The sequence below is a fragment of the Diospyros lotus genome, chromosome 8 (genome assembly GCF_014633365.1).
Source record: "Diospyros lotus cultivar Yz01 chromosome 8, ASM1463336v1, whole genome shotgun sequence".
NCBI classification, from domain to species: domain Eukaryota; kingdom Viridiplantae; phylum Streptophyta; class Magnoliopsida; order Ericales; family Ebenaceae; genus Diospyros; species Diospyros lotus.
The window spans coordinates 32,264,797-32,391,675 of NC_068345.1; the positions used below are offsets into that span (position 1 = coordinate 32,264,797).

General features: G+C 37.6%; 5 protein-coding genes across 10 annotated transcripts; 1 reads left to right on the forward strand and 4 right to left on the reverse strand.

Moving 5' to 3' along the window:
* Window positions 1–5,362: 5,362 nt before the first annotated feature.
* Window positions 5,363–6,201, reverse strand: LOC127807290 (uncharacterized). Its single transcript, XM_052345003.1, has 2 exons — window positions 5,676–6,201; window positions 5,363–5,599 (listed from the first exon to the last, which is right to left on the reverse strand). Exon 1 carries the CDS (start codon window positions 6,043–6,045, stop codon window positions 5,716–5,718), a length of 330 nt encoding a protein of 109 aa, XP_052200963.1. The 5' UTR covers window positions 6,046–6,201; the 3' UTR covers window positions 5,363–5,599; window positions 5,676–5,715.
* A 126-nt stretch (window positions 6,202–6,327) lies between these two features.
* On the reverse strand, window positions 6,328–8,181 carry LOC127807949 (stemmadenine O-acetyltransferase-like). Its single transcript, XM_052346195.1, has 2 exons — window positions 7,474–8,181; window positions 6,328–7,394 (listed from the first exon to the last, which is right to left on the reverse strand). Exons 1-2 carry the CDS (start codon window positions 7,897–7,899, stop codon window positions 6,483–6,485), a joined length of 1,338 nt encoding a protein of 445 aa, XP_052202155.1. The 5' UTR covers window positions 7,900–8,181; the 3' UTR covers window positions 6,328–6,482.
* A 102-nt stretch (window positions 8,182–8,283) lies between these two features.
* Window positions 8,284–15,837, reverse strand: LOC127807950 (cytoplasmic tRNA 2-thiolation protein 1). The gene is made up of 10 exons (XM_052346196.1): window positions 15,605–15,837; window positions 15,405–15,519; window positions 14,893–15,035; window positions 13,853–13,972; window positions 10,601–10,713; window positions 10,431–10,523; window positions 10,289–10,329; window positions 9,347–9,413; window positions 9,134–9,245; window positions 8,284–8,831 (listed from the first exon to the last, which is right to left on the reverse strand). The coding sequence occupies exons 1-10, from the start codon at window positions 15,707–15,709 to the stop codon at window positions 8,667–8,669; spliced, it is 1,074 nt and encodes a 357-aa protein (XP_052202156.1). The 5' UTR covers window positions 15,710–15,837; the 3' UTR covers window positions 8,284–8,666.
* A 5,912-nt stretch (window positions 15,838–21,749) lies between these two features.
* Window positions 21,750–70,805, reverse strand: LOC127807185 (ubiquitin-like domain-containing protein CIP73). 6 transcript variants are annotated; one of them, XM_052344852.1, is made up of 19 exons: window positions 70,599–70,805; window positions 69,165–69,316; window positions 64,089–64,206; window positions 63,162–63,269; window positions 62,949–63,061; window positions 62,781–62,864; window positions 62,401–62,580; window positions 62,244–62,313; window positions 62,005–62,159; window positions 52,111–52,275; window positions 51,961–52,032; window positions 36,801–36,939; window positions 36,586–36,671; window positions 36,387–36,489; window positions 36,169–36,311; window positions 35,849–36,085; window positions 25,872–26,501; window positions 22,276–22,431; window positions 21,750–22,167 (listed from the first exon to the last, which is right to left on the reverse strand). In XM_052344852.1, exons 2-19 carry the CDS (start codon window positions 69,291–69,293, stop codon window positions 22,093–22,095), a joined length of 2,763 nt encoding a protein of 920 aa, XP_052200812.1. In that variant the 5' UTR covers window positions 69,294–69,316; window positions 70,599–70,805; the 3' UTR covers window positions 21,750–22,092. The 6 variants fall into 6 exon arrangements, with proteins under 6 accessions (XP_052200812.1, XP_052200811.1, XP_052200808.1 ...); XM_052344851.1 differs by having other exon boundaries at window positions 36,577–36,671; XM_052344848.1 differs by adding an exon at window positions 69,920–70,144 and having other exon boundaries at window positions 36,387–36,671.
* Window positions 70,806–98,161: 27,356 nt separating this feature from the next.
* Window positions 98,162–100,597, forward strand: LOC127808607 (uncharacterized). Its single transcript, XM_052347178.1, has 4 exons — window positions 98,162–99,568; window positions 99,692–99,826; window positions 99,935–100,237; window positions 100,316–100,597. Exons 1-4 carry the CDS (start codon window positions 98,162–98,164, stop codon window positions 100,595–100,597), a joined length of 2,127 nt encoding a protein of 708 aa, XP_052203138.1.
* The last annotated feature ends 26,282 nt before the right edge of the window (window positions 100,598–126,879 follow it).

The window sequence follows — 126,879 nt, forward strand, 5'->3', positions numbered from 1 at the left end:
ATATTCCAGGGACATAGTCCAATTAGAAGATGAATCTCCTAGTGAGAAACTCTAAAAAAAAAATAGTTTACATCGATGCATGATCAGGTATAAAATGTATGAGAAGACAACGAGAACTACTCCGAAGTGCTTCGTGAACACGTTAGCCTCCTCCAACGAGGGCTTTCCAATGGCGCACGCATAGCGCCTCTCGGGAGGTCCCTAACCATGTCACTTCGGCCCAACCTCATAGCACTCATGCAAGCACCACATCCGTTATCCCTTAGGTTCACGGTCTTCCCCACGAGAGCTTTCTCGATGGCGCACGCATAGCGCCTCTCGGGGGATATCCGACTTTTAACCTCGGCCAACAACAAATAGGTACAACAGTATGGCCACACGAATTTTATAAATGCAACAGTTAAAAAAAGCCAATAGCATATATTTTTCAGAAAAATACAGTTCATATATGCAACATGATTTCACGTAAGAGAATAACAAGCGTTTATGTGTAAGAATTTCACGAAACACGTCTCATGCAATAGAAGTCTTTCATAAGAGAATAAAAAATAGGATTTGGAGTATAGGAGTCTCACCTTGTTGGTTTATCTCTTAAACGGTACGGTTTCACTGCAAACGGCCTAGGTTTCTACAGAAAACACACGTTTTGGTAAACCTAAACTCAAATATTTTTACATAAGGTTGAAGGGTATTAAATTAGGAGTATAACTAGAAAATTTGGAGAAAAATAAGCCCCTCACGCGCCCTGGAAAGGTGGGCCACGCGCCCTCACGCGCAGGCATTTTTCGGCGCGTGTAACTCACGCGCAGGCAACAAATTTCGGACAGCAACGCCTCGATTTGGTATTTCGGCAATATCTCCCTCGTTTTAACTCCGATTTGACCACCGTTTGAACCTACGCGACCCTCTCTTCCCCCTCTACAGGATTATAAAAAAAAAACCGGACTTACCTCACTTTTTTGCTGACTGATTTTGGCGAACTCCGACGAAAACCCGCAACTCCGACGAGGCTCGTTCTCCGCCGCTTCTTCGCCGCTTTCTTCCGGCCTTCTTGCCGAACTCCCTTCTCTCTCTCTAGAGCAAGCTCCTCCTCTTAGAGTGCTTTACTCCTCAAACTTGGTTAGAATGATTTGTGAAGAACCCATGGTGCTTTTTTATAGATTTCTCCAACCAATCACATTATGCCACTTGTCAAAATCTTAGCCATGGACTCCAAAGACTCAAAGCCATAATTGAGTGGCTTTTGAAATCCAAAACTAGAATGAATTGAACTTTTGGAATCCAAGCTAAAACCCCAAACTTCTTTCAAATAACACTTTGGCCCTTATTTCAAGTCCTCAACTTCAATCTTTTACCACATAAGCTCTTAATTTCATCCTTATTTCGTTTGGATAATTTTCTAATTACAATTACACCCTCAAATATCAAATTTATCGAGATACTTAAAATCCCAAAATTAATAACTCAAAATTACTCAATATATACAATTTTTCGGAAGCCCCTTACCATTATTCGATCTTTTTAGGCTACAACTTAGCTTAACCGAAAACCATTTTTGATTTGATTTCTTTCAGCGTCATAAATCTCGCCTCGAGACGCTCATCAAAAATATACCTTTAACCTTAGGTATCTAAGCTCTAGGGTACTCCTTACGACTGATTTGGTCATTCGTTGCCAATTCAAACATATTTTCGATATTTTAAACTCACTTAAAATACGTGGCATCTTCACAAAAATATGGGGTATTATAGCTGCACAATCCCAACTCCCAGCATCTCGCCCACCAGTTTTTCAATCTCATTTTTTGCATGTAAGGGTAACGGTAAGACCTCACATGTACGGGTGCTGTTCCTGGAATCAAGTTAATAGCACAGTCTCTTTTTATACATGGTGGCAGCCCCTCAAGATTAGAAAATACCCCTTCAAACTCTTCTAGCACTCCTTGCAACAACCTTGGGATTACCCACTGCTTTTCTTCAAATTTTGCTGTAATGGCTCCCAACTCCAGCAACATCCCCTCCCCACTTCCCTTAAGAGCTTTCAGCATGGCCTTCAAAGACACCATGGTTTTACTTAAGCTTGGGTCGCCCTGCAGTGTTACTGCCATACCCCTACTCGAAACTTTATTGTTAAAGTTTTCCAATCCACATTCATTTTCCCAACTACAGCTAACCACTTCATTCCTAAGATAATATCCGAGCTACCCAACTCTAAAGGCAAAAAATCCTCCACGATTTGTAAGTTTTGTATGTGCAATTTCACCTGCAAATGCCAGCCCCTTGCACTGCCATTCCTGTCCCCATAATCACTACATACCCGGCCGTTTCTGTTCTTGGTAGCCCCAACCGCTGCACCAACTTGGCTGCTATAAAATTATGTGTTGCCCCTCCATCAATGAGTACTACCACTGGCTGCCCTTCAATATTCCCTTGCAGCATCATGGTTTGTGGTGTTGTCAAGTCAACAATTGAATTCATTGAGAGTTCAATGACCTCGCTGCCTTGCCCCGTTTCTTCTTCCCTCCCTTCCCTTATTTCAACCTCGACTACTTCTTCTTCCATCTCTTCATCATAAATCATCATAACTTGTAGCTCCCGGTTCTTACAACGATGGCCAATAGAGTATTTCTCATCACATCGAAAACATAGACCCTTCTCTCTTTTAGATTTCCACTCAGCCTCATTGAGTTATTTAAAAGGAACATTGCTGCCACTCCCAGCCACTGGCAGCTTGTTGCTCGCCTAGCTAACAACTCTCGAATGAGGAGTCGGGCTTTTTGATTGTATGAGAGGGGGTCAAAAAACGTTAGTTGTAGAGTGGGTAGAGAAACTACTCTTTGCTGGCCTGAACGTCCTACTGAAGCTGAGCATGGTATCCTCGATACATTGAGCCGTCGACATGATACGATCCAACCCGTCGACATGATACATTGAGCATGGTTGCAGTACCCTCATCTTAGCCCGTATTTCCGGCTTAAGGCCATTAATGAAATGGCCTTCCAGGAACGCCTCAGAGACTTCCGACACTGGCATGGCCAAAGTCTCGAACATCAGCTTGTAATCCTTGACAGTCCCTTCTTGTCGGAGAGCCAAGAACCTCTCCTCTAGTGACCCATCTTGGGTTGGGCGGAATCGGTTGAGAATATCTTGCTTGAGCCCCTCCCAGTTGTAGATTCCCCTGCGCCTAGACTCCCACTGGAACCATGCGAGGGCCCCTGCCTCGAAGCACAACGCAGCGGACTCGATCTTCTCATCATCGGACAGTTGGTTGATCGTGAAATACCTCTCCGCCCGGAATATCCAGTCATCCGAATTATCTCCCTCGAAGGTCAGCATCTCCAGCCGCCGACCTCTCCCGTCCTGCCGCCATCCGGCGCTCGTGCCCTCCTCCATTCTTCGGTTCATGCCGACTCCAAGGGTCACTTTAGAATCTTGGGTAAACTCCGTTGGCCATTCGCCCCCATAGGTCTTCGCCTTCCTCTCCAGTTCCTGTTCATCCCATCTTGTTCGCATGATGTCGAACTGTTCGAGCATCTCCACTACGTTCCGGTCTATGGCTTGAATCTATCCCCTTATCGTATCGACCTTCTCCTCTAGGTCCCCCACTCTCTCGCTCAAGTTTACCATGATGATCGGCAACTGCTCTGATACCAAAATGTTGGGATTCCAAACAATTGCTCTGAATCTCTATTCAATTCCTTAATTCCAATTGGAGTTTTTTACACAGCTTGCTAAAAGAATGAAGAACAATAGGGCATTCGAGAGGCCCTAACTCTCCAACAACCTTCTACAAAATTCTATCAACTCCAACTGGTTTAGGAAAAATCTATGGTCACTCATCCACAAGGAAAAATCTAGCGCTATGTGTGTGTGTGTGTGTGGGGGGGGGGGGGGGGGGTAGGGGTTGGGGCAGGGAAGATGACCATATTCATAGATTATACAAAACATTTTCACTGCGTAAGGTCACAGTTCTTATGCTCCAAAGTAGCATTATAAATAGGATCAAGGAATTCAGCTTGAATCTGCTGATAAAGCATTTATCCTGCTATAACATATACATTTAATCTCAGTTTCTTCTCCAAAAATAGCCATATTGCCTTTTCTGAGAGATTTTTTATTTACCTGAACTAAGTCCTGTAAATTGGATAAACAAACTCATTGGATCAAACAGGATAGCCATTTGCACAAGACAGGTCGTGGTTGAAGAGTAAGAGGGATTAATGGCTTTCAGTTTGGACATTCAGCTAAGTAGGCTTCAAAATTGTTGTGTTTATTAACCATATTCTCGCATGATATATTTTCTGTGAATGTGTGACGCACATCATAAAATGCATCTAAACCCTTCTCCCACCCCCAACAAAACCCAAAAAAAAAAAGTTTTCTTGATGAAAAAAAGAAAAGAAAAAGAAGCAAATATGGCAGCTCTAGTGGTGTAAAGGATTACCGGAAAGTGGAATGGCTTAATGGGTCTGAATTTGATGAAAGAAGCCCCTCCTAATGCAGCTTCCACTGTCATACAGGTGGTGAAGAACTCTTCCATTCTCTCAATGATCCTTTCCACTGGTTGCTAAGAACTTGCGACCAGAATACTTCTTTTCAGTTTCCTTATGCTCCTACAGTTGTTGTCACCAACCCTACAGGAATATTCTTCAACTAAATAGAAAATTTGACCTCAGATTTAATTCAACAACTCCATGTTGCTTTCCATCCCCAATCTAACTGCTTAAAGATTATTAAGTTCAAAAGCTTTAACACTTAGTATGGGAGCATAAGATCTAGCATATTTTACAGATAAAAGTAACAACATATCAAAGTGCAAAAAATCAAGATTGTCAGATTGATTACTTTTTGCAGAATTAAGTAAAATTTTCTCAGACCCACAGCAGATTAGTTATAAAAAACAATGTGAAATACGAGCTCATCGCAAACCTAAAATCATAGGTATCTAATTCACATCTACAGCTTCCAAATTACAAATCACCTCACTTGTACTCATATGATATCATTCTATTCAGCATTTAACTAACTGAAGTAACAGTGTTGGCTAAATCCAGTAATTTTAGTTAAGTTCGTTCTGCAGGTTTCAGCGGTTAAAATGGCCATCATCATCTCCTTAGACCTTCCAAACAAAACCATATCACTAAATAAGATATTTGCTCATACTGAAGATAAATAAACCACCAAGCAATTCTTACAAAAAGAAAGAAAGAAAGAAAGAAGAAAAATGAGAGAAAGAATTAAGAAGAAAAGCCACAATTTAACACAAGTGAACAAGGGAGTTGCAAGATGTTCTTGGATTATTTTTTAGCATCATGTAGTTTGAACTTATTTTCAAAAACTGAGCACTTTTCTGAGGTGGTTGCTGCTAACAACGACTTTGCCATTCCAAGGACTTTAAAACATTACCTCACAAAGCAAGCACAGAAAGCTAGCGCCGCCTACATATATCGGCTGAATTCCAGAAAGAGTTGAAAAGTCTAATTAGAGGAAAACTTTCTAGAAATTAAGTACAATCTGTTAAGAACTCCCAGAATGAGCCTGTTTTTGCAGCAAATCCACACTGGTCGTCCAGTTATAACATCCGCAACAAAGCAGATTGACTGAAATTAGAGAAGTCCATTAAATTCAACACAACAATAAAAACCCTAATTAACTCCTCAGTACTTGGCGACTCACTTGAACAGCCGTTTTGGCATTCGATAGTCATCGAATCAAACTACTCATTGTCGTCGCCGAAGAGGCGGCGTAGCCTGGGAGCGAAGAGGCCGGAGGGCTCGAGAGCGGCTTCGGCGCGGAGGCTGGACTTGATGTGGTTCATTCGATCGACGAGGCCTTTTTGCTCTTCTTTCAGGGCGGATGTGTCCTCTTGGAGGTCATTGAGGCGGTACTTCTGCCCCAGTGATCGGACGCTCAAAAGTAATATTCCCGTCATAACGAAGAACTGTATGAAGCCCTCTTTCCTCTTCATTGCGATCGCTGCAAAGCCTAGTGGTTTATTCGGGCTCGGGACGCCGGCGGGAGAGTTCGGCGGCGCCGACGAAGCCATGCCAGGATTTGTTTTTGTTTGGCAACCGGGGAACGGGTCCGCTGTCCAGTCTCCAGCGTTCGGAGAAAAGAGAACTAAAATGGTTAAATCAGCCTTGTGTTCGGTTGCGCCTCTTATAACAAGGCTTTCTTGTTCGGTTCGGAAATGGATTGGAATGGATTTGTTTTGTTCAACCCTAAATTATATATATACACACCTTTTTTTTTTTTTTTTTTGGGGGGGGGGGGGGGGGGGGGGGGTAGAGAAAATCTTATAAAATTAAAAAATATAATATAATATATCTAAAAAGAAAATACTTTTTAATTTGATTATCTAAAAGAAAATGCTCTCTGGCTTGAATGAAAACAATAAAACTTGGGACTGGGAGGAGAATAGATTATTAATTGTCTTTCTCAAACCAATAAAACTACGAACATAGAAAATGGCAAACAAGGTCCTCAGAGGAGCGGACTTGGATCAACAGAGGCAAATGAAAGAAACTCCTGATCTTCAAGTAACATGGCCATCTCTGTTCCATCCAAGGTTATCCATGCTTCTATGCCATCATCCTCGTTTGTTTCCATTATGTGAATCAAATTCATGAACACTGGTCCACTTATCTTGTGGCTGCCCACCCAGTTGGGTTTTCCCCACCCAAAATCAGTGTCATATATCCCAAATTTGGACCAGCTAGTGAATCCATAGTAGTCCACTGGACCTTTGGAGTATAATTCAGCCATCTCTTTCACATTCTCACAAGTTATTTCCACCCCTTCACCACTCTGCAGCTTCTTCACAAAATCAGCATCAATTCCTGTGAATGTCTCCCTCAGCTTGAGAACCAGGGAATGCAGCTCTGTGTCTTCCTCGGCCGAGCATTTTGTGTATGGTATCCAGAGGAGGTTCCCGATGGAGAATTCTGGCAAAGGCGGCACCATTCTTCTGCGTAAATCCACTGCGTGAGACAGTATCGATGGCCTCCTGGAACCTGCAATTGATTCTGCAACGGACATGGCGAATTTCCAGATCAATGCGCTCACAACCTCAATCCGGGAGGGGTGCCTCACGCCTGAGCTGATGGCGGCTTTGTTCTTGAGCGCTGCTACTGCTGGTGCATTGAAGATGAATCTCCTGGTAATACAATTCCCTGTTCTGACCATGGATCTTCCCAGCAGAGTTATCGAGCCCATGGGAAGTTTATCGCTTGGTGGAAACAAAGATGTCGCATCGAAGGTAGGGGATACGCTCTCAAAGCAGCCTTGAGCACAAGCAGCCCAGCCTTTGAGAAATGCACTCGTCGATATCCCATCAAGAATCTTATGTGAAAGGCAGAAGCCAAGAACAATCCCGGAACAGTCAAAGACATTCACCTGAATCATAATGATACCAAGAATCTCATGTTAAAAGGTGGAAACCAAGAACAATCCCAGAACAGTCAAAGACATTTACCTGAATCATGACTGGATGAATTCCTGCATAGGGCTGGATCTTGGCGGGATGGCAGGGGTAGAAGTGATTCAACAAATCGAGATCGGGTTCTCTGAGGAAATCAGAGAGATTACAATTCACCCGGGCTTCTGAGAAATACAGTCCCTCGTCGTTGCAGTCAATGGAGAGCTGGTCATCTTGGATTCTTCCAGCGAGGGGGTAGAAGGGAGTTAACGCCTTTGACAGGGATTCTTTCAACTTGTTTAGTGCCTCCGCAGCTTTAGCTTGGCCGCTGGAGTCGTCTTTCAGATAACAAAGGGAAACAAAGCTGAAGATAGTAGGATGCAGTTGATCTAGAAAAGACAGCTTATGGGTTCTCAAATGGTGAGGAGTTGGTGAAGATGGTTTAACGTTCTCTACGGAGATGACTGTAACTTTGGTCGTCATAGTAGTGGCTATCAACAAAGTGCTTATTTGTGTTTGTATTGATGAATCAAAGAGAATAGAGCTTGGATGACTAAATAAAGTGGTAATTAACGGTAGGTCCAAACTGAAAAACTGCCATTAATACATGCTATTAAGTTCAAAATTAAATCTCGTAACTTCCAACGTTTCTTCTTACTGTCCAATGCTATATAAGCAGAATTCATTGTTATCAAATCACGATTAATTATTCTCTCATTTTCTCAGTTTCTAATTAAATATGCAACTAAAAGCTAAAAGGGAATTCTTCTTCAGGAAAGAATATCAAGTTGGTGTGGCTTTGAGCTTCATGCACCCCAAAAAAGTTGGAGAAAGAAATTTAATTTGAGGAACAAATAACAAATCTTCCCTTGAAAGCCAAAACATCAATTAAAAATGAATGCTACCAAAATTCGCTATTACAATCTGTTTTGTTTCTGCTATATTATCGTTTAGGGGTGTACAAAAGCAACTACTGTAACAACTGACCGTTAAGCTAAACGGACAACTCTCGGGTAAAGCTATGGTTTCTGGTGTTCGCCACATTAATATTCCTCAGCATTCCTCTTCATTGGATCGGGGGGAACTACAAGTCTTGAATTAGTTCTTCTACGCATGATGAGAGCAGATAATATTTTACCTGCAAGAATTCTAAAATTGCTAGCAACTGGACTCTCTGATCTTTTGATAATCCTTTAATGAGGACCCAAATCCTGAAAGCGCAACAAGCTGAAGTTACCCCCAGAACATCATCAGAAATCTAATGCCCCGCATTGCTTGCTCTGTATAGTTTTGGTTCCATTACTTTGATCATTATGCTTTTTATCATCATTACCGAGACCTCTACTTCGTCCAATGCCTAGCTTTGGCAAACCTCGATTCAATCCCTCTAGCAATACACAGGCTTTACACCATTTCTGCACATTAGAACAAAAAAATATGATGAGTGACTCATGCTCTAGTTCAGATGTCGGTTTGGACAAAAATACAAGTAAAAAAAAACAAAGAGAAAAAGGATGACATGTACACAATTGCACTGCTAACTTGAGACTAAACTCTGAACAAGAATACAATCCACAAGGTTCAACATATCACTAAGGGCAAGTTTATAGAGAAATCTCAGTATGGTATAATAAGGCTAAGAAATACGTCAATTTCACAATAAACATCTCATAATTCAACATCAACTGGTGCAGGTTGAAGTAAATGCAAATGTTACCTGGCTAGAAATGTAACCACAGCGTTCACAAGTTCCCTGCTCTGGCATTTTAGTAGAAGTGGAGATCCTGAAATTCTCACCTGATTTAATGATGTCAAGGATGGCTCTAGGTCTGCATTAATTTACCATCAAGATGTTAAATCAAGTATAACATTATTTTCTGTGTCACTAAAAGGGCACTTGCAGCTGAAAAGAAAATAACTACATAACAACCTGATCCTTTCTAAATCTTTAATGAATTCACGTGCAAAACCACGATAAGCATTCGGTGAATAAATGCCTACATTTATAAGCAGATGAAGGTTTGATTATATCAATACAAAAGACGGAATAGAACAAGGAAAATGTACAACCATGGCATCACAAACCAAGCCAACAGAAAAAATCGACCACCATCATTGAAACAATTATGGAACAAATGGAGAAAGAAAATAATAAAAGAAAACTCACTCGCTGCAAAAAATGAAATAAGACAACTCAAGCCTGCCACCGTGAGGACTACTAGAGGTACCATATTATGAGAATAAAAAAATAGAAGAAATCTCTAGAACAACAAATGTCGAGATATAAAATTAAATCATGTAGGGAAAATATATGGAGCAATACTTGTTCATCAAATAAAAATTAGAGAAATATTCATTAAAAAATGTGTTGAACAACAATTACCAAGAAGAAGGTAGCAATAAGCTCAAGAATTTCCACTTCATGGGAAGAGCTTCGGAAAGGGAAACTACAAGTAAATGCAGCAAAACATGCAAGGAACCAGTCCATCTAAAAATAAAGCTGGAAAGCCCATTAGGTAATAGCCAAATAAATCTAAAAATAGTGCAGATAGAGCTCAACGAGGAAAAATCAATAAGGTGTTAAAGGCCCCAATTGGGAAACTCCATTCAGGCGGTAGCCAAATTGAACTTAAAATTGTCCAGGTAAAGCTCAGGGAAGAAAAGCCAATAATATGTAGAAATTCCTGGCCTCAGATGAATTGGAAGATTCAGAGGCACAAAATACAAATCCACATAGTAAGCTATGAACACCAAAAGCTTGCAATTACTCATCAAAGAAATTCAAAAAGTGCTATAAGAGAGAATGGAAAGTTTCACGGATGCAATATGATGACTTCAAACCAGTAACTTAAATATGGGGCTGAAAAATTACACTCAGTTGAGAAGTAGTCCAGCTTCTTAAAATATGCATACGTTGACATCTGGTCAAGGTTTGACAAGTAAAATCAAAATAATCAGGGTAACAGAAAAATGCTATATTAAGGCATAAGTCAGCAATCCCGTGACAAGGATATATAACAATCTCTTTCTCGTAGGTGTATTTAAAAGGCTTGCATCTTGGAATTGGTCCATCTTCACCAGTGGTTATAGATGTGCATCGGCTCAACCTACATCATGACAAGCATAACCTCAATACCCCAAATAAGAGAGAGAGAGAGAGTAATAAACCTTAGACAAGAATTACCTAGCAATGTCACCTCTTAATATGTTTAAAAGAACTGTTTCAGCAATATCATCTGCATTATGCCCGGTAGCTAGCTTGTCCACTTTCAGCAATGCAGCACCACGATCAAGAGCCTTTTAGATACAGTGCTCCACAATTACAATCAAATTTAAGAATTATTCATTACAAGAAATCATGCACATAGGTAGAAACATTTTATTCTCCATCTAATTTAAAGGCTTACAAATGTTGGAGTTAATTCCTTTGCAAAAATGGAAAAACAAGTCCAAAACACAGAAAGAGCCACGTTAGAGTACCATCCTCTATTTGAATGAAATTCTTACAAACAATGCACTTGTATGAAGTATTTGTAAAGAATAAAAAATAAAAAGAAAGAAGTTTTCCTCAAGGCACCAGTGTAAAGAATAGAGCATGCATATGGTTGTTAGCTTTATCCCTTAACATTCTATGACCACTTGATCTTGAACCATGTATGGTTCAATCTTACTGTGATTCTTGCTTGGTAATGAATTTCTTGTAACCCACATACATAAACAGTGTTTAAAAAAAGAGAGAGCAAAAGCTGCTTCTGGTTTCCATTAGATTCATTATTTTGATATGTTTGATATATGGCAAATTTAAAAAATGAAGGAATTTGATTTGACAGAGCAGCAAAAATTATCCAAATTCATGAGAGCAACAACAAATTAAGCAGATTACTAGTGTATCTTTGAAAAATCAAACCTCTAGCAGCTACTAGGAACAAATTAGTCCACCAAAAGTAGGTTTAAAACCACAGTAGTACTGTTGCAAGAATGGAACTTGTAATAATGATAGTACATTGGTAAAATCAGTATGATATATTAACATTGTTTTAATAGAAACCCAAAACCATTAATGATGAGAATCATGAAAGGCCAACTAACAATGACGCAATCGAATCAATCAATCCAATCAGCCATGTCGGAATTGGATAAATACTAATTTCTTTTCGATTAGGATTCTTGTTTAGCAAGTTATTTACTTTATTTCTTACGTAATTTAGGATTGAGTTAGTTTTATTATTCCAACTTGTAGTTGGATTAGGTTAGTTTTATTATTCTAACATGTAGTTGGATTGGGTTAATTTTGTTATTTCTACTTCTATTTGGATTGGGCTAACTAAAACCCATTAGATTTAGGATTTAGTTTATTACTAGGTTTAGGATTTTTCTTAGTTTTCAAGTAAAATTAGGATTTAATTATTTTTGCCTATTTAAAGGCTTTTCCATTGTAAAAGGAGGAGAAGATGATGAATTTTATTTGAGAGATTTCTCTTTTTCTATCTTGTTTTTCAATGAACAAAATTTCGAACTTATCAAATGATTGATTTCTTTGTAGCGTTCAAGACTTGAACTTATCAAAGATCTGGGCAGTCTTTGCGGCGTTCAACAACACAATTCTTGATTCTTGTTTTCGCACATCAACGGGTCTAGATTTTAATATAATCTAGGTTCTTGGTTTGTGAATCGACAGGTCGAGATTTCTTAGCCTTATATCCGATTTTGGCTTCTCTGGGTTCGTTTCAATCTTTTGTGGGTTCCTTTGACTTCGTTCCATCGCGGGTTCGCATCAATTGGTATCAAAGTTTCGGATCGTGCATCAGTTGGTATCGGAGTTTTGGTTCAAAAATCGAGTATTTATCTATCCTTGTTTACTTCTTTTTCATTCCTATATCAAAAAGATGCTTGAAAGTTTGAAAAGTAGGCAACCACAAAAATTTCTTAATGTTGGGAGGCAACATAGGCGTGACGTTTGGGCTGAATTTGAGGAAGAATTAAATTTCATGAGAGTGTTGCTGAAACGTCTAGAAAAAGAGAAGAAACATGAAATTGAGAGTACATAAAAAGGTGAGGATGATAGTGGCAATCAAAATGTTCATAATATTGAGGTTGAAGAAAAAGACAAGGGCGAGATAAAAAAGAGTCTCGTTGTTCAAGAAAGTGAGGTTGAGAAGGCTCTCATGGAAAATCAACAAATAATTTTACATAAGTACGAGAAGCCCTACGAAACTAACAAATCTCTCCAAAGTTTGGTTAATTATTTGTTACAGGATTTCGAGGATGTGACCTTTGAACTTGGTGAACCATTCCAAGTGCTTGGAAAGATTCATGACTATGTCGACAAGCTTATTGTTCTAGTTTACGATTCGAGAATGAATCGTGTTAAAGAGGGAGGGAATGATGAGAATCATGGAGGGACCGACTAACAATGACGCAATCGAATCAGTCAATCCAGTCAGCTGTGTCGGAATTGGATAAATACTAATTCCTTTTTGACTAGGATTCTTGATTAGCAAGTTATTTACTTTATTTCCTACGTAATTTAGGATTGAGTTAGTTTTATTCTTCCAACTTGTAGTTGGATTAGGTTAGTTTTATTATTCCATGTAGTTGGATTGGGTTACTTTTGTTATTACTACTTCTATTTGGATTGGGCTAACTGAAACCCATTAGATTTAGGATTTAGTTTATTACTAGGTTTAGGATTTTTATTAGTTTTTAAGTAGAATTAGGATTTAATTATTTTTGCCTATTTAAAGGCTTTTCCATTGTAAAAGGAGGAGAAGATGATGAATTTTATTTGAGAGATTTCTCTTTTTCTATCTTGTTTTTCAATGAACAAAACTTCGAACTTATCAAATGATTGATTTCTTTGTAGCGTTCAAGACTTGAACTTATCAAAGATCTAGGCAGTCTTTGTGGCCTTCAACAACACAATTCTTGGTTCTTGTTTTCGCACATCAACGGGTCTAGATTTTAATATAATCTAAGTTCTAGGTTCGTGAATCAACGGGTCGAGAATTCTTTGCCTTATATCCAATTTTGGCTTATCTGGGGTTCGTTTCAATCTTTTGTGGGTTCCTTTGACTTCGTTCCATCGTGGGTTCGCATCGATTGGTATCAAAGTTTCGGATCGCGCATCAGTTGGTATATAGAAGCCTGAAACCAGGCAATCATAGAATTGTAAGACTAGTTGTCAGAAAAAGACAGATGCATCAGATAATGAACTTGGAAACTAAACTAGTTAATTTTGATTTGCTGCTGATGACAGATAAATACACAAACTGGTTGACTACTGAACACATAGAAATAAGCATAAAAATTCAGAAATTCTTGGTTTCAAACCCAGAACAGAAGATAAAAATTTAAGTGCAAATTGCCGTGTATGGAAGAAAGGGCAGAACCAGAACGAATTTGAGTTCATCCATATGAAAATGCATAATCCCCCTACCTGGCGACGAAAAACCCCACAAAATGTGCAATTGTTCTTTAAACCAATAATCTTCACTATTTCATCCATTGTCCATCCATACAGGTCCTTGTAAGACACCACTTTTAAAGGCAATCCATACTGAAAAAAAGCAGATAAGCACAGAAGTCCTTGCTTACAAAGACAGAGCAGATCTAAAACATATTATAAGCTAAAATATACGTGCTCAGAACATAAGTACAGACGTCAATAAATAATAGTTCAGTCAATATTTTCGGACAAAATAAATCAAAGTTATTTTTTGTAAGAAAAAAGGATACGCATAAATAACAATATATGGGCAAAAAATTGCTAAATGACAGCTCATCTCAAAAATAAAACAAAAAAAGTAATTTACTTAATGGACTCAGTTGTCAAAGGCTCAAGGTGCAGTGAGGCACAAGTATTTGGAGCCAAGGTGCAAGGCATAGGCGTGAGCCTTTTGGATGCAAGGCCCACATTTATTAGATAGCTAATAGGGTGTTTTTATTGTTTTGTCAAATTTCTTTTAATTTTTTCCTAGTTATTACTAGTTAGATTTTAACAAGTCCATCAAAAAATAAAAACAGAAAAATTATGACAAAGGCACAGAAGGCAGGCCCCTTGCTCCTCAGGGTGAGGCACATGCCTTAGAGCCTAGGTGCGCACCTCATAGAGCAAGGCACCCTCAGCTAAGCCTTGAGCCTAGGGCCTAGGCACACCTCAGGCACAATTTTGACAACTATGCATGAACTTAATTTCCAATGTGCAATGAGACAACTATTCTATGTGATACCATAGTATGGTAGAAACTTTGCTGCAAGATCACAATTGAGTCCATGAGTGCATTGAGACAACATTGCTGCCAAAGTGTGGTTAGTACAAATAGACCATCTCCTTAAGGATTATCCATTGTTCAATGTCAAAAAATATGATAGAAAAGGAACAAACTAAGTAAAATAAACGAGAAGGATGAAAAATACAACTATGTATTATAACTATGGAACATTTATATGGACCTATAACTCAATAACAACGGTCACCTGGATTTCATTTCTTTTGACAGTTTCAAGAGAGTCATCCCTATATCCTGTGATGCCTTCATCAACTGACAAGAGAAAGAGATCCAAGCCATAATTATGCCGACGATTCAGCTCTGACAACACATAAGCAAGTACAGTTGAATCTGCAAGAACAGGGGAGACCAAGTCCATAACGTTAATATATAATTAATTTTGACTGAATTGATTATAAAAAGAACAACAGCATGATCTCTAAGAAGTAATAAGTCCACAAAAACAAACATGTAAAGCGGGGAGCATGAGCAAATGGTCAACGGAATATAATTCAGAAAGACAAGGTTCTTCTAGAAGATGATCATAATTAATTGATCCAATCAATTATAGAAACGAAAAAAAAGACTACAAGTTCTTTCTTCCGAGCATTATAATCAGCAAATTCATATTTTTGGAAATTCCCCAAGCAATCAGACAAACAAACTTGCTGCGATACCAAAATCGAAATTGAAGTAGACGGGCATCAACGCACTCATCACCTTTGCCACCAGAAGCTCCAATAGCAATGCGCTCGCCGGGCTTGAAAAGCTGATTATCCACGATAACCCTGTGGATCTCCTCCTCAAAGACGGCGAAGAAACACTCTCTGCAAATCTTTTACAGCCACAGGAACTTTAGGTTTATTAAAGCCATAGCATACAGACGGTAGAAGCTGAGGCGAGAAAGCAGAGAAATTTACCTGGTCTAGGGTTTTGGGTCTCTTGAGAGCGGGCCTTCTTTGGTTGCAGATACAGCAGAGTCGTCCCCCGCCGCGGTCGTTCTTCTTCGGCATCTCATCTTCCATCGTTCCAATAATGTTGAAGCTTACACCCACTCAGAATCACCTTACGCAGGTTTCAAGCCCTCTCTCGTCACCACCTCTATATTCCAGTTTTTTTTTTTTTTTAGGGGTGGTGGATGGGTTAAACAGTGTAAAATAGTGACATCCCACCTTTACCCAATTTATAGGAGTAATGATGTTATCGAAATACGATGATAATTTTATTTAATTAAAAATATTACTACTAACTCGCTAGAGATGAGAAATAAGTTGGGTGGTCCATGGGCTGGCCCACTCGTCTGTCTCATAGCCTGGCCTGGCCCGGGTCATTATTGTAGCAGATGGGCCGGGTCGGTCTACCCAGCAAAATGAGGATTGTGCTAGGCCAACGATATATGGCCTGCGGCCTTGCCTACCAAAATGACCCGTAGGTTGGCCCACCAACTGGCACGCTAAAATGGCCCAGCTTAGCCCACCAAAAATAAAAAAAAAAAATTTAAAAATTATGTTTAGTGTAAACATAATTTTATTGTAATGGTTGTAAGCATAATTATGTTTATAAACATAATTTTAATATAATGTTTGTAAACATAATGTTTACTTATAAACATATTTTAAAAAATATTAGTTACATTTGAGAAAAAAATAAAAAAAGTATTTAAAAAAATTAAAAATAAATAGTTCACGGGCCAACCCAGCCCACTTTAGCCCATTTATTAAGGGCCACAGGGCCGTGCCGGGCCCTAATTTCTATTTCCCTGGCCCAACCCATCTTCCTCGCGGGCCAAATTCAGCCCGGCCACCAAATGGGTGGGCCAAGTGGGATACGGGCAAGGCCGACCCGACCCGCGCCATTTCCCATCTCTAGTCTGAGCCTACAAAAGAATAAACAGTTAAATGGCACATAAAAATTATCACACAAACATTCTGATATTTAAATCAAACGCTAAAGATGTTGAACACTTGAAGACTATATTTACACCATTATAAAAGACGTACCTTATTTATAGAGAAGTATTGATGTGAAATCTAGTGCTCTGATACCAACTAATTTGACCCCGTGATGGAACGAAGTCAAAGAAACCTATAAAAGATTGAAATAAACCTTAGAAAAAGCCAAAATCAAATAAAGGCAAAGAATTTCAACCCGTTAATTCACAAACCAATAACCTAAATTATATTAAAATCTAAATCCGTTGATATGCTGAAACAAAAATCAAGAATTGTGTTATTGAATGCCACAAACACTGTCCATATCTTTGATAAGTTGAGGTTTTGAACGCCACAAAAAAATTAATTATTTGATAAGTTCAAAGTTGTGTTTATTGAAAAACAAGATAGAAAAGAGAAATCTTTCAAATTCAATTCATTATCTCCTTTTTCAAACATCTTTTTTGATATAGGAATGAAAAAAAAATAAAACGAAGATAGATAAATATGTGATTTTAAAACCAAATGTCTAATACCACTTGATGCAAAATTCAGTGCTCTGATACTAAGATGATGCGAACCCCATATACCAATATGGCACTCACAAATCAAATTGGAACAAAACCCAAGAAAAATTAAAACAAATTTATAAAAGATATAGAGAAAAAATCTTAACTCGATGATTTTTGGAGAATCACAAACAAAAGGCACAATCGCCATTTCCAAGAATGAAGGTCGAAGATAAGTCAGATTTGATCACCACAAGTGTTAATGTGATAAAATCTAAAAGTTCTTCAAAAATAACAAGAGAAAAGCTATCAAATTTGCCTTCAAAATCTAACTTATCTTCCACCTTGTCCTCTCGTTCTTGGAAGTGGAGTATGTGCCTTTGGTTCATGATTTTCCAAAAATCATCGGTCAAGGTTATTTCTTTCTATCTTTTATAAATTTGTTTTAATATTTCTTAGGGTTTTGTTTTGATTTAATTTGTGAGTGCCATATTGGTATATGGGGTGGCATCAAGTATGGAGCTGTTAAGCTCAAAAATAAGAAAATAAGATTTTGATGATAACAAAAATATTTTTATGATATAAATATAATTTTTCAGCTCATTGTGAAAAAAAAATGTGTTTCATTGTATGTATCTTAAGTCAATTGATGGTTTATCCTAAGTCGATTGAAATAATATAGAATATTTTTATATAATCATATGTAAGTTTGATCGACCTAAGTATAACTTAAGTCAATCAAAGTTGGACAGAATCATGGCTTTTTGCCTTAGGTCAACCTAACTTTTGACTGAAGTTATGCGAATAATTGCTGGACAACTTCGGTCGACCGAAGTGGTGCATTCGGTTGACCAAAATCTAACGATCATCTCTGTTTCTCTTTGTTTTCTCATATTTTCTTGTTACACGTTTGAAGATAAATTTTATATAAATATTTTTCTTCTTATACTTTAAAAAATCATGTCTTGATATGCATATCTTTTTCTCGTGCAAAAATAAAAATTTCTTTTTGAAGAAAACGTACTTTGACTTCCATTTTGTAGATTTTTATTTTATTATCTCTAACTCTTATGAACTTTTTATTTCAAAAAGTTTATGGATAATTTTGTTATCAGCTTTTCTCCTCAACTTTCTCAAATTGATTTTTTGTACAATTTTTTTTTTATGTGTTTGTATACTAAGATACCTACAAATGTTGAAATATATATATGTGTGTGTGTTTAGGGAGGCTAAAAATGTTGAACAAACTCTTGAAAAAGCATTCAAATAAGAGTAATAAAGTTTAAAGTGCTGAAAGTGTACTGGTTGGTGGAATTCTTAACATTGGTGACTTATTTAAAATTGTCTCTGATTGTAAATTTGTTATTTTATTCATTGTTGTGTGATGGGTTTGTATTTGCTAGCAGTGTGCTAGTGATTCTTGTTTAGACAAGAAATTGTATACTGGTTCTAATTCCAATTAAAAGCTAGTGTTATATTTTTCTAATGAAACCCTCAAACTCAGTATTGGGAGAGAAGACTAGGCTTTTAAGAGCCAAACCTCTATAAAAATTCTCGTATTCTTTGTGATTGTTTGATTTTATTGTTTTTATTCATCCTACAATCACCATTTAATAATATCACAATTTAAGAGTTTTCAACAAGAGATAAAATTATAAATTTTTAAAAAACTTAATTCACCCACTTCTTAGATATTTTTCTAGGCAACAATTGATTTCAAAACAAGTACATAATCTACTCTAGTTGCCTATTTCTCTTTATTGTGATTTTTGTCTTTAATATTGCACTATGGTAAGCATTATTGAAAAATGGTACAGTCGAAGGTCAGTCCACAAATTGACCTCTGTTGTTCAATGGTACAGACTACACTTATTAGAAAGCTATGATGAAAATATATATTCAAGCGAATGATTATAATATATGGAAAGCCATAACTCAGGGTATAAAAATGCCTAGCATTATAGAAGATGGGAAATTAGTTCAAAAACCTGAGGAAGATTTTGATGAAGAAGATACTAGGAAGCAATAAGTAATGCTAAAGCTATGAATCTTTTATATTGTGCACTTTCACCCACTAATTTAATAGAATCTCAGGTTGTGACATAACTAAGGAAATATAGGATATGTTACTAGTAACACATGAGGGGATTGATTAAGTTAATGAAACTAGGATTGACATGCTTGTCCATAGTAACACATGAGATCAGCAATTTTTTATAAAGGGTATAGAGTAATCCTTTTGGAAGGACTTTTGGATGTCATAGTTATCCAATTTGCACATTGCATAGGAACCCCCCATCTTTTGGGAAAATGTTCTAGTAATGAGCCCACTTCTAGGGCTAGCTATGCGACTACCGTTGTCTACAAAAGACCCTTGTGGTCTCCCGTGGCCGGTTTATAAAGGCTGACTTCTTCTTGTAATTACACATTGCCAAATATATAAACTTGTTTCATAATATTTTTTTCTCTTTATCAACCCATCTAGTGTAGTGTGAAGAATTTCTTCCAAATAGTCCCTAGGGCACATATCAAGTGACTGGATCATAATAAATTAAGATTCGCACCAATAGGTCGTGAGTTCGATTCCTTACCCTGCACAGTGAGACAAAATTTTCACTTGCGATTTACCTTTTCTATCGAAATTGAGAGCACAAGTGACAAGGGCATAAAGACAGTAATCCCAAGAATTTCTTCCAAACAAATCCATCGTTGTCCTTTGTAAGCCACCACAAACATCATTTTCCTCCACCACCAGTATCATTGTGACCTACTCCTCTTCTCTTTCATTGTCTAAAAACATTGAAAAGTAAAACTGTCACCAGTTGTTTTTTCTTGGAAATATTGCCCTTGCGCGGTCCCCCGCCGTTCGCACTCTCGATTTTGGTAGAAGAGGTAAATCGTAGATGAAGAGTTTGTCTTACTGTGTAAGGCAATGAATCGAACTCATGACCTACTAATGCGAATCCCAACTTATCGTGGTCTAACCACTTGACCTGGCCAATCATTTCCTCTTAAATAGATTATATTATGCCCAAATCTCCCTCGACCCAACTCCTACTTCCCAAGCAGATCTAGTCCAAAGCCACCACGTCCACCCATTCCCTTCTGCTGCTAGAGAACTTCAAAAAACACTCTTGACCATTTATTTTCTCCTACACAAATCTAGCCCAAAATCACCCACCATTTTCCCAGTTGGAACCACTGTGATCCAACCGTCCCTCTCTTTCGTTGTAAAAAAAAAAAAAAATGGAAATCACCCCTTAACAAATTTATTTTTTTATCTATTCGATAAATCTTTATTAATTACACATAATTATATTTATTGTTTACCCATTAAAAATATAAAAAATTAGTTTTGTAAGTTGTATTCATCAAGTACATGATTATTTTGAATTAATATTTGCAATATTTAAATGTTGTTTAAATATTATTTATTTATTTTCCATTAACCAATGCTTTTCAATTAAATAAAATTTTATTTTTACTCAATTTTTATTTAATAGTTTTAGCCAAAAAACAAAATAATTTTTTCCTAAGATATATTCGATAATTATATGAATTTTTGAAATAATAACATGCAATAAGATTTCCAATTTTTATAATATAAAAAGGCATTATTGTCAATTGATTATTTTTATTATTTCATTTCATCAAAATTAAGCCTAATAATACAGTAAGGATTTAATTCCCCAATTTTTATTCTCTCCAAAATCATTTTATCTAACCAACATGACCTAAAGAAATATTATAATCTTGTAAGTGTTAAAATGATGTGTTCAAATGGCACTATCATTTTAGGAGTACACTTCATCAATCAAGTTACATGTAAAGTTTATTGAAATTAAATATAGCTCACCTGATACTATTATCATTATTATTTAAAAAATCACTCTTAAATTTTATTTAAATATAAATAAAAAATATTCAAATTTTAGGATCTCAACAAACTTAAGATCCTATTTGGCTTTATCATCTTTAACAAGAATAAAATTAAGTTTATATTACACCCTTAAGACATAAATCAAGTGATCGAATAAATAATATATTGAAATCAATTCAATAAATTACGATTTCGATCCTCCTACACAACCAAACGCTCAACCTATAACTTACCTTTTCTGACGTAATCGAGGATATGAATACTAAAAGCCGTGCAAGAATAGGAACAGTCATTCCAAGTTAAGTTTATGCTATAGATTATGTAACAAAAACAACTGAGTACAAGAGTCTAGAAAGAGAAGTTGTTATTAACATAACTAATGCATACATTGTAGTTTGCTTCTTTATTTTGTTGGTTGTAACAAATCTTAAAAGAGAGAGGGAAAGAAATCCACACATGACAAAAGTAGTTATCAGAAGGGTAATAATAAAAGCCTCCATTCAAAACCCATCACATTCCATTTTCTTGATGGCTAAAATAACTAGCAGCCCTCTGTACCGCTGAGCCAATCACTACCCAGAAAAACTGAAACTTATTTACCAAATACATAAATATTCTCACACATGGCTAGAAGTGTTTACATTAACAGCGAAAGCATTACCACTTCTTGGGAGCAAGCATAGATGTCGAATCTATAACCACATATGAAAAGAAATATCATTGTAGTAGTCAAAAGGCCAGAAGAAAATTAAAATGCTTCCAACTTTGAAAAAGAAACGAGAACGATACAAGAAAATCCAATATAAAAATATCTGTCCACTTTAAATATTTCACAGAAAAACTTCCCCATGGCACATGGGAAGTGTATAAAGCTGGTTCTATCCCATTACACTGGAATGGAATAATAAACATGAATCCATCCAATGAAGCAACCATATCATTATCAGCTAAAACATAAATCAAACAAAACCTATTTATACAAGGATTCTCAAAACAACCAAATTTGAACGGCCATAGTCACCGGGAACTCCAATTAATCCTTGCTAATCACAATAACATTGCGAACCGTCCTTGATGATACAAGGTAATCATGATTTTCCTGCATAATCTTTTTCACCCAGAAGTCGTCGTTGAAGATCATCACAAAGAACCTCCAAATATTCCTGCACAACATCCCACAGAAAAGGAAATAGAAAGAATATCAACTATAAAATGTGATGAATTGCATCAGCACTCATCAAAGAAAAAGCAGTGTTCAATAAAATACTTACACTTGCAAGGCCCTCCTCACTGCACAGTTGGTTCACAAGATCATCTCCATCGCTCCTATCGTCATATAAATGCGTAGCACTTTCAACTATCGAACGGAAAATATCTTCAGGTGGAACCTGGTGTTCAATTCTTTGTGTCACTTCATCTAGGTCAATCTAGAGAAAGGACTCCCAATCAGAAATGGCAAGGATATCATTTCAAATTAAGCAACTATCAACTCCATGATATTTAAAGACGCATTGTGATAACAGTTTTGTCATATCTGCAAGTATGTATACAACAATAAAAATCACAGCCTTTAATCCTACTAGATAGAGTTAGCTACTTTTTACACACAAAAATATATATTTTTTTAATCTTGTTTCCCGTAATTGACTTGGATGGGAAATATGTTCCATAAAAAGACACTTTTTCTCCAGTATGGTTCTTTCTGAACCTTCAAGAGCTAAGGATCATCAATTGGGCAAACACCAGAAAGCCTTCCTGTTTTAGACAAGCATTAATGTCATGGCCTACATCAATTGGAGATTTACTGTGGGCCCTATTGGAAACAATAGAATCAAGGTAAACCTATCTTTTTTGTGAGGGAGTAAGAGTCAACACGACAACAATGTCACATGATTAGGGAAGAGATATCGTCACATTCCACATCAATCAGAGATGGATGTCATATAAATATAAAAAATCTTGAGTCAACCATGCCTAATAGCAAGTGTTTATGGGATGCGAGTCTGTAATAATAAGCTTCAAAACCTAATGCTTCGTTATGTTGCTGTATTGGGATTCTCCAATATGGCATTTTTTGCCAAGGGTGTCATTAGCTCTCAGTCTTAGGCACATCTCCCATTGTGAGGAACTGAGGTCCTTGCCAGATTGAATATATGACCTCCTTCCATCAATTGGGTCATTGCAAGGTTTGGAATTGTCTAGGAACTGAGCCTTCCCAAAAGGGGGTTTCACCCAGACTTAGGGAGACTCAAAATCATGAACCACAAGAAACTTGCATCTCACAGGGAGAGCTGGGAATTCATTTGGTCTTTTAATGTATGATTCACTGTAGATTTGGAATTGTCAAGGAACCAAGCAATTTCAATAAAGGGGTTGTTGCCCAAACTTAGGAAAACTTGAAATCAGGAACCACAAGAAATTTGAGGCTTTGCTCCCCAGAGAGAGACAGGCATTCATTTGCTCTTTTTGTTGTTTAATTGGTTCATTCGTGAATTCCCAATCACAAGATGATGTGGTTATTATTGTTGTTGTATACCTATTGCTTGTTTTCAACTACTATAAAATAATATAATAAAATTACCGTGATTTAGAAGGACGTAGAAAGGGAGCAAGTGAACTACTGTACTGAACTATAATTTCTCCACATCCATGTGCTAACAAGAAGTTCTACTCACCACCTTAACATTGTGTAGAAAGAATCCAAAAGATGCTCAAGTATAACAAATTAGTGCTCAACATTCTCCTTGAGAATGTTAATATGTGACCATTGCTCCTCCAAAAAGTAACCCCCATGGTAAATTTGGTTATAACATCTTCTGAATAAAAAAATTATTGTCAATATACTAAAGTCTAATCCACATACTATGAGAAACAAAAAAGGGGTAAAATATACCATACTCCTCAAGTTTGCTAAAAAACAGGGAATGCCCCTCACATTTCAAAAATTGCACTAAATACCCTCGCTTTTGAAATATTGTATAGAACTATGTATAAATACCATGAGTAAGCTTAAACAGAATATGACATAAGAAAAATATGATGGATTGTCCAAAATGCCATCAAAATAAATTAATGGTTTATTATATCCTTAAGAGTTCCTCAAAGCCCATACATCTCACTGCCCTCCCCACTCCCTTCACCACTGTCAATGACAACTTTGACCTGGTCATTGAGTTCCTCACCTCAATGACCATCTTTCCAAGTGTCTCCTCCCTGCGCCCTTAAACCCCCCCCCCCCCCCCCCTTTCTCCCTCTGATCTTCTTCAATGCCACCCAACTCCACAACAAACTCGACCTTCGACTCAAGGCTCTCTGTCACTTTGCTTTCTAGTTCGACAAGATGGATAATTACATACATATTAGCTATAAATGGAGGAGGTAGTACCAAACAAGCCACAGCACACAAACAAATATAGAGGAAAATCTCAAGAAGCACACTTCTTCAAAGGAGATGAATCGGAAAGGAAAAGCAAACGATAAACAAGGTCTAATTCTACATTTGGTGACAAGTGGGGAGTCAATGTGATGTAAAGTGGGCATTAGGGGAAATAGAGCAAAATTTCATTTTGGGGTATACCGAAGGTGTAACCTATGGATTCGAAGATGAAACAGATGAAAAAATAAAAATAAGTTGGATCAATATACTATTTGTCCATAGAAAACACAGGAAAAAGCAAATTGTAAATATATCAGAGTTGTGCTATTTGGTGGGTCTTCAATTGTTCCTGATTTTACATTGGTAATGGTTCAATTTTCATTCTTGCTTTGTCTTACACCTCTGATTGCATCACTATGGCTCCCTGTGTCAAAAGTCACCTCTGTTTATGTATATGAATTTCAAAGAATGGTCCTTTCTTTAAGGCTTTCTGGTTTCAAACATTATATAACTTCTCATTCTTAAACCAAAGTTTTTGGTTTAGTTTGAAGAGGCTTAGTCTTGAGATCAAGTCGTTGACAAGATTTTTTATGAGATTTAATTGTACTAGTGCATTTCACATATTAGCTTTCTTTAGGATTATTTAAGGTTTTTGGTTCCGGCATCTAGTCTTCTAATATGGCTCAAAATATATGCAACTTCATAAATTCTTCTTAAAGAGCAAAGTGATAACTTCATAAAGTATTCATTAACATCTGTTAAGACACAAGGGTGGTCATTGTAATTTTTGAAATGTGAGAAGTACTCTGTATTTTCATAAAACCTTATGGGATCATGGTGTAATTTAGTTTGGAAAACAAATCTAGACATAAATAGCCATCTCAACACAGCAGATCGAAGAAATAAAAACACCATTGAAAATGTCCATGCAAAAAGTAGTCATCTCTATCTATTGTCACATCTTTCTGTAGAGCCATTATATCTTATACCATATTTAAGGGTTTCTCGCTAAATTTGCTTTGGTCTTCCTCTACCTCTTCTGTCAAAAACTTCCTCCGTTCTATCAACTCACCTCACCACACCAAGAGAATCTATTACTCTTTTTATCACACGTCCAAACTGTGTAAACCATTCTCTCATCCAAAATTGTTTATAAGATAAAAATTAAGTTTCATAACAATGAGAGTAGTTTTGGTGTTTCAATATAAACATCGAACACGAGCAGTGTTTCTGACCTAGCCCAACTTAACCAGTGTCCAATGAACCCAGGAGAACTGTCTTACCCTAATTGGGTGGCTTTTATACATAATGGACCAGACAAGAAGAGCTTTGAGGGGAGAACTACTGAAACAAGCTGCACACAATGTGGTTAGGAATTTGAATCCATACACGAAAATTATTTGCTGCCTTTTCAAATAATTCCTTTAGCCAACTAGTGTTCAATAGATGCATGCATGGATAACATTAAGATTCGATGTCTAAGATACTGACCTGAGAATGTTTATCATTTTCTTCCTCGTCTCTGCTTAAATCTCTCTCATTATACTGTGCCTGAGGATTAGGGTCTACGACAGGCATAGTCTGAGGAATAGTGGAGCCACCACCGAGGGCCTGAGAAACAACGGGCATCATCTGTTGCACCATACTTGTCAGATCAAACCCACCACCTTGGCCTCTTCCAAAACCTGAAAACATATTTCCAAGATCTTGGCCATCAATTTGTTGAGCAATCTGATTAACTGTATTCCTCATAGCAGGGCTTTGAGTAAATTGTTCCAACATATTCCTCAAGACATTAGGAGAACCAACACCAGTCTGCTGTGAAACCCCTGCTAGTAGACTACCAAAAGCAGGACTCTGAAGAACCTGAGACATAGCACTTGCTGCATCTAACTGCTGGCCATCAGGACCTTGTCCTCCTATTTGAACACTTTCCGTGATAGGCCCCATTGCTGGAGGCAATCCTGAGGATGGTGTACTCCTATTCCCACTGTTTGCAAGAGATGCCAGAGATTGCAAGACAAGTTGGCCATTTGAACTTGTTTGTTGGTTTTGACTGGAAGAACTAGAAGTTTGTCCATCACTAACCTTGTTTTGGGACCTTGGTTGCTTACTCCGCCTCTGATCACAAAAAGAAATACATAATTTCAGTACAGAACAATGACCTTGTAAAATTGAAGGAAGCAAAGCATACAAATAAATTAGAGCATAGAGAAAAATTGAAGTAAATTCAAAAGTACCAGAGAACTAACAGTAAAGCAGCTATTGTATCCACCAAACCCCCAGACTACTGAGTAACATGGCACATCAAGCGTGCATCAGTGCATAGTTGAAAAAGGCTCAAGGCACACTGAGGCGCAAGGCTTTTGAATACAAGGTGCACATTTAAAAAAATTGTATAAAAATACTTATACATCATTATCTTAAATATATATCTATAAAGAGATCAATGCAAACTTATAAAACTCATAAAGAACAAATAACCAACACTATTTAACTAAATAATCAGTGAAAAATTACACGGGAACAAAAGGTGTGTCTTGCGTCTTAGTGTGAGGCGCACCTTAGCACTTAGGTGCATGCCTCATAGAGTGAGGCACCCACAGCCTAGGCGTGCCTTTAACAACAATGCATTAGTGGAGGACAAAAAAGAACGAGTGGGACAATCACCAATCACAATCAGGGAATTGAAGTGCCTCCTCAACTAACAAGTCAAACTATGATGACCAGTTAAAATTAACCGTACCATAGATGCAATCTCTCACTCAGTTCAACCAAAGCACCAATTCTAAAGGTATTATAGCCATCCCATAGAATCAGGCAAATACTTGTCCACATTAGTACCTAAATTGACGTCAAGACCTAAGTCTTGAACCTAGGGTTTTTAAGGTAGAAATGAGAAGAATGGAAGAAAGAAATGGAGAGAGAACAGAGAGAGATTAGGGAGAAAATAGAGAAGAGAATTGAGAGAGAAATGAGAAACTGAATTCAATTCTTGATTCCCTGTCCAAACAGGTTGGTTAGCTTTATATATAGCTAACCAATCAACAGTTACAAATCAATTACAACTTGTAAGAATGTTTAATCCTGAGATACACCAAACCTCCCACGAGAAACTTCCTTTCACTTCTCTTTCTGTCTGCATATTGCTTCATTCAATTTTGAGCAGTGGATAGCTCTCGTTTAATGAGTTTCAGTAGTTCCTGGCAAGTCTGTAAATAGGTATCCACAGCTGCAACTGAAGAGGAAGTATCCAGAGTGGCTGGGTAATAGAGGAGGTTTAAAACCAAACAGGGCCTCAAATGGGGACATTTTCAGTTAGCTGGTGGAGTAACTAGAGTTGTACCACCATTGAGGTAAGGCCAACCATTTATACCAACTCTTTGGTTTCAGGAAGCCAAAACACCTCAAGTAAGCCTTTACGCATTGATTTACCCTCTCTGTTTGCCTATCCATTTCAGGATGATAGACTGTAGACATATGTAGCCCAATTCCTATACTTTTAAACAAATCCTGCCAGAATATGCTAGTAAAAATTTTATCTCTATCAGACGCAATAGAATGTCAGTCCACCACTACTAGAATTACGTCATTCCCTTCTGATTTTGGCAGTCCTTCTATGAAGTCCATAGGAAGACATGTCCAAGCCTGCTCTGGAACTTTCAGCGGCTGTAATAAACCGGGTGCAACCACATTTTCATGTTTGCATCGTTGACATATATCAGAAGCTAACACAGTCAATCACAGTTGGTTGTAGTTAGGGCCAATAAAATAAATGTTTTGCCTTATGGTGTGTGGATCTTATGCCCTAATGACCCCCTAAGGGTGAACCATGTAAAGACACTAATATTTGAGTCCTGAGCTGAGCATTATCTCCTACCACAAGTCTTCCCTAAAACCGAAGTAATCCATTACTCAATAGTATGGCCTGGCTTGCTAGTTGGACTAATAGAGAGCTGGGTTAACAGATCTTGTACCCAAGCAGTAGACTCATAACTAGCAGTTACTTCTTGTAGCTGATCTGGAATTACTGAAGTAATGGAAGCACTATAACCATACTCAAAACTGCAAGAACAATGAGTCAGCAGCCAAATTTATAGTCTAGGCCCAGAAACTTTGACATTCCTTTCCACTGTAACTGTGTATGTAGTTGTTGAAGGAGAAATTTAGCGCTCTCATGATCAGTCCTAATTATGAACTAACCCCCTTCCAAATAATGGCGCAATTTCTCCACAGCTACCAAAACTGCTATCAATTCCTTATCATAAACACCGGGTCCCAAGTGTTTTGGTGCTAAGGCTTGACTAAGGAAGGCTAACATTTCCCTTCCTGCATCAAAACTGCCCCTACTCCTTTATCACTTGCATCAATCCCAAGAAAAAAAGGCTTTGTGAAATCTGGCAAAGCCAAAACTGGAGTTTGTGTCATAACCTTTTTTAATTCAATAAAGGCTGCCTCTACTTGAGAAGTCTAGTGAAATCCATCTTTCTTAAGTAGCTCAGTCAAGGGTTTACTTATAAGCCTATAATGCTGAATAAATCGCCCATAGTAACCAGTCAATCCTAAAAACCCACATAAAGACTTGACTGTAGGTGGTCTAGGCCATTCCACTATAGCTGCAATCTTCTTCAAGTCTGTACTCACACCTTCTCCCAAGATAATATATCCCAGATACTCCACATGATTTGTAGCAAGAATACATTTGGACTTCCTAACATACAATTGATTGAATCGAAGGACTTCAAATGTAGTCCTAAGGCGGTCAAGGTGCTGGCCAAAAGATTTACTATACACTAGGATATCGTCAAAGAACACGAGCATGAAATTTCTCAAATATGGACTGAAGACATGGTTCATAAGAGCTTGGAAAGTGCGGGAGCATTGGCTAAACCAAAGGGTATGACTTTAAACTCAAAGACCTTGGTGGGTTTGAAATGCAGTTTTAGGAATGTCTTCAAGTTTCATTCTAATTTGACGATATGCTGCCCTTAGATCAAGCTTTGTAACAATGGTTGCTCCCTTTAATTCATCAAGAAGGTCTTCTTCTATAATTGGTATTGGAAACTTGTGTTTCATGGTAATAGCATTTAATTGACGGTCAAATAACATCTTTCTTTTTGACAAGAAGGACCAGGGATGTAAATGGGCTATGACTAGGCTGAATGATAGAATTGGTAAGCATTTATTTGACCAAATTTCCAATTTCTGTTTTCTGAATTGGGGGTATCTGTAGGAACGAATATTAATAGGTTCAACATTTGGTTTAAGGGGTATGTCATGGTCAAATGATCGCTGTGGGGGTAAGGTTTTAGGCTTTACAAATAAGTCCTCAAATTCAACCAAAAGTAAATGTAAAGAGTCCAAATTGTGTACCTCTGGTGAGGTTTGGATAATATTGCTGTAAGCAGTCTGCGGTGTCCACTGCTCTAGATAATCAGCCTCATTTAACTCTTCTGTCTCACAGCATATATGGAAAACATTTAAGCCACTTGAGTCATTTTAGTCTCCAAAAATTTCTGTAATTTTTTCCAGAAACTAACTTGCAGGCTCCCATATCCAGGCTGCCTATTAGAGCCTCGATCTTTTCCCATCCTTCTCAAAAGTAACCTCCAGTTTGTTAAAGTCAAATATTATTGGACTGACTGTTCTCATCCAGTCCACCCCTAAAACTATATCACAACCACCCAACTTCAATAGTTGTAGATCAGAAATAAATTCTTGTCCTTGCATCTCCCAAAAAAAATCAACACATTTGGATTTACTATACATTTTATTTCCATTCGCCACAGTAACTGATAAGGGAAATGTACTCTTCAATTTGCAATGCAAATCCTTGGCAGTATTTTCATCTAGAAAGCTGTGAGTACTGCTGCTATCAATCAACACCGTCTATTTTCTACTTCCTACTTTTCCTTCAACCTTTATGATTGTATTAGTAGAACATCCTTTTAGGGCATGTAATGAAATTTCTCCATCTTCATCTTCAAGGAAATTTTTATCAGCTACTTCAATTTCTTCAGTAATTTCCTCCTCATCTTCATTTCTGCTTACTAGTTGCAGCAACTATCTCTTGCACTCATGCCCTGGAATAAATTTTTCTCCACATTTATAACATAATCCAGATTGTCTCCTATGTTCTAAACTGGAAGCGTTTGCTGCATTCAGTTGGTAAGGATGCGAGGAAGTTTGACCATAGGAAATCTTCAGAAAAGAATGTCTTATTCATTCCAGAAGCAACATTTCTGGTAAAGGTTTAAGTCTGGTTACTGCTAGGCCCGATTCCCTTAAATGGAATCCTCTATGTTTCTTGAATAGAGCTTCCACGGTCAATTCCTGTATAGTTTTGCCTTTCCTGCTGCCTGCTTAACCCTTGCAGGTTGCAGCATCTTAACTGTTGGCCTCAACTCATCACTTAGGCCAATAATGAAGCTAGGTACAAAATAGGCTTCAGATTCGGATTAGTAATGACCAGATTTTAGCTCCTCAAATTTTGTCTGATATTTAAGAACCAATCCAACCTGCTTCAATTTATTAAATTCCTCTAAAACATCAGTCATATTCTTATCCCCAAACCTTTCACAGAATTCTTTCACAAAATCTTTCCATATGTATTCAAACCTAAGTTTTGCCCAGCCTTGATACCAAGCATCAGCAGTATCATTCAGAAAATAGGCTGAAGCCAGATTGACTTTCTGAAATTGTGGTATATTATAAAACTGAAAGAACTTTTGGCATCTCCTTATCCACCACCAAGGTTTTTTTTCCACCAAACAGAGGAATTTCTAATTTGGCATAGGGACATTGTTGTGAATGGAGTACAAAAGAAATTATTCTCCAATCTCCTATCAACCATCTGATTTGTCAAATTATCTCTCTCACAGATATTTTTAATCTCTAACACAAGCAGTCTAGATGGTCTAGGGTTAAGACCATTACCTTCCAGAATTGGATCATCATTCTCCTTTGGCCAAAAGTCCACCAGCAAGCCGATTTGCGGAATTTTGGAAAACATCTGCAGGAAGCCATCGAGTCTTTTAGCCAATCCATCCATTAAAGCATCCAACTTGTTCTCCAATGATTGAATGCCTTCATGATGCTTACTCGATCCAACTTCTAAGGCTTCCATTCAAGTCTACAGGTTATTCACCAAGGAATTAACTTGGTTAACCTACACCTCCAATTCCTTCATTCAAGTTCCGTCTGCCATCTCCAATCGATCCAGGCTATCTAGCTAGCAGTCCAAGAACTGACTGCTCTGATACCACAATTGTCAAGACCTAAGTCTTGAACCTGGGGTTTTAAGGTAGAAATGAGAAGGAAGAACGGAAGAAAGAAATGGAGAGAGAACAGAAAGAAGTTAGGGAGAAAACAGAGAAGAGAATTGTGAGAGAAGTGAGAGAAATGAGAAACTGAATTCAATTCTTGATTCCCTCCAAACAGGTTGGTTAGCTTTATATATAGCTAACCAATCAACAGTTACAAATCAGTTACAACCTGTAACTGATCCTTTGCAGAAATAATCTGCTACAACTAATATATAAAACACAGCTCTACAGCCTACTTTAGCCTACGAGCTTGACAATTGATAGAACAAATCTCAGTTACCTACTTGTCCCAAGTCATGACCATCCCAAAATCCAAAAAGAATTCTGCTTCAAAATTCAATTATCCAATGATGGTGAAATTGTTTTCATGTACTCATCCAGGAGCTGCTTTTGGGATTCAATTCTTCTCTCTCCATTGAGTTGCTAGCTAAGGAGGTGGCTGTTAGTATTGGTTCACCAAGGTCATGGAAGTTAACAGCTTTAAGGCAGCTCTTGGGTAGCAATTCAGTGCAAGAAAGAACCCATGGATGCTCATCTTGTTTGGATTAGATCATAGGTCTCCCTGTGCTCCTACCATGTTCTAGAGTGTTTTAGGCCATAGGCAATCATTGCAGAGAATTAACAGGAGCTGTTGCAGGAACTTGAGCTGGGTTAGGATCAAATAAGCCCCCTCCTTTCTGCTTCAGCTTTCAGGATTTCACACCCTTCACAGAAATCCCTAACCCCCCAAATCTCCAAACTTACACAAATCCCCCAAAATCCACAAACCCTCTGACTTCCACAAAACTTAAATCGCCCCAAACTTCGAGACCTAGCTGTCTCGAACTGCTTGCCTCCTGAGAACTCTCCATCTTCATGCCTGGTTGCTAAGGACTTAACTCTCAAGATCCTTCATCTCCATTAAGCTTCTTCATCTTTGTTCTCTCAATCTCTCTGTGGATTTTACTCTCATGAAAGTTGTCTCCTCCATGTTCACCTAAAGATCAAGTTTGATATGTGTGAATTGGTTAGAATAGAACGCTGACTCTGCCTCCTATTTAAGGTTTTATGATGTGGGAGCATCTCAAGAAGCCCAACCCAAGAATTGGTCCATGTCCCAACACATGATTTTCTTGCTGTCAAAAGTCAAAATCAGGCCCATTTTTCATCACTCGGTTGGATGTCCATCCCAAAGCCTAAAATAGCAAAAGAGTACTCATTGGAGAGCTTGGGATGTCTAGTTTCTACTAAATCAAATTTGACTTTTCTACAGTTATGAATTTTGTTTACAGGCTTTCAGGCGAGTCATTATTCAAAAGTCAGCAGTTAATGCTTAGCAGAATGACTCTTGATCTTTATATCAGTAATGCATGCTTGAAATTAAGCTTTTAATCCTACATTTTCCTGTCCTAGGAGGGATGTTTTAGGCTACAACTGACTTTTAGAGTAATAAATCAAAGATTTGAATAGCTCTTTTCCCCTCTAGAATTTTATCCTTTTTTGTGAATTCTATTGAGTGGTGAACTAAAACCCTAGCGTTTCTGTCTCTTTTTTTCTGAATTCCAAAGAGTGGTTAGTGCTTTTGCTCTGATCTCCAAGGTTGTGAGCCTTCATCCATCCAAACCTACTTCTTTTTATTAAAGATTCCGTTGTTGACAAACATCAATCTTATTTGGGTTAGTTCAAGGTCTATCCATTGTCATTTCTGGGAGTCTTATGTGCATTAGCAGGTTCAGATTCTCATATTCCCTCTCTATAGATTCCCACTTAGGTACAATATCAAAGCTCAGGTTGTGATGGCTGTTCGTAGATGTCAGGTGTTCCAGAGAAAGATATTCACGATTCCGAGATGGATGAAAAGAGACCACAAATGCAAGAACAAATGGAACATTTTAATCATTTTTGAAAGCTTAGAACGTTATGAAGATAATGTTGTTGGCGGTAATGATTTCAATCTTTTCCATGGTGATTCTCATGATGGTTCCTATTCTAAGCATCAACAAAGTAGAAGGAACCAAACTCTTCAGAGGGAAAGAGATGAAAGGATGATGCAACCTGATGAATATCTTAATTGGCTAAACACCATAAAATGAGAGTTCAAATTCAACTAATACCCGGAGGATCATAAGGTCCGGTGGCCCCCAGACTCAGAAAATATGCTTCTTTATGATGGGAGAATTTGAAGAAGCAAAGGGCTTTTACAGGAGGCCAATCAAAACTTCAGAGAAAATGGAGTTAAAAAAGTGCTTCCAGCCTGAAACTACCAGGTGGATATGTTCTTGAAAATTCAGGCTTTGCAGCAACATGGCACAAGTGCAGACTGTGGAGGAGCATACTACTGAATTTGATCACCCTTATATTGAAGTCCAGTATGTTCAAACTGGTAGGACAAATTGCAGTGTGATATTTGGGGGCCTAAAAAGGAGATTGGAGATGCAATTTGCTTGCACCATATTAGCCTTTTTTATGTGAGAAAGAATCGTAAAAAAGGTAGCAAAAGGAAGGTAGAAAGAGTTTCTCTAAGCCAACCATTAGATCATTCAATTCAAATTGAGAAGCACTTCTAATTCAGAGCTATCTTCTTCAAACAAGCCCACTAGTGATAAAACTCTTCCTAAGAGCGACAAGCACAACAGTTCTAATACTATCTCAAACAAGTGTTTCAGATGACAGAGCCATGGGCACATTGCATCTGAACATCCTAATCACAAAGTTGTCTTCTTGGTATAGAAAGATATTTAAGAGTTGGATGACAATATTGGTGAACCAGAAAATAATGAGGAAGTTGTGCATGCAGATGAAGGTTAAATGCTTGTGAGAATGCGACTCCTGTGGAGCAAGACCACAAGTGGCTAAGTGAAAGAATTTTCATACAAGGTACATTTCTCATGGCAAAATTTATGACCTTATCATTGATGGGAAAAGTTGTTCTAATATAGTGGCAGCAAAGACAGTCAAGAAATTAAGCTCAAAATTGAAGAGAATCCTCAGCCTTAGACAATTCAATGGGTTGACATTACACAAATGGGATAAGGTGAGGGTAAATAAAAGATACATAGTTTAGTTTTCTATTAGAAAGAATTCTTAAAATGAAATATGGTGTGCATTGCTCCAATTGATGTTTTTCATCTACTTCTCCATAGAACACGGCAGTATAATAAGAAAGTATTCATGATGGCTTAAAAAATACTTAAAAACACTTCTGTGAAAAATGGTGTTAGAATTCTCCCAACTCCAACTAAACCAGAACTTATTCCCAAGCCTTCTAATGAGATGGAAACTCTATAATATCTGGGAGCTTGATTAAAAGAGAGTTGCTAGAAAACAAGCAGTCTATGCACTTGTTCTTGTGTGAAAATCAAATGCTACATCAAGTGAGTTTAATCCTCTAGTTCATCCTCTCTACGAGTTTGTAGATATTGTTATGAAGAAATATTATCTAGTCAACCACCTATAAGAGATATTCAGCACCTCATTGACTTGAAGAACAAGGCAGCTTATCACATAAAGAATTTTAGGGGCAAGTTGACCTGTTAACAAATGGATTACTCAAGAGACTGCTGTTTCATCGTTGTTGATGCCCAAAAAGGAAGGATCTTTCTGTATATGGATAGTAGAGCCATCCATTAAATCACTATTATCAAGTGTAGTTTTCCAATTCCTTGGCTTGATGACTTACACAATTAACCACATGACACCACTATTTTCTCTAAAATTATCTTTGTAATAGTTATCATCAAATTGATTGACACTAGAGACGAATAGAAGACAGCCTTTAAAACAAGATATTGTCTCCATAAGTGGCTAATTATTCCATTTGGGATGTTTAATGCACCAAATTCATCAAGAAAAACTCTCAAGGCAGCATAGCTGTGTCAACAATAAGTAATGTCCTTTTGACTACATAAGGCCACCAACCACACCAAGCCTTGAATCCAATTAGGCAGGTGAAGATAACCAACAAACAATGAAATAAACGAAAAAACATTTAGTATTTCATAGCAGTAATTGGAATGAAAGTCTACATGCTCCACTGGAAAAAAAAAAAAAAAAAGAAGAAAATGTGAAGATAAGAAAGATAAGGAATTCACGAATTTTTCTAAGAGAATTCACGATAATTATACCCTACAAATAGAATTTTGGACAGGAAATTTGTCACCTCACCTTAGGTTGCAAACCCCCCAGCCCCAGACCAAGTGGGACAGCTGTTGCACCCTCTGGATTATCATTTCCCTGACTAGATCTTGAGGCATATGCTGAATCATCTGCCAATTTTAGTACCGTTTCTCTATTTGACCAGTTACTGGAGCCTTCGACTGAGCTACTAGAAGGCTGGTCCCTTGAATTCAAACCAATTTCTGAAACCTCAAGGTTACTAGTTTGTTGGCTGTGAGGATGTGCCTATCAGACATGTCATAAGTTAACTCTTATTTCAAGTCAACAATTAATATAAATGCAGGTAAAAGTGAGCATGCACCATATACCTTCTGGCTCTCCCTCTCAGGTGTACCAGTGGGGACAGATAGATCCACCTCTCCACCTTCATTGTCAGCCAAGTTTGTAAGTTGATTGTTCCCCCCATTGCCAGCACCGGATGTATTCTGAACGTTAAAGTTCTCTGATTGACCTACATAATGCCAAAGTCAGTTCAGTATAAAACAGCAGTATTTACAAGGGGCCTCAAGCATTAAATCTTTGCAACCTGATGGAGCCAGATTTTCACTCTGCCTATCATCAACAAAGTTTCTGATTCGTGAATTCACTTCAGCTATAACATTAGATAGTGGAAGAGAATCAGGTGGTGGCTGTGAAACAGAAAAACCAGTTTGAGAAGCACTGGAAACTGTAACAGGAGGTCGAGATGGGACAACTGCTGCAATAACATTTCTCACAGGCAATACCCGTGTTTGGCCTGAATCTCCAGAACCAGATCGATTAACATGTTCTCCGTGCACCCCTTCTACATTAGATGTCCTGGGACCAACAGCTGAAAACAATAGTTGCAGGTGAGGATCCCAATTTAAAATATTATGTCAAGCAAATATCAAAAGGTAGAAGAGAATTAGCTAAAAAAAAAAAAAGGTATAAGAGATTCACAGAAAACTTATTTAATTACCAGTGTGAATATGAATGTTCACATGTCTTGGAACGGTTCCTACACCAACTGCACCAATACTAACAGAACCTGGAGTCCCAGTATTTGATGGACCGCCAGCAGATCCAGTAAAAAGGGAGTTGGTTTGAAGTGGAAATGGCTGCAAAAATGAAATGAATGTAATTCAGATTGTAAGCAGTCAAAATTGGCCATACAGAGACAAATGGTCACACAACATGATGGGAATTATAGTGATTAAAATTTTAACTTCGGATAATTATAACTAGGGTGCATCTTTTAGACAGTACTTAAGCCTATAAATAGGCTAATAATTTTATCAGAGATTATTTTGATGATTTAAACAAAGAATTTACTGATTACCCCTCCCCTCCCCTCCCTCCCTCCTTTTCCTCCTTAATTATCCTATTCTTCAATATTTCACAAAATTCTGGCTCTTCTGCATCAAAATTGGTGTAAGAGCCTAGTTTTAACCCATCTTTAAACCTGCTGCAATAACAGTTGATCAACATCTTTCAACCATCATATTTGCAGCAATACGACCATCTACAATCATCACCACACCATCTCAGAACCATTGGAGCAGAGCAACCAGAAGTTTTGCAAAACCAACCCAAGAACATCAACAGCAATACATCAACATCATGATATCCAACAGCCGGACAGCAACATTACTAAATGTAAAACTTTTAGGAGAAACTTAATAATCTCATTGTACAAACTATGAACACAATCAGCTCTCACATAGAGAGGAAATACAACAACAAAGGAAACAACAAGGAAAGATACAAGAGAGGAAAGATAATCAACAATGAGGAAAAAGGAAAGATATATGTAAGATCCTAATTCTAGTTTAGGAATTAATCCTAACCAAATCTCCATTGCCTTAATCTCGGATATCCTTATGATCCAACACTCCCCCTCAAGCTGGAAAATATATGTCAATCATTCCTAGCTTGGATACTAAATCCTCAAACCTCTTAGCTGCAAACCCTTTAGTTAACACATCTGTCACTTGGTCTTTAGATGAAACATAGGATATTTTGATCAGGCTTGCATCCAACTTCTCATTAATGAAGTGTCAATCTATTTCAACATGTTTTATCCTGTCATGTTGAACAAGATTATGGGCAATGTTGATGGCTGATTGGTTGTCATAGAACACCTTGATTGAGCCTTGAACCCTGATCTTCAAATCTTCTAGGATGATTCTTAGCCACAACACCTCACATAGGCCAAGAGCCATTGCTTTGAATTCAGCATCCGCACTTGATCTTGACACAACACTTTGCTTCTTGCTCCTCCATGACACAAGGTTTCCACCAAGAAATACACAATACCCACTAGTTGATCTTCTGTCAATAAGAGATCTTGCATAGTCTGTATCTGTAAACCCCTTAATATCCAGTTCTTCCCCTGATTTAAACAAGATCCCCTTATCTAGTGTAGCCTTCAAATAGTTTAAGATCTTTCTAAATGCCTGCATATGTTCTTCTGTCGGATTGTGCATGAATTGGCTCACTAGGCTAACACAAAAAAAATATCAAGCCTAGTGTGAAACAAGTATATCAGACGTCTTACAAGCCTTTGGTATCTTCCCTTATCTACTGGTCGACTATTAGGATCAACTCCCAACTTGCTGTTAGGCTCTACTGGCATATTAGATCCTTTTCCTCTTGATACCCCTGTCTCAACTAACAAGTCCAGCACATATTTCCTTTGGGAGAGAAATATTCCAGCCTTAGAATAAGCAACTTCAATCCCTAAGAAATACTTGAGGAGACTATCAGACCTCGAGTTCTGATTAGAAGTTCTTCCGAGTTTTGGGAAGAAATTAGGCGGGAAGAAGGGAATTAGGAAGATAGAGAAAGAGGGAGAATGAGAGAGAGATTGGAGATTGAATTGGGAGGGAAAGGACTTGTGAGTTAATCTTCACATATCCCCATCCTCATGATTAGCTTTTTATTTATAGGAGTTGGTTACACTAGAGACTTCCTCTAACTACCTTTCTAGAATCTCCAAGTGGCCATGTGCCAAGTAGGTGGCCATGTGCCAAGTTGCTAATTACAGTTATGCCCAAACCCCTTAATATCCTGCTATACCATTCTAATTACATACCAGCCCTTGGGCTGTGATAGAGACCAAGGTCTTTAATCTCTAATTCCTTGGCTAACTTGTCCTTGAGAATCTTCTGTTCCTCGACATCATTCCCTGTGACTATTATGCCGTCTATATATTCCAATAGAGCAATAACCTTCTCTTTGTCCAAATGCTTGAAGAAGACTATATGATCACCCCTGCTTCGGTGATATCCCATACCTGTCATGGCTTTGGAAAACCTATCAAATCATGCTCTGGGGGACTATTTGAGCCTATAGAGTGCCTTCCTTAGTCTGCACACTTGCCCTGCTTCCCCTTCCTGAAATCTAGGGGGCAACTCTATAAAAACAACTTCTTCCAAATCTCCATGTAGGAATGCATTTTCGACATCCAACTATTGTAGGCTCCATCCAAAATAAGTTGCTAATGATAAAAGAACTCTCACAGTTGCCATCTTTGCCACAGGTGCAAATGTCTCAAGATAGTCTATGCCATATGATTGAGTGTAGCCCTTAGCGACCAATCTAGCTTTGTATCTCTCTAGGGTTCCGTCAGCATTGTATTTAATATTGAAAATTCACCTGCAACCAACTGGTGTAACACCCTGTGGTTGAGGCACTAAGTCCCATTTATGATTCTTCTTCAAAGCTTTCATCTCCTCCAACATGGCTTGCCTCCGGTCCGGATCTTTTAGATCCTCATCAACTAACTAGGGCTAGGTTGTTCTACCTTGAGGGACCAGGTGAATAGGACAAACAAGGGCAGATTCCTCTTGTGTCGTTGCTGAATCCAACAAGGATCTAATGTAGCTGCACCATTACAGATTTGGTCATCCTTATTTTCTTACTCTTAAAATGATGTTTCTAGAATTGTCTAAGGGTCTAAATGTCAACAGTTTTCATTGTGTCGTTTGTGTGAGTTTTCAAAACATAAAAGAGTTTCTTTTGTTTCATCTAATAAAAGGACTAGTTCTCCGTTTACCTTAATTCACAGTGATATTTGGAGTCCCTCATCAGTTCCTAATATTTCTGGGGCAAGGTGGTTTGTCATTTTTGTTGATGATCGCACTAGAGTAACATGGCTATATCTTTTGAAAACTAAAACTGAAGTTAGTAATATTTTTCCTACATTTTATAATATGATTAAAAATCAGTTTGGGATAGGTTTTAAAAGGGTTAGATCGGACAATGCCAAGGATTTCTTCAACCAATCCCTATCTGTTTTTTTCCAACATAAGGGTATTATCCATGAATCATCTTGTCCTTGCACTCCTCAACAAAACAAAGTGGCCAAGAGGAAAATTCGGCATCTACTTGCTATTATTCGAGCGCTCCTATTCCACCATAATGTTTCTAAACATTATTGGGGAGAAGCAGGCAGCCCTAACAACTACTCTTCTTATCAATAGGCTACCCTCTCAAATCCTTGGATCTTACAGCCCAATTCAGCTGTTAACCAAATCCCTTCCTAATTGTCATGTGTCTACTCCAAGGTTGAAACCCAAAGTGTTCGAATGTATCTCATTTGTCCATATTCCCGATGTTAATAGGGGTAAGTTGGATCCTTGAGCTTTAAAGTGCATATTTCTTGATGCTCATCTACTCAAAAGGGCAATTGGTCTTATCATCCCCCTACCAAGAAGTTCTATGTGTCAACCGATGTCACCTTTGTAGAAGGAGATTCTTATTTTAGTAAGTTTGGATCAAAGGCAATCTCCCATTCCTATTGGTCATGATCTGCCTTTTTTTTTTTCCCAACCGCTAGTCCAAAGGATTCACTGGGCATGACATTGGGGGAACCTGTTTCAAGTACTCCTCGATCACTAAAAATATACTCAAGGAAAAAATGGTCGGGCCTCTACGCCTATGCAAGTCACAACACCTGAAACAAACCCTACTTCTATAGCTAACAACACCAACAATACCATCAGCCCAGCTTGCACATCTTCGGGTAACCCCATTGCTGAGTCTTTCATACCTAAAGATGATAACTCTACTGCAAATGTTAACCCTACACCCGAACCAGCACCCTCCAACAGTGACCTTGATAGACTTATTGCCATTAGGAAGGGTACTAGAGCTTGCACTCAACACCCCTTACATTTGTTCCTATCCTATTCCAAATTATCATCCCCTCATAAAGCCTTTCTCACCAACCTTCATACCATCCCTATTCCAAAAAACTTTTCCGAAGCAATAAGGAACAAGCATTGGAGAGATGCCATGGAAGCTGAAATGGCAGCCCTAGAGAAGAATCAAACATGCGAACTTGTTCCATTACCCAAAGGGAAACATCTACTAGGCTGCCGATGGGTATACACAGTTAAGTCTGATGGATCTTTAGATCACTACAAGGCGCGGCTAGTAGCTAAAGGGTATACTCAAGTGTATGGAGTAGATTATTTAGACACTTTTGCCCCTGTTGCTAAGTTGAATATATACAGTTCGAGTTCTTCTATCCTTAGCTGCTAACCTAGGTTGGCAAATGCATCAGTATGATGTCAAGAATGCATTTCTACATGAGGATCTTGAAGAAGAGGTTTACATGGATCCACCGTCTGGTTATGACTCCCCAAACCAAGAAAAAGTGGTGTGTATGCTTAATAAAGCCTTATATGGCTTAAAACAGTCACTACGGGGCATGGTTTAGAAGGTTCACAAGCGTAATGCTTGGCCAAGGCCATAGGCAAAGTCAAGGAGATCATTCTCTTTCTTCAACACTTGGCCACATGGGGAGTAACCATACTTATTGTTTATGTTGATGATATCGTTGTTACAGGCAATGATGAGGAAGGCATGCATAGACTAAGGGAATACTTAATCCGTGAGTTTGAAATCAAAGATTTGGGATGTTTGAAGTATTTTTTGGGCATAAAAGTGGCACATTCAACAAAAGGTATTTTCATTTCCCAACAGAAATATATCATAGACCTTCTAACTGAAACAGGAATGCTAGGGTGCAAGGCAATAAATACTCCCATGAAGCCAAATCATAAGTTGGAGAAGTTCTAGAAAATGGTGTGGTTGACAATGGATCCTATCAAAGGCTGGTTGGAAAGCTCATTTATCTAACTCAAACTCAACCAAACATAGCTTATGCAGTGGGAATCAGTTTGTTCATGCACAACCCAAGAGAGACTCACTTGAAGACAGTTTATCGAATGCTTCACTATTTAAAGGGAACACCTAACACTTGGGAAAGATCTTTTGTTTAAGAGAGGCGTAGCTATGACCCTTGAGGCTTACACGGAGGCTAATTATGCAGGATCTGTTGCGGATAGAAGATCTACCTCGAGTTATTGCACTTTTCTATGAGGCAATCTTGTAACATGGAAGAGTAAGAAACAAAATGTGGTGGCTCAGTCAAGTGCAGAAGCTAAGTTCCAGTCTATGGCCTTAGGAGTGCGTGAATTGTTATGGCTAAAAATCTTGTTGGATGATCTAAAGGTCCAATGGTAGGGTCTCCTGAGGTTTTATTGTGATAATAAGTTAGCAATAAGTATTGCTCACAATCCAGTTCAACATGACAAAACCAAGCATATTGAAGTGGACAGACATTTCATTAAGGAAAAATTGGATAGAGGGTTGATTTGTACTCCATATGTCTCCTCAAATGATCAATTGGAGGATGTGCTAACAAAGGGATTACCTTCAGCTGTGTTTCAAAAGTTTGTATGCAAGATTAGAATGGATTATATCCACTCACAATCTTGAGGGGGAGTGTCAACAATCGGTGTCAGTCAATCAATCAATCAGAGCAAGATTCTATCAATCAATCAAAGTGAGATTGGAATTGACGTCATTTCCTTTTTCTAGAATAGGAATGCATATATTGTTGTATATCTTTCTATCTTTGAGTTGTATCCTAAGTTGTATAGTGTCCAAAATAGATTTAGAAACTTTCTTGTTTAGTTTTTAGGAGCTTCCTAACTTTCCAGGAAGATTGTTTATATATTAGCATATATCCCATTGATTTAAATAAGATTGAAGAATTATTTTTCCCATCCTTTAACAGGTCACCCTCGTCTGCTATAAGATTTCAAACCCCCTATAAAATATGGACAGGTCATAAGCCTAGCTTAGATCACTTAAGAGTGTTTGGATGCTTAGCTTATGCCCATGTTAAGCAAAGAAAGCTAGAGCCTAGGGCAAAGAGGTACCTGTTTATAGGATATCCTTCTGGTGTGAAGGGTAATAAGCTGTGGAGTTTAGAATCAGGTATGCCTAGGACTATAATATCTAGAGATGTCACCTTTGATGAAAATTCCACTATTAAAGACATTAAAATAGATGATTCTAAGGATGAGGAAGGGAATCTAAAGGCTGTGAAGTTGAACAGCAAGAAGAACCTTTGAAAATGTCTTAGACAGCCCTATTGACCAGGATCCATGTAATACCCCATGTTCGTATGAAGTTGCCACGTAATTTCGATAAGTTTAAGATACCAAAAAATTGATTTTATAGCAATTTCAGGTACCGAATCAACTACAGGGAATGCCTCGAAGTGAAATTGTCTAAAGAAAATGATATGGTCTCGATATGCGTTCTGAGTTAGGATTTATGGTATCGAAAGAAATCGGATCTGGAACAGTTTTCGATACAGCTAAAATACAGCTACTAATTAAGCTGTAAAATCGAATTGTCGTAGGGGACTCCCGAAAAATCAATGGAACCCTAGGGGGGCTCTGGTTTTGCGTAAGAATCAACCCTTCAGTGGTTTCGAGATGAAACGATAGCTCGGTGAGGACATTGGGGCGAATCGTCTTTATCGAGTAAATTTGAAATTATTAATTTTGCATTTTCTGTATTAAAATGCAAATTAATTCGATGTTTAAGGGTATAATTATAATTAAGGAATTGCTCAAGTGAAATAAAGATAAAATTTGAGATTAAATGTATAAATATCTTTATAATATAGTGTAATATATAGTTATATATATAATATATATATGTGTCTATATTCATGGGCGTGAAGCAGTGGCTGCAAATTGAGTAAATTGGAGGCAAGCAGTGAGCCAAATTGAAATTTAAAAATGCAATTGGAGAGTGAGTGGCAGAATCAAAATTAGAGCAGTAAATCTGGATAGGTAAGGAAGCAATATTGGCATTAAATGTGATGTGTATGCGTGTGCGTGGAGGCCATGCCTCTACAAATAATGGCAATAAATGAAGTATTTCACACGCAAGGAAGATTTTGCACACCAAGGAAGTATGGGGCGGTGAGGCGAGGGAGTGATCGAATGCCTATAAATAGGCAAAGAAGTTAGCCGATTGAGAGCGAGCGAGAGAGTAGAGAGAGAGAGGCCGAGAGTAGCAGCTTGCTGCAGCCATGGCCGCAAGCTCGAGCGATGAAGGGGCGACCAGCGATCAAGGGCGAAGTTGCATCGGGGAAGGAGAGGCTGAAGAGGCGGTAGAGATGACCGGGGGGCGCGGCTATAGCAGCCGCAAGGCTGCTGTTTCAGCAACCAGGCGCAGCAATGGCTGCTGGCAGCAAACAGGGTTGCGAGCAGCGATTGGGCGCGAGACCGGGGTGCTGCGCGAATAGCTTCCAGCAAGGCCGGAGATCGGTGCTCGGCCGTCGGGAGGCACCAGCAGTCGGCAAAGGCGGCTGCAGCTCGTGGGCAGTGGCGGGCGCAGGTGCTGGTTGCAGGCGCGAGGGAAAGAAGGATGAGAAGAGAAGAAGGAAGAAGAAGAAGAGAAGAGAAGGAAGAAGAAAAGAAAGAAGAAAGAAAGAAGGAAATGAGAAGAAAGGAAAAAGAAGGAGTTGCAGGAGCAAGGGAGATGGGAGGAAGGAGGAGGAAAAAGAAAAAGAAAAGAAAGAAAAAGAAGAAAAAAATTAGAAAAAAATCTCGAAAAATAGGATTTGGTGATCTGCTAATATTTCGGAGATTTTGGGTGAGAAAAGAGTTCGGGCACGCATTTCGAAGATATGGCACGCATACCGAGGAAGCCGGAGAGGTTAAGTCGAGGTAAGTAAAATTTCATAGAAAATTCCAAAAATTCAAGAATATTATTTTATGAATTATCGTAGTGAAATATTTGAGAAAATATTTTTAAGAATATTTAGTTTGGATTTATTGAGGAAAAATAGGAAGAAATAGAGAGAAAATTAAAGAAAATGCCAAAAATTATGAAAAAATAGGTTTTAATGTTTATTTAAATAATTATGGTGATTAGAATACTTTGAGGCTAAAGTTGAAGAGACTCGTGCAAATTTTGAGGTTGGCACACAAATCGAGACAAGGCACGGATATCGAGATAGCCCGATAAGCTTGAGAAGGTAAGTGGTACCCCCCAATTAAAGTTAGTTTTATGGAAAATGGTTGGGTTGTAAGTCATTTATGTTCCTCGAAAATGTTTTCATCATATTGACATGCCCTGATATGTATCCATCACGTAGACTGCATACATGACATGACTATGAAATGCATAAATGCACGTTGATATCATTGATCACTCACATTTGAGGCCGTAAAGAGTACGAACTGGCACCGCTACTTTACCAAGGGTGCACCCATACACCTCGGTTTTGAAAGAGGGGGCCGCAAAAATAGTAGGTAACATAAGGGGTGCAATTGACACATACGAGGTAAGATATTGCATACACACATGATATAGCATTATGTACCTTTACTTAGATGATCCATCATCTAACTTGGGCTTTGCCCCCTGGAATATTCAAACGTTCCAGGTGGAGATTGTAGCAGATACAAGGATAAATGAGGCATGAAATAGCACTTAGCAGAGTGCGTGAAAAAATGAAATGTATGTAACGTAGCCCTGTATTTAAGTTCTACTACTTTAGATTCTGAACGTTTTGAGAAATGTTGAAGATGTAATAATTTATTTATGATTAATGTTAAGATATCAGGTTTCGATCTTTGTTTCCGCATTTGATGTGTATAGTGATTCTCTTTCGAGATTAATGTATGGGAATTCTGGGACGGATTCGAGGAATGATGTGGTTTAGCTTTAGTGTTTGAAAGAAAAAAATTTATTGTCCCGGAATTGTCCCAATTTACAACGCGCCCGGGAAAGCGGGGCGTTACAATCCAGATTATCAAAGAGAGAGTAAAGGGTCATCTAGTATAGACAGTGAGCAAGGCCATGAGAGATACAATGTTGCTAAGGATAGGCAAAGTAGAATTAGTAGGCCACCGGTGAGGTATGGATATTCAGACTTAGTCTCCCCTATGCACTATCAAGTGCAATCGAAGAAGCTGGTGAGGAGCCTCTTACCTATGAAGAGGCAATGCACTCAAAAGACTCCAATAAATGGCTGGCAGCCATGCAATCTGAAATGAAGTCACTTGGGAAAAATAAAACTTGGACTTTGGTGGATAGACCCTTAGGGAAAAGGGTTGTAGGCTGCAAGTGGTTATATAAAATCAATGAAGGTGCTGGAAATGATTGTAAACCTAGGTATAAAGCTAGGTTAGTGGCAAGGGGTTTTACTCAAGTTCTCGGAATAGATTTTGTTGAATTGGGAGTGCTGGAAATACTCAATCTTGGCCAATTCACAACCACACACACACACACACAGTGTACCCCACAATAGAAAATTAAGAACAGCAGAAATGAAAATAGAGTAAAAATGCGCAAACCACACAAGAAGACAACCGGTTTTATCCTGGTTCAGACCACAATTGTGATCCTACATCCAGCCTCTATCCCGAGAGCAATCCACTATGAAATCTTCAAAGAATAAGTACAAGAACCCACTCACACGAGTACAATACAATCGAGATTACAAAACACTGACTTTTCTCTCAATTTTCACCCCACTCAAATACTATCAGAATGATGCCTCAAGCGACTGCCCCCTGCCTTCTATTTATAGACAATTAAGGCAGACCATACAAGGAATGTAAAAGATTACACATTTCCTATTATACCCCTCATACATAAGCTACTGTTAGACTCATTCTAACTTAACTAATTCTGTCGCTTGAATATTCCGAGAATTCCCTTGATTCCGTCTAACTCTTATAAGCTATACTCGATGCAAAACACAACAGATTTTAATGAAGTATTCTATCCTGCGGTGAGGCATACTTCAATTAGAATCTTACTTGCCATAACAGCACATCTAAATCTTAGCCTAGACCAAATGGATGTTACCATTGCCTTTCTTCATGGAGAATTAGAAGAAAGCATTGTGTAATGGAGCAGCCAAAGGGGTTTGAAGTTAGAGGAAAAAGAGCGCAAGTATGCTTGCTAAAGAAATCCCTCTATGGATTGAAGCAATCCCCTAGGCAGTGGTATAGAAAATTTGATTCATTTATGATAGTCCAAGGCTTTAAAAGGAGTGCATTTGATTCCTGTGTGTATTTCAACCATATGTCTAATGAGATATCTACATATCTTCTTCTATATGTGGATGATATGTTGATTGCAAGTCAATCAGTTATAGAAATTCAAGAATTTAAAGCTGAGATTAAAATCAGTCTTTGAAATGAAAGAATTAGGAGAAGCTAAAAAGATATTAGGCATAGAAATAAATAGAAATAAGCAGCAAAGAAAGCTTGTATTGTCCCAAAAATCCTACCTAGATAAGCTGGTTAAGAAGTTCAATATGCTTGATGCAAAGGATGTATCAGTCCCCTTTGCTCAGCATTTTAAATTGTCCCATGAGCAGTCACCCACCGATGAAATGGGCATTAAGCAAATGAGTAAAATCCCTAACTCAAATGCAATTGGCAGCCTAGTGTACAGTATGGTCTGTAATAGGCCGGATTTAGCCCATACTATGAGTGTATCTAGCAGGTTTATGGCAAATCCGGGTAAGGCTCACTGGAATGCTGTAAAATGGATATTTAGATATGTTAAAGGAACAATCAATATGTCCTTGGTTTATGGTGGAGCAAAATTAGAAGAAGAGCCTTGCATTTTAGGGTTCACAGATGCTGACTATGCAGCAGATTTGGATAGGAGAAGATCATCTACAGGTTATGTTTTCCAGCTATGGAATTCAACCATAAGCTGGAAGACAAATCTGCAGCATGTGGTGGCTCTTACAACCAATGAGGATGAGTATGTAGCTGTTACTGAAGCTATTAAAGAAGTCCTTTGGCTGAAAGGAATTGTTAGTGAACTACTAGGAAGAAATGTAAAGGCAAATTTTATGTGTGATAACCAAAGTGCTATTCACTTGGCCAAGAATCAAGCCCACCATGAAAGAACCAAACACATTGATGTAAGGTATCATTTCATTAGGGAAATTCTTGAGAAAGAAAAGTTAACCTAATAAAAGTTGCAGGTGAAGAAAATGCAGCAGATATGTTTACCAAGGCTGTTCCCTTATCTAAATTCCAGCATTGTTTGAAGCTTCTTAATGTTTGTTTGCGTGAATGATCAGGTTATCATGCAGGACCTAAGGAGAGCAAGATCAAGCTTTGAAGGATGGACTGTACTCAAGGCAAATGGCGGAGATTTGTTAGAATGTTTGCCTTGAGCAAGCCTAGGATTCAGTGAAGCAGTCAATGTATCAAGCGGCTGGTTTAGTTAGGCAGTATAATTCTAACGGAAATTCATTTAGTTGGGGGTAAAACCGGTAATATCTAAACCAATTATATTGTATAGATTTATCCTCCCTCTTAGTCTATAAATAAGAGGCAGGGGGTAGTTGTTTGGCATGCATGATTTAGATGGATGAATTCTGTGCGAGAGGAAAGGCTATAAATCAATAGCTCTTTGTAATCTTGGCAAGATCAAGAATTGTACACGTGTGATAGGCTGGCTGTGTACTAATTCATTCGTATTCAAAGGAAGGCTGCTCTCGAGAGGTTTGAAGGCTGGATGTAGGATCATTCAATCGAATAATCTGAACCAAGATAAAGTCTTGCTGTCTCCGTGTGGTTTGATTTATTTTCTGTATTTCGATTAGTGTTTTGTTGTTCTTGATTGATCTGTGTCATCTGTGTGTGTGCAAGTGTTTCAAATTGGACTAATTGTTATTCCAGTGCTCCCAGGTTTAACAGTCTCTACTAAAGAAGTCTGTGGAGCCTAATGTTACCATCAGTCCTGACCTACCCCTATGGATGAAGACATTGAAGTTGAAGTAGAACCACAGGCCATTGTGGACAAGCGGGTAATTCATCAAGGCCCCCTACCCCTCACTCAAGTTCTAGTGCAGTGGACTCACTTGCACCCGGATAACATGACATGGGAATACCTACTGCAACTGCTGAAGCAATTTCCGCGAGCAGCTCAACTACCCACCTTCCTTGGGGACAAGAAAGACTTCAAGGGAAGGGGATTGTCACAACCCTAAGGGTATTTTTGTAATAGAGACTATAGAAGAACAAGCAGTTACCGCTTTAGCCACTTGTACCTATTCGGTTATGTCATAACAACCAAGGGTAGTAGCCTATAAAAAGGCCATGTAAGGAGGATGGGGATGGGGATCATGAATGAAGAGATCAATTCTTTCCCTCCTTTTCTCTCTCTAATTATCCCTCCTCTTTCAAATTCTCCCTCCACTTTCCTCTCTATTCTATAATTCCAGAATTGGCCAAGCCTTAAATCTGAGGCGTAACAAAATCCTTCTCCAACTAATGAGCCAAATGTTCTTGTTAAATCTGCCACTGAACATATTCAAGAATTATGTGCAGGGGGGCAGAAAATTCTATTAATTCGCTTCAACCCTCTGATCAGCCCCTTAAAGCCTATTTAAGGAGACCTAAAATTTCTTCTCAAATCCAATCATCTGAACTGAATGCAGGTTCTAACCTGAAAGAAACTAGAAATGAGGATGATCTTGATGTGCCTATTGCTACAAGGAAGGGAGTAAGGTCTTGCACAAACCATCCTATCTCGAACTATCTTACTTTTGCTAAGATATCTACAAAGCATAGGGGAGTCACTGCTTTAGTTGATGAGGTAAAAGTCCCAGCAAATATACAATAGGCTTTGGAAAATCTGGAAAATCATAAGTGGAAAGAGGCTGTATTAGAAGAAATGGACGCCTTGGTTGACAACCAAACTTGGGACATTGTGGAGCTACCTAATGACAAGAAAATAGTGGGCTGCAAATGGATATTTCCAGTAAAATATAATGCTGATGGAAAAATTGACAAGTACAAGGCAATGTTGGTTGCACAGAGCTTTACTCAAACGTATGGAATAGATTATGAAAAAACTTTTGTCCCTGTAGCTAAATTGAATTCCATTAGAGTATTATTGCCTATTGCTGCAAATCTGAATTGGGAACTTCACCAATTAGACATAAAGAATGCCTTCTTGAATGGAAGTTTGGAAGAATAAGTTTTCATGCGCATATCTCCTAGTTTTGAATCATTTGAAAATCAAAATAAGATATGCAAACTAAAGAAGGCCCTTTATGGTCTAAAGCAGTCACCTAGGGTATGATTTACAAAATTTAGAGCAACTATGAAGAAGCTTCGCTATTAACAAGGCCAGACTAATCACACTTTGCTTATCAAGCAAACAGAAAATGGAAAATCAATTCTAATCGTATGTGGATGACATGATTCTTACAGGAGATAATGCTACAGGAATTCAACAACTAAAAGAGTGTCTACAAGTTGAGTTTAAGGTAAAAGACCTTGGAACACTTAAATACTTCATTGGCATGGAAGTAGCAAGGAGTAAAAAAGGTATTTTTATCACTCAAAGGAAATTTACCCTAAATCTTCTCACTGAAATAGGGAAAATAGGGGGTAGATCTAAAAGTACTCCTTTGGAACAAAATTGGAAAACAAGGAGCACAAAGGCTGATTATCCTATGGACAAGGCAAGATACCAAAGAATGGTAGGAAAATTAATCTATCTATCTCTAACAAGACCATATATTGCATTTAGTGTGAGTGTTGTAAGTCAGTTTATGTATGCTCCTACACAAAAACATCGAGATGCAGTAAATCATATTCTCAGATATCTCAAGGGTACACTAGGAAAGGGCCTATTGTTCAGAAAATGTGACAACTGGGGAATTGAATGCTATATTGATGCAAATTAGGCTGGAGATGTTGAAGACAGTAAATCTACTTTAGGATACTGCACTAAATTATGGAGAAACCTAGTTACTCAGAGGAATGAAAAGTAGTCAGAGGTAGTTAGAAGCAGAGTAGAGAACAATTGCCCAAGGACTATGTGAATTGATCTGCTTGGAAAGACTGTTACACGACTTAAAGATATCATGGGATGCACCTATGAAGCTATACAACCAACAGCAAATCAACTATTAGTATAGTTCACAATCCAATTCAGTATGATCGGATGAAGCATATAAGGATTGATTGACACTTCATCAAGACTAAAATTGAAAAAAGAACAGTTATCCTCTCATACATTCCAACTCAAGATCAAGAGGTTGATATTCTAACTAAAGCTATATCGAAGCCAAGTTTTGAAGTATTAATTAGCAAACTGGAAATTATTGATATCTATTAACCAGTTTGAGGGGGAGTGTTGGAATATTGAGAAAAAGAGGGAAAATCAAAATTTTGAATAAGGACGATAATAAGAGATAGGGTTGGTTGGAGATACAGAAAGATTACAAAAGATTAAATTGATAAAGGGATAAGGTTTCTAAGAAAAAGGAGGCGGTTGATTACAAGTGATAATTCGAGGTTTAATGATAAACTTTATCCTTTAAAGATATTCAATTTTTCCAGTTTCTTAGGAGATGTTGTAGAAGAATTCCTGTATATATAAGTTCAATAAGATATTGAAGCAGATTTCCATTTAATCAAGTAATTCTCTTTTCTCTCTAATCGAGTATTCATCCTAAGTTACCCAACTATTCCTTCAATTTACTCCAGAGTAAACTGCTTCAATCAGCAGTTTTTTGTTTTGTTCGGTATTATTGAAAGAAGCATGCCAAGTAGAAACCAGGAACACAACAAATACATCATAAAAAGTAGACCATAATTCTTGGGGCATCAGACAATCTTCAACTTGACAAATACAATTAACCAATATGGTTTTCAATTAACTTGTACCTTGAACCATTATAGGTACCACATAAAAAGTTTTCAGCTTCAAAAGCACTAACTATTGATGCCATGACTGAGAAATGTAACATCTAATCATTAATAAACCTGAACCATTATAGGATTTGGCCCTGATGGAGATATATACACAGAAGGCCCAGCATTCACAAAAGACTCAGCCTGCAATATACATACAACAGTTAAAGAGAAACCCATTCCAAACTAAAAACCAAAGTATGGAAGAGGATGGGCACTTACTGGAGATTGTCCCATACGCAGTGTCAGAATTGTCCGGCCAAGCTCTAGCAGAAGAGCACCTATATGGTTTATTGCAAGTCCTACTTGCATTGATTCAGTCTGAATTTGACCCCTTGCTGCCGGATCAGTAGAACTAACCTCTTGTTCCAGACGTCCTGCAATATGCTACCATGTTGCAGCATAGTGAAAAAAATAAAAGTAGTATCAGAAAAGGTTAAGAGCACACTATGTTTATTCAGCCATTTTCAAGCACTACTGTATCAACAGCAAGACAACATCCAATTGCACAGACTGCCTCACAGGATAATCATCCTTCTCATAAGTACTTTTGGAAGACACTACTGTCATATAAATATATTTAGCCAAGCAATGGATCATCAACTACCTCCAATATCAATTTCAATTTGGCATAAAATCAACTAGTGAGACTTCATGGTAACCAACAATTTTATAAGATAAAAAGATTTATCTTCCTTTCTTTTTGTGATAACTAAAAGTAATATAAAATGGAGACCAGACCACCTCAATGGAGTAAAAAAACATGCCAGAAAACAGCAGAACCTATCTTTGTACAACAGAAAATGTCATCCAAACTGCACAAAAGTATGCAGGCAAAAGGGTGTATCCTCTCATCCGTAGAGAGGGAAAACAATGAAGGTTCCTTTCAAACAATGCATAAAACTCTCTAAAGCCTTGAAATCTTTTTTTTTTCCCTTGCACTCTAGATAAATCACATGTAAAAGAAAAGAGGAGTTAACTATGACATTTTTTTTAAGTTCTTTCATTCCCTTACCCCATACATAAGGTAGATAAACAGCTGAAGTTGCAATTGTAAATGATGAAAAGGCTAGTTTTGCATGCTTAATTGATAGAAGAATTTGCCGTGTAAAGGAATGCAGCAATAAGGTGCAACCATCTTCGAATGGCTAGAGTGCATTGCTTCAACCACTATTTGTTCTGAACATACACTCTAAAGTTGATACCAAGTTATTTCCAAATATTTCAGCATTTATAAAGGGCACCTTTGGTGCACAAGGCTCCCTGCTTTGCAAGAGTCAAGGGAGGTCATTTTATATGAAGCCTTACCCTTGCTTTTCCACAACTCAAACCCATGACCACCAAGTCAGAACTCATAAGCATTTGTATATTCTATGAAAGAGATAGATGACCAAGAAAAACTAGGTGGCAGACTCTTAGGTATGATATGAGTCATAAGGACTTCCCAGAATTGATTGTCAAGCTAGAATTCAAGTAGTCACCCCACATAGTGGGATTAAGGTTTGATGTGTTGTTGTAACTGAACCTTGGCTTGTTGAAACAAACATCAAAATGTACATGGAAATTAAATCACATCAACATTTTTTTTTTTTTTGACATATACATAATCTTAAGAAACACGAACTCGAGCCTCTACTTCTACTTCATCAAGAGAATCCAGTAGTCCAAGCAGTAAGCACTATTGGTATCCCAGTATCCCCTATGAAACACGTCCCATCATAAAATTCTGAATTTTCTAAAATATCATTAAATATTAAAAAGATAATTGATAACATGTAAAAGTATTCTCTTTAGTAAACTCAAAAGTAAAGGAGCCAATCAAAAACCAATTCCTTCAATACTTCGATTCAAGAAATCAACCAGGAGCCAAAGAAACAGTGATACAAATCAGACAAACATCACAAGTTCGTAAAGAAACCAGGTATTAACCAGAGTTATTAAAGGCGAGCCTAGGCGTACCTTGGGCTTAGGCACGCTTGGGCTTTTTTAATTATTTTTTAAGTTTTTATTTTACTATTTGTTGCTTTATTTAATTTTTTACTGTTTAAGGTTTAAATTTACTATTTCAACTACAAATTTGACAATGAGTAAAAGAGCTACTACTTCAAATGCTCCAATTAAATTTGAACTACATGGAGATTTAGGAGGAGACAATGTAGAAGAAGATATTAGAGATGATGCTTCTAATGATGAAAATATGGAAATGTTTGATTTTGATGATGAAGATGATTTTTAGATTATTTAAAATGAATAATAAGTTAATCTTGATTAAGATTTAAGACCTATAAATTGTTTTAAGATTTAATTTAATTTGACTTAAAGACTTTTGGATTGCATCTTTTGGCATTTTTTATTGTTCTTTTCATTAGTATATGTTGAATTTTTTAATTTCCTTGATAACATGCTTGTGAATATATTATTAGAACTTATGATCTATTTTATACCTTATTCTTCAACTAGGATATATATTTTTCATTTTTTTTTTTAGTTAACATGCACTTAATTCCATCAGGTGTGTGCCTCGCATTAGGCTCCAACACCCTTTTGTGCCTTGGGCCTTTAATAACACTGGTATTAACTCTTCCATTACGTGCATCCTTTCTTCTTCTCCTTTTTTTTTTTTTTTTTTTTTAGGGAGGGATGTTTCAGGGGTGCACAGAACAGTAGTTAAAACTTAGAGCACCACATCCTTTCAGCATTCCTTGTCAAGATTAGTACAAAATAGGTTAAGGGCTTGGTTAGGTAGCTAATGCACTCAACCGTGTATAGAAACAAATGTATATAGGATTAAAAAAATTCAATTAGTTGCCTGCAAGCATGGTTGTCAAAGGAAAAAGATGCACAAAGAGTGCTAGGGGCCTAGGCGTGAGGTGAAGCATGAACCTCATGTGCATGAAGCACATGTTTATTGCAAATGCTTATAAAATACTTTTACACCATTATTTTCAATATGTACCTAAGAGGTAATTGCAAACTCATAAAATCGTGAATGACAAATAACCAACACTATAACGAATGTCAGATTATGATTCTGACAAGAGAGAGTTTTCTTGCAATTCAGTAAGGATTGCGTGGGAACCAGCGTATTAAGAAAGAGAAAAGAAGAATAAGGGGAGAGAATTGGAGAAGAGTGAGAGAGAAATTGAGAGGGAAAATGAATCAATTATCTTTCCAAAGTTCCTTTCTCTAGACGCGAAGGCTGGTTATATAATACCCAAACCTTGGCGCCACTATTTGGTTACATTTGAATTAGGCCCATGTGTTATAATTACCAACCTAATTCATATTACTATAATATCCTATATCCTCCCCTTATTACATACTAATCCCATGACAATCCCCCCGGCTAGAAACATTACTTGTCCTCAAGTAATTCATAGGAGACCAGCAGCCTTGGGAAACTATTGCAGCAGGTTAGGGAGATATTCCCATGTGTTGTTTTTTGGGTGCAAATTGGACTAGCGAACCAACACCTCGATGATAAGGGCCTGCTGTCGGTAGATGATTCTTCTGTTGACTATAGCTACTGGTTCCGCTTCTTGGCGTGCTGGTTGTATAGCAGTGGGTAATGTAGAACTGACAGGATGGCCGCCGCGGGAGGGTTTTAGGAGTGACACATGAAACACAGAGTGTATATGAGACCCTTCTGGCAATTGTAGTTTGTACGCCACCTACCCGACCTTGCCAATTACTTCAAAAGGCCCATAAAATTTGGGACTCAGCTTCGAAACTGTCTTAGGAGCCAGAGTCTTCAATTAGGCTTGTCGCAGCTTCAGATACACCCTATCTCCCACAACGTATACCCGTTCACTTCTCTTTCTGTCCGCATATTGTTTCATTCTATTTTGTGCAGTGGCTAGTTCCCCTCGTAAGGTCTGTAACATTTGCTGCCGCTGAATTAAGTAATCATCCACTATGGCCACTTGACTGTGGCTTCCACTCAATGGTAAGAGAGGTGGCTTGTACCCGTATAGGGCTTCAAACGGTGTCACCTTCAAGGAGGAGTGTGAAGTGGTGTTGTACCACCACTGTGCGAGGGAAAGCCATTTGTGCCACCCCGTAGAATGCATTAAACTCATGCATCTTAAGTAAGTCTCCAAACATTGATTGGTCTGTTCGGTCTGACCATCCATCTCCGGGTGGTATGAAGATGACATGTGTAGCTGGGTACCGAGGGATTTCATCAATTCTTTCTAGAGGAGGCTGGTGAAGATTTTGTCTCTGTCCGATACAATCACTTGAGGTAGCCCATGCAATTTGCCCACCTGATCCAAGAAAACTCGTGCCACTTCTTGAGCAGTGAAGGGGTGGGCCAAACCCAAGAAGTGGGCATATTTGGTCATACGATCCACCACCACCAACATACAGTCCTTACCTTCTGACTTCGGCAGGCCTTCTATGAAGTCCACGCTGATATGGGTCCATGCTTGAGCGGGAATGGGAAGTGGTTGCAGCAATCCAGGAGGATGTATGTTCTCATGTTTGCATATGTTGCAAGTGTCACAGTCCATCACGTCTTTCCGTAATCCTTGCCAGAAGAAAAGCTGTTTAACCTTGTTGTAGGTGTTCTGTATTCCCGAATGACCCCCCACAGGGGAGTCATGCAATGTTTCTAGGATCTTGTGTCGTAGAGCCTGGTCCTCCCCAATTAGTATTCTATCCTTGTACCATAATAGCCCATTTGTCAACACATAACCTGGCTTGTTGTCTGGTGCCAAAATTAGTTGCTCCAACAACTCCTTGATCCATTCCCCTTTGGTGTAACTGGACGTCGCCTCTCGAAGCCAATCTGGGGTGATTGCGATGATGGCAACAGATGCTCCTTCTTCCACACAACGAGATAGAGCATCAGCTACTTTGTTCTCCTAGCCCTTCCTATACTATATACTGTAGTCAAGGCCCATTAGTTTTGACATGCCCTTTCGCTAAAGGTGGGTATGCAATTTCTGCTGTAGTAAAAACTTAAGGCTCTCATGGTCGGTTTTTATAATAAATGAGCCTCCTTCAAGGTAGTGTCGCCATTTCTCTACTGTGATGAGAACAGCCAGAAGCTCTTTATCATAGACACTTAGGCCCAAATGTTTGGGGGCTAATGCTTGACTGATAAAAGCCAACGGTCTCCCTCCTTGCACCAATATTGCTCCCACTCCTCCATCACTAGCATCAGTCTCCAATATGAAAGGCTGATTGAAATCGAGTAAATTGAGTGCAAGTACCGTACTCATGGCAGTTTTCAATCTCCTGAAAGCTTCCTCTGCCTTCTCATTCCAGCGAAATCCCTCATTTTTAAGTAACTCCGTCAACGGTTTACTTATAACGCCATAATCCTTGACAAATCTACGGTAGTACCCTGTGAAGCCCAAGAATCCGCGTAAGGCTTTCACGTTAGCAGGTCTGGGCCAAGCTGTCATGGCTGCCACCTTTTATGGATCTGTGCTAACTCCTTCTCCAGAAATGATATGACCGAGATACTCCACTTGGGATTGTGCAAATGCACACTTCAATTTCTTAATATACAACTTATTGAATCAGAGGATTTGTAGAGTAGTCTGTAAGTGCTCGAGGTGTTGGGCAAAGGAAAGGCTGTATACCAAAATATCATCAAAGAATACCAAGATAAATTGGCGAAGGTAGGGTTCGAATATTTGGTTCATCAGGGATTGAAATGTGGCTGGGGCATTGGTAAAGGGCATAACCAAAAATTCATAATGCCCTTGGTGGGTTCGAAAGGCTGTTTTGTGGATATCTTTGGGATGCATTCGGATTTGATGATATCCCGATCTTAGGTCAAGTTTAGAGAAAATTTTGGCGCCATGTTGTTCATCTAATAGGCCTTCAATAATGGGTATAGGGAATTTGTTCTTTATGGTTTGTGAATTGAGTTGGCGGTAATCAATACAAAATCGTCAACTTCCATCTTTCTTCTTTACTAACAACAAGGGGGAGGCATATGGGCTGGTACTAGGCTATATAACAAAAGTGTGTAGCATGCCTTTGATCATGCGCTCAATTTCCACTTTCTGTTTTGAGGGGTATCTATATGAATGGATGTTGATGGCCTCAGCATTGGGTTTGAGATTAATGGCATGGTCTATTATTAGTCTTGGGGATGGTAGAGACTTAGGTTCCTCAAACAAATCCACAAATTCATCTAAGAGTAAATTAAGAGAATCGGATTGAGTTACCTCCCAAGGAGTGTGCGTAGCCTCTATTGAGTTCAGCCCGCAATGCTCTTCATCATCTGCATCCACCCTCGTGTCCATGGCCTGTACTGAGAATAGTTGGGCTACTTGTGTCCACTTACTCTTGAACAACTTTTGTAGCCTTCTACCCGAAATCATCTTACATGTTCGAGTCTCCATGCTGCCGATCAGGGTCATTCTCTTTCCCCCTTTCTCAAATGTGACCTCTATCTTGTTAAAGTCGAAACAAATGGGGCTCACTTCTCTCATCCAATGCACACCTAGGACCATATCGCATCCCCCAGCTTAAGTAAGCGGAGATCAACTTCAAAGTCTTCCCCCTGCATCTGCCAACAGAACCCTACACAAGCAGATTTGCACAAGACCTTTTGACTGTTAGCTACAGTTACAGACAAGGGTTGAGTTCCCGTGAGTCTGCATTTCAGTGTTCTTGCTATCCCTTCATCCAAGAAGCTGTGAGTGCTTCCACTATCAATTAGAATCATCAAGCGGCTATCTCTTGCTTTGCCTTCCACTTTGATAATTTTATTGGTCACAACTCCCCTTAGTGCATGTAGGGAGATCTCTACCTTCTCCTCATCACCATCTTCTTCCACAATGTTACTATCCTCTTCCGCCATTTCTCCCACTTCTTCTGCCCCTTCTAATAATAACAATTGTCTTCTATATTGATGGCCAGGTGTGTACTTATCTCCACACCTGAAACACAGGCCTACTAATCTTCTCTGCTCGACCAATTGTCCTTGAAACAGTTGGGAAGGCATTGGTAGGGCCACCAATCCCCTACTGCCAATCCCCACGTCCCCCATCCCTTATTATTGGATGGTAAGGGCATCGTCTGCCATCCTCTAGTCACACTCTTCTATTTTTTTACCAGGGCCTCCACTGTTAACTCCTGCAATTTAGCGCATTCAACTGCTTGTTGGATAGTCTTGGGTTGGAACATCTTAACTGTGGGACGGACTTCTTCGTTCAAGCTACTAATGAAACTCGACACAAAGTAGCCCTCCGTTAATGTGGGATTCGATAGTAACATGAGAGCCTTCAGCTCCTCAAACCTCTGTTGATAAGCCTGTACTGATCTTCCCTATTTCAGTTTGTTAAACTCTTCTACCACATCCAACATTCCTTTCTCTCCAAATCGTTCACAAAGTCCTTCCACGAATTCTTCCCAAGAGCACTCTTCCTTCACTCAACTCCAACCTTGATACCATGCATCTCCTTCGTCATTGAGATACGCAGCCACTAGCATCACCTTCTGAGCTTCAACCACATTGTGCAGGCTGAACACCCTACCACAACGTCTCGCCCACCACCGTGGGTTCTAGCCATCAAAGAAAGGTATCTCCATCTTAGGCATAGGGAAGCCGATCTAGTGTGATCCGGTTCCGTAGCCTTGCCTCCTAATTCCCACATTCTCCTCTCTGATTGGTGGTTCGATCTCCAATTCCGCCGATCCTTCTGATCGAGAATTACCCCCGTGGTCATGTAAAATCGGCTCCGATCTATCCCTCGGAGGAAACTCAGGTGAAAGTCGTACCTGAGTTCGGCGAGTGAGCATCAAAACAAATTGTTGCATCTGATCTCTAAGGGCCTGACCCTGCTCCCTCATTTGCTCCTCTAACCTCGCCGCTTGCGACCTGCTTTCCTCTCACCAAACTTGCACCGCTCCGTCAATTCTCCGATCTACAGAATTCTCCAATGCCCCCATCCGATTTTGCATCTCCCCCATCGTTGTCAACACCTGATGGAGTTGTGATTCCATCTGTTTCATTCGAGTTCCGTCTGCCATCTCCGACACCAAATTGTCACCCAAGATGATGCTTTGATACCAAATTGTCAGATTACGATTCTGACAAGAGATAGTTTCCTCGCAATTCAGTAAGGATTGCGTGGGAACCAACGTATTAAGAAAGAGAAAAGAAGAATAAGGGGAGAGAATTGGAGAAGAGAGAGAGAAATTGAGAGGGAAAATGAATCAATTATCTTTCCAAAGTTCCTTTCTCTGGACGCGAAGGCTGGTTATATAATACCCAAACCTTGGCACCACTATTTGGTTACATTTGAATTAGGCCCATGTGCTGTAACTGCCAACCTAATTCATATTACTATAATATCCTATATCCTCCCCTTATTACATACTAGTCCCATGACAACCAATAACAACTAATTAATATTTTTTCAACCACTATAACGACAAAAAAATATTTAGATGAAGTACAGCAGGAAACAGCATCCAACATAAAAAAATAATGCTAAAAATCAGTGGAAAACAGTAAAATAAGAGGTTAGGCAAAAAAAAAAATACACAGCAGACTTTATCCAGCAAAAGACAAAAAACAAAAAGAGAAAAAACACAGTAGGATGCACAACGCAGTCACATAGCAATGAAAAAAAAAGTGATGGAAAGCAACACGCAAGAATATGAAATACAAAATAGGTCACCGGAGTAGGTTCGCCTGCCTCCGGCAACCCTGGCAATGAAAACAGGTGGTTGGTGTTGAGGCCCACAAAAGCAACTTGTTTGTCTACTAATGAGTCTGCACAGAAGGCTGTCAGCCCGTGAGTCACATGTGCATGACACAGCTTCAGCAAACATCCAGCAGCCACCAGCAGGCTCGCCTGACGCCAATATGCACTCATTTGGACAAGAAACTACCCCTATGATCACAAATAGAGATAAAACAATTTTGGGGGATAAAAACAAATAAATAAATACCTATGGTTATTGTGGCAGAATCAATTTGTGGAAGGGGTTTGTAGTCAATGAATAGAAGAAAATGATTCAGTGAAAAGGGTTTTCACTTCTCTCAGGAGAAGTGTGGGTTATGTGATTCTTGATTTGTGGCATTTGAGTTTGCTTTTAGGTTTTTAAGGGTATTAAAACATAAAGTGCATGGGACTCGCACCTGCACCTTTGTCTGAGGCACACGCAACTCTGTCTGAGGCACACATCTCATACAATTATTACAATGTTGAATTCATAAACAGAACTATATGTAGTTCCTGAACCTTTAAGTCTAGTAATGTGTGCACACCTCGCAAAAAAATATTGTGCTAACCATGCTAATTAGAGCAATTATACCTATGAAGCTTTACTCTTACAGAATTAGAGTAGCCTAAGTCAAAGCTTATATATACAAAAACATTACAACAGATTTTAACTTACTTTAAGTTTAACGAAATTTAGTTGGAGCCACATTAGCTTATAGTTTCAGTTCAAACCAAGTTACCTAGAGCAAAAATATATATACAAAAATAGAAATACATTCTTATCATCCTATCCACTTTTTTCCTTATTTAACCTAAATGATACAAAATTATATCTCATAGAATTATTCTAAACAAACAAATCTAAAATGAAACAAAAAGCTGTTACTTTTCTCAACTTTTCCTATAAATATAGCTTTATATTTACATCTTGCTAATAAACTAAAATACAAGAAACAATTACAAGTTGAAAACTAAATTCACAACCAAAAAATTAATTAGCTATAATTTACATTTCATTTTTTCTTTAAATTGTATTTCTTCAACAATTCTAATCAGGGTATTATTACTCAACAACAATCACAAGGCTTAATCCTATTAAGTGGGTCAAATCTGAAGTTATCACATTATATGGAATGGTCAGCATAAAGAAACAGCTATCTAAGAACATTACCAAATCTGCATTTTATTACTTTTTGTGCAAAGAAGATAAAGCTTTCTAATGAATTTGACAGCAAAATCTGAGTATGTCAGAATCAAAGACATACAATAACCCCTACTTGAAATCAATATATGAATACCTAAAAAGAAAACAGAAAAAACATGGTTTTGGACTGGCCAAAAAATGAAGACCCAAGAAAGATTAGTAAATAAACAAACAAGATGAAATATCAAAGTACAGTTCTATGATTGTAGTGCATACAGATAATGCAGCAATAGTGTGACCACTCAAAAGACGTTGTGCTTGTCGAAGAACAAGAGCTAACGCTGCAGGTGTTGACACCCCACGTGTATTTGAAGGCAGTTCCCCTGTTGTCAGATCTTCACTGTTGCTTGGTGACTGATTTGGAAGATAACCTACCCACGGATGCATATAGATGTATATATTATTCTTCAAATAAGAACAAGATGAGATCATTTAGGCTACAAAAAGATTATCACCATTCTGTGATAATGCTTGCTCCATGCGGCTCATGAACTCTGAAAGTGTGTGCAGAGAATCAGGAATGGGCTGTCAATTGGGAAGAAAATAAACATAAATAAAACAAACCAATGCATGTCAAAAAAAATATGATAAGGAAGATGGAATAATTTTTACCGCATTAAGAGAAGGGAGAGGTACAGCTGCTCCAACTGGGATTTGCAAAGCCGGGGGCAAGGATTGATTTGGTAAGGCATGCCCAGGCTGTGCCTGAGTACCAGATTGGCCCTGAGGGCCAGTATTATTTCGTGCACCTTCTGTTGCACTTCCTTGAGGAGCCTGAAAAGCAGTACTGAACTGTAAAATTTAACCAACAGATGAATCAGATAGCTGATAGCAGATACTTCCAAAGAACAAATAGATTTCCCAACCCACTTTGACAACCCTAAAGGTAATTAATATTAATGTTCAGAATACTGTTAATGTGCATCCTTATTGTCTCAAACCTAAATATAACAAAATCAAACACTCAGAAGGTGAAATAAGGAAGGCCAAACCTGCATGGTAGGTTGTACACCGCCGATAACACCGGTTGCAGTTTGGTTCCCAATTCCAATAGAATTCAAAACTGCCCCAATAACCTGAAAGCCAGGCAAGAAAACATAAAGCATTCAAATGATGACTCTCGATGGACAACATCAATAGTCCAAGGACCAGAAACACACCCTGGACAGATCTGGCACAATGCCTTCACCTTGGTCCCCAACATTAAGGGTCCCAAGTACTACGCTATGTGATATTTGCCCAATGCGTGGACCTGCAGCATTTGCATCTTGTCCTGCCAAATGACATAGAAAAGTTCTCTTTGTTTGAACTAAATGAAATCCTGTATGTAAAGTTCACAACCAGGTAAAGGAACATAGCCAACAAATGAATACCTCTATTACTATTAATTGCACTCGTCTCTCCAGAACTTGAAACAGGAGGAGGCTGCAATTCAGAAGGCTGCCTGGCAACTAAATGTAACGTATGCCCATTTTCAACATCTACTCAAAGTCAAGGCTTTATAACACCAAAGAAAACATAATGGGCAACTCTTAGACATTAAATTGGATATAATGGCCTTACAAATGCTAAAGCCATGGATAAAGATGCCAGAGGCCCACCTAGGGAGATTAAGGCCTGTGATTCTTATTATGCAAAATCAAGGGATTACAACACAAACCTATAATACAATTAGGCCTTGACATGGAATGAAATCAGAAACCAGTATGACTGTGCTTTATCACAAAGAAGAATAAATAAGGAGACTATCTATGACCAGAACATTGTTAAAACTTTGCAAGACAATCTATTTCCAAACGTGAAGGCCTCTAAAATAACCAACCAACAAACAAACAATCTTGAAATCAGTAAAGATGAAAACCTTCTGCTACACCAACATAGTCTACCCCAAAAGGTAGACAATATTAGAAACTTCACCAAATAATGATACCATTGGAAATCAAAAGGGAAGAGAAAAGGATGAAAAGAATTTTATGGGGTCCACCCCCCCATTTATGGCCTTTCTTATAATTACTTATCAAGGGAAAGAAAGAAAACAAAATATAGAATGTTGTACTTTACATGAATGCTTATAGAGCTAAGCCATCAAACCATATCAGTCTATCATTTTATGTCAACAAACACTATAGAGCTGGCAACAAACAATACATGCAAAGTCCTGAAAGTTTGCCAACATACCAATGTGCACATTCCTGAAATTCCACCATTCCCTTTTACCACTACCATGCATAATTTTAAGATCCGGGTCATCTACACATGATTGCAGAAACAAATCATAATTGATTGAAATAGTAGGATACGATATTCGGAAAGCGGGTGATCATCTTTCAACACTTTTCCCCTAAATATCAACCGCTGCTGTCCAACTGGCAAACCAATTTCACTGGCAATTTTCTCCTTGAACAGTAAAACTGGAATCTGAAATTGTACAACATCAAGAATACATAAAGTATAATTCATTAAAAAGGTCCAGTACATATACTGGAGAACTAGTTCAGCTAGAAGACTGGCCATGCTTATGTTACAAGGTATTAAAAAAAGGTCCAGTACATATACTGGAAAACTAGCAAAATTGATATAATAGTTACAAGGTACAGCGATATTATCATTTGTTACTACATTTTTCAGTGACTTGTTTTACTTGGAGTCATTTTTATCTCTTTTTGGTCTCCATTCTACCAGCTTCTGGTTTGGAGTATAGCGGACAAATTCCTTGAGTTTTGTACAAAGTCAAGTCTTTGGAGTAAGATAGGAAAGCCTTCGAAAATTCCAAAAACTCTGCTTCGTCTTACAGAAATCTTGTCGCCATTTTGAAGAGGGTTAAGAGACAATTTGTCCATTGTTTGTAGTTCTTTCCTGAGATTTTTGGATGACTTGTCGTAAATTATAGGGGTTTGTTTTGTTACAGATACAGAGTTCACTCTTTTAAGGTGTTTCTTCCATTAATATTTTTTATGTTTGAGATGGCTTAGATCTACACAACAAAGACAGACCAATACATGCCCAATAAGGAGAATGTCATGACCCCAAGGATCCCCAAGGATAGATTAGTAATATGTATTATATGTGTTTCTCTTTTGGTTGTACTCTTATGCTGTAGATGTTAGTACCTTCATTTGTTGAGCCTATAAATAGGCTAGTGTAATTAGAGAATGTATGTTATTGAATGATATTTGAATTTCAGACTTTCCCCCTCATCAATTCTCTCTCAATTTCCTCTATGATTTCTTTATTATTCCCTCCCAATTTTCTGTTCTCTCTCGATCACCTCTGTTATCGCACTCTTTCTGCTCTAATTCTCCATATCTTGTTGTTTTATCTTTTTCGATTTCTCCCAAATTTCATTCTAAACCCCTAGGTTAACCCTAGATATATGACAATTTGGTATCAAAGCCAACGATTCTTGGTTGTGATTTATGGCGATCCCTTACAGTAATTCCTATCTGACTTCATCAGAGATGGATCATAACTGAGCAAAGTAGCAAAACCAATAAAGATGAGCAAGGCGATTTTCGGTCGATTCTCAGCTTGGATTTGAAGGCAAAGCAAGGGGTTGATTTCAACTATGAATTCGATAAATTTTGTTTGAAATTGGAAGGCAATGAAGAGTCGGTGACCCTCGGCCACTGAATTAAGATTGAGGTGAGTTTGACTCACGAAAGCAAAACATGCCAACATTTTTTTACGCGAGTCCAAGCAACAAAGTCGATCAAAGAAGGCACGGGACCTGACGATTGTCTTTCAACAGCCAATACCTACAAATCTAGGCAACTCCTAGAAGCAATGATTCAGGTGATTTAGAGGTGATCCTAATCCAAAGCCAATTAGGTCATGAAAAGTTATGGATTCAAGATGTACAGAGCTCCTATTCCTTGGTCTCCGACTTGTCCTGCTATGAGATTTCTGCCATGGCTGACAACGCACGCATGAAACAATTAAAGTCTCAACTGCAACAGAAAAATGCTACAGTTTCAATTGGATACAACAAAAATCATGGGGCAAGCTAGAATCATGAGACATGGGAAAAGAAGTTTGATAGTACACTTGCACAAGGAAATCGACAACCAAATTCACAAGCAAATGCAAAACTTTGTAGTGATGTTGTATAAGATGTATCAGGTCAGTATTCCAGCTGAATTCTTTTATAAATCAAGTGGAGATATCTCAGATGACTACCTCGGAAGTTCTAATAAAGAGATGATTGATTCAAGCAATCAATCATCAGGATTAAACAACCGTAACAAAGAATGTTTGGAGGAGAGAACTGTTGAAGGTGAACCTCTGGAATATGCCAGCCAACAAAAAGAAAAATATGCTAATGAATTAGCATTAGATGGGGCAAATTCAACTGAAGGACCATCCATCTGTGCGAATATTGGTGTTAGAGTCCTTTCTCAGATTTCGGACTTATGGAAAACTAAGGAACAATCAAATTCGGAACAAAACATTGATTCATTAGATAAGCCACTTATGAAGCAGGTTAGAGCTAAGAGTGGCGATGCATGTAACATCTATCCTAGGCTAGGTCAAGATTGTGATGGTCCACATGCAGCTAAAGAAGGTATGGGTGAACAATTAGGACCTGAACAATCTTATATTGGTTCTAGGGAAACTAATCCTAAGGCTAATAAACGTGAACAGGCACTCAACGAGGACTTGGACCAAAGGAAGAAGCTGGAGGTTGTGAAAAGGCATTCTTTCACTAGAACTTCTATTGGGAGCAGTGTTCAAAAAGGCGGCTGCTGAGGTGTTAGGCGGCCCTTGGCCGCCGCGATTTCATGCTAATCAACATCCTCGGCGTCAGGCCCTTTGCAGCTCAACCTTGATATTTTCTCCTCTTTGGATTTCATCATCGTCCCTGAAGGTGCAAAATTTGACGTTCGTAAGAGCTGTGTAGAGATGGTCAACGAAGGTCCAACAAGTGTCCTCGCCTCTGAAGCTCAAGAACATGTGATAGCTGTCGCTACTCCTAAAAGCAGAAGAGGAAGAGGTGGGCTCTTTGCCTCTTGTAGTAGTAGTCATTGAATAGAGGGAGCAAAGATGAATGGATCTACTGGAGAAAACTGGAGATCAATCAAAGTCTACCTCTTTGATTTATCATTAGAATGATTGGGTAGAAACTAGAGAGCATCATCAACTTTGAAGTAGATGGAACTCATCTGGGAAGACGAGAGAAATTTAGGGGGGGAGAGAGAGCAACCAAAGCAAAGCAAAACATTGGTCAAAAGGCACATATTGTGTAACATCCCGCATCAAGCGATAAGAAAGACCAAAACAACTTACCCTAATGGGTCTACGCGAACTTCCCAGGGATCACCCATTCTTAAGCTTCCCCAGTTCAAGCACGTTAAACCCGAGAGTTCTTCGCCTACATTCAGCCCAAAAAGTATCCAACTGATGTTGTTTCCTTTCTTACTTATTATCGATATATACTACCCTTCTCGGGGCTCTTGGGTATTACATTCTCCCCCCTTGAGCACATGACGTCCTCGTCATGTGACCTTACAACTGGTCTCAAATCTTCTCCCATTTGGAGGTTGTCATCCTAAAAACCTGTCAGGAGCCACTTCTTATTCAGGCTCTCGCGCCTCAGTGCCACTCCCCACCCTCATCGGAGCGCCTTCTCCAAGGGTCAGCTCTGATACCACTTATAACATCCTGCATCGAGCAATAGGAAAGACCAAAACAACTTACCTTAATGGGCCTACGCGAATTTCCAGGGGTCACCCATCCTTAAGCTTCCCCAACTCAAGCACGCTTAACCCGAGAGTTCTTTGCCTGCATTCAGTCCAAAAGGTATTCAGCTGATGTTGTTTCCTTCCTCACTTATCCTCGATATATACTACCCTTATTTGGTCTCTTGGGATACTACATATTGAATGGGCAACTGCTAGGAAACCTGGGCAAAATTTCATAGGAAAAAAAGTCATGAAAGTATAGCACCATGGGCAAAATTATTGTTAATACAATAATTTGATTTGTCTGTGACTTACTATTAGATGAAAGCACAAAATAATGTGAGGAAGCAACGAATGATACAAAATAATGCAATTTTATGTTGCATTATTGCTGAAAACAACAGTTTTCCTAGGCCCTGCCTAGGCGCTAGGCCCCAGGCCCTAGCCTAGCGCCTGGCGCATTTTAAAACACTGATCAGGAGGAATGGTTTTGGGGAAGAAGGTCCTAAGGATATTGTTCCTTTGCCTTTGGTTCCGGACCAAGCTGAGGGGTCCTTGGCTTGGGTTAAAGTAGCTATCAAACAGTCCCTAAGGGTGGTTTTGGCAGGGAAGGAATAGTTTAAGTGGACTGAATAGAAGGACTACCATAAGGTTTGGGAGAGGATGGAAGAGGAGGTTGTTGCTGAATTACTTATCATTACAACTCACTGGCATAATTTCTATATAAAGACCCTTGAAGAATACATTTTACATTTGTAAGAAAAGCAAAACAAAAGGAGCATAAAAGTGAAGAGGAAGTGGCCTAGAAGGAGAAAGAAAGAAGGAAGAATAAAACAAATAGAGAAAGTTGGGATTGGATGAAGAGCAGTGGCCAATCGCTGCAAGTTATTGGGGACAAAAACTCTTTCAAGGAGGGAGGAATTGGCACGACCTAGGGATCCCCAAGGATAGATTAGTAGTATGTATTGTGTTTCTCTTTTTGTTGTACTCTTATACTGTAGTTGTTAGTAACTTCATTTGATAAACGTATAAATAGGCTAGTGTAGTTAGAAAATGTATGTTGTTGAATGATATTTGAATTTTAGACTTTCCCTCTCATCAATTCTCTCTCAATTTCCTCTCTAATTTCTCTATTATTCCGTCCCAATTCTCTGTTCTTTCTCTCGATCACCTCTGTTACCTCTTAATTCTCTATTATCTCTCTTTCTGCTCTTATTCTCCCTATCTTGTTGTTTTATCTTTCCTGATTTCTCCCAAATTCCATTCAAACTAGGTTAACCTAGGTACATGACAGACGAGCAGCTCAATCTGATACTGTCTATATTGACAGTACTCCCAGAGCATGCAGCCACCTAAATGTAAGTTCAGTTGGAACAATAAAGAACTATATTGTTTTTAAATGAGGATTCTTACACTTCATAGAGCAAAAACAAGAACTATGATGCACCCCAAGTAGTTAGAGACGCCTTAGTTTACCAAAAAATAAAAGGTTGAACAATGTTAAAGCCTATATTATGCATAACTAGAGGTTTTGTAAAATGTCAAGTACAAAATACAGCCGATACTAAGACTAGATTAGGGAATTACCATTATTAGGATTTAGGAAGTTAACAACATGAACAGGTAGTAAATGTCAATTAAAAAACAGAAAGAAAGAAAGAAATAACAAGAAAAAAATGAAGAAACCAAGTAACTTACATTTTTATCCACTTTAAAGCTATAGATCTGTGAATCTAGAGTCTTTAAATTCAGCTCCACCATTGATTCTGAGTTTTCGCCATAAACATCACTTGGACTCGAGCCTTCAATTGAATGATGATCTGCCATTTATGTTGAGAGGAAGCTGATTGCTGAAGAAGAACAGACATGGTAGCATGGAATAAAAGTCACTTAGATCTGCTATACTTGGTTCAAAAGATGTTAGTATGTTACACAAATATATGTTTATGGATGACATACAGTTCATATACCTAGTTGTTTAACTTTCATTTATACCTAGTTGTTTAACTTTCATTTACAGTTCATATACCAACATTAGCATCAACACCAATAAAAGCATGCCAAACTATAACATCAGCTCTTATTCACCAGCAAATATCTCACTCAGTTTAATAAGATCATGATAAACTTTTACATATTACAACTAATTCAAAAATGTTGCAGATTAAATTGTAAGTTCATAATTGAAACCATATCCTCCCCGGTCCATCACCTGTCATGAAAAATAAAATCCATTATCTTCATCAAGAGAGTTGCATCTCCATAAACAGTTTACCCTGCCTAGAACAAATATCCCCAATTGTAACATCCATGTTGCTTTACAACTAGCACAACAGAAAACGCAACTTGCCAAAGGCAGTTGTAAACAAGTTGTTTAAGGTCTTCTCCTGCTTCTTGTTGTAATTCTTGTAGAACAAAGAATTTAAGTTTCACCACTTTCAACCACTGCTTACCAGCTAAGGAAGATGGTGCTAGCTATAGTGAGAGGACGTCCGGAACATTACATCAGGTAACATTAATGATCCATGGTCAAGCCAGGAACCTTCAGCTCCCACGGGCCATACAAGGTCTTTTGCCAGAGTTGGGCAGTCTATTCCCAAAACTAATGAGAGCATAAACAATCAACCTATTTGCATTCTATCCCACGTGAATATTAGGCGCCAGGTAGTGTATCCAAACTGCTCGTAAGGCAAATGCATAGACAATTTTTGCGTTAGTTAAGGCAACAGGAGAAGAAGCCGATAAATTTGTATATCCTTCACACACAATGCACGCTTGTCCGGAACAAGAAAAACCCTAAAAGTACGGTTTCAGGAAACGTTCAAAAAAGCGCCCGACCGACCTTTGAACCCATATCCAATAGAATATGAACAACGAAAAAAAAAAAAAGAAATCCAATGTTTAAGCAGATCAAATTGAAGGCAGCGATATGAGCGAAACTTCAAAGTTGAACCATTTGGTTAACATAGGCCGAAATGTTATAGCAAGTCAACCTCTGGACAAATGAAATGAATATATACGCGCACAAGGGTTTTCCGGATAGGGAAAAACGAATGGCGAGTTACAGTACAAGATAAACACGGATATGGTTACACATACAGACCGTAATAGACAGAAACGTAGATATCGGACCTGTTTGATTCGGAAGAAGTTGAACAGGAGACGGTGGAGACAAGTAAACCGAGAGAAAATGTTCGATCGTAGAAAGCAGGGGCAAGTGGCCGCACCGCCTCGCTGGGGTTTCTTCGCGAAACGTATGCGATCAAGATCTGGTGCTACCCTTTTGATTCTTCTGGTTTGAGCCAGCACGGCAATACCCTTTTGCTTTCATCCATCTACATGTTTCTGTTTATGGACTCTACGGTTCCAGAAGAATCTAGATTTCCACCGTTGAAATTTCGTCAACGCATCATGGAGGCAACGACGTCGTAGGGTTACCAGCGATAATAGAAGAAATGAAGAATAAATTCCTTGGAAAAAATAAATAAATGAAGTTTGGTGCCTTTTCTATTTTGACCATTAAATTTTAATTTTTTGTACTCACTAATATTTGAATTTGTTTACAATGTGATCACATTTAAATTTTTTTGACAAGTTCTTCATCAGAATTAGTGAAGTGATGCTGATATAGCAAATAGGAATAACAATTGCAATCAAAATCATGGGAACTGAATCAATTAAAGCGATTAAAAATCGTTTGACTAGATAATGGTTTGGTTTAGGGAAAAATTAAACATTATTTCAATAGATATGGTTTGCTTATGATTTTCATTAAATCCAAACTAAAATCCAAATCGAAACTGAACCGAATATGTAAATAACCTGAACTGAATATATATATAATATATTTATTTATTTAATATATTATATATAGACATAATATATTTATTGACTAGTGTTTTTTCTTACAAGTATTTTAACTAATGCATTATGAATATATAAAATAATTAACAAATAAAAATAAAACATAATCTTAAATTATTTTATTTTTATCAATCAAATAATTATTAATAAAAATAACTAATTCAATATTTTAAAAAAATAAAATCTAACAGGAGATGCCCCGACTTCCTTGTTTCCCTAGGGCAAATGAGCCAAATCCCCAATATGGATCAAACTAAAAAAATTATAATTAAAATTAAAATCGAATAATTTGGTTATAGTTTTTAATTTTTAAAATCAATGAGTAATGGTTTTGTTTTGGTTTTAATGGTTTAAATTTGGTTTAATTATGATTTTGACAAAAATCAAAACCAAACTGAACCATTACTAACCCTAGCAAATAGAAAAATTCACATACTAATTATATAATAAAAATCAATTAGATGTTATTACACGTTAGCGCAAATTAAACTCATATCTCTCTTTCTGTGTTTGCCACCCCCAACTTCTCTCGTTCTTCATCGCTGTTACAACCTATTGTTGTCACCATTTGAAATTGTTGTTATTATCTCCATCATTTATCTCCTCTCCTACGCCTTTCTTTTTCTTCTACACATTTACAGCAAAATTCTTGCATTAATCTCTCATGGCAACTACACTAAACACTAACCAATATAATTCTAATCATATGAAAAATTTAAAGTTTGGTTTGTACTAACATAAGACAACATTCTATTATTTTTTATTGTATAATTAACATATGGGTTTTTTATTTGTCACACCAATGCCACTTCACTAACTCCAATTGGGGCTTGTCAACAAAATTAAAATGTGATCACATTACAAAAATTTTCAAACATTAACGATCAGATTATAAAAAATTAAAGTTTACTCATCAATGTAAAAAATTTGTGATATTTAATATGATTTACCCAATAAATTACTAACTTTGGAATTAGGAAATGAACCCTCAAACTAGAAAGAACTTAATACTTTCCAGGTAATAGATTTATAACTTTAATAAATGGTAGTGCAGCTGATGAAGTGTGTTATTTGTGTTCGAAAAGTTTTTTAGAAGCATCTTTAGTTTATTTTTTGTGATTTGATGATTTGTCGTCTGTTTGATTCGTACGTTTACTAAAGTAAAATTTATAGTTTTATTAAATAAGGTCTCTAACAAAATTTTATTTAAAAGAAATAAATAATTTGACGAGTTAATCTTATGAAGGGTTTGTTTACATACGAACTCGAATGGATGCCTAGTGTTCTATCGCTTAAAAAACACTAGTTCTGTCCCTAGGGGCATAGCCAAGTGGTAAAAGGGTAGGCCGAAAGCTTGTCTGAAGGTTCCTAATGTGGGTCCTTTTCCTGAGGGAAGCAGAATGCTTCTTTTTGGGGGAGGACCTTAGAAGTGATATTAGTGGTGTTAAGGCCGACCACCTTGATCATTTGGGCACATCCATCGATTTACCTCCTCAGTGTAGTTATAGGGGCAGGGTGACTGAGAACGTCAGTAATGGAGTGTAATCCAAAAACAAAAACGCTAGTCTTATCTCTTGTGCTTAGGTCTTCTTATTTTTAAATTAAAAAACATTTTTTTATGCTTTTAGAAATATAAATAACCGTGATATTAACAGTTTTGGGACATTTGGATAGGTTTGGGCTTTCTAATTTATTCACTGGGTTGATTAGCTCCGAGGCAAATAGGGATAAGTTAATATTAAGAGTTTTTTTTTTTTCATATCAAGGGTACTAGTGATCTGAGATCGTGCAAGGACGATAATTTTAAGTTGGTATTTTTTGGTCTGATCATAAAAAGAAAAAAAAAAAAGAAAATTCTTTGGGATCTCAAAATGAGATAAAAAATAGTAAATAAAAATATATATCATGTTATGTTTAATATATGCATTTTAAGTGTTAAAAAAACACAAAACATACGCCTTTTATTGTCACATTAACCATCAAAGTTCATATTTCATTTAAAACTTGTATGTCCACTATTTATATTTTGTTTATATTATTATATAAATAAGCATCCTCTTTTAATATTACGAAACGAAACTGTATCAATAATACAAAAATAGTCTTAGCATTACATAAAAACAAATTTTTATTTAAAATTAACCTTAACCGTAAAGATAAAACAAAAATAAAGCTCTAATTATTAAGCCAAGTATCAGAGCAAAACTGGCCCTCTTACTCAAAACCACAAAAAAAAATTGATTAATATTTCTTGAAGCCTTAAACATTTCTTACAAAACCATCAAAATATATAGGGAAAAGCTATTTGTATAGAAGGCGGTTACAGATTGCTTTATATGGGCGTTAAAATGATCAATTTGTCCCTCTAAAAAGTTATTCAAATGCCCCAATCCCAAAAGGCCCAGCCCCTCTCTCTCTCTCTAGCTCTCCCTCTTGCAGACACCTAACGGCCTCAACCTCTCGACTGCCCTACCACCGCTCCTCTCTTACTTGCGCGCTCACGACCGTCGCCCCACCATCCGGCCATCCCTCGGACACACGACCGACTCTCTCTCTCTCTCTCTCTATCTCCCTCTCGCAAGCACTGTTAGCCCCACCCGCCTCTCCCTTTCACGACACATTTCCGTCTCCCAACACCGTCGGCTTCACCATCGTCTCGCTCTTTCTCTCTCAATCGCTTTGACGACTGTCGGGGAAAGGGTCCCCACTCGCCACCCAGAAACCCACAAATCCCTAAAATCTCCAAAACGAAACCCACAACCCCTATCGTCTACAGTCGCGCCCAAGTCTCACCCATCCGCCGCCCACTGCATCCGCCACCTCTGGCCAACGCTCCTGGTATGTAGTAGTTTGAGTTTTATATATTTGCCTATATCTTCACAAAATAGCATTCTTGAAAGGCAAACATTCATTGCGTGGTGTTTTGTCACTTATTCATTGAAAATTAGAAATTTTATATTAACCTGGTCTTCCTATTCTCCCGTGATCATCAAGATTGTGCTTGGGAATGGGAAGGTCGTTATTCATCTTAGTATAGATAGAATGCCATCATTTGGTATGGTTAGGGTTCCATACTGGCATACCCTCATTTCATATGGTTGGTGATCTTGGGAACAGTTTGATGCTTAATATATGTGTGTGTATATATGTGCATGTCCCACCCAACTGATCTTGAAGTTTCTACTTGCATGTTATGAAGAGGGTTTAACATATTTTTGCCCATCTGTTGGTTTTGGCCAGTTACTGCCATATCTAAGCAATCGACTACCATTACTACCTCTTTTAATAGTAATAGATATAGTAATAGCTTACATTTGTGATTGAGAGGAAATGCGTAACACTCTCTCTCTATAGAAGTCTTGTTATTATGAATCTTCTTTTCCTTCTGTTGTTATTAATTGAAGTGCAATTTTTAATTCACAGTGTTACAATGACGAGACAAAATGCAGGAGTATGTCATAATTGTAGACGGTGCGGGCACTACTTTGCGGCATCTCCAACAAAGCGGCCATGCCCATTGTAATAACCAGGAATCTCTTAAATGGTATTTTATGAAGGGTATAAAATGAATTATCAAAAGAATGAGGCTATAGGACACACTATCGCAGTCTTAAGTGACCGAAATGACCAAATGGAGTACCCTAGACCCTAGATTTTTAAGAAAAATAGTATGGTAATAACGAGTAATACGAGGTATGATTTTAGACATAAAAAGAAGTTAGATCGGGAACAGTTCCCGGTACAGCCATCTACCAGGTTGAGAAAACTGAATGATTGTAAATGATGTAATACTCGAGATTTTTAAATTCAGATACTTGAGGAAATATGATATTTTAAGGATTGTGGATATTTGGAGACAAAAGTTCAATTTCTAAGCCAGGAGCAAAATCGAAATTTTTTAGATTCGGGTAAAAGTGCAATTTACCTAAAATTAGGGGTATTAGCGTAATTAATCCATTCTTCAGGGACTAAAATGCAATTAAAAATTAGCCCGGGGACTATGTTGAAAAGGGTCTAAGTGAATTACCCAAAAGTTCGGGACAAAGTGTAATTCTTGAAACCTTTTTACTATGGACATTTGGGAGATTCAGGAAAAGCCTCATAAATGACTTCTGAAATAAGGAAGAAGTCTTATGATGATGTTAGAGATAAAATGAAGCCTCATAAATGACTTATGAAATAAGGAAGAAGTCTTATGATGACGTTAGAGATAAGATGAAGGCTCATGATGACTTTAGAGATAAAGATGAAACCTTATGATGACTTTAAGGATAAGATTTTGATAAGATTTTGTTGGATATGCTTTGATTTGGATAAAGATTTAATTTGAATAAGATATGATTTGGACATGAATGATTGCAGAAGATCTTAGAAGATTTGGAAATGATTATATAAAATTTTAGAAGATTTAGAATGATTACAGAATATTTTAGAAGATTTGGTAATGATTATATAATATTTTGAAAGATTTAGAATGATTGCAGAAGATCTTAGAAGATTTGGAAATGATTGTATAAAATCTTAGAAGATTTAGAATGATTGCAGAATATCTTAGAAGATTTGGTAATGATTATATAATATCTTGGAAGATTTACAATGATTGCAGAAGATCTTAGAAGATTTGGAATGATTGAAAAAGATTTTGAAAGATTTGAAATGATTGCAGAATATGTGTTTCTTGGTGGCTAAGTTTCCAAAACCTATAAATAGGGGTTTATGGCTAAAGGTTTCTCATTTGAAATTGTGATAAATTCATGCTAGACAAAAGTGATTCGGGTTTAGTGGATAGAGGGCTTTTTAAGTATACGCGAAGCATCACACGCACAGAGCACTTGAGCAGCGCATGAGGGCGTGTAAGGAGGTGGTTTGGTCAAAAGACTTGAGGAGTTGCACGAAAATCGAGGTTTGACACAAGATTCGAGATGTTCTGAGTTTCATTTGAGGTGAGTGGTTTGATCCTAGTTTTACCTTATTTTGAAAGTATGTTGGATGTGTGTAATGGGTTCAGGTGAGCGGTTTTACCCTCCCGATTGAACCAATTTGAGTGGGTGGTTATACCCTCCAAAACTTGGGATGTTATGCTTATGTGTTTTACTTATGTAATTTTGGCATCAAATGCATATTGAACATGTGGTATATTGCATCAACTGTTTTTACTTGCAAAAGAGTCGGTGCATGGCATGTGATTTTCATATCATCGGGGCATTGGTTTTGGTGTCGTTGTTATGTCCTTGAGGGATGGGATAAGGTCTTCTTGAGAATGGGACAAGGTTAATCCAAGTAAACGAGTGACACGGTAGGGCACTCGAGGGTTAAGTATGTCGCGGCAAGGTCAACCCCAACGGTGAGTGAAATGGATTTTCCACGGGAGGTTGAGTATGTCAGAGAGATTTTTCAAGTTAGACGTGTTGCATGTTGTTGTGTCTGTATATGCCATGCTCGTGTGTCTTTCATGCATTCAGTATACTGTTTTATGCCATCCCTTAGATGTTTTATTATCTAATCTGGGTTATGCCCCTGGAACATTCAAACATTCCAGCCAAGGACTGCTGCGAGGGCAAGAACGTGGCCAGTTGAGACCAACGATACTTAGCTTGCTGGTCATTGTATCATTTTGGAAGCTTTAGTATGTATTTTGGTTGTGTATGAACAGTAGTATGATAATATTGTTATCATTTGGTAGTTTTGTAATAAGTGTTTCGGTGTAGAAACACCTTGTATGAACTCGTGGTAGGCCACGGTATTTTGATGTTAATGTATCCGCTGCGTTATAATATGTCTCGTTTAGTTGTTAAGATTATTGATCTTATTAGTTAAATGGGCAAGACTGGGGTTCTCGGGATTCGTTATCTGCACGTGAAGATTATTCTTGAAATCACCGCGCGTGATGAACTTGGAAAAAAAAAGATTCCCCAAAATACCCTTATAGTGACATGCCTGGCGAGGCGAGGTGTTACACCCATTGTGTAGACAAGGCATTGTAAAATGTTTTGAGGTGGAAAAATAGTCCATAAACAAATGAAGGCTGTTCAATATTTATAGTATTAAGTGTGGATTTTGAAAGTGGGTCGAAGAAGGTAAATCAAGTGGTAGTGCTTCAGGAAAGTCTACAACCAATTTTCTCGTGGAAGAGTTTTCTCGCATGTTCCAGACACTAGCTCAAAGATATGAAGAAGATGATGTGGAGATTTCAATGAACGTAATAGTGTGCAAGGGAAAAGGAAGTGCGAACGAACATAATAAAGGAAAGGGGTTGGCATGAATATTGTGGTTGACATTTGAGAACTGTATTTATATATGCGTATGTAGTAGTAATTTCTTTTAGCTGTATTTGAGAATAGTTTCTTTTAGTTGTTTTTTAAGCTTGAGCAAATCTATATTTTGTGAACATTTTCAAGTGAATAGTTTATTTTACTATTTTTCAGCTTGAACTATGTATTGTATAATTTCTTTCAAGTGAGAAGTGCAGTATGATGGTCATCAGATGATAAAGAAACAAGAGTGCTGGCATATTCATAAATAACTGCACTTGAAGGGGCATTCCCGTCCCACACCTGAGATGGGTTGAACTCTACTAACCCATCCATCCCGACTGCTACTAATGTTGCCTAATATGCCATCTCCATCCTAACATGGGTAGGTCCCCAACCTAGCAGGAGTTAATCAATCCTTACCCACAAAAGGATGAGATATCAAGCTACATAAAAAAAACCCCACAAAAATAACACCTATATGATATTATGTCGATCAATCACTATCCAGAGAACGCCTCTGCATTCAATCTTCTTAAAGCCATCACTTAACATACATATATAAGAAACCTAACAGTCCTGAGTGTTCCAACTCTGCGTTAGACACTTATATAGACACACCAAGTTTAATGTATAATTTTTAATCTTTCTAAAACCAAAATTGCCTTAGGGGGTTAGATGGCACAGGTGCCACATGCTTAAACACATTCAAAATATAGCACTAGTTATAAGGCTCCTAACTTGGTTGGGAATAGTGAGAACAATTTGAACATAGTTGTTCTTTAATACATACAAAGTGAAAATGATTATTGCTTCTTCGATATAATAAAATAGAAATGCATCTATAACCTAAAAAAAATAAGTTGTTGCTGTTTTCATGTATTCCTATCTTAAATTTTTTGAAAATTAGAGTCTCAGCTTGCCCTTACGTATCACATCAATGCCTCACATCACAATTTCAAGCATTTATGAAGATATACACAATATATGTAAACAAACATATATCAAAAAGAAAGGAAAGCCTCCATAATCATCTTTAGCTAAAAAATAGAAAGAAAAAAGCAAGCTTCCCAAATACTGCATTCCTCAAGTCCCCATGTCCAAGAACAACAACTTTAAAAGGAGACCAAAACCTGTTAAATATAATGTGGTACTCAAACATAAGATAAAGTACAAACAGATTAATATTGAGAAAGAAGTAATAATTCCTCTAGATTTCATTTTGGAGATCACAGGATATTTTTTCTACATGGCATCTAATACAATTGCCAGAACGTGGAACTTCAAATTTAGCTAGTTTATATAATAAACAGCCTATGGCGTCTGCTAAATTGGCAATGCTGGGAATAGATCAAAGTTACAAGGTCATGAGATCCTATGTAACATTTTGTTACTATTAGACTCGTCTACTAATCTGGTAGCTTCTCCCGTCATGGGACGTTAAAGTGGCAAAAAATTTGGAACCAAAGGTTGACTAATCCCTGCTGTAGGTGTCAAACTCATTTCGTAAGCATGACTCCAATTTGTTGATTGAACACCCTGCACATCAATAAGTAACATGAACCACAAAAATTATATTTATGTGTTGTATGTGCCAATATTTGTATCTTTTGTGTGATGAAAGACATAACCGATTATGAGAGAAAGTTTAGTCCTCTTTCTAGTAGTTGCAATGAAATTCCTTGAATTTAATTTATGTCTGAAACTCTTGAGGAAGGGTGAACACTTTAGCTGGCTAATTTATTGAGGAGCATCTTCCTTTTCCTATAGTTAAATTCATTGTTATAGGCTATTATAGAAAGACCACCTGAAACTAGACAAGCATGGTGTTCTCCCCAAGCCAAGCCCTCACACTATGTTGATATCCTAGATAAGGTGAGTGATACTATAGTAGCTAACAAGTTTTGTTCTTTAATGCAAGAAGATCAGAATATTCCTTTAGTAAGCGATTTGGATTCCAAAGACTATCATTCGGGAAATCCTGATATAGATTATTCAATGAATGTTGTGTTTGACTCTAATGAAATATTTATGTGTTGTATGTGCCAATACTCATGGAACCCATTTTTTTGATTGTGTGCAACATGTGGCATATTGTGATTGGTTTCAAATGTGATCTTACCTGAGTATGAGAAAAAGTTTTGTATAGTTTTACCATTAGCTTTAGCTGTTGTGAAAATGACAGCGGAGTAAGCATGGAGTAATGTGACTATTGTGATGGCTGAATGATGATCGGTCCCTCCTGTGATGTAGTTTGGCTTAAGTTTTTGCATTTCGTTGTTTTTAAACCTACCTGTACAAAATAACAAATAATGAGTTAGATGAATATCAAAATAGTTAAAAAAAAACACATCCAAGTGTAAAATTGGTCATTTTTTTAAACAATTTATAAAAGTTACATAAGCCCACATTTTAAACAAAAATTTTCGAAACCGACCTTAGATTTCTTTGAAGTTCGTTCTAATGCGCCTTTTATGTGATTTTTCCTCGGTGCTCCATTGCGACACGCACAGTTCAGATCTTGAATGTTCCCACTGCTAGTATTTTCTTGTTCCCCACTTCCGAATGCAACTTGAACACTTTATTGGGAATAAACATTACTCCTACAACTTGTTTCTATTTTTGATAAGTCATTCATTTGGAATTCAATCCACTCCATAACCGTCTGAGTTCGTGATTCACTATTTGTTGCCAAGTATGCAACCTTGTCAAATGCTTTACGCATTTCATCATATCTTCTTTGTTAGGGCGTACTGACCTAACCATCGTAGTTGACTGCGACCCTCGAATGGGCTATTCTCATATATTTTCACCATCTCCTTAATATGTACATCTCAGGAAGCGTAGTGACATCATTGCGTACCAAAATTGAGATAGCATGTCTGCATAGTATTCCCCTGAACTCAAACAAATGACAACTGCAAACAATATGACAATCCTCTCTCTGAAATGAAACTGTAAATACTTTCTTCTTCCTCTTCCTCTTCCTCTCTCCGTCGAACAGACAACCTCTTGGACGTCATATCTCGTCACCATAAAACCCTCATCAGTGGATATAACCTGACAATACATCATTTCGATGAACTTTTCTTGACATTCCCTAAATTTTGATATTGTGTAGACTGACTGAAGTTGTTTCTCCATTTCGTACCTAGATGCACATGTGACCATTTGAGAAAATGACCAAAAATCTGCTTGAAACTCCTTTTCCACTTGGCTCTTCAATGCCCATTCATACTGTTCAACAAATTGTTTCAACGAAGTCCTTGAGTTAACATACCCGTCGAAGAACACATTCATACTCTCGCTCTTTTGTGTTGTCGACATCCCTGCCCAGAAACTCGTGTTCAAAAAACATGGCACCCAACGATTTCTTTCTGTATAAAGTCATGCCAACCATTCATTCTCATGTAATGTGTACATATTAATCATTGAAGTCCAACCCTGTTCAAATTCTTCAGGAGTTTGGGATTTATATACTACATCATGGATTGTTGAATGTATAGAACCCTTATGAACATAGTTCCCAAATTTTGCTGGCAATTTCTAAGAATATGCCACAAACACCATCTATGCTTAGTGTTTGGAAAAACTATCTGAATTGCATTCTGCATTGCCCTATCTTAGTCTGTTATTATGCCAGTGGGAGCTTGACCATACATGCACTGGAGCCATGTCCTAAAGAGCCAAACAAAAGTCTCAGTATCCTTGTTCGACACTAAACCACATACAAGCAGTGTCGATTGGCTATGATGATTCATACCAACAAAAGGGGCGAACGACATGTCATACTTATTCGTAAGATATGTGGTATCAAATGTGACTACATCGCCGAACTCCTTGTAGGCTTCCCTACAATTATTATCTGCCCAGAACATGTTCTTCAATCGAGCCTTGTCATCCAAATCAATACTGAAATAAAAACCAGGGCATTGAATTTACATTCTCAAGAAGTATGCATGTATTGCAACAACATCTTCTTCCCCGAGTCTTAACTGCCTGACTTTTTCAATGTAGTTTCTACAATCTTTTTCGACGCAAGTCATTTGGTCATATCCCCTTGCCTCAACAACTTATGAGTTAAAACTTTTGTACAATGGAATCCCAGCAACATCATTTACTTTAAGCCTGTGTTTCACATGTGCACTAGTTCTCGATTGCATCGATACAACCTATACTTTGAAGGACTTATTAGATGATTATGTTCAAGAATGACAGAGTTAATCCGCCATACCCCACAAGTCATTAAACATGCTCACACCCTAGCTTTACACCCTATTTGAGTCGTTGGTTGAGGCTTCAAAGAAGTGCTTGCAGTGCTATTTCTTCGGCCTTCTCGACTACATGTGAATGTCACATACTTTACAACCCCATCATCACCCTTCTTCGAGTTCCTTTTCCTAACTAGGAAGCCTATCTCATAAGCATATGATTTGTAAAAATCGAATACTGCATTTTCATTATTGAACTTCATCCCAACCTTAGGCACAAGCGTACCATCTTCTCTTAATAATTCATCATCCAATGTGTTCACATCCTCCCTTATTATCACATTATCAATTTCTCCCAAAAGTTCATCATCCTTAATTTCAAAATTTTCATTTCCTTCATAAACAAATCAATTTTGAAAGAAATAACATCAATTACACATACAAGATAATTACATGTTCATTAACATGACATTTCTAACCTTTGTCGACCATCTTAAATGCCGGATGTTGTTGGTCGCCCCAGTCGTGAGGGATGGGTCAGTTCCGAAATCAGCGAAATACAAAATCAAATGCAAAATCACACTTGTAAACCAATTGCACATATAGTGGCCAAAGAAGAAACAAGTACACAAAGATCTAGAAAGTTCACTTCATGATATTATCAATTAAACTTGCAAATTTATAACATCACCCACTATACACCATCACACATTCAAAGGAAAGTAATGGAGGATCCAAATGTCACAAGTTAGATTACAATACAAAAGCAAATGACCCACATACTTCCCATTTGTAAACTGCCCATTCTTTTAACACAGAAAGCACTAGTTCACCCTATTTCCTAAAATCTCCTTGAAATGGCATAAGCAAGAATGAGATAAAAGTCATTTTTCACTGATAGATATACATTGCATTTGGAATACTCCAATTTTTATTCATAGATTTTTCCAGAACATTAAATTAAACTAAGTTTAGTGCGACATTTACAAAACTCTCCTAAACATGAAAGAATTTTTATTCTTTCAACACACGCATATACATATACACAACATGCACGCACATTATGAACACATGTAGATGTGCGAAATCAATGTGAAATTCAAGAAGAATAGATCGAAGGTTGAAGAAAAACAAAACGTCGAAGTGTTACCTAGGGAAGAGATGAATGGCTGGAGGAGGAGGAACTGGCAAGCGAAGACAAAGTTGAGGATGAATGCTGTGAAGATGAGTCCCCTCCACGCTACCAAATCCATGGGCGACGCAAGCCCTAGCAGATTCATCTTCTATCACTATTTCTTTCTTTCCAAATCTCTTCTTCGTTTGGAGGGACCAAAGAACTCGATGAGTCGATGTGTTGTTTCTTCTCCCACTTTCTCAATCGTCGGTGGAGAATGGTGGCTTCGTTGGTGGTCGGTTAGTCGTCGGTGGTCTTTCTTGATTGAGAGAAAGGGTTTTGGGAAAGGGTTTTGTCCCGTCTCTCTCCCTCTCCTTTTCATTTAGATGGGCGAGATATCGCGATAAATTGGTCTACTTTACACTCGATATATCACTAATTTATCGTGATATCTCGGCCCTGTAAAGCAATCTGTAACTCTCTTTTTATACAAATAGCGGGAATCAAATATATATCATTCCTAATGTGCATCCAAATTACCTTTAGTGACAAAAGACAATATTGCCTTTGTTTTTAATCTCCCTAACCTTCCCTTGAAGGGCAATTAGGTTATTTGCAAAAGGTGACATTTCTTTCTAAGTTTTTTTGTCCAATATGCTACTGGTAAATATCTTATTTCCTAACCCCTTAATTGAATGAGGAGATGCACCCATTTGTAACCCCATCATTTTTGTAAGTGATCCTCCTTAGTTTATCTAATTCATCAACGTATCATTGGCTTAAAATTATATTTACATTTCATTCTCTCATCATGGTTGTGGGATGCACAAAAAAGGCTGATCTTGACTAATAACATATTAAAATCATGTTTGAAAAATTTGTAAATATTAAGTCTAAAATGGGTCTTCAATCCTATCGTCGAATAAAAAATTGCAACATATGGCATGATTTTCAATAATCTATTTCAAAGTGTGAGGGATATTTTATTTCTGAATGGACCATCATTTTAAAATAGAAATTTTCTATTTCAAAATATATGTTTGTTTCTCCATACTTTCAATAATTCAATATTCTATTTCAAGATGACCCTATATCCTATTTTGAAATAAACCTCTAAAGATTTAACTAATTTGATCTTTATGGCCATGGTCGATGTTAAGTAGAACTATGGGGAGTTATTAAGAGGCTTTGGAAACAAGTCCTCAATTGGTCAAAATTGTTGATTGAGTGATGTGGAAGATTTGAGTACCCTGCTTTATCGTGCCTTTCTAATGTCATCAAGAAGGCTTGGCACCACATGACGTCAGTAGTGGCTTGAAGAGGATGCTGGAAAACAACTCCACATGGTCGGTTAGGTCGGTGGTCCATCATAAAGCTTGACAGGGATAAAGTAGCATTCGGGTGGCACCTTGGCCGCAGTGGCTTATCTTGGTCCCGATGCTCAATGCCCCCTCTTTTTTCTTTAGCTTGGCGATTTCTTTTTTGGAGTCACTACAAAAAATATATATTTTTAAAGATAAAAAAAAATATTTCCAAACTTCAAAAATTTTATCTTTAATTGGTTAAAGACTAATTTTTTTCATCTCTAAAGTCGAGTCGCTAACCAACTAAAGACGAATTTTTGCTTTTATATTTAATTCAGAGATGGAAATTTTTCGTCTTAATTTTTTTTGTCTCTAATTTAATTGTGTAATCGATCTTAAAATTGGTCAAATTTTACATTTAGATAGAGAATTTTTTTTATCTCTATTTTGAATTAAAGACAAAAAAAAAAAAAATCATCTCTAAGATGAGGTATGGATTAAAATTTAAAGGGAAAAATAATTTCATCTCTAAATCAATTATGGGGGAAAAATTAATTTATATTTCTTCTACGAGTCGCCAACCATCGTCCATGGAAGATTTCTACGATCAAAATCAATCATTAGAATTGTCTTGATTTGGAGACTAACATACCTAAAAAAAACAAAATGATCCAACGATTAGATCTCAATAGATATGAAAATTATTTTTTTTTTCTTTTGAAAAAAATGCTACTTGTTTCTGGAAGGGTATCACTAGCCACCATCCATGATAGATTCCAATGATCGGAAGTGATCATCGGAGTGGCCTTGGTTTGATAACTAACATACCCAAAAACCAAAATGATCTAATAGCTAGATCTCAATAGATCTCACTTTCGATGATTGAAAGTGATTATTGAAATGGCCTTGGCCTGGTGACCAATATACCCAAAAATGAAAATGATTCAATGGTCAAATCTTAATAGATTTAAAAATTATTATTTTTTGAAAAAAATGTTATCTATTTCTAAAAGGGCATCATTAACCTCCGTCCATGACAAATTCTAAAGATCAGAACCAATCTTCAAAATTGCCTTAGTCTGGCAAACAATATACCCAAAAACCAAAAATGATCCAATGGTTGGATCTTACTAGATCTGAAAATTAAAATCAAAGAACTTTAAGTTCTTACCTTAAATCGAAGAAACTCCATTTGCCAGTGTCTAGAACTATAATCAATGGCTGGAGGAGAGAGAAATGACTATCGGACGAGAGGAAGAGAAGATGAGTTGATAGCTGCTAGCCAGGGAATAAGAAGAAAATGAGACATAAGCAAGAGGGAAAGGAATAGGTGAAAGCAAATAAGAAGAGAAGGATGATGAGAAACAAATGAAGGCAAAAGCAAAATGATGGTCAGCTTCTGCTAGCCAGAGAATAAGATGAGAGGGAGACATGCAAAAGGAAAATGAACAAGCAAAGGAGAAGAAAAGGAGGAGGATGAGGGGAAATAAATGAAGGCGCACGCACGCACACGCACACACACACACATATATATATAGATTTAGAGACGAAAAATTTCGTCTCTAATTTCCCTTTCTATTCAAATTAAAGATGAAAATTTTATCTCTGATTTCTATTTGTACCTGAAATAACCACCAAGGACGAAAAATTTTTAGTCTATGAAATCAAAGAATTTTTTTTTATCTCTGATTCCATCTCTGTAGGTTCATTTTCCTTCTTTGAGAACAGACAAAATTCAGACACATAAATTTTCATCTATGATATTTGATGGAAAGAAAGTTCCAAAGATAGAAAAAAATTTCTCCTCTAATATCAGAGACAAAATTTTGTCTTTGATTTGGAAAACCTTCAAAAATGGAATTTTTTCGTCACTAATTTCGTCTCTAATTTAAAGAAGAAAAATTATGTCTTTAAAGCCGTCTTTAAAAAAAAAAAATCAATTATTTTGGTTATTTGTCTCAAAATTTGTCTCTTTTAGACATAGAATTTTGTTTTATCTCAAAATCCATCTTTGTGAGAGATATAAATAAATTTCTGCTCTAAATTTCATCACTAAAAATGTTTTTCTTTTTTTTTTTGAGTGAATCAAAGTTGCTTCTCCTATAAAGTCTCACTTTCTCAAGAATGAAATGAGCTGGAGGTCTCCCCTTCTAAGAGGCTTTGCTCACAATAGGAAGGGTGAGAGTTTCAATTTTCCTATTGTTACTGCTCATTTTGTTGTTGTTGCTACTTAGTTTGGTAGGAGTTCTAATTCTCTTACTAGAGTTGTTACTCATTTTGGTGGATATATATTGCAAACAACTTTGTTAAGTGTTGAACTTGGCCTTCTAGTTAAGTGAGGCGATCAAGTGGGTATTGGTGTCCCATCGAAGACCCATTGAAGATTATGGGAGAGCAAAAGTTCGATTAAACTAAACTAATTGAACCGAACCGATCGAACTTGTTAGTTGGGTTTGATTATTTTCTTGCAATGGTTTGGTTCAGTTACCTTTTCTGGGAAGTTCTATTTTCGAGTTTGTTGTGCCATAGATTTTTTAAAAATAACTTCCACCTGGGGTTTTTTATTAATAAATCCAAATGGGCGTATTTTTAATGAGTAATTCCAAGTGAGAGTATTTTTTTTTCAAAGAATAAATCATGATTAAATGACATTGAAATAATTAATAATACTTATAATAAAAATATTCATGATTTTGGGGGCAAAATGGTCCAAGGAAAAATGTGGAACTATTCCTTATTGTTGTACTAAAAGAATCAGGAGCAAGAAAAAGAAGGATTTTTAAATAAAAAATAAAAAGGCTCGTGGTAGTGTGACCCAAGCCCACTTTAAAGGCCTTGTGGCAGTGTGCCGAGCCCTATTGCAGTAGCGACCTTGTCGCAAGGCTCGCGATAGTGTGCTACAAGGCTCATGACAAAGGCTTGCTTGCGGTAGCCCAGGTTTGTGGCCACACACCTCATGCATGGCCCACTTAGCAAGCAACACATGTCAACACTAACCATTCTTGAGAATCATGCCCTATAAATACCCAACTACATGACAATGAAAGGGACTTTCAAATTCGATAAAACTTCAACATATTGACTACATCTTTACTATTTTCGAGAATAATTATTCTAATCCGGTACTGACTTAGGAGGGTTATCGCGAGCGAGGATTCCTGCGAGCCTTCTAACCCATTTTTGAGTGTCAACAGGGCAATATCCTCCTAACGAGATCCTTAAAGGCGAAGGTGCTTGAGGCAAGATCCTTGTGGTCAAATCCTTAAGGTAAAGATCATTGCGACGAGGTCCTTAAGGCGAATGCCCTTGCAATGAGATCCTTAAGGTGAAGATCCTTGTGGTTAGGTAGACCCTTGTGGTGAAATTCTTAAGGCAAAGGTGTTTGAGCCAAGATCCTTGTGGTGAGATAGATTATTGTGGCAATATCGTTAAAGCTAATGTGTTTGAGGCAAGATAAATCCTTATGGCAATATTCTCACGGTGAGATCCTTAAGGCGAATGTGCTTGAGGCAAGATCCTTGTGGCAAAATCCTTGCGACGAGATCCTTAAGGCGAAGATCATTGCGATGAGGTATTTAAGGGGAATGCCCTTAAGGCGAAGATCCTTGCGATGGGATCCTTAAGGCAAAGATCTTTGTGCCAGAATCCTTAAGGCGAAGATCATTGTGGCAAGATAGACTCTTGTGGTGAAATCCTTGCGACGAGATTTTTAAGGCAAATATGTTTGAGGCAAGATCCTTGTGGTAAGATAGATCCTTGTGACAAACTTGTGGCGAAATCCTTGCGGTGAGATTCTTAAGGCGAAGGTGTTTAAGGCAAGACCCTTGTAGTGAGATAGATCATTGTGGTGAAATCCTTGCAGTGAGATTCTCAAAACGAATGTGCTTGAGACAAGATCCTTGTGGCGAAATCCTTGGGCGAGATTCTTAAGGCGAAGGTGCTTGAGGCAAAATCCTTATGATGAGATAGACCCTTGTGGCGAAATCCTTGCGAGGAGATTCCTAAGGTGAAAGTGCTTATGGAAATATCCTTGCGGCGAGATCCTTAAAACGAAGACCCTTGCAATGAGATCCTTAAGGCGAAGATCATTGCGGCGAGGTCCTTAAGGCGAAGATCATTGCGGCGAGGTCCTTAAGGTGAAGATCGTTGTGGTGAAAGATTCTTATGGCGAGATAGACCTTGGTGTCAAAATCCTTGCCGCGAGATTCTTAAGGCAAATGTGTTTGGGGCAAGATCCTTGTGGCAGGATAGACCCTTGAGGCGAACATCCTTATGCACGAGTATCTTTGTGGAAAACTCCCTTGCGACAACTTTTCTGACAACAACCTTATTTCACCGAACACTGAGCTCGAGTAAGTCCCACATTATAAAATTTAATTGTTGTATTTTTTACAACAACAGATTTGGTTTTTTGTTAAAAATAACTAAACTAACTGAACCGACTAAAATTACAAAACAACATTGTTTTGGGTACAATTTAAAGAAAAAGTGACAAACAGAAAAAAATAGAATGAGGGAAGGACCGAATTGATGTTCGGTCCTTCTGCCTTACCCTTCACTTGACCCTAAGGTTTAGCATTATATTTGAATACTAATCGCCAGAATGTAGTTGGAAGTCGCCATTATCATCACCATGTCCAACTATCCATCACTTTCAGAGAATAGGGAGAGAAAATATATAAGAGATATGCAAGTCATCCCACTTAATATTCAAATCGTGGTAGTAAAATCTCAAGACATGGAAGACCTGTGACTCCTTCCCTTTTGTCTCCGACTCTCTAACAATCCCATTGCTCCCTTTGATGCCGACGCTAACCCTTCTTCTCTACCTTCCATGCCAATGGCATCCATCTTTGTTCCCGTTGGCCATCGAAATCGCTACTTGGCCCATTCGGTAAGTTTTCTGGCAACCTTCTCGTGGGTGAGTATTCTACATTAAAACCTATATTTACTGAAATCGAAGCATTAGATCCTTTTTATTTTTGAGTAAGTGGGTCATTGAGCCAAGGTGAATTTGATGGTTAATTTTGATAATCTAGAAACTAGTTTGAGTTTTTTGATAATAAAATTAATTTTTGGATCTAAAAAAAATCAATCGTTGGATCAAACTCATTTTTGGATATATGAATCGCCGCAGTTGAGGGAATATGATGATCTGTTCCAACTTGTTCCAACTATTAGAACCATTAGTCAATTAGGTGGCTGATTAGTGGTTAATTTTGTTATAATTATAACCCTCATTTTGATTTTAAATTAGTTTAATTGAATAGTTATGTGTAATATATATATAATATTATAATAAACATGTAAATATAATATATATATATATTATAACATAATACATATATTCAATGGAGTGCATGCATGGAGCATCTATATAATATATAAGTATATAATATACCATATAATATATCATATAAATATATACATAATATATAATTTAATAACACTCAATTACTTGCTTGTAGGGATAAAGAATGTGGGCTTGGAGACTCAAATTGAATTGAAGAATGAAGAATTCAAACCCAACCTATGAAGAATTCAAACCCAACGCATGCCCATTAAATTGAAGGCCCAACACATGGTTAAGACCCAACTTGAGCAAGCTCATAGAAGACATCATTTGGAGAAGGCCCAAACATTTTTTTAATCCTAAAGAAGACCAAAAACCCAATTGTAGAAATTTATTTTTTTTATTTTTAAATATTTGTTTTATGAGTGCTTTATTAGGTGTGTTTTTTAGTTAAAATCCATTTAACTATTAGGTGTATATTATAGCTAAAATTCATTTAACTTTATGAGTGCTTTATTAGGTGTGTATTTTAGCTAAAATCCATTTAACTTTAGGTGTGTATTATAGCTAAAATCTATTTAACTTTAAGTGTGTGAGTGTCCATTAGATATAATTATGTCTAGTTGAATAATTAAAATTGTGTGATTTGTATTGCATCTTGTGGGCTATAAATAGCTCACTTGATTGCATTTGTAAGGGTGATTATTATTCTTGAATCAAAGCTTAGTTGTTTTCTCAGAATTCTCTCTTTGAGAATTGCTTTTGTTCTCTCTTATTTTCTCTATTATTTTCTGTAATTTTAATTCTTGTCTTTTAATTATCCACCACCTAAATGGCCGGTTAGTTTCTGCTATTTTAATTTTTGTCATTTAAATTCTGTTATTTAAATTACGTCATTTAAATTCCTATCAATTAACTTTTAAATGGAGATGAGTAGCTAAATTTAATCTTGGGTTAAGGCAAGGACAGTGTCCAACGCCAATGATTCTCAAAGAAAGCAGTGCTTTAAATGAGTAATATTAATTTAAATTTTAGTATGAGTATGTCTTAATTATTGAGAAATCACTAGGTTTGGATTGGAGCGTAAGCCTAACTTAGAGCTTTCATGTCACGCATGAGAGTTACTAGAACTGGAAATGCTATCATAACCAAACCCGGATGATTAATTTAGTTGTTTTGTGTATTAATTGCAATTAAATTTATGGTAGTTGCTTAAATTAGAATCTCGCATATCATGTATGGGGATTGCTTAAACTAGAACTATCATCATCTCTAATTGCATTTAATAACAAACCCTCATATCTGAAATTAAATTAATATTGCTAATCTTTTTTGCTAAAATTTGAGAATCAACGAGTTGGTGCTAAAATTGTCTTAACTCAAGTGCTATCCAATTTCATATCCTCACATTAAGCGTATATTTCAACTTCTGCCTTGCTTTATTTCCTAGTATCTGTTATCTAAAAAAATCATAAAAAAATCTTGTTAGCAATTCATCCAAATGCGTGCGCGTATGTGTGACATTCTTTTTCTTTTGCTATAAATAAATCTCTCAGTGGACGATCCGAACTCATCCAGAAAATATAAATTTAAATTTGGAGTACAACTGCACTCGTACACTGACGAGTATAAACCTCTCACAAAAAAAAAAAAGAAGTTTTATTGTGTTTTGTTTTGTGTTTTAATTGCAGGGTGAAAGTGCAGCCAGTGGCCAGCGGCAACAGTAAGGCCAAAATTAATTTCGTCAATTCAGCTATTTTTGGGTTTGTTAAGTTTATTCAATCTGTTCGATTTTTATGTGTTTTATTCGATTTTTTTGGTTTTTGGTTAGTTCGATCGATTTTGTTCAATTTTATACAATGGTTTAATTTTTTTTATTATTGAATTTTAGTCAATTCAATAACCGAACCAACCGTCTGCACACCTTTATTGAAGACGAGTTCTTTGATGGTGGTTGATTTTCAAGATTGTTCTTGCTTGTTTAGGTATGAGTTAGTCGAGCCATCATCTTTAGCAACTAAGATGGTCAGAAGGCTCAATTGTGCTATGTGGTAAAGAGAAGTAGTCTCGGTCTTATAGTGGGTGTTAAATGATGATGTTATTTGGAATTGATCACCAAAGCTTTACCTCTATGTGAGCACTTGTAAACAATGGAAGGCTAGTTCCTTCAGTATAACATTCGAAACTCAAATTAGTAAAGGATATAAGCAATAAATGCGTAATAAGCATTAAGATTTATAAATGTATGTTTACCTATAGGGGTCATAATTTTTATATAGGCAAAGTAAGTTGGAATACTTGGAGTTATTTCTGAGATTCTCAGGCTCAATTACTTTGAGTTGAAGGCGAATTCGTCGAATTGGATAGAGATGGTGCTAAGCTCAAATTATTTGGAGGCGAAGTAAGTGGGGGATACTCGAAATTATCTCCAAAGTTCCCAAGCTCGAATATCTTAGACTGCAAGTGAATCCGTTAAACTAGAATTATCTCTAAGGCTCTCAAGTCTAGTTATATCGAGTTGTGTTGATTGTAGTTGAATTCTTCGGAATTAAGATTTAGGAGTTAGATTTTGTGAACTTCTCCTTCAAATCTAGACTAGATGAAAGGACACGTGTCATTTCTCTATTACTTGTTAATAAGAACACGTAACAACATAAGATTGGTTATTTTCGAAATAAATTAGTAATTTTGTCTTTTTTTTGTTGATATTAATAATTAATACCATCCTAGGCATGCCAACACAAGCAGGCGCAGATCCAGGAATTTAGAACGCAGGGGCTGAAAATTAAAAAAATTAATGTAATGAATTCATATATAACAAAAGTCATTCTTATTTAATTTGAAGTTGTTCTCGACAAGGTTTTGAAACATAAAATTCATCTATAATAGAATCTAAATCTATTTTCTCAGCAAGTTCTCGTTCAATGTTGAGTATCATACAATCAAAAAGAAAGTCATCCTCAATTTTGCTATGAAGTTCTATCTTCACATGTTTCATTACTGAAAATGTTCGCTCAATAGTCATAGTAGAAACAAGTAAAGTCAATGTAAAACGAATCAACTTAGTTACCATAATATAAGTCTCCGGCCTTCCACTCTCAGTCAAAATACGACATAACTTAACAAGTGTAGAAACTTGAAAACAAGGATAACTCTTCATATCTAGCTCGTAATGTTGCAACTCATATTCCAAAGTACAAATGTCTTGTTGTGAAAATTCTTTAGGATAGAATTTTTTTGCAAGTATACAAATATCACGACCGTTAAATGATTCAAATGAGTTTTTGGGATCTAAAGTTGTACTAAGGGAGAGAAGCTCTACTGATGTATCATTAAATCTTGTATTTAACTCCATCAGTACAAAGTTTATTATTTCATTAAAAACATCAAAGTGATAATGATGCTTCATTGTAATCTGATCATCAGAACGACAAGGACCAACCTTATAGAAGTTATCTAGATCAAGTATGTCAACATTATACTTAGAGAAAAATCTTTTCACTTTTTGAAAAAAATTATTCCCAGTCATCATCTCTCAATTTTTGAAGAAGTGTTTTTGTTGTGAAAACAAATTTTATAGCAGCAAAGATATTTTGAGATTTCCTTTGAAGTGTTTGACAAAGAGCATCAGTGATTCTCATAATGTTATGCATTAAATGCAAGCTGAACACAAAATCAAAACTTTTCAATTGTTTGTAAGCACCAATAGTTTCAACCCAAGATCTTCCCTTCGAAAAATGGACACTAAGATACTCAAACACCTTGCAAGTTGCATTGTACATGTCTATCAAGCTCTTTGTAGAGTCATAATGAGAACTCCAACGAGTAACTCCAGATCATTACAAATTACCCACTTGATTGGCCCCATTTCTTAACTCACGCTCTCCAATAGCCAACATACGCTCAACTTCTTTTCTTTAAGTAGCTTGCAACTCAGTAATGCGCATTGGAGAAAAAGTGATAATATTAATAATATTGTTCAAATGAGAAAAGAATTGCCAAATAACATCAACATCTCTAGCTGCAGAAACTAATGTCAACTGTAATCGATGGGCAAAGTAGTGAACATAATATTCATATAGACAATCTCTAAGAAATAATGCCTGAAGTCCATTCCAAGTGCCATACATGTTACTAGCACCATCATACCCTTGCCCTTTAATTTTTTTCACCTGAAGCTCGTGTTGAGTAAGAATATTGGATATCTCATTTTTTAGATTTGTTGATGTGGTATTACTAACGCTTTTGATATGAAATAAGCGTTATATCAAAATACCCCGACAATTCACTAACCTCAAGATTATTGCCATTTGCTCTCAGTTAGATGTATCTTGCGCTTCATCAACAAGAATACAAAAGCATTCATCCCCAACTTTTTCCTAAATCATCTTTCTTACTCTATTGGCTATAATGTGCAACATCTCTTTTTGAATACTTGGAGCAATGTATTGAGCATTTTGTGGAGCATTTTGCAATACAACATTATCAATTTCTGGATTTGATTATGCCGAAAACTATACCATCTCAATAAAATTCCCACGATTCAATGAAGATGGAGATTCATCATAACCTTTAAAGGCACAACCTTGAAATGCTAGCCATCAAACACTTTGAAATGAAGTCTTCACACGCAACTGGCGTCTTTCAACTTATTCGCTCGTCACGGTATGCATCACCTTGTCAATATGTTGAGACGGTTTCATCAAATCTTTTGCTCTTCTCTCGCACATATTATGATTTGATGCCAACATGAGTAAAAAAAAAAACACATTTTGATCCATCATTAACCCTCTACCATTTGTTATATCTAGTAATGACCAATGCTGAATTGTTGGACGAATTACCACAAATTTGAAAAAGAAAACAATAGAAACAATAGGCTTTATCCATCGTAAGCGAATACTCCAACCAAGAAAACTGACTGAACCATTTTTCTTGAAAATGACGAGCTTGAGATTTTCCTTTTGTCCTCAGATACGCTAAAAGTTTTGGTTAATAAAGCCCAACTTTTAGATATGTCACTCTAATCTCATCACATAAATTAACAGGATGTTCATATAATTGCTTCTTTTTTTTTTTCTGGATCTCTTTCAATGGCTATAGATGGTTGCAATCCAGGACTTGAGGACAAAGGATGTTGAATTTTTAGAGATGGAATTGGAGGAATTTGCTCAATAGGAATTGAAGATTGTGCCTCAGTCAATCCATCAACAGTTGCAGTTTCACCAGATTGATTTATCTTTGAAAAGAATGAATATAAATTCTTACTTTTCTTGGGAGAGGGTTGACATTTCATTTGTAAATTCTAAAAAAAATAAAATAAATAACAATCCATTAATAACACAACAAGTAAAAAACAATTCAAAAATCCAAAAGAGTAGCAAAGAGTTTATTAGATTTAAATTAATTTTATTTTTTTATTATTTATGTATTCTTTATTTTTAATTAAGTTTAATTTAACTTTATTAGGGTTTACTTAAGTTCATTAAAATGAAAAGAGTGTTCAAACAAAAATATATATACATATATTAGGCTTTCTAAAAATATTTTTAAATTATAAGAGTTTTTATGCAATTCCCAAAAAATAAGAAGTATAAGGCAATTTATTCTAGATAGAATTCATAGAACAAATAATTTACTATATTATTAAAAAATTATTGAAATATAATAATATAAAGCAAATTTGTCAAAACAAGATAAAGAACAATCTTAAGAACACATACAAAAAATTGAACCAACATGAATAAATGTTGCATTCAAGGCTTAGTCTCTGCCATTGCCAAGAATATGAATGAATGTTGAAATGTAATAATATGAATAAATGCTGCTTACTTGGTGAAGTAGAACCTTTCTTGTGGACCAACAAGCTTGATAGGCTTCGATTTGATTGTGCGGAGGAGAACTGGAAGCCTGGAAGGCAGAAACAACAAAGATCTCACAATCACTGTTGTGACACTACCAAGCCGACAACCTCCTTTGCCGGAGAAGGAAAGTGCCTCTATTCGGAGAAGGAAAAATCACCTCAGAAGAGAAAGAGGGAGAGAGATGGGGGATCAGGGGGAGAGAAAGAGAGAGAGACATTTCAAGTAGACCACCAGATTTTCTCTTATTCATCATCACTTTTTCTCCTTGGTTGAATCGTTGAAAAGACATTTCAGGTGGTAGTGTGTGAAGGAACAGACCAGCAGTAGTCTGGAGAGGTTTGGCGGTGGCAACCACATTGAAGGGACAATTAAGGGAGCAAGTGGTGGGCTACGTGGACTATATATATATAAATTAATGTTTAATTGGGGCTGGCACGAGCCGAAGCTTGTGCTAGCCCCCTTATATCCTGCCTTGCTTAAGAACACATACAAAAAATTGAACCAACATGAATAAATGTTGAATTCAAGGCTTAGTCTTTGCCACTGCCAAAATATGAATAAATGCTGAAATGTAATAATATGAATAAATGTTGCTTACATGGAAAAGTAAAACCTTCCTTGTGGATCAACATGCTTGATGGGCTTCGATTCGATTGTGCGGATGAGGACTAGAAGTCTAAAAGGCAGAAACAAGGATCTTACAGTCATCGTTGTGACACCACCAAGCCAACAACCTTCTTTGCCGAAGAAAGAAAGTGCCTCAATTCAGAGAAGGCAAAATCAACTCACAAGAAAGAGAGAGGGGGGTCAGATGGAGATAGAAAGACATTTCAGGTAGACCACTAGATTTTCTCTTATTCATCATCATTTCTTCTTCTTGGTTGAACCATTGAAGAGACATTTCAGGTGATAGTGTGTGAAAGAACGAACCAATAGCAATCTGGAGAGGTCTGGCAATGGCCGCCACATCGAATAGACAATTGAAAGAGCAAGTGGTGGGTTACGTGGACTATATATATATAAAAAATAATAATAATAATAATAAAGTTTAATTGGAGCTGAGCAATGTTTAATTGGGAGACTGTGTTATCTGGCTTATATATATATATATAAATTAATGTTGAATTTTTTTAGTCTTTGTATGATTTAATAATAGTTGAGGCATTTCATGCAATCACTTCCCTTGGTGGTGGCAATAAATGGCTATAGCACTTAGCAGGAAGCCTGAAAGAGAAGAAAAATTGGTTGTTGGGTTTCGTGAATAACATCCCCTGATATTAACATCTCGTTATTAGTCCTTAGGGACATAGTGTTAGGATCTCAAGTCTCTGCCCTTGAGGTTCAGGCCACACCCGGCTCGGACAGCAACACGGGAGTTGGCGCAACAGGCGAGAGTTCTCGGCAACCTGATAGCAGTGACAAGCATGTTGCGCAAAGAGAGGCCCCAGCCTACCAACCAGTGCACCAGCAGGTGCCATCTGGGGCCCCAGCCCAGCACCAGCATGCACAGTCAGCCCACAGTGCAGCCACAAATGGCCAGCCTAGCCCAGCATGATGAAGCCCACCAGACCTGGCCCATCACAAGCCCAATCCAGCAGGCCCATCAGCCCATTTCGTCCAGCCCATCAGATGGAGACCAAGAGCCAAGTCAGTTCACTTGATCTGGCTCCTTTAATAGATACATAATTGCATACTTTATGTATTTCCTTTAATTGCCTTCTTTATTTCCAGCATTGATGTATTGCATTATTACCAGCATTCATGTAGATGCTTAAGTTACATCCTCAGCATTCATGTACTTAGTATCTAGAGGGTCAGGGACAACCTATTATAAAAGGCTTTGATCTGCCTTCATTTCAGAACTTTTGATCAATCCAAAAACGAAATTGCCAAAGTGTTCTTCACACTTTAGATTTCTTTCTTCTATCCTGTGATAGTTAGGCAGAAATCACCCTTCCGGGAACCAGGGCATCCATCATTGGTGCTCTCGTTGAGAGTCTGCCCACAGTCTCTTTTCGAAGCTCGGTGCTTGGAAGACGTTTCCAGAAGTTGTCTATACAACAGTCATCCAACAATGGCGGGAGGACAGACGCACAAGGACCGTATTGAGAATTTGGAGAACATGGCCAACACCATGGACGAAAAATTCTCACGGTTGGAGCGGACGCTACAAAATTTGACCATCCTGGTGGAGCGGCAACAGCAACAGGCGCCAAGGCGCAGCAGTAGCCGTTCGTCTTCCCACAGGCGGCGATCTGCTGCATCAGCAAGCCAAAGATCTGAATCGGGCTCTGATGGTGAATTTGAGACAGACGGACGAGGCAGCAATTGGAATCCCACATGCACCAACCGGCCAGCCTTCAAACCGCGCCTACAATTTCTCACATTTTCTGGTGAGGATCCCATCTCTTGGCTCAATCGTGCCAATTTATTTTCCAAGTCACAAGACATGAGCAGCATGGAAAAGGTGGAGTATGCCGCCTATTACCTTGAGGGCGAGGTGAGCCATTGGTGGCAGTGGCTGTCACGCACCTATGACAACCAAGGCAGGGGCATCTATTGGAAGGATTTCGAACTGGAGGTACGCACGCGTTTTGGCCCTACCGGCTTTGTGGACTACGATGAAGTCCTGTCAAAGATGCAGCAGACAGGATCCTTGAGGGACTACCAGCGAGAATTCGAAATGGTGGCCATGCAAGTCGATGATTGAACAGAGAAGGCCTTGATCGGGGCATTCATTGGGGGCCTATTTCCGAATATTGCTGCAGAAGTCAAGCTTCACCGACCCACCACCATGCTCCAGGCAATTGATATTGCTCGGCTGAAAGATGATCAACTGCGCGCCACGCGCAAGGCAATGGCATACAAAGGGCTAGCCATGGCCGGATCCAGTTCTGGGACACCCAAGCCCAAGCCACCGCTTGCGCCACAACCCGCAGCCAGCAAACACATACCACCAGGCGTCAAGCGCCTATCATGGGACGAGATGCAGAAGAGGCATGAGCAAGGCCTCTGTTTCAACTGCAACGAAAAATTCACCCCGGGCCACAAGTGCAAAGTGGCCCAATCATTTCTGATCGAAGTTAAAGAGCCACCAGAGGAGGAGGAATATGAAGAGTCAGACCCACATGTGCCTTTTGACATCCCTGCTGCCAACAGTGGGGTGGAGGCTGAGGATCTGCCAAAGGTGTCCCTTCATGCGCTGGCAGGATCCGCTGGGCCACAAACCATGCAGGTGACAGCGATGCTCAAGGGCAAAGTTGCTAGCCTGCTGATCAACAACGGCTCAACCCACAACTTCATCAGCACCAAAGTAGCCCACAAGCTACAGATTCCGACTACCATCATTGAGCCATTCGAGGTGCGAGTCGCTAGCGGGGAGCGCCTGGCAGGCACACAGCAATGCAAGGCAGTAAGTCTTAAAATCCAGCACATCTATGTTTCTGTTGATTTATATGTCATACCCTTAGCTGGAGTAGACATAGTGCTGGGTGTACAGTGGTTGGCCCAACTGGGCAAAGTTGTCTTTGATTACAAGCAGATGGCCATGGAATTCACTTTAGGGGGCCGACAGGTTCGCCTATCCATGCAGCAGGGCACTACTAGGGCAGTAGAGGTGTACGTGGTGCAGAAACTGGTTAGGGCTGGCAGTGAGTGCTATGCCATACAGATAGCATCACAGCCACGCGCATCCGAAAATTTCCAATCCACTGATGTACCGCAGCTACCCACAGATGTTCAGGTGGTCTTGGCCAAATTCCCCACAGTGGTGCAGGAGCCCACAAACCTGCCACCCAGCCGGCCTTTTGACCACTGCATCCCACTATTGGATGAGCAACCCATCAACGTTGCTCCCTACCGTTATGCCTACCATCAGAAAGAAGAAATTGAGAAGCAAGTCAAGGAGATGCTTCAGAAAAATCTGATACGGCCTAGTACCAGTCCTTTCTCATCACCAGTTTTGCTAGTCGAGAAGAAGGATGGGATGTGGCACTTCTGTACAGATTACCGAGCACTCAACAAGGCCACAGTTAAGGACGGATTTCCTATTCCAGCCATTGATGACATGCTAGATGAGCTAGCAGGATCCACCATTTTCACCAAGTTAGACTTGCGGACAGGCTATCATCAAATCAGGATACACCCAGGAGACATACATAAGACGGCATTTCGCACGCATCATGGGCATTATGAGTACATGGTCTTGCCCTTTGGCCTGTGCAACGCACCATCCACTTTTCAGGCGGCCATGAATCATATTTTCTAGCACATGCTACGTATGTTTGTGCTAGTATTTTTCGATGATATCTTGGTTTATTCGAAGACTAGGGACCAGCACTTGGAGCAAGTCTTGAGCATACTGGCCCGAGAAAGTTTCTGCATCAAGCTGTCCAAGTGTGCTTTTGGGCAGACCGAGTTGGAGTACTTGGGGCACAGGATCTGCCCTGAAGGCGTCAAGGTAGAGCCACACAAGATCACAGCCATTCAGTCTTGGCTGAAGCCGAAGAATGTTTCCTAACTGCGAGGATTTTTAGGACTTACAGGCTACTACAGAAAGTTTGTGCAGCACTATGGGGCCATTGCTAGGCCATTGACGCAGCTATTGAAGAAAGATAAGTTCCAGTGGACAAACGATGCTGACCACGCCTTTGCCACATTGAAGCAAGCCATGACATGCACTCCCGTCTTGGCTATGCCCGATTTTGCACAGCAGATCGAGGTTCACACTGATACCAGCAACATTGGCATTGGCGCAGTATTAGTGCAGCAAGGTCGACCAGTGGCCTTCCTCAGCAAAGCACTTAGCCCAGCCAAAGCCACATGGTCTGCATACGCCAAGGAAATGTTGGCAATTATAGAGGCAGTGAGGGTATGGAGACCCTACTTGTTGGGACAACGATTCAAAATTGTGACTAACTAGCAGCCTTTGAGGCATTTATTGGAACAGCGCATAGTGACCCCAGACCAGCAAAAGTGGGTGGCCAAGCTGATGGGGTACGACTATGAAATTGTTTACCGACCAGGGGCACAAAACAAGGTTGCTGATGCCTTGTCCCGACGAGATGACAGCCCTCAGCTACTGCCTATCACAGGGCCAAATTGGGCAATTTGGCAGCATATTAGAGATGCCTTAGTCACTGACCAGTGCAGTCAGGATTTGATTGAGGCCAGCAAGGACAGCGAGACTGTCAGCGACTATGAGTACTGCAATGGGCTACTATTATACTGAGGCAAAGCTTATGTGCCAGATGCTGATGACCTACGCACTACCCTTGTGCGGCATTTCCATAACTCAAGGGAAGGAGGACATTCCGGAGTTTACCGCACATGGCAGCGACTCAACCGACTATTCCATTGGGAAGGCATGAAGCAACAGGTTGCTAGGCACGTGGTAGAGTGTGACACTTGCCAGCACGCCAAGAGTGACTCAACTCAACCCAGTGGTCTATTGCAGCCGTTGCCCGTGCCAGAACAGATTTGGGAAGACCTGAGCATGGACTTTGTGGAGGGCCTGCCAAAGTCACAGGGGTACTCTTCTATACTTGTTGTAGTTGATAGACTTAGCAAGTATGCCCACTTTATACCCCTCGTGCACCCCTTCACTGCTCAGTCTATTACAAAAGTATTCATGCAAACAGTGGTCCGCTTGCACGGCCTACCTCGAACCATCGTGACAGATAGGGACAGAATTTTCACCAGCCATTTTTGGAAGGAGCTTTTCAAGACTATGGGGACCGAATTATCAACTAGCTCTTCCTATCACCCACAAACCGACGGTCAAACTGAGGTAACCAACAGAACATTGGAGCAGTACTTGCGGTGCTTTTCACAAAGCAACCCGAACACATGGGCCGACTGAATCGCATGGGCATAATACTGGTATAACACCTCTTACCATCAGTCTTTGGGGCGCAGCTCGTTTGAGGCAGTGTATGGGCGAGCATCGCCAACATTGGTGTCTTACACGCCGCAGTTTGCCAAGATGGACACTGTGGACCGAGAGCTTATTGATCAAGATGAGCTGCTAGAGGAGCTCAAAGCCCACTTGTCCAAGGCACAGACCTGAATGAAGAATTATTATGATCAGGGGCGACAAGACCGACAGTTCCAAGAAGGAGACCTGGTCTATGTGAGGCTGCAACCACGAAGGCAGAAGAATGTCACACTTGCAGCCAAGATGAAGCTTGGCCATCGTTACTATGGGCCTTACAAGATTTTGCAGAAGATTGGGCAGGTTGCATATAAGCTAGACTTGCCAGCCGATACTCAAGTCCATCCGGTGTTCCATGTTTCCCAACTGAAGCGCAAAGTAGGCAACTTGACCAATGTGGTGCATGACTTGCCGGAGCTCAACGAAGACACTACACTGCTAGTCCAGCCCTTACGGGTCCTAGACTATCTTGTGGTCAGGAAGAACAGGAAGAAGACACCCGATGCATTGGTTCAGTAGGAGAACATGTCACCAGAGGAAGCAACTTGGGAGTCAACCGAGTACTTGGCCTACCAATTTCCACATCTACATCTTGAGGACAAGATGCTTCCGAAGGGGCGGGGAATGTTAGGATCTCAAGTCTCTGCCCTTAAGGTTCAGGCCGCACCCGGCTCGGACAGCAGCATGGGAGTTGGCGCAACAAGCGAGAGTTCTCAGTAAGCCGATAGCAGTGACAAGCATATTGAGCCAAGAGAGGCCTCAGCCTACCAACCAGTGCACCAGCAGGTGCCATCTGGGGCCCCAGCCCAGCACCAGCATGCACAGTCAGCCCACAGTGCAGCCACAAAGGGCCAGCCTAGCCCAGCATGATGAAGCCCACCAGACCTGGCCCATCACAAGCCCAATCCAGCAGGCCCATCAGCCCATTTCGTCCAGCCCATCAGATGGAGACCAAGAGCCAAGTCAGTTCATTTGATCTGACTCCTTTAATAGATACATAATTGCATACTTTATGTATTTCCTTTAATTGCCTTCTTTATTTCCAGCATTGATGTATTGCATTATTGCCAGAATTCATGTAGATGCTTAAGTTACATCCTCAGCATTCATGTACTTAGCATCTAGAGGGTCAGGGACAGCCTATTATAAAAGGCTTTGATCTGCCTTCATTTCAAAACTTTTGATCAATCCAAAAATGAAATTGCCAAAGTGTTCTTCACACTTTAGATTTCTTTCTTCTATCCTGTAATAGTTAGGCAAAAATCACCCTTCCGAGAATCAGGGCATCCATCACATAGTCCAACGGTTAGGAGTGATTCTGATATTGAAAAAGACGTGTCATTCTCACTTTTGTGATTGTGCCAGGGATTGAAATTGGTTGTTGGGTTTCTTGATTAATATCTCCTACTGATAATGTAGGGTCTAATAGTGGAAGCATTCGGGATGGTGCGTAAATAAAATAAAAAATAAAAAAAAGCTGAGTTGAAGGCTCAAAGCCGCTTTGCGCATTCAATTTAGCAATGATTCGTCAGAGTGTCACGTTCTTGTAGCATCAACCTTTTTATCCAATGTATGCCCTCTGGAGTAAATAATAAAATGAAATTTACAAAGCTCAGCAAAAGTGAAGATAATCTTTAATAATATAAAAAAGAGATTTGAAACAAGTCACGAGTGCATACTTTAGTAAGTGTACTTATAGACAAGTGACGAGAAAGTCTTCGTCTTATAGCGGCTGCCGCATGATTCATATATTCTATTCTCTTTTTATGGAGACAACGTAATGTACATGTACACAAAAAATAATCCAACAAAATTAACCCATGTCCAACAAGAGAAAATGATATAATTATATTAATTATGGTTGTAGATAACCTATATTAATTCTATCATATTTATCATAACCAATGATTGCATCAAAATGCTTATATAATATCTTTTGTACTCATTACCACTAGTTGGTGATATATTTATTATCATTTATTAAGAGTTTTAAATAAGAAAATTTTTATAGATAAAATTATTTAATTATGAGTGTATTATTATTAATTTTTAATATTATTACTAATTTAAACATTAAAAATTATATTAAAAAATAAACTTTATCCATTCTTATAAATACTCGTATCCAAAAGAGTTGTAGTAATTGATTTTAAAATTTATTATCATAATTATTTATTATTAAAATAAGATGTGAATATTTTTTAATATATTTTTCAAATGTCACCATGAGAAATTATAACATAAGATTGACAATATATCTTTGTTGTCTGCCTACTATATATTATATATTTACGGGCAATTTTTTCAAACTTGCCGGGGGATTTTGAGAAGTGTTACACCTAAAATGCATTTTTTCAAAGTAGAGGGGGCTAATCTGAAAACATTTGTCCTGACACCTAAATTGTACATTTAAACTATACCCTGCTAAGGTGGGCCACGTGCCTCCCGCCATTACAAACATGGATATGCGTACATACATGTCCATATATGTGTACACACGTACTTGAACGTATACACATAAAAGGTATTTTATCATGCAAACAAAACACTAGAAATACGAGTAAAATTAATTTTTTTGTGTAAATATTTTATGTCAAAATAAATAGAGCCTAATTATGAATTTATTTTATATTAAATTAGGTTAAGATACATTGATTTTATTATGAGAAATTAATTAATGCAAGTTAATTGGGTTAACACTTAAAATTAAATTAGTATAGGCTAAACTAATGTAGGTGGATGAGCTACTCATAAGATAAATTGTGGATTTTCTATATCTTGTTAGGTTAGGTCTTCTCTTTGTATCATAAAAGTTAAAGCTTAGTTGTGTGAATACAAATGTCCCTTGTGAAAGATAGTGTTTTGATGATAAAATGTTAATGCAAAATTTTTATTGTTAATATATCAAATAATCGAGTGAGCTTTTTATGATTAAATCAAAAGATACAAATATATTTGAATAAGAGGTTTTTATGTATTCGACATTGTGAAAGATATGTTAACCATCTTTCACACTATCACTCGAGTTAATTTATGTTAGTTATTGAGTAGAAAAATATTTGAACTTATTGAAATCAAATATACAAACAAGCTTGATATCAGCTTGTCAATTTCAAATGTCTCTATGTAAATCATCCAATCAAGAGTTTTTATAGTTTTTGAATATCTATATAAGTAATCGAGTGAATCATATTTATCAATTGATTGAAAAGTATCAAATCGATCGAGTAAATCATTTAACAAATCAAATAGACGTAATATGTTAAAATAATAAATTGATTAAAAAAAAATCAAACGAGTATTGGATTAGCCGTATGGTGTCAAGTCTCTGGATTATAACATCAATCAATTAAAGTATATGCCAACTCAAGTATCTTGTTCATTCAATTGAGTAGGTTCAATACTGTGACATCTCGTATCGAGCGATAGAAAGGATCGGAACAACTTACTCTGATAAGCCTATGCGAGAGAGTCATCCATCCTTAAATTTTCTCAATTCAAACATGCTTAATTCAGGAGTTTCTTATTTACATTCAGTCCAAAAGGTATCCAGCTAGTGTTATGTAATACCCAATGTTCGTATAAAGTTGCCACGTAATTTCGATGAGTTTAGGATACTGAAAAATTGAATTAATAGCAGTTACAAGTACCAAATCAACTGCAGGGAGTGTCTCGGGGTAGAATTATCTAAGAAAAATTATATGGTCTTGACAAGCGTTCCGAGATAAGATTTATGGTATCAAAAGAAATCGGATCGGGAACAGTTTTCGGTACAGCTAAAATACAGCTGCCATTTAGGCTGTAAAATCAAATCGCTGTAGAAGACTCCTGAAAAATTAACGGAACCCTAGGGGGGCTTCGATTTTGCGTAATAAGCAACCCTTTAGTGGTTTTGGGATGAAACGATAGCCCGGCGAGGATGCTGGGGCAAAAATCGTCTATATCGAGTAAAATTTAAGTTATTAATTATGGATTTTTAATATTGTAATGTAAATTAATTTGAGATTTAAGGACATAATTGTAATAAAAGAATTTCCCTAGTGATATTATGAGAAAATTGAGGATTAATATGCAATTTTTCATATTTGTTATTGTGATATATAGTATATATATGTATATATATATATATATATAGATATGGGCGTGCAATCAACCATGCCTCTACAACCAGCCACTCCTTGCATTTCAACCCATACCCTGCAACCTTCTCCCCATGCCTTGAAAATCAGCCGCTCCTCTGCAAGTTTGGAAGGCCTTACAAGCAATAGGTGATGGCCATGACAGGTTGGGTCGTTGGGATGGCTATAAAAAGGGGGAATGTGAATGAGGGAGGCAGGGAGTGGAGCTTGGCCGAGAGCTTTAGTAGAGGGAGAGAAACATAGCAAGATCAAAGGAGAGAGGGCGAGGCCGATAGAGAGATTGAGAGAGAGGAAGCTGGCCGCAAGCCGCGGCCATGGTAGCCGAGCAGCAAGTGGCCGAGCAGAGCATAGCGGTGGGCGAGCTGGTATGGCGGCCCAACAAGGTGCGTGGTGGCTGGGAGAAGTGGTGGAGACCGACCGGTGAGGCCGAAGGTGGCCGGAGTGGCCCAAGCTCCCGGCGGCAGCCATGGCCACGAGCTCCAGCAGGTCGACGCGAGCAGGGGAGGCTGCTACGGGCAGCGGCTGCGGGGTGGTCGCACGAGTGGTGGCGCACGGCGTCGATGGCCGCAGCGGTGGCGGCCGGAGGTAGGCGGTGGCGGGCCAGAGGGTGCGCGGGCGACAGTGGGCAGGGCGGTTCGCGCGCAGGCGGGAAGAGGAGAGAAGAAGAAGAAGAAGAAGAAGAAGAAGAAGAAGAAGAGAAGAAAAAAAAAAGAAAAGAAAAGAAAGAAAAAGAAGAAAAAATACGGAAAAATTTCAGGAAATTTTTGAAAAATTGGATTTGGATATTTATTAATATTTCGAAGATTTTGGGCAAGAAATCAGTTAAAGCACGCATTTCGGGAATATGGCATGCATATCGAGGAAGCCGATGAAGCTAAGTTAAGGTAAGTAACATTTTCTAGAAAATTCCAGAAATTCAAGAATATTATTTTATGAATTTTCGTAGAAGAATATTTGAGAAAATATTTTAGAAATATTTACTTTGGATTTATTGAGGAAAAATAGAAAGAAATAGAAAGAAAATAAAGAAAATGTAAGAAATTATGAAAAAATAGGTTTTAATGTTTATTTAAATAATTATGGTGATTATGATACCTTGAGGCTGAAGTTGAAGAGATTTGTGCAAATTTTGAGATTGACACGCAAATCGAGGCAATGCACAAATTTCGAGGTAGTCCGATAAACTTGAGAAGGTAAGTGGTACTCCCTAATTAAAGTTATTTATGGAAAATGCTTGGTTTATGTTCCTCAAAAATATTTTCATCACATTGACATGCCCTGATATATATCCATCACATAGACTGCATACATGACATGACTATGAAATGCATGAATACATGTTGATATCATTAATCACTCACATTTGAGGCCATAGGGTGTACGAACTGGCACCGCTGCTTTACCAAGGGTGCACCCATACACCTCGGCTTCGAAAGAGGGGGCCGCAAAAATGGTAGGTAGCTTGAGGGGTGCAGTTGACACCTACGATGAAAGACATTGCATTCATGCACGGAATATGTTTTCTGTACCCTTACTTAGATGATTCATCATCTAACTTGGGTTTTGCCCCTGGAATATTCAAACGTTCCAGGTGGAGATTGTAGCAGATACAAGGATAAATAAGGCATGATAAGGCACTTAGCAGAGTGCATGAAGAATAAAATGTATGTTATGTAGCTCATGTATTTAAGTTCTGCTATTTTAAATTCTGAACGTTTTGAGGAATGTTGAAGATATAAGAATTTATTTATGATTAATGTTAAGATATCAGGTTTCGATCTTTGCTTCCGCATTTGATGTGTAAAGTGATTCTCTTTCGATAAAAAATGATTGGGAATTCTGGGACGGATTCGAGATAAGATGTGATTTAGAATTAAGTTTGAAAGAAAAAATTTATTGTCCCGGAATTGTCCCAATTTATAATGCGCCCAAGAAAACGGTGCGTTACAGTTGGTATCAGAGCTTAAGATTATCGGAAGCCCTAAGTGACTCGGATATAGTTGATATTAGGGTTAAACCCTATTTGAAAATTAGGGAATAGCAATTTGGAGACTTAAGGGTATCCGGTATTGATGGAACCAGTTAGTAGGAACCCCAAGTGGAGGCTTAGGGAGAAGAGTCAAGGGTTCGTAAGACGAAATCCCTATTTAGGAGATTCAGGGATTGTCGGTTGAAGGCTTAGAGGTTACTGGTGTTGAGTAGTGGAAGTGCATGTCTAGGCAAGTTCTGGCTAAGAAAAGACTTAGTATTTAAGTGTGTTCATTTGTGACCCACCTCTCTTTCCTGGGAACTTACCTGGTGTACTATTCACATACAAACACTATTCTGGTATACGATTACTATTCTCGGTGAATAGTAAAAGCCTGATGGAAGCTAATACAATGATCTAGCTATTGAAGTTAGGATCCGATAATATGATTCGGGTGTAAGGTTGACTCAGTAAACCGTGATTATGGATCCGAGAGATTTAGAGACTATTGATTTGAGGTCATTAGTCAAAATCATTGCGAGAAATGATAAGATAGCTGGTAGTTATCAAAAATGATTGAGTCATGACTAGTCTGATGTGACATAGCGTAGAGTTAGGGTCGAATGATAAGTATTTCGAGGACCATTTAGTGTCTCAGAAGTAAGATGTGTAAGATCAAGGATCCAACTAATTGAGTCAAGCAAGTGACCGAAGGTGGTCAAGTGATGGCAAGTGAGTTGCGCCAATTGATGAGGTGGCAGTAGTGCAACCAATGGGACTCGCAGAGACGGGATTAGAAACCCTAGCAGCGTGACGACACTACTAGTTCTGTGTTTGCAGTAACAGATCTGGACCTAGGGACCCACGTGCAGATAGTTGATGGATGGCTTACGACAAGGTACGGGAAGCCTGTCGATCAAAGCATCATAGCAAACTACCTGGGAGACGATCAGATGATGAAGATCTGGGACAACCCAGTAGGGTCTGTACCTTGTATAGGGTTTAAGTCCCAATGGTCTAAGAGCAATGTGTACCACTAATTATGATTGATCGAGGCCGGAGAATCAACCCGAATTGAAATGGATTGAGTATGGACTGAGTGTCTTATTTAAAGAATTGTATCAAGGTTCGTGGTCATCTTGGGAGTAGGTGACACGACGAACAGTGCGAGGATCGAGGAATAAAACACCGCAATATTTAGTAGGGCAAGGGGATCGTGAAATGGTAGCCTCGGTTCAAAGTAGAGTTCGGGTACCGAAAGACAAAAGAGTTGCCTGAGAGGTTATATCGACCCTAAAAGAACGATGTCAACAGAGGTTGTGACTACGGTTCCGTGTGCCAAGTAGGCTTAAGGATTTGAAAGTCTGTAAGAAAAGACTTGTGAATAAGTTGTGCCTTGTGCATCGATATGGAGACCTGAATCATTATTTGAGGTTTAAGGTGTCCTTAGGTAAAGAGTCCCGGGAAGTTTTTGAGGTTCAGTTATTTATATATATAAATAAAAAAGATGATTGGAGCTAGTTAACACAATCTGATCTGGGATCTTCAAAGATGAATCGATTTGGGATTTTCGAGGAATTTCCCCTAAGGGATGAGAATCTAAGAATTTGTGATAAGACTTTAAAGTTTTCCAAGAAAAGATTTGGAAGGTCCTTGGGTAATCTCGTTAAGGAAATAGAGATTGATTTTCTTAAGCTGTGAAAGTCATGATTCAGTAAGAATCGGAGTATCAGGGGAGACGTAAGTACCTATCCACTCCAGGATGGTTGCAGATTGATGTCTTTGAGAATCTTTGGCGTGTTTGAGAGAGACAAGTAATGACAGATGTGTCAGGATGTCAGTAATAGACCAAAATCTATTGGAGATCTAAGATTTTCGATTTTGAAGAATAAAAGTCCTGTTGGCTCGACGATTAGTCTAAGATAACCCTGCTGGGCAAACCGAGGATGTGTAGCTGGGCGATGATTAAAATGATGTTAGTAAAAAAAAAAAAAATTATTGGAACTATTTCTTAAATGATAAGTCTAAATTTGCCAATGATGCTTTGAGATTACTGGATGCTGAGCTATGTGTGGACTAAGAGGCTAGAATAGTATGAATAAAGTTGATAGCATTATTGTCAAGACGATTAGACATTAGAGTCAGGGAGCAGTCTAGAGATTACAAGTTGGCGAGTGAACTTGTGCTACGATTAGCTGGAAGTCAAAAGAACCGATGATCAAATGCGAGGAAAGAAATTAGGTGATTTTCGTATAATAAAATATGATTGGCATGAGATGATTGACATGAAACGTTATTACTCAAGCAAATTTGAGGATCAAATGATTAATCGTATGACATAAAATGTTATTTGAGGATCACTTCGAAAAGTGCGAGGAGTTATTTGAGTTATGGGTATATGGATGAATAGGTGTTAGTTTGGCGACCAAGTAACAGAGGAGCAAGCAATGCAAGGATATTAGTATTGTGAGACTTGGAAGACAACGTTAAATTTCGGTCGATATTAAAGGTTAAGTTACGGAAGAAAGTTTTGGAGACAAATAAAATTTATTAATAAGGATTTCTTGAGGAAATAGTTACATAAAGATGATTGTGGTCAATTGGCAGAAACTTGAGGTTATATCAGGTGATGAGTATCTACGAGAATGAGGAAACAACAGTTATAAGAAACCTCGAATAGATTAGCACAAGTAAAAATTAAGAAATGACTAAGTTTGAGATGACCTAAGGTAAGGCATAGCTAGGTTCAAGGATATGTGATGACGTATATTTTTGATGATTTTGGATCCAAGGGTACGTGAAATAGTTTGACAACATAAAAGTATTTCTTTGAGGATCGATTTGATAAAAGTTAAGATGTATTGAGATCAGGGACTTTGTGTTAAGGTTGGAAAATTGTCAAAGCATGATTGATTGATTCAAAATAAATGACGTCGTAGGAAATCAGAATTAAAGAAATGTCGTGATGACTTAACAATGTGGATATGAAAGCCACAAGCTCATTATGATGATGTGAGTACCGATTTAGATAGGAGCTCGAGTGGAGACTCGTGGCCCAAGGACCGAGTTATGCGATTATAATTTGAAAGGTATGCATGGTTGACAAGTGTACTTGTCTATAGGTTAATGGGTATGGTCAGTCTAAGGGTTCGAATTTTGATATGTGCATTGGTATTCACGAGTTTCGAGTGGGATCTTCTTTATTTGATCAATCAGGTGTTGATTCCGATGATGAACATTTGAGATTTAAGACATGTGGCAAATTTTGAGGACGAAATTTTTGTAAGGAGGGGAGAATGTAATACCCCATGTTCGTATAAAGTTGCCACGTAATTTCGATGAGTTTAGGATACTGAAAAATTGAATTAATAGTAGTTACAAGTACCAAATCAACTGCAGGGAGTGTCTCGAGGTAGAATTATCTAAGAAAAATTATATGGTCTTGACGAGCGTTCCGAGATAGGATTTATGGTATCAAAAGAAATCGGATCGGGAACAGTTTTCGGTACATCTAAAATACAGCTACTATAACACCCCGTCTCGCCAGGCGTGTCACTATAAGGGTATTCTAGGGATTTTTTTTTTTTCTCTTTAAGTTAAACACGCGCGGTATTTCAAGAACAATCTTCACATGCAGAAACAAAACCCCGCGAACCCCAGTCTTGCCCGTTTAACTATCAAGATCAATAATCTTAAACTAAACGAGTCTTAATACAACACAGTGGATACACTAATACCAAAACACCATTGTATTTCCATAGCAAAATACTTAATACAGATCAAATGATAAAATCGCTATTATACAACTGTTCATTTACAACCTGAAATACATACTAAAGCCTCCAAACGTTACAACGACTAACAAACTAAGCACCATTAGCCCTCAACCGGCCACATCCTTGCCTTCGCAGCAGTCCCTGGCTGGAACATTAAACGTTCCAGGGGCATAGCCCAGATTAGATGATAAACATCTAAGTGACGGTATAGAAACAGATTATACAATGCATGAGAGACACACGAGCATGGCATATTCAGACAAGCGGCAACATGCAAAACATGTCTAACTTGAGAAACTCCCCTGACATACTTAATCCCTCGAATACCCCACTGTAACACCCGTTCACCTGGTCTAATGTTAATCCCTCGAGTGCACCGTCGTGACATCCGTTCACCTGGTTTAACATTGTTCCCTCGAGTGCCCCAGTGTGACACCCGTTCACCTGGATTAACATTGTCCCTTTCTCAAGTAGACCCCAACCCGTCCAACACAGAAAACAACATTGACACGAATATCAATACCCCGATGATATGAAAATCACACGCCATGCACCGACTCTTTTGTAAGTAAAAACAGTTGATGTAATATATCACATGTACAATATGCAAATGATGACATAAATACATAAATGAAATGCTTTCGCAGTACAACCCAAGTTCCGGAGGGTAAAACCGCTCACTAGAACTGGTCCCATTTGCGTGTAACCTAAGTTCGGGAGGGTAACACCGCTTACCTGAACCCACTACACACCTTCCAACATGTTTTCAAGATAAGATAAAGATAGGGTCAGACCACTCACCTCGAATGTATTCAAATCGCCTCGATCCTCGTGCAACGCCTCGGTTTGCGTGCCAAATCCCAAATGCTTGAACTTATACTCAACCTCGAGCCACAATACTTCCTAAACACCATATTTAATTAAGGAAGCATTAAAATCCATTTTCCTCAATTTTTCATAATTTTCTCTATTTTCTCCCAATTTTCTCCTCGATAATTCCAAAATAATTATTTCTTCAACTATTTTCCAAAATATTTCAACACAATAAATCCTAAAATAAATTAATAAAACTATTGGAATTAAAATTACCGAAATGCCCTATTACACGCGCTCTCACGCGCCCTGCGCGTGAAAGCTGGCGCGTGCAGCCACGCGCGTCGTCTTCTTCCTCAAGACCAGCCGGCGACGACCCCTCTGATGACCGATCTGAGCATACCCCCTTCAAGCCTTCGATGAGTCGATCCCATTGGCACCATTTTTAGGCCGAAAGGCCACCGGAAAATGCCCCTAACGGGCAGTTGCAGGTGGCGGAAGGCGGTCCGCCACCCATCCTCGGCCGAGCTTCGATCGGCCTCTACACTACCCCCAAAATACTTCAAAACACTCCCATTTTCTTCTCCTTGTTGCAAGGATCATAAACCCCTTAATCACTTTCCCAAATACATCCGAAAATGCATTCGATTTGAGCTCCAAAAGTCGAAACCCTCGGCCCCAATTTATACTAAAAATCCGATCTTTTTTCGGCCAATCAACGGCCAAGCTTGGTCCCCAAGTGTTCTCCTGGCCATATACAACCTTCCCCAAGCAAGCCTCGGCCGTCCCATCGCCGGAAACGGCCTCCACGTGCGGTGGCAGTGCGGCGGCCGAAATCCCTTCGCGTTCACACTATGCCATTTTCCATTTTTTGCATTTTGACCCCTATTTTCTTCAAATGACAATTCTGCCCTTTTTACAACTCCCCTGATAAATCCAAATATACATCTAAGTCCCACAAGTTTAGTACATCTCATTTGACCCTCAAGACTCCTAAAAGATTACCGTTTTGACCTCCCTCGGGCAAAATTAGAAAATTGTGCTTAGGCCCGGCTGGTCAAATTGATCCTAAATCCATTTGATTCAACCCAAAATTTCTTAAGGGTTGTTTTACACGTTAAATACTAATCCTTGACACGCTCCGTTGACCTTCTGGATGTTTCCTACGTCTATTCGATTTTCTCAGCCCGGTCGACAACTATACCGAAAACTGTTCCCGATCCCACTTCTTTCATCACTAAAAATCATACTTCGAATCACTTGTTGATACTGTACAATTATCTTTAGCTATCTAAGGTCCGGATTACTCCCTCCGACTGATTTGATCGTCTAAAACTACGTTAATGTGCCATATAGCCTTATTCTTTTGCTAATTCCAGTTATATCCTTCCTTAAAAATCATTTATACTCTTAATTCTTCTCGGGTATTACAGCTGCCATTTAGGCTGTAAAACCAAATCGCTATAGGAGACTCCCGAAAAATTAACGGAACCCTAGGGGGGCTCCGGTTTTGTGTAATAAGCAACCCTTCAGTGGTTTTGGGATGAAACGATAGCCCGGCGAGGATGCTGGGGCAAAAATCGTCTATATCGAGTAAAATTTAAGTTATTAATTATGGATTTTTAGTATTGTAATGTAAATTAATTTGAGATTTAATGGCATAATTGTAATAAAAGAATTTCCCTAGTGATATTATAAGAAAATTAAGGATTAATATGCAATTTTTTATATCTGTTATTGTGATATATAGTATATATATATAGATATGGGCGTGCAATCAGCCATGCCTCTGCAACTAGCCACGCCTTGCATTTTAACCCATACCCTGCAACCTTCTCCCCATGCCTTGAAAATCAGTCGCGCCTCTGCAAGTTTGGAAGGCCTTACACGCAATAGCTGATGGCCACGGCAGGTTGGGTCGCTGGGATAGCTATAAAAAGGGGGAATGTGAATGAGGGAGGCAGGGAGTGGAGCTTGGCCGAGAGCTTTAGTAAAGGGAGAGAGAGAGGGCGAGGTCAATAGAGAGATCGAGAGAGAGGAAGTTAGCCGCGTCGGGCAGCCACCATGGCCGCAAGCCGCGGCCATGGCAACCGAGCAGCAAGTGGCCAAACAGAGCAGAGTGGTGGGCGAGCTAGTGCGGCGGCCCAGCAAGGTGCGCGGTGGCTGGGAGAAGTGGAGGAGACCGACCGGTGAGGCTGAAGGCGGCTGGAGTGGCCGCAAGCTCGTTGCGGAAGCCATGGCCGCGAGCTCCAGCAGGTCGACGCGAGCAGGGGAGGCTACTACGGGCAGCGGCTGCAGGGTGGTCGCACGGGCGGTGGCGCACGGCGTCAATGGCCGCAGCGGTGGCGGCCGGAGGGTGCGCGGGTGGCAGTGGGCAGGGCGGTTCGCGCACAGGCAGGAAGATGAGAGAAGAAGAAGAAGAAGAAGAAGAAGAAGAAGAAGAAGAAGAAGAAGAAGAAAAAAAAAAAAAAGAAAGAAAAAGAAGAAAAAATAGGGAAAAATTTCAGGAAATTTTTGAAAAATTGGATTTGGATATTTATTAATATTCCGAAGATTTTGGGCGAGAAATCAGTTCGAGCACGCATTTCGGGAATATGGCACGCATATCGAGGAAGCCGAGGAAGCTAAGTTAAGGTAAGTAAAATTTCCTAGAAAATTCCAGAAATTCAAGAATATTATTTTATGAATTTTCGTATAAGAATATTTGAGAAAATATTTTAGAAATATTTACTTTGGATTTATTGAGGAAAATTAGAAAGAAATAGAAAGAAAATTAAAGAAAATGTAAGAAAATGTGGAAAAATAGGTTTTAATGTTTATTTAAATAATTATGGTGATTAGGATACCTTGAGGCTGAAGTTGAAGAGATTTGTGCAAATTTTGAGATTGACACGCAAATTGAGGCGATGCATAAATTTCGAGGTAGCCCGATAAGCTTGAGAAGGTAAGTGGTACTCCTTAATTAAAGTTATTTATGGAAAATGCTTGGTTTATGTTTCTCAAAATGTTTTCATCATATTGACATGCCCTGATATGTATCCATCACGTAGACTGCATACATGACATGACTATGAAATTCATGAATACTTGTTGATATCATTGATCACTCACATTTGAGGCCGTAAGGTGTACGAACTGACACCGTTGATTTACCAAGGGTGCACCCATACACCTCGGCTTCGAAAGAGGGGGCCGCAAAAATGGTAGGTAGCATGAGGGGTGTAGTTGACACCTACGATAAAAGACATTGTATTCATGCACGAAATATGTTTTCTGTACCCTTACTTAGATGATTCATCATCTAACTTAGGCTTTGCCCCTGGAATATTCAAACGTTCCAGATGGAGATTGTAGTAGATACAAGGATAAATGAGGTATGATAAGGCACTTAGCAGAGTGCATGAAGAATGAAATGTATGTTATGTAGCTCATGTATTTAAGTTCTGCTATTTTAAATTCTGAACGTTTTGAGAAATGTTGAAGATGTAAGAATTTATTTACGATTAATGTTAAGATATCAGGTTTCGATCTTTGCTTCCGCATTTGATGTGTAAAGTGATTCTCTTTTGAGAAAAAATTATTGGGAATTTTGGGACGGATTCAAGGTAAGATGTGATTTAGAATTAAGTTTGAAAGAAAAATTTTATTGTTCCGGAATTGTCCCAATTTATAACGCGCCCGAGAAAATGGGGCGTTACATGTTATTTCTTTTCTTACTTATTTTCGATATATATTACTCTTCTCTAGGCTCTTGGGGTATTATTATATTCTCCATCCCTTAAGCACATGACGTTCTCGTCATGTGACCTTACAACCGGTCCCAGATCTCTTCCTATTGCATGGCCGATGTGGGATTCGCCTAAGGTGCCTACACGCACCCCCTTGGGGACTCAGCGTCCTCGCTGAGGTTTGCCTAACCATTGTGCTCAGAGGCTCGGGGGTCGGCTCTGATATCACTTGTAACATCCCGTATCGAGCGATAGGAAAAACCGGAACAACTTATCCTGATGAATCTACGCGAACTTCCCAAGGGGTCACCCATCCTTGAGTTTCCCCAACTCAAATGCACTTAAGTTGGGAGTTCCTTACTTACATTCAACCCAAAAAATATCTAGCTAGTGTTGTTTTCTTCTTTATTTATTCTCGATATATACTGTTCTTCTCTATACTATTAGAGTGTTACAAATACTATAGTCTAATATTTTGAAAAGAAGAGAGATTAGGTCTATGTATCTTATCCTTTCAATTGATTATCAAGAATTTAATACTCAAGTAATATCATGAGTCTATCTGGTACCAAAATTGTTCAATCAAATTTTCTCTATAAAGCATACATAATAATTGATTGTACTATTTAGTATTCAGGTAAGTGTTATTACACAATTGAATATATAGTATTTACCCAGTTAAGTGAATTAATTTTAGATAGAGACTTAAAAAGTAATCGACTAAGTATTCATGCAATTAAGTGAATCTTATACTCAATTGATAGGTTATTAATATTAAGTCCACTCGAGTATGTGTCAAATTCAATTAATTATCTTTAATTTTTACTCGAGTATTTGTGTGATAAAATTAAAAAAATATAATCGTTAATTAGTTGTTACATAAAGCGATTGGAGATGACAGCTTTGACCATTTGAGCTTTCTTCCTTTATTTTATGTGGTCTAATTATTTTCTCTTTTAATAAAAAGAAAAATATGTTTATATATACTGTGCAAAATGCTCTCTTTTTAATATATGTATATTTTGTATAACTAATTTGACTATTATCAGTCAAATCAAACACTATAAAAAAAATTATTTTTAGAGACGAAATTAATTTCTATCTCTAACAGAGATGAATGACCAAAATAACTAAAATTTGTTTTAGAGACAATTTTTGGATCTTTAAATCAGAGATGAAATTAGTGAAGATAGAATTAGTGATGAAAAAGTTTCGTCTCTGAACATTTTCCAAATCAGAGATAGAAATCAAAGACAAAATAATTGTTATCTCTCAAGTTTTTTGGAATCAGAGTTTGAATTTTGCCTAATATCATAGATGGAATCAAAGGTGAAAATTTTTCCGTTTCTGAAATTTTTCCAAAATCAGAGACAAAAATTACTCCATCTTTGAGCTTTGCTTGCTCTCAGAGACGAGAAATTTTTTTCCAGAGACAAAATTTTTTTGTCTCTAATTTAAACAAAGATATAAATTAGAGGCGAACTTTTTTTTTTTTGTCTCTAAATCTCTTTATATATGCATATGAAGTCTTCTACTTCTCTTTTTCCCCTCCATTTTTCTTCACCTATTCTTTTCCCTCTCGCTATGTCTCATTCTCCTCTTCTTCCTCGATTAGCGGCAACTGGCTATCGACTCGCCTTTTCTTCCTCTCTCATCCAGCCACTAACTGCCATCCCAAACGCTGGTAACTAAAGTTTCTCCGATTTAAGAGAAAAATTTAATGTTCTGTGATTTTAATTTTTAGATCCAATAAGATCCAATTATTGGATCGTTTTGGTTTTTGGATATATCTTTTTCTCCTCTATCTTCATTCGCTTATTCCTTTCCTTTTTACTGCGTTTTCTTTGTTATTTTTAGACTATTTTTAGTTTTCAGTTTTCTAAAATAATAAAAATACGTTTACTTTATCATTTTAAAAAGTGTATTTTCAAAAATAAGAAAAACAAATTATAAAGGAAACCTACCAAAACATTCTCTAAGTCCAAAATATGGAAAACACAATCAATTTTTCATGTTTTGGCTGTAAAAAAGAAAAGGAAAAAAAAAAGAAAAGAAGGAAAAAAAAAAGAAAAGAAAGAAAAAAAGAAAACAAAATTATTCTTAAATTTCAAAAATAAAATTATATATTTATTTAAAATTTAAAAAATATAATATATTTATATTATAATTAAAAATACAGGATAACATATAGTATATTATTAAGTATATTACACATATTATGTATAATAGTATTTAATAGAAATTATCACTCAGATGTCAACAATTTATTAATCAAATTTATTATTTTATTTTAATAGTAAAATTTTATTAGAAATAGTTAATTTATTCATTTAATAATCAAATTCATTGAATAAAATATCATAAAATATCATAAAATATTTTTTCTCAAAATTCTAAAGTAAACGTGTTTTCTAATTTTGTTTGTTTTAAGAAATAATTTTTTAAAATGACAAAAAAAATACATTTTTAGTTTTCTAAAAATAGACTATCAAAATAGAAAATTAAAAATAAATTTAAAACTCAAAACTGAAAATTAAAAATTCAAAGAGAACGCAGTCTTAATGTTTTGTGATTTTAATTTTTAGATCCAATGAGATCCAACTATTGGACCGTTTTGGTTTTTGGGTACATTGGTCACTAGACCAAAATGATTTCAACGATCGATTCTGATCATCAGAATCTACCATGGACAGTGGTCATAGATGCTTTTCTAGAAACGGGTTGCATTTTTTTAAAAAATATATATATTTATTGAGATCTGATAGTTGGATCATTTTTGCTTTTGAGTATGTTGATCACCAAACCAAGACCATTCTGATGATATGTTCTAATCACCAAAATCTACCATGGATGGTGGCCAGCGATGCCTTTTCAAAAATGGGTAATTTTTTTTTTCAGAAAAAGAAAACTATTTTTTAGATCTATTAAGATCCGATCGTTTGATCATTTTGGTTTTTAGGTATGTTAGTCACTGAACAAAGCCATTTCGATGATCAGTTCAGATCATTAAAATCTGTTATGGATGATGGTCGGCAATACCCTTCCAAAAACATGCATCATTTTATTTCAAAAAATTAATTTTCAGATCTATTGAGATCAGACTATTAATTGTTTTGGTTTTTGTGTATGTTGGTCACCAGATCAAGGCAATTCTGATGATCGATTTTGATTGTTGGAATTTGCTATGAATGATGGTCGGTGATAGGTAATTTTTTTTTTTTAAATTCATCTCTAAATTTAGAAATTTCATCTCTAAATATAAATTTCGACCATTTTTTAGATTAATTACATAACCAAATTAGATATAAATTGTTTTTAAATGGGAAAAAATTCGTCTCTAAAATTAAAGACATAATTTTTTTCGCCTCTAATAATAACAAAACAAAAATATCCGTTGCTAATTGTTTGGCGACAAATCAATAGACACAAACCAAAATTTGTCTGTAATTCTATCTTTAGAACATTAGAGATGGAATTTTATTCTAAGCCTGATTTTTTTTTTGTAGTGAAATAAGCTGTTGAGAATTACACTAATTGGCATTCCAAATTCAAACTCAAAGCTTCTATAAAAGCCATGAGCTACACTAGATTAAGCTGCTGTTGAGTCACAGCTAATTCATGTCTATGGCCCCTTGAATGTTTATCATGATCATATTTGTAACGCCCTATTTTTCGGGCGCGTTATAATTTTAGATAATTTCGGGACAATAATTTTTTTTTTAAACTCTAAAGCTAAACCGCATCATTCCTCGAATTCGTCCCAGAATTCCCGTACATTAATCTCGAAAGAGAATCACTATACACATCAAATGCGGAAGCAATGATCGAAACCTGATATCTTAACATTAATCATAAATTCTTTCATCTTCAACATTTCTCAAAACATTCAAAATCTAAAATAGCAGAACTTAAATACAGGGACTACGTTACATACATTTTATTTATCATGCACTCTGCTAAGTGTTGTTTCATGCCTCATTTATCCTTGTATCTGCTACCATCTCCACCTGGAACATTTGAATATTCCAGGGGCAAAACCCAAGTTAGATGATGAATCATCTAAATAAGGGTACATAATGCTATGTCATGTGTGTATGCAATGTCTTTCATCGTAAGTATCAACTGCACCCCTCATGCTGCCTACCATTTTTGTCGCCCCCTCTTTCGAGACCGAGGTGTATGGGTGCACCCTTGGTAAAGCAGCGATGCCAGTTCGTATTCCCTACGGCCACATATGCACGTGATCGATGATATCAACGTGTATTTATGCATTTCATAGTCATGTATGCAGTCTACTGATGGATACATATCAGGGTATGTCAATATGATGAAAATATTTTTGAGATAGTACCACTTACCTTCTCAAGTTTATCGGGCTAACTCGATATCTGTGTTTCACCTCGATTTGCGTGCTAACCTCAAAATTTGCACGAATCTCTTCAACTTCAGTCTCAAAGCATCCTAATCACCATAATTATTTAAATAAACATTAAAACCTATTTTTTCATAATTTCTGACATTTTCTATAATTTTTTCTCTATTTCTTCCTATTTTTTCTCAATAAATCTAGATTAAATATTTCTAAAATATTTTCTCAAATATCTCACTACGATAATTCATAAAATAATATTCTTAAATTTCTAAAATTTTCTAGGAAATTTTACTCACCTTAACTTAGCATCTCCGATTTTCTCGATATGCGTGCCATATTTCCAAAACACGTGCTCGGGCTGTTTTTCTTGCCAAAATCTCCAGGATATTATCGAAACATAATTTTCTATTTTTTGAGGGGGAATTTTTCAAGATTTTCCCCAATTTTTTCTATTTTTTTCTTTTTTTTTTCTCTTTTTCTCTTCTCCCTTCTTCTTCTTCCTCCTCTTCTTCACCGCGCCTGCACTTGCGAACCAGCCATGCGCCGCCGCTGCCCGCGCCCAGCGACCCCTCTCGCCGCTGCCGCGGCCCACCGTCGGCCGCCTCGGCCTCGCCGGGCACGACCCCAACCGCCGCACCACCGCTGGCAGCCGCTTGTGACCGCAGATGGTTGTTGGTTCGGCGCCACTGCCCGCGGCCATGGCTGCCATGGCCGCACCAGCTCCCTTCGGCCGCCTCCCGAGCCTTCGCAGCCTCCTCTGACCACCGTGCCACCATCGGCAAGCCACCCTTCGCTGCCTCGACCCTCCCCTGTTCGCGTCGCCCAGCTGCTGGAGCTCGTGCTCGAGCTGCCATGGCTGGAGCTTCACGCAACCAGCTGGAACCCAAGGCTGCGTCGGCCACTTTCGCCATCCTTGCTTGCCGCGAACTCACCGCCTTCAGCTGCCACCCAGCTCTCTCTTAATCTCCTTGCTTCTCCTCCTCTTCGGCCAAGATCTCTCTGTGCCTTGCTTCCCTTTCTTCTCCAATTCTATCCCTATTTATAGGTGTTTGGCTGCTCCCTCACCTTACTGGACATACCCCATTGCGTCTAAAATCTTTCTTGCGTGCAAATCCATCCAAATGCTGTAGGGCGTGGTTGATTTTGATTTGGAGTTGCAGGGTATGGGTGTAGGGCGTGGTTGATTTTGATTTGGAGTTGCAGGGTATGGGTGACAGAGATATGAAGTTGCAGAGGAATCGGTTTAGATTTGCAGAGGGGTGGGCGGCCATTGCACACACTACACGCATATATATATATATATACTATTTATATGTTACATTAATGGATATAGAAATTAATAGATATAAAAAAAATTATACATTAATTCTCAATTTTACTATAATATCACTTTGAAAAATTTCTTTATTGCAACTATACTCTTAAACCTCAATTTAATTTGCATTATAATATCAAAAATCAAAAATTAATAACTCAAAACTTAGTCAAAAACGATGATTCGCCCTAGTGTCCTTATTGGGTGGTCGTTTCATCCCAAAACCACTGAAGGGTTGATCGTTATGCAAAACCGGAGCCCCCATACGGTTCCGTTGATTTTTCGGGAGTTTTCTATAACGATTCGATTTTGCAACCTAAATGGCAGCTGCATTTTAGCTGTACTGAAAATCGTTCCGAATTCGATTTCTTTCGATACCCTAAATTCTATCTCGATACACTCGTCGAGACCATATAATTTTCCTTAGATAATTTCACTCCAATTCTGTCTGGTTTGGTGCGGTTTACCGCGGTTTGAAAATAATTATTAATAACATGTAATATAGTATAAAAATATTAGAAAGAATAATTATATACTATTATAAACTATTATAATCGGTTGGCAATTATAATAGTTATATATTATTATAAAAATTTTATAATAATAAGGGTTGTAGGGGTTGTTGGGGTGATTTTTATAATAATATATTTTTTATATATTTTCTTGGGCGGTTTGGTTTTAAATCAAACTGCCAACCATACAAACCGCAAACCGTGCGGTTTGTATAACCACCAAACCGTTTTGAACCGCAAAAAAAAAAAATCAACCGGTTCGGTTTGGTTTGGTTTGGTTTGGCCGGTTTCCGCGGTCCATCGGTTTTTTTGAACACCCCTAGCTTTTAGAAGAGATAGAAGCTGACTTTTTTACTAACTTTTAGAAGAGATAGAAGCTGGCTTTTTTAAAGCTGGGGTATCCCAACTTTTACAACTTCTGCTTAAATAATTACATTTTTATGACAATTTTGCTCTTATTTTTAATAAAGAATTACTTTATTGTCTACGCAATCATGGGTTTTTCTTCTCCACCGCCATCTCCATTTTCAGATCTCTTCCTCTCTTTCGTCATCTTCCTCTCTCTCTATACTTTAATTAATTTTTTTATAACACTTGAAACTTATACATATACACTAATTAATTTTTAAATTATCATTCTATAACTACTAAGGGTATTATGGACAATTATATAAAAATAAGTTATTTTACAGCTTATGGTATCAAACACCACAACTACTTAACTACAACTTCTAAGAAACTGCAGCAAACAAGTTTATAATTTATTCTAAATTTTAGAAGTTATAATCTAAAAATATAAAAATTATAATTTTTTTAATTAAACTATAACAAATAGGGCCTATATACCCAAAAGGGGTATATACTCTTAAAGGTAATTTACACCCCTTCTTTAAGGGTGAGTACCTCCTTTTACCCTATTAAAGATAACACTCAAAGCTAAAGAGAGAAAGGTGAGCCTTTGCTGTAAGATCTTTTTGTGCAAATTTGTTGCAAAGAACATGGATATTAAATTAGGTCTGTCCATAAATCATAACTTGTATTCTAAAATCTATATTATTATATAAACAACATTATGTTTTAGTGTTATGAAACCATGTTAATAAAGTGTTTTCTTAAAATACCGTTTATGCTTATTCCTTAAAAAATAAACATTAATTATGTTGACAAAATTTAAACTCATAATCTCCAAATAATAACTAATTTCTCAAATAGCTTTACCATTACACCAACACTCATTTTATTTAAATTTTCCCTACAAAAATTACAAAGCAAATTGTAACTATTACATATCCCCCAATGAACTTTCATTTAATTTTTTTTTTTCATCTTTTTGCATGTGTGTAGCACTAATCACCACTCCAATAGCATTTTGAGCAATAATACTATAGATTATATGTATGTTGATTTTTGTTAACTATATATATATATAAACCAAAATATAGATTAATCTCATCAACTTTGAGCTAAATTTGAATTAGGAAAAATTACATGTCATATCTCCGAATAATTAAAAAAATCACTTATGATTTTTGAAAAGATGCAATAAATATCACTTGAGATTTAATATTATATATATTATAAGTTTTCCTTTGTTGTTATTTAACCCTTAAATAGTTTAAAATTATTAAATTACCCTTATATATAAAACCTCTTTTCTCTTTCTTATCTCTCATTTCTTCTCCCACATTTCCCTTTTTCTCTCTCATTCACAATGTTTCTACTTTCATTTTTTACTTTTATTCATTGTTATATTCCAACAACCTCCCTTCACTATTACTGATTGACACTATTTCTTGATAAGTTTTCTATTTTCACTTAATCTTACACACACTCCCTTTCCTTCCTTCTCTCTCTATTATGTGTTTGACAAAACCCAGATCATATGTGTTACGTTGAACCCTTATTCTTCTTCTTCTTATACTTTATTTTTTTTTTCTTTCTTTATATGTGCGTATATTCTGGGTTTGATGAAACCTAGATGAATTTGGGTTTAAAACATTTCATCTTCCATTTCTTTTTATTTTTTTTTTCTTTTTCGCATTTTCTAAATAATTTGGGTTTGACAAAACTCGGATAATTCTAGGTTCCGATGAACTCTTATTATTCTTCTTCACTTTCTTTCTCGGGTTTGATAGAATCTAGATCATTTGGCTTTCATCAAACCCTTATCCTTCTTCTTTTTCAAAGTTTTACGAAATACAAACAAATCTAAGTTCCACTGAACCCTTATTTATCATCTTGATTTTTCTTTTTCTTCTTCTTTTTCATTTCTCTTGATTTTGGATACCAAGGAACCAAAGTGAATTCCAATTAACCTTTCTTCTTCTTTTTCTTTTCATTTTTGTTCTGTGCTTGGAAAAACATAAATCGTAAACCCTTTTGCTAATGATGTTTGCCGGCAAAGATTTCACTCACTCAATATCTCTTTCTCTTTCTATTTTTCTCTATTTTTATCTTTATTTATGACTTATTTTTATTATATTTTTATTCGAACTTAGATATAGATTTATCACTAGTGATAAACCCATCGCAATTTGTTGTAATCAACCAAACAAGTTTTGTGTTGACATGGTTTTTTTTTTTTTTTAATCAGACAAGAAATGAGAGAAAATAAAAAGTAAATTAGTCATTTTACTAATTTATTTAACAATAAGACTAATTATTGCTATTTTTCATAATTTTATCAAACCTCAAAGGTACTCTTTGCAATTTACTCATAGGATTATTATAGAAGGTTCATAGATAGATTTGGAAAAAAAAATTAAGGCTAAACAAATAAAATAAAAAAATAATGGGCCAAATGGCAATATGACATTCTTCTTTCTTCAGATAAGAGGGATGAAGGGTTAATTGGTTATTAATTTATGAAAAATGCTATTTGTACTCATTGGGTTACACAATACAGTTAAAATGATAAAAATTTCTCTCATCCAAGGTAGTGAAATGAGGTAATGAGACGGTGAAGCGTGTGACTAAAATACCTCTCACCCAAAATGGTGAGGCGGCACGAGGCGTATTTTAGTTATTTGCTCACATGTATAGCTCAAGGTGTAGCCTTTGATATACAAGTAACTTAATCCTTAATTTATTTAAGTTGTGTTTGTTAATTAAGATATAAATCGTAAAAAATAAGATATGACAAATAAAAAAACTTTCTATTGTGTTTATTAAATTTGTCTAGAAAGATATCATGTGATTTCTTATCTTGGACTTTTTAGATAAATTTATCTCCACAATTTGGATAAGTTATCTTGTACCTTACAGATAAATTATCTTGATGTAACTTTATTTTACTCATTTTAACAAACGTTACCTTAAAACATGGGTAATTATTATTATTTATCAAATATTAAGGATTTTTTTGTAATTTTATTAAATTTCAAAGATGTTATTTACAATTTACACATTGAATTATTACAAAAGATTCATAGATAAATTTTAAAAAATAGATTTAAGGCTAAACTAATAAAATAAAAAAATAATGGACTAAATGACAATATAGTATTCCTCTTCCTTAATTTTATAAGACAAAATCAATGAAGAGTAAATTAATTATTTTACCAATTTATTTAATAATAAGGGTACTTGTTGCTATTTTACAAACATTAAGAAATTTTTTATAATTTTATCAAATCTTACAATTTACAATTTGAATTATTACGGTTCATAGATAAATTTGAAAAAAGAAATTGAGGTTAAACTAATAAAATAAAAAAAATAATGGGCCAAATGGCAATATGCCATTCTTCTTCCTCAGTTTAGACGATAAGAATTCCAAAGTTCTGCATAGACTAGTTTGGCTAAGCTTTTTTTTTTTTTTAAGCAGCATTTAAGTTGGGTAGTATTTAAGTGATTGATAACATTTAAATTGAGTAGCATATAAACTAATAACGTGTTTGGGTAGATATGATTTTAAGCTGTAAGTGAATATTTATGTGTTTGGATTGTAAAAACTGATAAACTATCAGAATTTGACAAAAAAACTAAAATAGACATATTACTGAATAATAAGAATAAAATTTAAAAAATATTAAATTTTAATATAAAAAAATAAATATATTAATATAACATACATTAATATTTATAATATATATACACACATACAGTTAGTGAAAATGATGGAGGCGATGGTGAGAGGAGAAAGTGGTGGAGGCAACGGAGGCAGCGAACGACAGGTCGGGGCAATGGACGACGAGCTGGGATAACGACGACGACGACGGCTGGGGTGATGGATGACAGATGATGGGGACGGCTGAGTCGAGGGTGAGGATGATTGCGATAGACGATGTGATTGTGGTTGTCGGTGAGGGTCTGGCGAGGAGCGGAATGGCATTGCAGAAGATGAAGATAGGGTACAGGTTGGAAATAAGAAGAATCTATGAGGGTAAATCGATAAATTAGTTGGTCAACTGAACTTTAAATCCATATAGCTTTTGCAAAACTTGGCCCCATATAGCTTTTTTCAAATGCTGTTGGAGTAACGTTTAAGCTACCTAGGTTAAACGTTGTTAAATACATCTAAACATTTTACCCATTTTTCTTAACAACTTATAAGCTATTGATACGTCTTATAAGTGATCAAACCGCTTTGCTAAACTAAGCAGTAGTCGTTTTGTTTTGAATTGAGCATAAGCTTATCGAAATCTCTGTCCTTGTGACAACCAACAACCATCGAGCAATGAGATCTCGTCGGATGGCCTATCAACAACGGCCTTTCTAAGTAGGTTGATCTCAACTTGTTTGGAAAGGTGTTTGGCTCAATTTTTTTTTTATAATTTTAAGCTATTTAACTTTTAAGTTAAAAATTGAGGAGCATTTAAATTGATAATGTATTTATAAATTATCAATTAATAGTTATATGTTTGATTTGAAAGAATTGATAAGTTATCAAAACTTGACAAAAAGACTAAAATAGACATAATATTGAATGATGTAAATTTTTACTATTAGGGTGTG

Bases quoted from the DNA above. Each gene is read 5' to 3' on its own strand.
- LOC127808607 (XM_052347178.1), top strand. From the start codon at position 98,162: ATGCTCCAGGCAATTGATATTGCTCGGCTGAAAGATGATCAACTGCGC. The intron at 99,569-99,691 runs GTCTTGCCCTTT...GTTTATTCGAAG, and splicing joins ATGGGCATTATGAGTACATG to ACTAGGGACCAGCACTTGGA. The intron at 100,238-100,315 runs GTATGGAGACCC...TTATTGGAACAG, and splicing joins CAATTATAGAGGCAGTGAGG to CGCATAGTGACCCCAGACCA.
- LOC127807185 (XM_052344847.1), bottom strand. From the start codon at position 69,293: ATGGCAGATCATCATTCAATTGAAGGCTCGAGTCCAAGTGATGTTTAT. The intron at 64,207-69,164 runs GTAAGTTACTTG...GTACAATTTCAG, and splicing joins GCTTTAAAGTGGATAAAAAT to ATTCCAGTTTTACTGTTCAA. The intron at 62,314-62,400 runs GTAAAAATTATT...CCCAATTGACAG, and splicing joins CTCTCCCTTCTCTTAATGCG to CCCATTCCTGATTCTCTGCA.
- LOC127807290 (XM_052345003.1), bottom strand. From the start codon at position 6,045: ATGGCTTCGTCGGCGCCGCCGAACTCTCCCGCCGGCGTCCCGAGCCCG.
- LOC127807949 (XM_052346195.1), bottom strand. From the start codon at position 7,899: ATGACGACCAAAGTTACAGTCATCTCCGTAGAGAACGTTAAACCATCT. The intron at 7,395-7,473 runs GTAAATGTCTTT...ATTATGATTCAG, and splicing joins TTCATCCAGTCATGATTCAG to GTGAATGTCTTTGACTGTTC.
- LOC127807950 (XM_052346196.1), bottom strand. From the start codon at position 15,709: ATGGAAGATGAGATGCCGAAGAAGAACGACCGCGGCGGGGGACGACTC. The intron at 9,414-10,288 runs GTAATTTTTCAG...TTATAAATGTAG, and splicing joins GGACTACTTCTCAACTGAGT to GCATTTATTCACCGAATGCT. The intron at 9,246-9,346 runs GTTGTTATGTAG...AAATTAATGCAG, and splicing joins AAAGATTTAGAAAGGATCAG to ACCTAGAGCCATCCTTGACA.